General features: G+C 39.2%; 3 protein-coding genes across 11 annotated transcripts; 1 reads left to right on the forward strand and 2 right to left on the reverse strand.

Annotated features, from left to right (window-relative positions):
• Positions 1-1,962: 1,962 nt before the first annotated feature.
• On the reverse strand, positions 1,963-33,592 carry rad18 (RAD18 E3 ubiquitin protein ligase). Of its 4 annotated transcripts, none has more exons than XM_039797621.1 (13): positions 33,454-33,592; positions 32,255-32,333; positions 31,541-31,602; positions 31,296-31,366; positions 22,699-23,114; positions 21,520-21,619; positions 17,749-17,936; positions 17,284-17,354; positions 16,903-16,963; positions 10,403-10,534; positions 9,154-9,271; positions 6,159-6,203; positions 1,963-2,607 (listed from the first exon to the last, which is right to left on the reverse strand). In XM_039797621.1, exons 1-13 carry the CDS (start codon positions 33,502-33,504, stop codon positions 2,511-2,513), a joined length of 1,491 nt encoding a protein of 496 aa, XP_039653555.1. In that variant the 5' UTR covers positions 33,505-33,592; the 3' UTR covers positions 1,963-2,510. The 4 variants fall into 4 exon arrangements, with proteins under 4 accessions (XP_039653555.1, XP_039653557.1, XP_039653558.1 ...); XM_039797623.1 differs by having other exon boundaries at positions 32,255-32,349; positions 33,454-33,554; XM_039797624.1 differs by lacking the exon at positions 10,403-10,534.
• Positions 33,593-45,520: 11,928 nt separating this feature from the next.
• Positions 45,521-106,682, reverse strand: srgap3 (SLIT-ROBO Rho GTPase activating protein 3). Of its 4 annotated transcripts, XM_039797178.1 has the most exons (23): positions 106,368-106,666; positions 106,080-106,248; positions 90,893-91,088; positions 81,660-81,822; positions 77,234-77,296; positions 70,865-71,050; positions 67,733-67,861; positions 62,969-63,190; positions 62,758-62,859; positions 61,773-61,970; positions 61,426-61,510; positions 59,492-59,519; positions 58,432-58,534; positions 57,081-57,141; positions 56,380-56,457; positions 56,134-56,268; positions 55,499-55,604; positions 53,963-54,190; positions 53,768-53,841; positions 51,392-51,572; positions 51,064-51,213; positions 50,641-50,956; positions 45,521-49,167 (listed from the first exon to the last, which is right to left on the reverse strand). In XM_039797178.1, the coding sequence occupies exons 2-23, from the start codon at positions 106,141-106,143 to the stop codon at positions 48,721-48,723; spliced, it is 3,315 nt and encodes a 1,104-aa protein (XP_039653112.1). In that variant the 5' UTR covers positions 106,144-106,248; positions 106,368-106,666; the 3' UTR covers positions 45,521-48,720. The 4 variants fall into 4 exon arrangements, 2 of the variants coding, with proteins under 2 accessions (XP_039653112.1, XP_039653113.1); XM_039797179.1 differs by lacking the exon at positions 58,432-58,534 and adding an exon at positions 57,909-57,939 and having other exon boundaries at positions 106,080-106,665; XR_005638937.1 differs by lacking the exons at positions 45,521-49,167; positions 50,641-50,956; positions 51,064-51,213; ... (2 more) ...; positions 53,963-54,190; positions 55,499-55,604 and adding an exon at positions 57,909-57,939 and having other exon boundaries at positions 56,212-56,268; positions 106,080-106,682.
• Positions 106,683-111,778: 5,096 nt separating this feature from the next.
• thumpd3 (THUMP domain containing 3) lies at positions 111,779-121,533 on the forward strand. Of its 3 annotated transcripts, none has more exons than XM_039797180.1 (10): positions 111,779-111,884; positions 112,298-112,640; positions 112,873-112,950; positions 113,034-113,462; positions 114,329-114,459; positions 116,235-116,304; positions 116,537-116,652; positions 116,747-116,851; positions 117,073-117,196; positions 121,194-121,533. In XM_039797180.1, the coding sequence occupies exons 2-10, from the start codon at positions 112,392-112,394 to the stop codon at positions 121,383-121,385; spliced, it is 1,494 nt and encodes a 497-aa protein (XP_039653114.1). In that variant the 5' UTR covers positions 111,779-111,884; positions 112,298-112,391; the 3' UTR covers positions 121,386-121,533. The 3 variants fall into 3 exon arrangements, with proteins under 3 accessions (XP_039653114.1, XP_039653115.1, XP_039653117.1); XM_039797181.1 differs by having other exon boundaries at positions 111,821-111,888; XM_039797183.1 differs by lacking the exon at positions 111,779-111,884 and adding an exon at positions 111,889-112,002.
• The last annotated feature ends 363 nt before the right edge of the window (positions 121,534-121,896 follow it).

Below are 121,896 nucleotides of genomic sequence, written 5' to 3' on the forward strand. Positions count from 1 at the left end.
GTTATGGTGACATTTTAATCATGAATAGAATTGCCCCCATTTTACAATAGATTCCAGTACAGCTGCTATTATTGCTGTAAGATGAGACATCCTCACTTGTTTTTAACCAAAGTTAAACCGATTTTAAAAACTTCATTTTCCTTTTGCCTTGTTTCAAGAAACCTGGTAGCCACACTAATCTATCAAAGCACTGACACAAGTTGTTTTTGAGCTGCTTTGGAATGCAGATTTGCAGATGGAACAAAAAGGAGGAAACACCGATGCCAAAGTATACAGTATACAAGTGCCACTACAAAAATAGATGCCAAACTACAGATTTAGTCAGAGATGTTGTTTGTTATGGGTTTGTTTTGCTGTTGTTAAATTATAAAACTTACTGTACCTACTATCCACAGATAGTTTTTCATATATATATTTACAATCTTATATCAAATATAAACTACAGTTCACTCGCATCCCATAAAACTTTTCATTTTGTTATTTCTATAATTAGAGACTTCAGAAAACTAAAGAAAATAAAGCAGACAATAATTAGTCTCTTTCCAGGTTATTGCTCTGCTTATATTCCTGAAACAAATTTAAAGTCTACGGTGAAATGGAACTCTCTTCCTCCAGAAAGCTATCCGACACTGAGATATGGACATTTCTATTAGCATTAGCACCGTCTCAAGCTTGCCTCTGGGTAATTCCTGGATCAAGAGAAATTCGTCACACCATTGGCAGAATCTTGCAACTGTTTTCAGGGGACAAAAAGATTTTAAGCACAACAGGGCTGTTAACACTGCTGCTGTTTTATCCTCAAGGCTGAGCTTAATGCGAGCTGTAGACTGGGGCCAGGAAGTTTGTTTGGAACAACTGCCCTGAGGGTAAATGTGCCCCTGTAGGCTAGGTCTGCTATTCTGATTTCTGATCTCTCGCCATGACATTCATATTGGTTATCCTTTCTTAGAACGTTTGGATGGTCACAAAAGGTTGTCACAGCTGTACGGGGCATTTGGAATATGAGCAAATGCAGATTAGGGCCAGTGTGAAGGTACATCATGATTCATGAGATTTGAATTCAGTTTCACCTTGCTTTGGGCAGATGATAAATATCCCCTTCAACGTTCTGACCCAGACACACACAATAAGGTGACTGTGATTTCTGCTGAAAGGGTGGAGTCTGTGGATCAGTGTGCATGGAATCAGTGATATCACTGCCTGCTTCACTGAATCCTAAATTGAGATCTGGGATCAATGCCTCCTCAAACCTCTCCTGTGGTTTCAAGCAAGAGCGCCTGCTAATTAAACCAGAAACAAACTGCATTGTTGTATAGGAAAGAAGTAAGACTGCAATGGGATCAATGGTATAAATGAGAACGTCACATAGTTATGAGTAAATGTCTGTCAGCGTGTCCCTGCTTTGTCTGAGGTGAGAGATAATGGAGTCAGAAGCACCATGTTTCAGACTGCAGGCTCCAGGCAAGCTCTGTTTTCAATCAAGGTCGGCTCCCAAATGTGTTCCTGCTCACTCTCCCATGCACGTATACACAAACCCCTCGTCTCCTTACGTGTTTACGCTCTGGCTTTCTTTGACCTGGGGTTTCCACAAGCATTGGGTTTCTTGAATTAAACTGACCCCAGTTTATTTTCTTTTAAAGAAAACAATCAATTTCAAAGCTACAGATTGGTTGCACGCTTTGAAATTGCAAATGACAAGAGGAATCCCATGTGACGGAGCTCCTAATCTGAGTTGGCCAAAAAGTTTTAGGGAAAATTTGAAGATAGGTAGACAGACAGACTTCCAGCTATTTGGTGGGGGGAAAAAAAAGTTCATTTTGAGAATTTTGGGAGTTACACCACAACAACAAAGTCCAAAAGTTTAGCTTTGCACATGCTACAAAACTGACATCTATATATGACGACATGGGCAGCTAATGTTGGAAGATAAATTGATTATGTAACCCAAAAAGTGTTCAAATGCAAAACTACAGAATTTATTTATTTCAGATTAAACTGCATATTACACTGGACCTTATAACATGTAATAAAAAAATTAAGATAAAAAAAATAAAAACATAAAAAGCAGCATTATGTGGATTAAAATTACAAGCGGGAATACAAAAAACTAGATATTGACAGACACTGACAAGTGAAAAATATTGTTACGTCTACTTGTCTGCTTTTAAACAAAAAAAAATTGTCTAAGTTTTATACAGAAACATTTACTTTACCATAATAATTAGTGTTTGAATAGATTTAAGTATTAATTTTATTGTAACCTAATGAGATTCTGGTGGCCACTGCTCGTCATGGATCACAAGACCACAAAGTATATTCAAATACTAAACATTTATTCATACCATGACACATGGTGTAAACAGCGCAACTTCAGAAAATCCCACGAAATACTGGACAGGCATGTGCTTAACGATAAACAATACTACTGTACTTGAAAATCAGTCAAACATTTATTGCATTGATTTGGTATGTGAAAGATCTTGTTCTCTCTCCCTTTCCTCCATCTCTCCTTATGTTTTACGTCGTCGTTTTCCACCGACGGGCGATAAGGCTTCGTCATCTCTAGTGCTGGACGTTCGCTTTTGGACGGAGGTCCTCTCTGTGTCTCTATGAAAACATTTCCAAAGATGACCATTTAGTCTTTTGTGAATGGAGGAGAATATAAATATGCACAATTAATGTCAAGGTGATTTAGTTGGTATCATTAGTAGATGTTCATGTCCTGAACATTTTGTTGAGGTAAATAAAAACAGGAAAAGTAAAGCAAATAATGCTTGAGGTACCAGGCTTTTAAAACGCACTACATCAACCCATAAAATAATCTGAACAGGTGCAATGTGTACCATTTTGGAGTGACATATCTTACCCTTTTGTCACACTGCTGCTGCTAAATTATATACCTTTCCTGTACACCAGCTGCTTGGTTTATTCACAATCAATCAATACCAAAAAAGCCTCCGAAAGTAAATTACCTACCGACCACCAACGTTTATTTCTGGAATATGCATCAGCTATGGGCCCCAGAAGACTGTCACAGAGCCATACATTATACATAAATTGATTATTTTAATCAATCTACAATAGTCTTCTTAAAATTGCCTTGCCAGTGAATTGCCCCTCCTGCCATTCGCCAACAGACCTGGGTGTGTATCTTGGGAAATCACACACATTTGAGACGGTGGGGAAAAGCTTACAATAAAATCATGCACGTATACTGTACATAAATCACATATATTACAATAGACTAAGTGGTTGCTCACACCGGTCAACGTCACTTAGAGATAACTTGTGTCCAATTAAAAAGGGGGGAAAAAGCACAGTCACAGTCAAAACGTTTCCATTTTGGCACTTATTCTCCTTTGTAGAAGCGCAAAGTGAATTGATTGCCAAAACTAGGTATAATACAATTAGGTAAGATGAGCAGACACTGCACCTTTTAATTATTCTTTTTATATCACACTTTATCATTTGATTGGTCTTTCTGCACCGAGAAAACATACGACTTCTGTTCTCCCAATGTGTGGATCAAGACAATCAGCTACTCTGATAAGTTGACAAAAAAAAAAGAGAAAGGCACCATTACTTGCAGTTGTATTAAATGAAATCAGCGCGGAGGCATAATAAAAGTGATTACATTCATACATTGACTCATACATAAATCATGCCATTTTTAATATGTTAGTGCATGTTGTCATATACACTCTGAGATGCTGATTATCACAATAAACATTATATCCCTTTCCTAAACAACTAAGCACTGCAGTGAACAGATCTTGTCAAAATGCTGTTGTATTTCTTGCAATGTATGAGAGGTGAATGCAATGCACCTTACTGGCACACTAAATGCAATCTACTTAAAGTAAACAAGTGTTTGTACCCTTTTTTTTAACACTGATTCTACAGTTGGATGGTGATGCATATTTCAGTATTTTATTCATTTTTCTGAGACTATTTAATATGTGCCTTTCATTCAGTTTGGTATAACAAGAAAATCCACTTTTAGAATTCTCTGTTTTAATTCTGAAGGAAACCTTAGTGTTGCCAGAGGAACACATCTGGACTGAGTGTTCAATGCATCTAAACAAGCTGTTATGGATTGCCAACTACCACATCATTATTTGGTGGTGCCGTGTGAGCCTCGGTGGGCTCCAAAGCGCAGCATGTAGTGTTGGTGGCCACTGAGGTCACCTCCATAGGAAATGTTCAGATAACATGAAATCAAAGTCCTCTTCCATGTGGAACCACTTACAACTTCACACAAAGGGCTCTCCGCTAATTACACTACAGATGTATATCACCCTCCAGCCAATGACAAGGTCATCTGCCTCTTTATCTTGACTGGATGGACTTAAAAAACAAAATTCCAGCACTGGAATTTGGGTCAGAAGTCTACATGTGGGGAGGATGGGAAGACAACTAAGTATAGCGGATTACTGGTAAGCAGGCAGTTGGACTCTGTGAAAAGTGTGGATCAGAACTAAAACAAATCAACAGTTAAATTCTCATAACTGCCAGTGACGGACAAAAGCTGGAGGATGGTGATAAAGCCTTGTCCTTTGACACTTGTTACAAGCACATATTTGGCTTCTGTCCATTAAGCTGACTACATACAAAAGAAGTACTGCGTGGAGGGATGACATTGAATGCTGGCAGGTTTGTACTTTGCGTCAAGGTAATTTAGAAAGAGATGAAGAGCAGAGTCTTGGTTCTCCGCAAGAAACACAAGGTGAGATCCCACTCAGATGTATGAGCTTCTGTGGCTTTTTCAGTAGCTTGACAGAAAAGCTTTCTATTTGTTAAGTGTCTTTGAAACAGGCTAGCTCCATGTGTCATCATCATACAGCACAGTACAAGGATAACATTTAAACTGTAATATGCCACAGAATAAAGTGGCATTTTAGGCAGCATCGTTTGACAAATGAAAAAAATAAAAGAACATGGGCTGCAATGTGTCACCTTAAATTTCTATCTGCATTGTTCTTCCAACAAAATTGTTTGTATCCGTGAACCAGAAGAGGACATGGTGTCAGGAATGCTAAAATGCATTTAGAATCATTGACTTTAGTTTGTTATTTGTACTTGTCTGACCAATGACAAGGGCTAGTTTAGCAGCACAAGGCTACCCCACCAGACAAATGAGATGGAGAGAAGATGCAATGCGCCACCACCTTCTGTAACTAAAAGAAATAATCCTCCGTCTTTGTGCGCAGTTCGCAAGTAAATTAACACCGGGTCAGTGCAGTTGTTTATGTGAGTCCTATGTGGTGAAGAGCTGTGTGTTGTGTCTTGTAATAAGGATAAAATATAATACAGAAAGCAGTCTTCTTATTCAGCCCACTTGCCACAGCTATAGTTGGTTTAGAATATGCCCCCGCTACTCCTGGACAATTACATTTATTGCTGACATAACTGAGAAACAGTTTAATTGCATAAAACCATCTTTCCTGGGATGATTTAAGTTGAGCTCAGGGACACTAATTACAAAAGAAAGGACCACTACAGTTGTAATCCAACAATTTGATGACAAGCGCGCTATCTTGCTGCCTCTGGTAACAAGTCAAACTCAAGGAGTATTACATATTACATGCTCATAGAGGAGACTAAAGAAAACCTTTCCAACCTTCAGCTGTGAGTGAAAGCATGCAGTACTGCAGGCTTAGCTGGTCTTCTTTTTATTGTGGCTTGTGGGCCACAATCAAGTGAAGTGCCTCTCAACTAAATAGAAGTAAGCTTTGTCAAAAACAATGACCGTGGAGAAATGTAAAGGCATTATTTCTATTAGATCAAGATTTTTGAAATATTCAAATATTGACCAAATAACCATTTCATTTCCAGACCTATCTAGATATTTATTTCACCTGATATGAATGACCGACACAGCTAGAACACTTCTTAACACTTTTAACACTGCTGGATAGAAAAAGATTATTTGTAAGTGGAACCATTATGTACATCAGCAGCAGACTAGAATTAAAAGTGGCCTTTAAATGTAATTATCTATACTCTTCAGGATTCTCAAACTGAGAATCTGGCTGGATAGTAGGCTTACTTTAAAAGACTAATGTTGAACACCTGATATACACACTGAAGGTCAGAATTGGATTTTTGAAAATTACATGACTTTTCTTGACAATCGCAATTACAGCAGAATCACTTACTCAGGGTTTGTGGCAGGTTCTGGACCAAAGATGTCTGAAATAGAACTGTAGTGGGAGGAAGAGGAAATAAGGTAAGAGACTACATGTCATTTACAAAGTTTTACTGATATAGGGCATTTGCTGTTTCAATAAACAAACTTCGAGCATTGGTTTGTACCCAAGTAACAGCCCTGAAAGCAAGTCGTTACTAAATAGACTGTGATGCTCTGCAAACTATGAATGATACCTATTTTTTTTTTGAGCAGGCTCTTTCACTGTCCTACACATTGCATAAATGTCAGCCATGACGTTGACATTGATAAACAAAATGTCAAGAAAATATTACGGCCCGGGATGTTACTTCAAAAGGAGTCAAGATCTGATTTTTCACACTACCAACAAGAGTACAGTTGCGTGAGGTTGCCTCAAAACCGTCATAACAAGTCACAAATTATGTATATAGAACGCTGTCAGTCAGTAAAATCAGCAAGTTAAGGATTTAAACTGCCTCTACAGTTCACTGTCTTTTGCATAGTATATGCAATTGGGCAATGCCGCAATACCAACAAAACGGACAACCACTCTGGACTTTGCAAATATGCATTTTGAAGATTAAGAGCATGATGAACATCATCCTTAGTGAAGTGAAGTATGGTGGTGGCAGGATAATACTTGTAGGGGCAGATGAACTCTAACCTTAGATTGATGGTGATGATCTATGCCCCATTAAGACGATGTCCTGAAGCATTTTGCCAAATCTACACTGGAATAAGTATGTACGTTTTTAATTTTGTTGAAAGTCTGCGGAGATATAAATTAAAGGAATTCTCAAACGTTCTAAACTTATAAGTGAAAATATGAAACACGTATTTCAGCGTGGACTCATTACAAAAACACAGCGCTAAACGGGCTTGGTAAACTTTTGTTAGTTAGAAGCAACTCCATTGTTGACATTTTATGAATCTGAGCAACAGGTACATTTTTGTGAATTAGCACTAATGGTTAATTTGTTTTGTTACTGAAAGTATTTCCCCACACATCGGCAGCTTTGGGTGGATAGGTAGCCTATCGGCATTGCTTAGGCACGCAATTCTCTCCCTATGCCTCAAGTAAAACACACACACACACACACACACACACACACACACACACACACACACACACACACACACACACACACACACACACACACACACACACACACACACACACACCGGGATGCTGTGCTGAATCGATTAGGCATACGTACTGTAAACTGGTCTACACTACTTTTAGTGGCACTGTATCGTTTCTCTAGATCTGCTGGTTCTCCTAATGTGCTGGTTACCAGCTACACGACAGATGTACAGGTTTTAAGGACAGGAATTGTCAGGAACTTCCTTACATAATAACTCAGCATTGTGAAGGTATAAAAAGGTATTTTTTCTTACTATGTAGAACAGCTATTTGATACTATCACTTATATTCTAATTCATAAGTAAAATGTTTTATGTGGGGATATTAAGTAAGTATTGGGTGTTGGGTAGGGCTGCACGATTATGGCCAAAATGATAATCACGATTATTTTGATCAATATTGAGATCACGATTAATTATCACGATTATTTGTTGATTTTAGCCAAAACAAATATTATATAATTGTAACTGCTTTTACATCCATATTGTGCTACATTCCTACTAATACGTCCATATTGTGCTACATTCCTCCTTTATTGAAGGATACTGTGAAGGAGTATGCCATTTCAGCTGTTGTGCGACCGCTTTCCACACATGCATGTTTGCCGTGAAAGATACAGGCAACGCAATTTTCTGTTCACGTTAACGGCGCATGTGGTGCCTGGTATCTACCAGACGAAATAGCTACGCGGATTTCTGTGGCTCATTACACTGCCACTTACATGTCTGCGTTGGCGCTCTGATGTCTCGGAACCCCCGTTAGAGGCAACATAAACATCGCTGAATGTCACGCTAGTAAACACTAATGACCGCGTTATACAGCAGGTAGCGTTAGCCTACCGTTAGCCACAGTAGTAACTGGATTAAACACGGCTAAAATGCTGACTGCTAAACAGTGTCGTGTGTCTGTATTTCACTGTAGGATTCCAACAGCGGGACATTCAACAGTCTGCTGCTAAAGCTATGAGCTAAAAGACACAAACTAGCACCGGTCACTGCTGTTGTCTGAAAAACAACACAGACGGGACAAAACGTTGCGTTTACTGGTAAACTGGTAAACATTGTGACCGGCTTATGATGACCGACTGCTATCTGTTGTGGAATTTTCCTCACGTTACTCTGTCCTCTGTGACTGTCTACATCTAGAAACTAAGCTGCGCGGTGCAGGCAGGGAACAGCTCTGATTGGCTCATGGAGACATGTGATCAGACAGTGGTTTAAGGAGCGCTAGATTGGCTTTGCAAAAACTGTTCTATGAAGGGAATGATGCATTTTAAATATCGCTCGATCACGCAAATTTGATCGTGGGAAGCCAAAATCGTGATCGTGATTAAAATTCGATTAATTGTGCAGCCCTAGTGTTGGGCTATATTTCTTCTGAGTAATCATAGGATCCAGACAAGCTTTCGGAGACTGTTGTCCTTGCAAAGCAGGACGTCTCCCTTCTTCAATCGTGTTTACTTGTGAATTCAATTAACTCCGTTTAGTTACCACTATAAGAAATACTAATCAAATATGAAATTAATCACATATTATAATGCTGTCCTGTGAATGCCACACAGTCTTGAAATGACAGAGAGCGATATCCTCAAGGATTTATGAAATATAAAGAGTTACAAGACGAAGCACTGCTTTTTTTTTTTAAATCAAATCAGAGGTGTTCAAGGTCCAAAACCATCTTTTATCATTATCACTGTGAAATTGCACTTATATTCAAACTGTAGAAAGTAGTCAACAACAATGATCTCTCTTTTCTGTAGCATGAAAAGGCCCATCCTTTGACAGCTTTGAGGGTTTCACCTACTGTAAGTGAATCATGATGTCCATTATCTAGGACTCACCTGCTGATAGACACTTCACTATAAGTGGGGCTGGATGACAATACAATCCTTGGCTCCTCGTCAGATTCTCCATCTTCTACCTTCACCACTGGGCGGCTTTTTGACTCTGCATCTTGATCTGGAAGAGGCAAAAATATATATCTTCGTGTCAGACACCCAGAGAGAACCAAACAGTGGAGAAATGACCTGTCAAAAAGAGTTGACATAACATATATGCCCCTAACAACCTAGAGTCCTTTGGACACCAGATTTTCACATATCCTTAAAGGTAAAAGCAGATTTAAGGTCCTGTTGGTACTATCACACTAACCACTCACACAGTGGACATTGTCATGCAATTTTTGTGTGTGCGCATTTTCCTTTGCATATTGCATGCAAATAAGCAACACCATTAATTAATTTAGTTAATGTAAGTACCACTTAATTAAAACTTGCAATAACTGGTATTTCTGGCCAGTAGGCAGTGGAATCAAGTTGAGAACACAACATTTCCATATCATCAACTTTTAGGCTGATATGGTGAACTTGTTGAACAGTTGCTTATTTACACATCCAGCAGTTACAGAGCAACATTATCATTCATTGGGAGTTGTGTTTCTTGCCACCTGGTGAATGCAAGTCCAATATTAACTGTCTCTTAGCTCCATTTCTGGTCTCTATCAACTCCTGAAGGAAAAAAGATGGCTCTTTTGCTGCAAAGAGCTGCCTGCTGCGGCTGATAACGCTATGAGAGTGGTGAGAGTGATCCAACACAGTAACATTGTTGGTCGCATTAAGTTTTCACAAATCTTTTTGATAAATTTGAGAAAATATAACAAAATATATGGAAGACATATTTTAAAAAAAACACACTGATTTTCAAGACTAAAAGGTGCGGTTATAAATTATAAACACAAAATGTAGACCAACATGGATTACTGTTAATAACACATCTGTATCGACCCTTGCCTGATGTGCCTAACAATGGAGTGCAGTCATGTTGTGAATTTGGCAAGGATGGAACAAATAATTGAGTGCACTTTATTCACTCCCACACATACACAGCCAGCAGGGAGTCACAATGAGCCCTTCAAGCAGCGTCGCATGGCTCATTTGGCATATTGCAAAAAAAAAAAATTTGCCACGAAGCAATCAATAGCATTACCATGGGGATCAGGTGACTTATGCTGAAGAGGATCAGAAAGCTTAAAAGTCTCCTGTTGCTAGAATATATTTTATCCCTTGAGTAAGGTAAAGAGTGTTGCAGTACCAGCAGGGTGTGTTTTTTGTGCATCCTCTCCTTCCACAATGACTTCCTGTTTGATACGAGTCTGCCTGGTGGTCTCTAGGTGACCCCGAACCTGGGCAATAAGGCGGGAAAAGTCACTGCTGTGCTGCTTCCCTGCAGGCAAAATAGGATATATTGTGGAATAGTTAAGAAACAACAGAATTTTTAATTATGCAACAGTATTTTAAAAAGGTCCCATGGCATGAAAAGTTCACTTTATGATCTTTTTTTTAAACATTAATATGCGTTCCCCAGCCTGCCTATGGTCCCCCAGTGGCTAGAAATGGCGATAGGTGTAAACCGAGCCCTGGGTATCCTGCTCTGCCTTTGAGAAAATGAAAGCTCGGATGGGCTGATCTGGAATCTTGCTCCTTATGAGGTCATAAGGAGCAAGGTTACCTCCCCTTTCTCTGCTTTGCCCGCCCAGAGAATTTGGCCCACCCATGAGAGAGAGGCCTCATGGCTTTCGAACGAGCAAAGTGGCAGTTGGTCAAGGCCACACCTAGCCTGACAAGCCAGACCCACATCAAGATGTTGGGTCTGGGAACTCACCATTGACAGAGCTCAATCCGAGGGGCAGGATAAACGGTTGTCTTTCAAATTCTCTCTGCACGCAATAGGATAGCGCAGAGCTAGTTGATAGATTAAACTTTAAACTTTTGTCGTATCCGGTCGGCAAAACTCCGAACACATCTTCCTTTTTTAAGAATGATTTCAGTGCCGTTCTTTGCTCAAAGAAAAGCTTAACTCCAAGTCTTCCAGAAGACCGCTGTTCCCAGCAGCAGCATCAGCAGCCATAAGCCCGCCCACTGACTCTATACACGATGTGATTGGCCTGACCAGAGTTTGGTTTTTCCAGCTCGCAAGCCAACGGAGAGTGCCTAGACCCCCCTGGCTGCAAATTAAATTTGCTGCCGCTAGGGGGCGTCTAGATTTCTAGGCTAGGCCCCCCCCCCATATACCTACAGACACAGAAATGGCACATCCTAAGGAAAGCTCATTGTGGGACTGGCTCTAGAAGCTGTAATTCTGCACCAAGGCTGAATTTCAGGAAAGAGACTTAAAAAATACATGATAAAATACAAAGTTTTAGTCCTTAGCTTCTATATTTGAAGTGAAACGCAACAGATCCAAGCTCCAAGATGAAATCACTGTGGCTACAACTACTGTGGTGGAGGCTACAGTCATTGAAAAGACATTATAGCCGACTGTGAACGGACGCGAGCTAAAGAAGAATAAAAGTTTGCTTATGTATGTATCCAAACATAAAGGATGTAATCACTTTCTACATTAAGCATCTGTAAATATGTGATGTTCTTTAAACAAAGACAGAACAGAACTGAGAAAAAAAAAAAAATTACGCCAAAACAATGCAATTAACACTAGTTGATCTACACATGAAACAACTCTGCTAGCTCAGACGGTTACTTATATCTTCATGAGCAACATTAGCCAACGCAGTTGCAAAGCTTTACCATGCGAGTGGCTCCTAATACACATCAGTACATATGTACCGGTTATTTTGCTGGCTTGTAAGGATTAGATTGAGTTGTGCAATTTGTGAGTTACAAGTTATGGTAACATCTTATGCACCAGGTAAATTTCACAGACATAAGGGATGAACACTAGTACACACAGCTTTACAATGGACCCTATCGGGCAAAATGCAATGGATTATTATTATTATTATTATTATAATACAGTGGCAATTGAGGGGGTTACTCCAGTCAAAACATTTTGTTTTTCAGTTGGGAAGCACATATAAAAGGATCAAACATCTCAGGGGCTGGTCTCACGAAGCAGGATTTTCCTTGCACTTATTCTGGGTTATTAGAATGTTTTCTGAATAACCAGCTACTGATTGTATTATTACTAAAAGAAAATGTGAGATTGAAGGATGCACGTGGATTTGGTGTGTGAATGCATTAGTGCTGCTTTCACCTTCCTGTCTGCTCATTCACCATTCCCAATGCTGGCAGAGTGAGTCATCCAGATCCTCCTCTGATAAATCAAGAGGTTATCACAGCAGTGCAGCTATTTATAGAACCTACCTGCTGTAAGTCACATCCATTTTTCAACCACTTTTAAAGTTGGCACTGCGGATTTACAGTATATCCAAGTTTTTTTTTAATCTTGTTTAACCATGACAACATAAGTTTGGATAATGTTCTCTAATGTTGCTGTTTTTGCTTGACCTTTGTCCTGAAGATAAAAACACAGAGCTGCTCTAAATTTCTGTACATCTGTATGTCTCAGACTAATTTTCTATGAGCTCATAGTAAATGAAAAAAAAGATCTAGACGGACACTTAAATAGCCAAGTCACCCTACAAATCATAATAAAAAATATCAGTTTTACACTTACATTCCAGCTTTTGCTGTTAAATGACTCACTAAAGACACTTTTCATTTTCATGCTGGTAATGTGTTGCGGAAGGTATATGAAGCTGGCTCCTAATGAAGGGCTTCTAGACTGAATAAAGTAACATTACAGCTGGGCGACACACTGAATATGCACAAAAGTATGCAATCTTGTAAATATTGCCTCTTCAGTTTTCAAAAGAATCTCCACTTCTCTCACTGTATTACCATGCAACAATTACTAACCCGCAAAACATAACGTAATGCAGATGGATTACCTTTCAATCTGGACCCAGGTCTCTTGTTGGTTTTCCTACTGTACTAGCTGTCTAGAAATGGAAAAAAATAAATACACTAATTGGTCTAAAAGCCTATGATTTAGAACCGTCATTAAAGGCTGTCACTGAGCGAAGCGTATCTAATCTTTAGGCATTTTCTGAGACATCTATATCTGACAGAAGACTTCAAAATCCTTCCTAGACCAAGTCTGTGTGCTGCATCGTTCTGCTGGCAATAATTCAGGGGAAGTCTTAACCTTTTGATAGCTTAAGGTATTCTAACAGCAGAATCAAATCACCAAAAAGAATATCCTACAGCATTTCAAAGCAGAGGTGAGTCGCTGTTACCATAGAAATGTTGATCGCACCCGCGAACGGCTATAGCGAGCTGGTACCACAGAAGGAAGGAAGTCAGTCAGTCTCTCTGGGTACCAGAGCTATTCAAAAAGTGGGCGGTCACTGTTGAGCTCTATAGGTACATGGAGTTAGGTCAGTAGATGGTATGTTTTGATGCAACATGTTTGTAGTACACGCACTGTGATTCTGTGTATCAGATTACTTTAATAAAGGCTGTTTACTCCTAATTAAGGTTATGTATCAAATATTCCTCCAAATTCATGGAGAATGCTAGCCTGGCTGACACCAGACCCTTCTCAGTTGTAACTGAGAGTGGGTCTGGGAAAGCTTCATTGACAGTTCATTTCCACAGGGGCGTCACCAACGGATGCCACTCAAATGCCTCTGGGCGCAATTGGATAGTCCTTCAATCAGACCAACGGTCCGGGTGACGCTTTTCACATCCAATATCCAACTAAAGAAACTTTGATTCTGGTTTTTGGTGTAGTCCCTCCACGCCTACTTTCTCCTTACAGGTGTTGCATATTGCAAGAATTTCCAAACAGCTGACATGTTGCAGGTTAATTCACGAGGTTCCCTGTGCAAGAATAGCGCGGACACACGCTTCACACCGCAAGCGGGTACGCACACACACGGTGGAGAAGTTGAGAGAAAGGAAAAAGAGACAGAGTCCGTGTGTGCGTGCGTCCTTGAGAAGAGAACTGTAACTCGTATAACTTCTGTTGTCAGTTAATTGTAGTATTGACCTGCATGGAATCGGCATATGTCAGACTGACCTGCGGGTCGCCGAGCACGTGAAGCACGGCTTCGGTAGCCGTCATGTTGAATGTAAACAAAAAGCTGCTCTCCGTCGCTGCGCTATCCTCAGCGCGTAAAGCCCTCCTCAGCGGTTGTGATTGGTGCCTCAATTTTGAGGACATTGGAAATGGGTTTGAATGGGCTCTTCGCCAGACTGACTTGCAGAGCAAATCTCAAATTTGCCGGAAGTTCGTCAGGGTTTACCCAGGCTAGGAGAATGCCCTATATCAAGATAACCTACAGTACTGTGCAAACGTTTTAGGCAGGTATGAAAAAATGCTGTAAACTAAGAATGAAAGTGTTAATAGTTTATTTTCATCAATTAACAAAATGCAGTGAATCAACAGAAGAGAAATCTAAATCAAATCAATATTTGGTGTGACCACCCTTTGCCTTCAAGACAGCATCAATCTTCTAGGTACACTTGCACAAAGTTTTTGAAGGAACTCGGCTGGTAGGTTGTTCCAAACATCTTGGAGAACTAACCACAGATCTTTTGTGGGTGTAGGCTTCCTCAAATCCTTCTGTCTCTTCATGTTATCCCAGAAAGACTCGATGATGCTGAGATCAGGGCTCTGTGGGGGCCATGCCATCACTTCCAGGACTTCTTGTTCTTCTTTACGCTGAAGATAGTTCTTAATGACCTTGGCTGTATGTTTGGGGTCGTTGTCCTGCTGCAGAATAAATTTGAGGCCAATCATACGCCTCCCTGATGGTACTGCATGATGGATAAGTATCTGCCTGTATTTCTCAGCATTGAGGACATCATTAATCTTGACCAAATCTCCAACTCCATTTGCAGAAATGCAGCCCCAAACTTGCAAGGAACCTCCACCATGCTTTACTGTTGCCTGCAGACACTCATTATTGTACCGCTCTACAGCCCTTCGGCAAACAACTTGCCTTCTGCTACAGCCAAATATTTAAAATTGTGACTCATCAGTCCAGAGCACCTGCTGCCATTTTCCTGCACCCCAGTTCCTATGTTTTCGTGCATGGTAGAGTCGCTTGGCCTTGTTTCTATGTCGGAGGTATAGCTTTTTGGCTGCAACTCTTCCATGAAGACCACTTCAGGCCAGACTTCTCCGGACAGTAGATGGGTGTACCTGGGTCCTACTGGTTTCTGCCAGTTCTGAGCTGATGGCACTGCTGTACATCTTCCGATTTCGAAGGGAAATAAGCTTGATGCGTTTTTCATCTGCTGCATGCACTGAGTTTCCTTGGCTGACCACTACGATCCTCAGCATTGCCTGTTTCTTTGTGCTTTTTCAAAAGTGCTTCAACAGCACATCTTGAAACACCAGCCTGCTTTGAAATATTTGTCTGGGAGAGACCTTGCAGATATTGCAGTATAACTACCTATATACTATAATTGGTTGATCATACACCTGACTACAATCCTACAAAATCCCTGACTTTTTGCAAGTACCTATAAGAATTGATGCTGGTTTGAAGGCAAAAGGGTAGTAACACCAAATATTGATGTGATTTAGATTGTTCTTTTGTTCGCTCACTTTGCATTTTGTAAATTGATAAAATCATTTATATTTTTGAAAGCATTCTTAGTTTACAGCATTTTTTCACACCTGCCTAAGACTTTTGCACAGTACTGTATATAACAAAAGGGAAAAGCTAATGAAAAGTTACTTTCTAGCTATGCTGCCTTGCCCCAATTAAGAAATAGATGTGCTTTGCCTGCTTAAATTTACTAGCCTCATCTTTAAAAAGGTGGTGCACTCAATGTGATTCACAGCTGCATGCTCACTCCAACAAGACAACTTGATAGAGAAGCCCTCCTTCACTCTTGCAGTAGCATGTACTACTCCAGTAGAATGGAAAATCACACCAAAGTGTTTTCCATTATTAGTTAGTGCTGTGAAATATATGGTGTCCGTAAAAAGAAGAAAGCAACATTACAAACCATTTCAGGGAAAACAAAATTGGTCAATTTAGCTAGAGTTCAAAAACAAAATCATACTTTGGAAAGAAGGGGTCTGTTTCTGTGAGATAACATTTTGCAATTATTTTTGTTTGAGGTGTCTTTTTCTACAGAAGACAACATTCATACACATTTGTAATGAACCACACAGTTGGGGCACAGTTGGCTACCCAGCTACTAGGCACAGGGGGGTCATTGTATCATCTATACAAAGTTGATTAATCATATAATGTGTCCTTTTCCTCTAATAAACAGTGACTTCAAAACAAATGCATCAACTGACAATTGAGTACCCTGGCTTTGCATAGAGAAGAGGGAAAATAAGACTAGATTTTGTAATTTTTTCACTGACAGCATTCAGTTTTTGTTTGTTGTACTCTAGGATGATAGAATTTTGTTGCCACTCTTTCGTGTTGTTCTTGCCTGGCAAACGTGATATTATATTGCACTTTGATGTATTTCTTTAAACCATTTGACAGTGGTCAAATACGACTTTGCTTATCTTTCAGCAAATCGAATATAAATGCAGAATTCTGATTAGATATTTCCTCTCATGCAGGCGTACAGTATTGTGCATGTTTTTACACTGTATTCGTATGCACCTTTTAAACAGAATATGTAAAGGTATGCAAAACTGTTTCATCAGTTGACCTTTGTTGGCACTGAGTTTTAGCTGTCAGCTTGGTAATTCAGACACCTGAGGTGTCAACAGACTGATAACCAAAGTTTCCTGAAAAACAAATCACTTACTGTAATTTGAATGCATCTCATCAATCTCCTTCTCAGACTTATTCTTTGTGAAAACCATGACCTGCAAGAGATTTTAATGGACAAAAACACGTACATTGGCATTAACCATTAATGAAAACACATGACAATATAACAAATCTGCAAAGCACTTGCCCTATTGCTTGGTTTAAGTTCTCAAAGGTTGAAATTGTCATTTCATTTGCCATAAACACATTGCAAGCATGCAGTGCATACCTCCAACCTTTTATGGTACATTATAGCCACCTACTGTCAATACAGAGAGGAGTCCTCATCAAAACATTGTTTTACATTACTACACTATTATTAAAAAATAAAACAACTTAAGCCCACAAGATATCCCATTAAGCGGTTAATACACACAGGTTTGGCTTTCCCCTGCAGTTGATTCCTGATCTTCTCATTGGTCTCCAACTCTTTGGCAATATCTTCAGCTATTGACAGAGGAAATAAACATCTTTATTACTATGAGATCACAAATATTGCCCGTTACACACACACACACACACACACACACACACACACACACACACACACACACACACACACACACACACACACACACACACACACACACACACACACACACACACACACACACACACACACACACACACAACACACACACACACACACACACACGGAATGAAACTTGGATATATTGAATAAAAGACTGAATATATGGAATGAAAGTCTAAATATGGAATTAAAGTATTATATTGTTTGAATTAATTTAAATCTTGTGTGGTCTCTCTCTTTGTCCAGCTGTCTAGCATGCCAACTGCAAACAGTATCACCCTTATGACATAATGGACCAAAAACCCTCACCTGATTTTGGGTTTAGGGAATCACACTGGGCATTATACATGTGCACAAACTCCTGGTGTCTTTTGATCAGCTGCTCTCGAGAACCCTGAATTGAGAGATGGCACTCCTTCAGCCTCCTCTTCAGCTCCTGCACTGAAAGCAGGTTGTACACAAGCTTTGTCATTGGACGCCTCGTCTGGCCAAGGGAGCTGCAACAGACATAGCGACTAGTTTATTTCAGTAATCACCAGATACATTACTTGATGATGCCTGGTGGGGGACATTTTTGTGCTCAGCTGTAAGAAACTTCTATGACTGTACTACATGCTAGTCTTGGACATCATAAGCAAGAAATAAATGAATACAATATCACACAGTGGCCACATCAGCTGAGCTCATAACTAAATGAAATGGATATGATTAATGATATATAACATGAAGGAACACACCTCTGATGATTGTCTGATTGACTGTTAAATTCAGACATGGCTGTCAAATGTGTTATACTATATTTCATTATATTATATACTTTGTCTTGAATATAAGACATTAAAAGGTACTCTAAGCGATGTGATGAATTTTTTAGGCTACAACACTTTTTGTCACATACAGCAAACATCTCCTCACTATCCACTAGCTGCCTGTCCACTGAACACACTGTAAAAAAAACACGGTCTCTGTAGACAGCCCAGGCTCCAAAAAAGGCAACAAAAACAAACTGGCCAACCTGCACCACTAAACATAACAAAGAGTGTTCCAGCCAATAACCGACAAGAAGGATTTGGGGGTGGGGGTTGGGGGGGGTTAGTGCCATGGATGCATTAAGTGAGCAGAAGGGAGGGGGAGGGGACGGGATGGGATGAGGAGGAGGGAGGGGCGAGCTTGTTTGACAATACTTTGAACGTCAACAAGAAGTAACGTCACCCAACATCGCTTAGAGCACCTTTAAGTGTAAGTTATTAACGTTGGTTGCAAGAAGAATCCTCCTCGTGTAGGCTGGCTATTTATGGCCAGAATATTAAAACCTCTGCAATTCATCATTATGACATAAAGATCTACTCTAGATCAAGTATTTTTCACTGCTACCAAAATGACCCATCAGTAACAGAACCTCAATTGCTGCATGGGTCATTAATCACACTGGAAAATGTTTTTTTGTCTTTCAAATGATGTCACAGATACGGTCTTTAGTAAGAGGATTGATGGTAATACTACAAATCTGGTAATAAATGTGATTGTATGGTTTCAGTAATTCTGCCATTTTAAGCAAACAAAAGCATAACACATAGTAAATGCTTTTTTAACAGGGCTTCACGTTCTACTTCAAGTAAATACACAGGCACTTTCAGTGGAAACTATCTTAAACTGTAAAATGCAACAACAAAAAAGTGTGCGTAGAAAGTCATCTGACGGCATCCTATGTCGATATTGTGAAGATCTCTAGTTAAATAAAATGTGTACATGTCTATACGGTTTCCTTGAATCTACAGTCCAGCATTTGGAATATAAACTTTTATACCCTTATACACAATATCAAGTTTCATATCTACATACCAAAAGGAATATACATACTGTAGATCCAGGACATTTACAGTACAGCCCACCTAGCACAAATACTGGAAGCAAGAAAAATGCTGGCCGAGCTCCAACCCTGAAATATATTTATTCTTGTCTTGTAATCCAACTCCACTACATGTGTAAGTAGATCCAGCCCAAAAAGTCACACTATACCTGGCGAGACAAATCGGCGTACACTTTAGTCAGTGGTGCTGAAGGATGCGACTGCAACACGCGACCAAAACGGTGCTGAAAAGGCAACACGCCGCCAGATGTGCTACACTTTTTCATAGGGATGCACCGACTATTCGGCCACCGAAAATACTCGCCCGAAAATGGCCCAAAAGGGCATTTTCGGTTTTCGGACGAAATACTTTTATCACCGAAACAATACGGCCGAAATGTTGTGATGACGCAAACAGAAACCGCGACCTGCACGTGTGTCAGTACCCGTTCCACCTGCAAAGCGTCTCCTAAGCAAAGAGATTGAGACGGACCACGGAGCGAAAACAATGAAAAGTACGCCCTTAGAGTCTGTCAGCACACGTTTCAGTGAGATCTATTCGGATCCTCTGCATTACTTGGATGCGGCAATAAAGCAGGGCGCACGAGAAATGATCCAGGCCATGATGGATGCGGAGAACCCGCGTGGAGACTGAGACGGAGCGCGCACAGAGCAGCGCCCAGCGCAGCGCAGCGCCCAGCGCAGCGCCAGAGGAGATCAGAGCGCAGAAAAAAAAAGACTTGTCTCTCTGCACCAGATGAGGGGCATGCACCCTCGTTGTCTGATATGTTCAATGAAATCCTGCAAGAAAGTGCCTCAAATAATAATAAAGCTATTCTGTTCTTAGGCTACTATATAATGTATGTGACTATCAGATTGTAGCCATATTTCTGCTAGATATTTTTTTTATTAAACTTTAATATTAATTTATACAATTGCAATGCCTTGATTTTAGTAAAGTTAGTACACAGTCATAGCCATACATGCACTGGTACTAATAATTGGCATAATTTCTTTCGGTGTTTCGGTCTTGTTTCCTCTTTTTCGGTTTTGGCCAAGAATTTTCATTTCGGTGCATCCCTACTTTTTCATTACAACCATGACGATGAGACTGTTAAGCTAAACTAGTTAGGAGCAGTGCAGGATGCTAATGGACATGCAAAATACAACATTGCCTACAAACCATCGTTCATGTTGATGAATCAAACTTTTTCTTGTAGCTCCTCAGCAGCAGCCACTAGTCCTGTTTGCTGCCAACAGTGACAATGAAGAGCCAGTACCACGCACCAGCCATGAGCGCAGAACTCCAGAGTAGGCAGGTAGGGTTGCTCATTGAGTAAATATTATTAATGAACAGTATGGTGTAGACCTGCTAGCTAGCTATCTATATATAAATAAATAAAAAAAAATAAAAATTAAAAAATGCCCTGAGATTATTGATGATGCCAGATAATTTGGCACTAAATTAATGAAACTGACTTGTCTTTATCAGAAAGCTTTGTAAAAAGGGGAGATTTGTGCTGAAAATTATGACAATTAAAAAAATTTAAATGATTTAGTGTCAGAAAGAGGGCCAGGACCCAGTAGTGTGCAAGGGATAGCAGTCAGTGTGGAAGGCACATCTAAGCTGTTGCACCAGTGTGTGAACAAGCAAACATGAACAGATAAGTTACAATATAACCACTTTCTAAGCCCAAATGTTACTAGTGATCCATAATGCCTTTTATCATCGAAAGTAGGATAGTAAATTTACAAAGCTCACGACTGAAAGGCAATAGGATGAAAGAAATATGAAAAATACATTTGTTTCATTTTCATTCAAGGTTTCGATGTCTGTGAACACTTATTTGCACAGAAAATAGATTCTGATATTGTTGAACATCATTGTGTTTTGGTTGTTAACTCTTCTAATAAATCTACATTGTGAGCAACACACTGTATTTACACTGAATTGGAAATTATATTTCACAAAAATACACCGGATTATAAGGCTGTAGAGAACAGTGCACATTGCAGACTTGTGTAAATATTAAGGTTTTAATTACATTATTTTAATAATGGCCCACTTTACTTTACAACTGACTACATTTTTTTTTTATAGTCAGTCTTGAAGTAAAGTGGGCACTCGGGGGCTGAAAATGAGTCCAACTCTGGCCCCGATTACATACTGAGCAAACAGCAGCAGAGAGCCTTCGTTTAGGCCTAAGTGATCAGTTAAGTGGGTATTTTACCTCCTCAAGCTTTCCTTCTTCTCTCCTCTGGTAAGGCACGTGTCCAGATGCTTGTTGATAAACTGCTGTGGCACACTTACAGAACACACAGGGCAGTCCACTGCAAAAAAATATTTAAAGAAAGCAGCTTAATTAAAAATAATAAACCAGTTTTTGCTGCTAAGTCACATTAGATTTCACTGCCTAACCAAACTAGGGATGCACCGATAGCACTTTTTTTTCCAGACAAGTAAAGTACTTACATTTTGGTACTTGCCGATAACAAGTACCAATATGAGTACTTAATAATACCATTACAGTTCTAACAATGTTTTATTTACATTGTACAGATGTACTTTCTGACTGTAACAAAGTAAATATACAACTTGATGCTGTTGCTGACATTTTAACTTTCAACTTTATGTTTTCCTAAACAAACATCGGGCCTAAAATAACGACGGCAGAGTTGTGACGGTTCCGCGTGAATTCCCTGCTACTTGAAAACAAAGGAAACGGCTGCTGCTGCTGCTGGCGAACAGCGGTCTTTCGAATTGGCTTTGGCCGCGACTCTGTAAGGAGTTAAGCGTCTTTGAGAAAAGAACAAAGAACGGCACTGAAATCATTAAAAAAGGAAGATGTGTTCAGAGTTTTGCCAACCGGATATGGCAAAAGTTTAATCTATCAACTAGCGTTGCTCTGGTTGGTTGTAGCGCCATCCTATTGCGTGAAGAGGGAATTTGAAAGACAACCGTTTATCCCGCCCCTCGGATTGAGCCCTGCCAGTGGTGAGTTCCCAGACCCAACATCTTGATGTGGGTCTGGCTTGTCAGGCTAATTAATTGGGTCACTGTTACCGCAATTGTTGAATGTAAAAATGCACACATGAAAAAGCTACTGGTATAACTCTCTGTAGTTTGGACGGGGACACATTACAGTGACATCAGCTTTTACTTTCTTTGCCAGGCCTGTAGATAGCATCATCAACAAGTCTACATCTGCAGTTCTTAACTGCTGCTGCCTCTGTTACCAGATTAGGGGGAGCAGTTTCGCAGAAATACAATTTATCTGACAATGACCAAACAGCTCTCTCTTGTGGAGATTCTGTAGACTTGTGAACATGAACAAGTGAGAAGCTAGTTCGATGGGGTGAGTCATACTGGGTGATGCAGCCTTCTTATCCTACAGGTAGAAAGGATTTACCTTTGATTACGGGCTTTACATCTTTTGATGGTGACGAACAAAGCGCCATAATACTGTGCGAGACTCCAGCCTCCTGTTTGACTGACATCAAACCCTGGATAGATGCCTCCTCCACATCCATTGGCTCTTCCTTCACAACCACTGGAAGTTGACCAGTCGCTGAATGTAGGCCAGTGTAATTTGCTTTGTGGGTGTGTGCAGTCAGTATTCCCCCCCGCTGAACACACTGAACAACAGAACTACTTTGCTGGGTTTCTTTAGCGGGAGATGTTTTTGGCCTCTTTTGGAAAAAGTGACTCAAAACAGAGCTGTTACACTTCTGGCCCCTCTCTCTGGGAGTTTTGCATTTAACAGCTGAAACTGGGGTCTTTGGCGATATTGGAGGGGAGTCAAAATTTGCGTTTGACAACTGCTGCCTGAAAGAAAGAAGAAAGGCAAAGTGCATGTGAATGAAAATGTGTGCAGCATTGGTCAACACCACAAATGTATAATTACATAAAGTATATGTAGGGTAAAGGACTTAAGGTCCTCTTAAAAAAAAAAAACACATTGAACCCAACAAAAGAAGAGCCAATAAATACTGTGGACTGTAAAGTAAGCCCTTTGACGTTAGAACCGCACCTGTCAATTATCTCACTCCTTTTCGGCTAAGCGAGAAAAGGTAAACACTTTGGCTACAGTCTTGGAAATGTGGAAAGCAAACAAATTGCAGCTGGGCCATTACTTGGCAATAAAATGAAACCAATGAGGTGTGTAATGTTCTGCTTTCCATATCTAAAATTTATTTGTGCTTACTGTCTACATTAGAGCAGGTTCACACACTTGCCAAAGCCACAAATGTGCACAAATGTGAGGTGGCAGCAAAGATCTTAAAGAAATCAGCTCTCCCCACAACATTCATCTGTACTGCAACACTGCATGCAGGCAGGTATAATTATTACTGGTCTCTGCACTAAAATGTGTTAAACTTTGTATTGCAGCAAATTATTTTGTATATTTAGAGAAAGTGAGCAAAACAACAAAATGTCTATACCCACATCCCCATGAGTTACAAAGTGAAAAGTTTACTTTTACTGATAACTGCACTGTTACTTACAAGACCTGGATGATTACCTCTTCCAAGGTTTGTTTGTCTGTCAGCAAGAGAACCGAAAAACTACTGGCCCAATTGTCATGAAACGTGGTGAAAGGGTGTAGTAGCATGGGGCAAGAAAAAAAAAAAGCCATTAAACCCCTTAATTTTTTTAATAGGGCATGCCTTGGCAGAGGTCTGCACTCTCAAAGTGCCCTTCTAGTTCAAATGTACGATCACTTTACATAAAAGCCATTAGTTGTAAATGTTTCTGCCTCATTTAAGCAATCAGTTTTTTTTCCGTCACTTTAGTATGTCAAATGTTTCTAAACAGCTGTACCCCAGCAGTTTACTTGCTGTTGCCATGGAGAAGACACCTGCCACTATATTTATAGAGATTCGGTACGTATTTAGTACACTTTGTGTTTAACACACCATGGAATAAATAATATTTAAGATGGGTTTCAGCCAAGGGGGTAAGCCAGACTCCGCAAAGCGTACCTACTATGGAGCCATTTTGATGCTAATAAGCCATAACCCGCCGTTAGCATTCCATTGACTGCCATTCATTTTTTAGCGTCCCTTTGACAGCAAATAAATTTACATCTGAAGCGTTTAAAGACTATTTGTCCATTGTTTATTTCTAAAGAAACACAACAATGTATAAAAGGTTCCATTACCTTGTACCTCACGTTATGGCTCCGTAGTAGACGTTTTCGTAAAAATAGGCTAACGATTGTGTCATAACAACGTGACTTTCTGTCGCATAAGACAAATTACCGTACAGGAGAAGCTCGCAGGCAGTTTCGACTTACATTAGTTGTTTAAGTTTAATTACTAATGTTAACTAGCAATTTAGTTAGCAATAATTAGCCTGTGCCTATGTTATCTCCTAACATATACAAAACCCGCTCAAATAATTAAATAAAGTGTGTACTCAATAGAACAAGTCACTAACAATTTTGAAGTGGTGTAACATGCTTTTTATTATTTCACAATACATTTAAACACAATAAATATTAAAATAAAAAAAAACAAACCACAAACATAAAGAAAAAAGCGAGGATTTTTGTAGATTCAAAAAGAAGGGGCAATTGCACACTACACATCACGCTTTTGGAAAAACACAGAAAAGAAAACAAAAAGCTTATACGAGACCTAACCACCTACCGGACGTCCGAATGAAAACTAACTAACCCCCGCACAACACACCACCTAGTTGAAAACAACCACTTCATAACAAAAATACCCACCAAAGTGAATAATACATTAACAGCAAACGACTAAACAAAACAAAAAAATACTAATTCCAAAATGTTCCACTAAAGAACAAATAATGAATGTTTGTTCACAATACTACTAATTACAACTGTTTTGCTTGCAAAATTGACAAGAAAGCCATAGTGACCACCCCACCTTCACATCCTCATCTCTCTCTTATATATTATCTCTCATAAAATTGTATTACTATTATTTGAAATTTATTCATCTTAATAGTTTTACTTATTAGTAGTGTATCACATTACAAATCAGCCTGCCAAACTTATGCGCCCTATCCATTACCGAACACAACATGTAAGACTTCCCTTCTACATACAACAAAACTACTATTTATTAAAACATTAATATAAATAAACACTTATAAATACATTGTAATAACATAACAAAAAATAAACTTATGTTGAGTATCATACTAATTAACACCATTGAAGTGATCTGTACTTCTGTGTGGTTTAACTCCACTACCCAAAGCACTAACCTACTAAAAAGTAACTGTCAATATTAATGATGTAAATGAGAAAAATAAATCAGTACTTGAATAACCAAAACATACTCTCACCTCAATATTTTTTAATAACAATAATTTTTTAATTCATTATTGTTAAAATAAAATAAACCTATATATTGATCAAATTGCTCCCTTACCGGAATTAGCAGGAAGCCAAAAGCATATCAGGTGTTATTGTCAATTACAAAAAAGCGTAAAAATACAAACAAATACACTTAAAATACAATCACACACACGGGCAACCCCACTCAACTCCCGCATCCAAAATATCACCATCCTCACAACTTTCACTTCCTACCTAACAATACAAATCTGTTGTTGAATTAATTTAAAAATTATATACCACATAGAAAAACATAAGTAATAAGCATAACATTTTCACAGCACTCTAATAACAATCAATTTTAATTATATATTACAACACAAACAAATTATAAATTAGATTTTCCCAAAAAATAATCTGCAAAACATCCAATTAAAACTTTTACATCACAATAAAAATAATTTAATACTTAATCTATAACACGTTTAAATACACTTTATCAAATACAAGTACATCAACACCAATTCAAAATTATTTTAGTTACAACTTAAAAGTGGGCAACTGATTGCTCACTTGATCTGATCGGGTTTACAGTGTACCTCCGCTCTCTCCGTCTCTGCAAGATTGGGAATGATTGAGATTTCTCTTGGCACAGCTACCAGAAGACTTACAACTTTCAGACAGGTTGCTCACATCACATCTACGTCGTCAAGCTCAGTTGGAGCCTGCGCAGTAACGCTCAGCCATCACCGGAAAAGTGCTTCTAATAGACTTCACTGGTCTCCAGTGCAAGTCTACGGCGTCGCTTTGTCCATTTATTTAACTGTCTATGGTTTCAGCATGGCTTGAACTTATTTTAGGTGAGTTGAGCTGATCTAAAACAGGAGGCAGGACTCACAAAATATCCTATATAATTGGTTCCAAAAAATTATAAGCTGGACTTTCAGAAACACAACACAGTCACGATTGGAGCGGTACACCATGAGGGAATAGAAGCTGCAGTTTAGGCATTTTGTTGAAAGTATCATTGATCTTCCAGGTCACACATACTAATTGAACTTGAATTGTCTCATCATATTGATTCTTCCTACAACATGTAGAATAATTGTTTATAGTTAGAACTAGTTGTTAAGTGCAAGGATAGCTATTATTAGGGGTGTGCAAATAAAATCTATTCACATTCGAATCGCAATTCAAGCTCTACAAATTCAAAATCGATTCATAGAATTAAATAGAATTTTATTTTTAAATTGTATGTCTACTGCAATCACATGGGAAAAGTAACTACATTTAAATACTGTGAATCTCTTTTTTTTTTTTTAAATCAAGAATCGTTTTTGAAATCGAAAATCAATTTTGAATTAAATCTTTAGCCTGATAATCGATATTGAATTGTGACAGTTTCTGAATCGTGCACCCCTAGGTATTATAATACTTTAAAAGCTGGATGTTAGTGACCTTAAATACATGCACATGTTCATTTATCCACAGTCCTTTGGACACCCTCTGCGAAATAAAATTTCATGTTTACTTTGACCAAATTTATCACAATATACTAGGGCAGCAACTAACGATTATTTTCATAGTTGATTAATCTGTTGATTTTTTTCTCGATTAGTTGTTTGGTCTATAAAATGTCAGAAAATGGTGAAAAACGTGGATCAGTGTTTCCCAAAAGCCTAAGATAACATCCTCAAATGTCTTTTTTTGTCCTCAACTCAAAGATATTCAGTTTACTGTCACAGAGGAGAGAAGAAACTAGAAAATATTCCCATTTAAGAAGCTGGAATCAAAGAATTTTTACTTGTCTTAAAAAATTACTCAAACCGACAAATCGATTATCAAAATAGTTGGCGATTAATTTAAGAGTTGACAACTAATCAATTAATCTTTGCAGCTCTACAATATACCATCAACTCTAAAATGGAATTTTAACATACAGTATTTCAATACAAGAAATGTTTATAAAAACAGTTTGTAGCTTGTATTTAAAACTTAAAAATTAGATGTAAAAATGAATGTAATAAAAAAAGAGACTACAGCTGTTCATAAATATGAAGAAACTAGCCCATTACATAAGAAAACTGTTAAGTTCAAGGAAACGTACTGTATCCATAACAGAAAATGCCACTGTGCTTTAAGTTGGTGATTAAATCAATTAAATAAATTAAACAGCAGTGTTCAATGTCTCAATGTACAAGCTCCACTTCTACCGACGTACAGTAAATGAGTTCACTAAGTGAGAGGAGAGACTACGAGGTAGCTGGTTAATGTGATAATAGAAATGTGTGGCACTGCGATAACAGCTAATGTTTAGCTAGAGAAATAAGCAATAAATTAGTGCCATTGGCCAACAGCTACCCAATGCAGTGTTCTCCACAATGTTTCCCAGTGAGAAATGCGAGTGGCCCAATGAAAGAAGCAATCGACAAACACTTTAAAGCAGAAAACCTAGCAACCACATGGACAACTGCTAGAAAAATCTAAATATTCTTCCCTGTATGATTCTGTACAGACACATTTTTACACAGACCCACACAGGATATTGTCTTAAAATGTAGTATATTTATTTCAGAGCAACTAAATTGTTTGAGATGAGTCTATTGCTACATAAAAACGCTCTATGACAAAGTTACCTATCAAGGAATCCCATTTTTCAGACGCTCAATGCTAGACAACAGGAAATTAAAAAAAAAAAAGAATCGGTGGAAAGAGCGCCTCCGTTAGCCACTCGTAACAGTGATGACAATCAGAAGGTCTTCAGTTCAAAGGGAGACCTTTGAGAGTGTTAATATTGAGGGGATTGATGGAAAGGAGAAACTTACCACTCAGACATCATATTGACATTAGCCTCGACTATAACGAAACAATTCTGTTGATTTTAGTTTGAGGTTTGTTTTTCCAGGGACAATGGCGACTGATAAACAAAAAACAAGCCGGTTAATCAAGCAGGCTTATTTTCATCTATTTTACCTAGACAGATGTTATAAGGCACTGTAAAACATGGATTGCCTTAAGTAGATGTGTGTTCTGTTGTCCTTGTGTTGTTATTTCTTCATTGAAACAGAAAAAAAGTCTATGACCCTAAACCAGCAGGGATAAAGAATCCCAAGGGCTGGGGTGACCCATATTGTACATTTATCCATATTCGTAAAGTCCAATTTCTGGTCCTGCGTGGGTACGTACATAGGTAGATGGAGATACCGGACCCTACGCCGTAGCCTGATGTGCACCTCTCAAAAAATTTAACTACACTAAAACGCTGAGTGCAACAACTGTGATTGGTCTGCTTGGCCGTGGCTTGGTAGCGATGCATTTCTTCCATAGACAGTAAAATTAATGGACAAAGCGACGCCGTAGACTTCAACGGAGAGCAGTGAAGTCTATTAGAAGCACTTTTCCGGTGATGGTCGAGTGTTACTACGCAGCCTCCAACTGAGCTTGACGACGTAAATGTGATGTGAGCAACGTGTCTGAAAGTTGTAAGTCTTCTGGTAGCTGTGCCAAGAGAAATCTCAATCATTCCCAATCTTGCAGAGACAGAGCGTAGGTATATGTTAGGAGATAACATAGGCACAGGCTAATTATTGCTAACTAAAATGCTAGTTAACATCACTAATTAAACTTAAACAGCTAATGTGAGTCGAAACTGCCTGCGAGCTTCTCCTGACTGTGCGGTAATTTGTCTACTATGCAACAGAAAGTTGCGTGGTTATGACACAATCGTTAGCCTATTTTTACAAAAAAGGCTGCTACGGAGCCATAATGTGAGATACAAGGTAATGGAGCCTTTTTATACATTGTCGTGTTTCTTTAGAAATAAACAATGGACAAAGAGTCTTTAAACGCTTCAGATGTAGTTATTCACTGTCAAAGTGATGCCAAAATTAATGGCAGTCAATGGAATGCTAACGGCAGGTGATGGCTTGTTAGCTTATGAACCTCTCCATAGGAGGTACACTTTTCAGACGCTCGCTTACCCCCTTGATTTCCTCCTACTCATTTCCTGGTCCTCCTTTTCCGAGAAACAACATGAAATCAAGGAGAGGGTTAACTTTTCCTGCTACAGCTTTCCCACCGTGGTCAGAAAGCAAAGGGGAGACACTTTGTTTCTCTCACTATGACTTTAGAGTCGCTACTCGCTCTGAAGCTAATCACCGTCACTCTCTCACTCGCTCTACCACACACTCCCCCTGCTATTCTCTTAAAGAGATACGCTATAACGACGCAGACACCAGTGCACAGGTTTAAACCTCAGGCCACTTACGTAGGATACAGTGAATGCTCTGCGTAAAACCCCCGCAGAAGCATAAATTACCTTTAGACCAAGCAATGAGTGCAAGCATGTGGCTAGCTGCACCCATGTGGTCAAGTTAAAGGAAATGTTTTCCTACCCCATATGTAATAAGTATCACTGGAGAAAAAAAAAACTCAAATTTAAAGTACCAAGACATTTCCTTTAGACCCGCTCTGGACACTGCTTATGTATGCCTACATCCTGCTGTAATGAAAAAATATCAGCCCTAGAGCTCCACAACACACACCAAAGTGCAATACAAGAATAACCTAGAATGACTTCAGCTGATGAAAACTAAATCCCCATTTGATTGAAGTAGATTACTGTAAGGCATGTAAGTGTTTCTCTAATGCTGGTTAATTGCAATAAACTGGAATTGGTTCTTTTGTGGACATATTGTAATCATGTCAATAACAAGGGGATTTCCTGAAATCACCAGAGCAATTGTTTTTTTCTTCAATTCTTAGAATTGTGACAATACAAACTGGAGGGATGCTCAGGTGGTGCACCTGTGTTCATTGTAAAAAAAGGTTTTACATGGATTGTGGAGTAAGTCTTATTTCCTGATCTGCCATTTTCATTATTCTGTTGGTCTATGTCTGATGTAAAAAAAATGTATTGTATGCTGTAGATGGCTGTATCCCGTGGCTGTAACGTGCCATTTGCTCACTGGGGACCAACAAACCATTAGCTTATGTGACAAATGTGGATAGGGCAGTATTGTTTTTTTTAGATGGTCACTGCTTATAGCAATGGCATTACTATTAACAGGTATTGTTGCCTATATTTAGAGGTTTCTATTCTTGACCCTTATATTCTCATCGCCTCGGACTAGGGTGACACCAAGATCTGGCTACACCCTGCTACGCTCTGCGAGTCCCTGCAATGTCCGGCTACATCCTGCGGTGTCCTGCCGCGTCCACCCATGCTCTGCTGTACCACGCTACATCCCGTAACGCCCTGCTGTGCCCGGCTATGACATGAACTACTACCATTGTAGTCTTTTGTGACTATGTGACTATTACGCCACTGTTCATCATAACCCCCAACCGGCCCCGTCAGACACCGCCTACCAAGAGTCTGGGTCTGCCGAGGTTTCTTCCTAAAAAGGGAGTTTCTCCTCGCCACTGTCGCAATAGCCACTGCTAATGCTTGCTCTTGGGGGAATTATTGGGGCTTTGTAAATTATAGAGTGTGGTCTAGACCTACTCTATCTGTAAAGTGTCTCGAGATAACTCTTGTAATGATTTGAAACTATAAATAAAATTGAATTGAATTATATTAACGTTTTGAAAAACAGCTAATGGTCATGCAGGTCCATTTATAAACAAAGTTCTGATACTTTTTCAGACATACGATTACCGATTATATATATTATATTGTGTTGAATGGTTACCTTGCAGCTTGAAAGTTTACGACCAAGTCATCCAGTAAACGATTGGTTCTTAGATCTTGTTCCGTTGCTTGCTGAAAGAAACAAAAGAAGTAAGATATGAAGGACTCTGTCTTCTTTATCAAATCGATACAACTAATTATACTGTAAATTATGAGCTGCAATTGTGAGTAGACAATTGAGGTAATGACACAGATGATTATGCAAATGACTTGGGGGCATCATTATGAATTCAAGTCCATACTTACTGTATTGCAAACTGGACACTGCAACTTATAGCAAAGAAATTTTCTGATGCACAAGGAGCAAACTGTAAAATGAAATGCAAACAAAATGTATGTTATACATAATGTGTTAGCCAAGATTTAGATAATTTCCTTACTTTCATCAAAGGGGTTGTTCAGTGACAATTTGGATTTAACAATGCACATAAAAAGGTTCTCTGTAGTGCACAACTCTATTCAATCCACATTTGAGGATGGTCTACAGCTGCTCAATAATAGCTGCTAATGTAATTACCTCCAGCCTAATGGAGCACTCATATATACAACACAATGCAACATTCTGAAGCAAAAGCGCCTGCCAAGTCTCCAAATGCATACAAAGCCGCATCAACCTATGATAAACTTGCTTAAACTTAAGCACATAACTCACTTGGTGCTATTACTGCTGAGACAACACCAGGATCAGGAGGGAGAGAAAGAAAGTCATGACTACTACTGAATGGTTCTCTTGCTCATGGAAATAGCATACACGTAGCTAACATGCACATACTGCAATAACATTCCACTTATTTGAAAAGACATCCATTATCATTCAAATGTTTAACTCCTACTGCTTTGAAATCATTTTTAAAAGTACAATTCTATTTTTCAAAAAGGACATCAGCTGCATTTCACTTGTTTATACAAGGTAGCTACTAATTCCATAGCTACCTTAAAGCTGCTCTACTAGTTACTTACAGTTGTGAGAGCATTTAGTCATCAGTGAAATATTGAGGAAGTCAAAGCAAATGGGACACCGAAGCAGGGCATCAAGATTCTACAAATGAGAAAAACTACAGTGATTGGCATAATCATGTATTAGTTGTCAGGAAATAATATTTTTTTTAAATCTGTTGAAAACATGGCAGGTTAGAAGCATGAAATTTAACAATAACGTTACAGACCTGGAAAAGTTACTTTTTTGGTGAAACTAACTAGTGTCAACATGATCGTAGAATCAAAATAAAACATTTTTTATTTCAGTGTAACAAAATCAAATAAATCTAAATGTTGCTTAATGACTGGTAGGCTACACAAAATTTCCAAAGTGGAGTTGGTCATTTCCCTTTAGAAAACTTGGCCATGACGTTGGCAAGTTTCAAACGCATACCTAAAGCACTATCTCCCTGTTCCAGTTACTGGTCATAGTAGTCATAGGTTCTGTTAACTGGAAATATATATATATATATATATATATATATATATATATATATATATATATATATATATATATATATATCTAACTCATGTGGTCATATCACGTGGCTATATGATGTGTTTCACAACATCTCGGTTCATTGTCATGATACATATTGTACAGCCGAAATAAGTCAGCATTGACGTAACATGGCATGACCCCTAGCTAAGTATGTTTAGCTAGGTAATGTTAATTGTTAGATTTGGCAGGGTAAGGTTAACGTTAGCATCAATGTGTGTTAAGGTCGTTTCGTTTTAACGTTAACGTAACTTACGTAAAATATTTAATTACCGTTAACGTTAGATATTCTGAATGGATTGGACAGGGTTAGCTAGCTAGCTAGATAGCTAGCTATCTTGATAGTAACGTGCGTAATGTTTTATGATCAATACTTCCGTTAACTGCAACGTTAGTTAGCTACTTCATTAACGTTACTTAGCTAAATCACAAATGTGTTTGTGTTACATTAACGTTAGCTAACGTTACGTAACGTTAGGACCTGTTAAGTTAGCATATGAGTCTATTGTAACGTTAGCTAGATCAAAGAACTTGATGAGTATGCATTTGTATTTTTAAATTGCTTTAGAGTTTTAACGTTACTCATTCAAGTCCGTGGATGTACTAGCTTTAGCTGTTGGGTTTTTATTTAGCTGCTAGCAGCCGCCATGTTTGCAAACATTTTTAAAAATATGCAACTTACTTTTAGACATGCAAGGCTAGGTGGTAAATCTGCTTCAATCCGTAGGGCCATCTCCAAAATTCTGAACCACCCTTTTAAACAACAAACGCAGCTAGGCCTTTTTAAGAAAGAAAATTGTTTTTGTTTCAGTCAATCAATCTGTGATCAGAAATCAAAGTCCCGCTCGAAGGGATGCAAGACGCCTCTTACGTCATTTGACGACTTCCGCTGAGTTGGAGGTTCTGTAAATAAACAGATTTGAGCATTAAGGCTACATTAGTTTACATAGTACATAATTTTTTCTCCTAAATTTACGACTTTACGAACAGGAAAGCTAAGTGTAGAAAATGAGTATTCCAGAACAACTGACTAACAAGTGGTGCCTCTACAACAGCCTTGCTACTCTTCATTTCAGCTGATAAGGACACAAGTTATCCTGGATGACAAGTGTAAGTATGAATAAATATTGTATAATCAGTTATATATATATATATATATATATATATATATATATATATATATATATATATATATATATATATATATATATATATATATATATAATACCTGAAGTGTGTGGCTTAGTTTGTTTCCAGGTCCTCATAGCTACTAATGAGAAAGTCTTAAAGGTCCCATGCTGCTCTTAGGCCTTATTGGTCCCCTAATACTGTATCTGAAGTCTCTTTCCCAAAATTCAGCCTTGGTGCAGAATTACAGCCACTAGAGCCAGTCCCACAATGAGCTTTTTTTTGGGGGGGGGGCAGGGTGTGGCCTTGACCAACTGCCAATTTGCTTGTTTGAAAGCCATGATGTCTCTCTCTCATGGGTGGGCCAAATTCTCTGGGCGGGCAAAGCAGAGAAAGGGGAGGTGACCTTGCTCGTTATGACCTCATAAGGAGCAAGATTCCAGATCGGCCCATCTGAGCTTTCATTTTCTCAAAGGCAGAGCAGGATATCCAGGGCTCGGTTTACACCTATTTCAATTTCTAGCCACTGGGGGATCATAGGCAGGCTGGGGGAAAAAAAACCTCATAAAGTGAAATTGTCATGCCAAGGGACCTTTAAACTAAACAATCTCTCCACATTTAAAGGAACACGCCGACTTATTGGGAATTTAGCTTATTCACTGTAACCCCAAGAGTTAGATAAGTCCATACATACCTTTCTCATCTCCGTGCGTGCTGTAACGCTGTCTGACGGCTCCAGCGGCAGCAGCCCATCACAGAAAATGCAAGTGAATGGTTCCAGCAATCCTACTGCTCCGAAGTGTGACAAAAGTGACAAAATAACGCCAACATGTTCCTATTTACATGTTGTGATTTGTAGAGTCACAGTGTGTACAAAAAACAACATAACATGAGACACAGCCATCTTCTAACCGTAAACAAACCGGGAACGATACTCTCAGACAGGCTTGCTGCAAAGCAAATCACTCCGCCCAAGTAGCAGAAGTAGCAGAGCTTCGCCTTCTGAGATTATAATTCCCGGTTTGTTTACGGTTAGAAGATGGCTGTGTCTCATGTTGATACATTTTTTGACCGCTGGCGACTCTGACCAACATGTAAATAGGAATAGGCTGATGTTATTGTTATTTATCACTGTCGAACAGTAGGATTGCTGGAACCAGTCACCTGCATGTTCTGTGCTGGCCTGCTGCCGCTGTAGCCGTCAGACAGCCTTAGAGATGAGAAGGGTGTGTATCGACTTGTCTAACTCTGGGGGTTACGGTGAATAAGATAAATTCCCGATAAGTCGGCGTGTTCCTTAAAGGCATCATGAAGTAATCATAACATCTTGTCCTTGAACTGAAAAATGCTTAGCGGGGTTTTAGGGGCCTCACAGACACTGAGCACATGCAGCATTTCCCCTAAGAACCTTTTACACCAGTACACTGTTACTATAGGCCCACAATAATCTATAAAATATCCTTCTCTCATTACACCTTGTGCTAGTAGTTCTGTATATTAAGTCACTCCTAACAATTACAATAAATGACCGGGAACTTGTTGTGCACCATGATTGTATTTGAAATTATTTTTTAAATGTTGGTAGTTTTATACCCTTGATTGAATGCATTTAGGCAAGGTAGTTAATGTTTATCTCCGTTCAAGACATAATAGTTAAATTGAGTGCAAAAGTGTTCTGCCAACCCTGCCATTTAATTCTCAGATTGTGTTTTACTTTACCCATAATAGATGTACTGTACCAACATAAAGAACAAAATCACTTTTTAAAAGACAACCTCCATTTCAAAATAACATCAATTATAATCATCTGAAAAGATGAGAAATACAAAGTAAATGCTTTGCAAATAGTAATGAGCCCCTAGATGAAATGCTGACCTTAAAGGTAAAGACACTGCTTTGGTGGTAATGGCCTTCCTGTGGCCATTACAGTCCTCAATATAATTGATCATGTGTCCTTAACAAGGCACTACTGTAACAATCTCTGCACCCTTGGCTCCGTTGTTTCCAAGACATGCATTTATTTTAAGTGTGTGTAAATCTGAATCAAATATTTGAAAAGACAATTTCCAGTTTCTTTTTGATTAAAATAACCACCAAGATAACCCAGCATCTTTAAAAACACTGTTTTCTAAACACAAACTATCATGTTTTTGCGATTACACTTTTAATGTTTGCATGTTTTCATCCTGCTAATGTTGTCAAAGTCAAGTGAAACAAATTCAGACAAATTCATATTTTAAAGATACACTTGAAATGTCCAGTCTTTCCAATAAGCGTTGACCACAACTTAAAGGTTGAAGATTTGGTCATATTTATTAGGCCTACAGGTATATTCACGCATATATTGGAAAGATATGACGGAAAAAATAAGCATTTGTGGGAATCACTACTGACCATAATTTAAAAAAAGCCTGTATTAATCATGAGTTTACAAACATTACTCATTTAAATAAACCATTCATAAAATATTAATAACTTAATTAAAAGTAGATTAGCCTATCAATAGCATTAGCAGGGTTCAATTTGAAATTCTGATAGTGGGATGGTATAGTGGGGGTATAATGGGGATAGTGGATTTATGATCAGACTGTTGAAAAATAAAAATGCTGTCAAAGTATACTACTGTGACACATGCCAGCAGCACAGAGTACTCTCTCTGCTTGCAGCAGCATTGAACTACTTATTCAGCCTTCTGGGAGAAGCTTGGCGCTGCATCACAGATATTTATTGATGTACATGTAAGATGTATAGGTATGAGAAATGTATACCACCGATATTTTTTACAAATTATAAAGGAGTCACTTTTTCTTTGCATGTACAAATGTTATCAACATTAATGTCCTAGTATAAACCAGGGAATGAGACATTATCATGCAATGATAATGTTGGACCATGTCACGTGTGGTTGAATATGATTTTTTGGTCACATTAATATCCAGATGCATTTATGTGCAGTAATTAGATTTTTCCCGGTGGTTTAGAGGATGCAACCCCCAGAGCATTTAGCCAGTTAAATAATTTCATAGTGTTGCCAAAGCATTAGCAACTCTTTCTACATGGTCTCTCCAATCAATTCTGTAACAGGTTTCCCCTGCAGAGGACGATGAGACCACTTTGTTTTGCATTTATCTGAGGACGTGTCACAGAAAATGACACATCTTCGAATAGGCTGCTATCTGTTATAATCTGTGGGTTTTTATGAAAATTATTAATATATATTTTCACTATTCATTATTTATTTTGTGACCCGTATCACACCTTAGACGTTGGAATACAAGAAAGTCAAAATGTTTCAGGGATCAATGACATTATAAATGGCATGGCCAATCAGGCCTGTCTATGTCAGTGTATTGTGTCAGGCTGAATTTGTGATGGTTGGGGTCGGCTGGCTGTGAGTTTTCTGTTTTGTTTACTATTCTCTTGTTTGTTTCTCGGTTGGTTTTCTCCTCTCCTGTGTATTCCTGTTTGCCTGCCTCTCTCTCTCTCTGTGCCTACTCTGCTCTCCCCCTCCCACCGCTGCTGCCAGCTGATTGAGCGCACCTGGTTACCATCCCATTATCACCGCCTCCCGCTGCACACACCTGCCTCCCATCTACAATCAAGACCAGTATTTCTACCCTGGCTCAACAGACCATCTCTGCTTGATTGTTGCTCTAGTCACGCTGGTGAAACACAAAGCTACAACTCTCTGAGACCCTCGTTGTTTCCTTTTTTTCTGTTTGTTATCTGAATGCTCACTTACCTGTTGTGTGTCTCTCTCTTCCCCAGTCACCATCTCCATCTTCTCCTGTCTACTCCAGTCAGCTGGCTCCACCACACGGATCCCCTCCCTCGGCACCCTGCTCCAGCCTCTCCTCAGTCCTTCTGCTCTCCAGTCCCAGCCTCTCTCCCTCGGCTCCTCGGCTACGGCTTCCCCGCGCTCCCCTGAGTCACCAGCCCCAGTGTCTCTCCCACGGCTCCCCGGTCACAGCTCCCCTGGATATCTCCACCCTCCAGTTCCTCTAGCCTCCCCGCAGCTGCTCCCCCATTCCCGGCGTCTGCCTCCCCACTTCCCCTTTCCTTTCCCCTTATCATTAATAAACCTTTTGTTGTGAGCTCTGCGTTTGAGTCTGTTCTGTTCCACACGTAACATGAATTACTGTTATTCAGCCAAAGATAATATTATGCAGCTCACCTTTTGCCTTTTCCTGATTGAAGTATTTGTATTGAAACAATTCCTTCAGTTCTGTGAGTGTATGTATGTGTTTGACATTCCATCCCTTTATTTATTCCTATTTATTAAATCACAAAAGACTTGGCCCCTGCCTTGAATTATGTAGACTGAATAAGTAAATGCCTATACTGAGCTGTTTTAAAACACCACAAAATATGAACTGCTGTACAATAAATGCTCATGCAGAATGGATATAAATACCACAGACACATACGCAGTTGATTCAGGTGGAATGGACTTTAACTCTGCTTTGTTTTTGTTTCAGTTGGAGTTTGACCAACCGCTCTTCTCTTCCAGCACTCTGCTGAGACATTCTGATGGGTTTGGAAAATGGGAATGTTTAATCAGTGGATGCTCAGCCAAGAAATAATTATATGCTCATATTTGCAAGATGATATGTTGTACTGAATGCCTGCAACCTTTCAGGTTGTCAGGATTTATATTTCAGATTAGACCCATTACCAGGTATTTTACGCAGGATCTATTTCAGTCCTGGATTTTGAAATGTTCTTTTCAGTGCAGAGTCTTATTACTGATTCTGTGTGTTTAAAGATTGTCTACAGTACAATGATCGCTTAATGATATTTTGTTAGACTAAACTTGCGTTTAAGTTTTTATTTCTTTGTTACTCAGGGCCTCTTTCTAACTCTCTCCTCACATGGAGAAAACATTATTATGATACAGATAATATTAAGCAAATGTTTAGTCAGGGATGAATTTCCACCGTTATATCCAAAGGGAGCTAGTGTATCTGGAGCCTCCTCCTGTCACCCTGAGAGAACAGAGAAAAAGAAAAATGTCTAAATATTTATATTTATATAACTTTTTCTTTTTCTAAATGGTTCAACGTCATTTCTTGAAAAGGTGCCAATTAAAGGGAGCCAGATAGTCAAACATTTAAAAAGATATGCCCTACTGTACCTCATCCTTACAAGTTGATTTGCAAAGATGATACCTTGCTTCTTTCAGAACAGAAGAGGCAAATTATTTGTCATTTTAAGGCATTTCATAGAAAGAAAAAAGTTTGAGGTATGGGACGTTTAAAAAAGCTCTATCCAACAGACCCATACTCTTGGCAGTAAGAGCCATGAGCCAGAGCAGCATCTGCAGAGTAACATGTCACATGAGGAAGACATCTGAAATCTTGTTCAGCTTTTCTTCAGTGCAGTGTAGCCTGTGCAGCTCTTTGGTGTGGATTAAAACAAGCATCACACACGAGAAATACATTAAGGAAACTGTAACTGAGGTTTCAATTCCATGGTTTTATGCAGCTTTGTCATGGCTTGTTGCTGCTATTGAAATATGGTTGAAATGATGAGAGTATGCTGCTACGGACAGTGAGAAAATCTGTATTGACTTTTTCACTTAAATGTGTGCCTGAAGCAAGTTACAACAAACACAAAATAAATGAAGCATATTCATTACCTTTCTAATGCCCAGGGAAATATGGGCATAATGTGAGATCCAAGCAGCATTATCTTTTAGCCAACAAGTATTTTGTTAATGCAAAATAGTTGCATGTGAACATAAATCCTGGGATATAAGATTGCAGAGCTTAGCATTTAGTCAATAAGCTGAGGTGAATTTGTGGGTCACATGTACACATTAACTGTGTTCCTTAACAAGACTTTGTCTGAAACATCTGCACTATGACATTTATGGTGTCTAAGGACCGTGCTGTGCTTTGCCTTATCAGTGTTATACTGTTATCTATTCTCCACATGCATATCTCTTCCTAATGATGCCCTTAGCAGGTGAGTCATCCAGCCCTGTGTTATCCAGTGCACAGGGCCAGACCTGTCTGGGATCTTAACAATGGCTGGAGCTGTGGGAAATGAGAGAAAACAGATTGAAGCCAGTGTGTCTGCAAGTTAAATAATGGACTTAAACGAGGCATATAGCTTTGTCTTTGAAGATGCTGATGACTGTTTTAGTGAATGATTCTTCATTTTTCATGTGTTGTATATGTTTTGCTTATACATTGTTAAAAAGTTGTGCTTTGGCTTCATTTATCAGGAGGCGAATGGCAGCGATAACCCCTTTAGCCTTTTTGGATCTGATGCAGTGCAAAGAATTTGCAAAGAATAATAAATAAATATGAAGATTAAATATTTTCGCTATTCCTTACTTGTTCATTTATGCATTTAAGTTGTGATGCCTTTAATGTTTACTACACTATGTTTCAAATAGTAACAAGGCTGGTTTGTGTCCTGGATTTCTATTTATTCTAAAGTCTCATATGCAATTATTACTTTTACTTTACTCACATTATTCATACGTGATGTGAAATGCAATCTGCAGGTGAAATGAAGTGAACTGGAATTACTCACCTGTGACTAAGTGACTATAATTGTCAAAAGCTAATATTCTCGAAATTCTATATAGTAGGTATATAGTCTTATACAGTTTACATGAATATTCTACCCAGAGGTCCGTTCTATTATTAAGCTGATAGATTTGCAGCCAAGTCCTTTGTAAGTGCAGGTGCACTTAATTGAAAATTGTTCGAAGTAATTGCCATAATTTGTTGTTGAAACCGTGGACTGTTGATTAGACTAGACAGGTTATATACTCCACAACCAACATCTGTGTGTGTGTGTGTGTGTGTGTGTGTGTGTGTGCCTAACCTTAACCATCTCATGAGACTTTAGCAAATCTTTGGTTATCATCTAACCACGACAGAGACAGAAAGGATGAGAAAGATAGGAGTTACTGTGAGGCAGACTACAATGTTTGTTGTCAGTTCCTGGTAACTTGTTCTAGTCAGTCACAGTCAGGTCACTGAATCTGAATTTCAAAAGTTATACATCATGGGAATATGTATACCACATAGCCTACAGCACAAATATAACTAAAAAGAAAAACTATCTAACATTTACCTGCATTGGGTTTAATAAACTCATGTATAACTGGGTCGAGAACATTTTACAGGTCTGCTTTCCAGGAACATTTGCATTAACAAAGAGACTCAATAAGAAATGTAATCAATCTGAAACCCTCATCCACAAATAGCTTTGAGAGCAAAGCTTACCATAACTGATCATGTTATTGGGGTAATTTGTCCTTGCTTTCTTCAAAGGAACACATATGCTATCAAAGAGTGATTGGTAATGCAGGATCAGTTCTGCCTCTGGCCTCAGCTTTGGCATCTTTCTTATTCAAAATCTTCACTTTAACGTCCCACCATAACTCCAAAGCCACATTTGGCATGCCACAACAAAAACATCATGAATATAAAAAAGCAACGATAACTGGTGCATAAAAGCAACGATAACTGGTGCAATCTGCATAATGTTTGTTGTCTGGGCATATCATCAGGAGTCATGTGAATTGATCTTGTGTGCACATGTCATGTATTCTTCGGTGTGATTTGTGTAATGGTGTGCATGAACAATAAAAGCAACCAGACTTACTTCCTATGTGTCTTCGGGATTTATTTATTATGCATGTTCTGTATATACAGTGCCCCAGTGCATCCCTGCACATCAAATATACAGCTGGAAATGTCACTGAATTCAGAGGTGTTGCCATCCGCTATAACCTTGAAAATCTGATCATCATTTAAGGTCCTTTCCATTCATGCTTGATGAAGCAAGTCATTTTTTCATTGTTTCATAAATGTACAGAAACTGATTGGATGTTCCGATGTCCGAGTGAGGGCAGAAATGTTTCTGAAAATGCATCAAAGTCAAATTATTAATTGGCCAATGGTAGTGTATTAAGTATTTGTGGGATCTCTGTGGCACTCTGATGTCTGTCTGACACATTGAGAAGGCAAAATATGAAAAATGAAAAAGCTTCATGTTTCAATGTTCTTTTCATTGCAAAGTCCCCTGTCTCTTCCCTGACAGCAGCATATTGAGCTTGTCTAGCCTTTTTTTCAATTGGAAAGTCTATGGTTTGATCCCTACAACATGTATGTATCATGCCAAAGCATCCACCAAACCCCTACCCATTTATTCCTGGTAGTAAGTGTTAGCCTAAATGCTGAAATCAAAAATAAGTTCAACTCATAGAATTGTAGACTCTGCTGAATAAAACCCATGTTGTGATAAAAAGTCACAATACATTAAGGAAGTGCAGATGATAATGTGGCAAATTCAACACATGTAAACATCACATATGAAAAATATGATATATAGATATATGAAATATAGGTACATTTGTTCATTATCAAGCACGAAAACATAAAAAAAAGATATGGCATTTGCCGTATCTAACTATTGCCTTAGTATAAATGCAACAAATACTTTTTTGTTTTTCGTCAAATTCCCAGACAATTAAGGATTTAATCATGTAATTTGACATAACCATGACATAGCTCTGGGTAAAAATGTAAACATTTACATTCTCATTTATAAGCGCACCTCCTGATATTTCTGTAGAAAAATAGTGCACATAATAGGAAACACTTGAAAAAGAAGAAAACATGACTTCCATTTGTTTAGGTTGTTTTATTCAGATTATGAAAATGAATGATCTACGGCTCCCCACTGGCCCTCAAGGGATTTTAATTGATGAGTGTAGCTGCTTCACAGTTAATTATTTTGATGTTGTTAAGCTGAAGGCAGAGGAGGTGAAGGTTGTAATAGGAAGTTATGATAATGTTGTTCTGTTGTGACTCTTACAAAGAGATTAGTATGTGTTATTGAAGAGTTTGCTCTCATTTGCATATTGATCAGTATGAAAGATACATTAAATTAGGCCACTAGAGGGGGCTTATGCAACATATTTTTCAAACCAGCTGTAGCATCTGCTTATCATTGATGAGGCATACCTTATTCTAGAGAGGCATAACACATTTCCCATGCCAGCAGCAGAAGCTGTGGTTTTGTTTGTTGCTGCTTTTCTTTCCAAGTAATGTAAATCATTTCTAAGGACACTTGCTGTTTTGTCTTTGTACTTAACCCATGTTTTTATGGCTAAAAACAAACTCAAACATGCAAGTCCTGGGTTTTGCCGTGGTCCTATAGAGCCTATATATATATAAGGTCAGCAGGGATGTTTGCTGTCACAGTCCTTACTGTTTTTGGAAATGAAGGAACAAAATCACTTGTAAAAGTTTATCATGCAACATAATCACCAAACAAGAGTGTTTAAGAATGTACATTACTTCATGTAATGTTTATGTAAACTGATACTGAATTAGTGTTAATTTCGTCAGACGAGACGAGACTAAATATGTTCGTCAACGACCTTTTTTCCATGACTAAGACGAGACGATGACGAGACTGCGCCAATGTCCAAAAACGCTGACTAAGACTAAATTAACATGCATTATTGTTGACGAAAAAAGACGAGACTAAAATGTTTTGCATAAAATAAAAACTAAGATAAAATCGCTCTTAATTTTCGTCTACAATCGTCTCTACTTTCTCATCATGAAATAGAATATTCAGCTGTTACCGAGACCCGGTGCTACGGCACCGACAGGTGCCCTAACGACCGTTATCTACCGGACCGAATAGCAACGCAGATTTTGGTGCCACTTAAATGCCTGCGCTTCTCTCTGATGCTCCTAAACGGACGTTAGAGTCAACCGAAACATCGCTGCATGAGGCGCTAGTTAACACTACACTTGGCAGCAGGTAACGTTAGCATACCGTTAGCTAGCAGTTGGAGTAAACACGGTTACAATCATTGACATATATAAAAGGGTTACAATGCTGACAGCTAAACGGTGTAAAGGTTTGTCTCTATTTCACTGTGTAGGATTCCAACACGAGACGTACGACAGTCTGTAGCTGCCGTTGTCTGAAAAACAACACATATGTTGCGTTCACTTGAAATACGCCTCGCCAGTTTCGTGCTGCATTTATTTTATTGTAAAATATCCTTTTCCAATGCATTGGTTGTTTTTGTCGTTAACTGGTGAAATAAGGAAGAGGCTCAATATTTATATAACTTTATATAATTTATTTATTTTTATAACTATTTGACTGAAATGGTTATCAGAAATAATAATAATAATAACTAAAATGTTTTGACTAAAACTTGACTAAAATGGCGAGACTTTTAGTCGACTAAAACTCGACTAAGATACCTTGAGTTCTCTTTTGACTAAAACTAGACTAAAATGACGAGACTTTTAGTCGACTAAAACTTGACTAACAAAAATGTTTGGCACAAGACTAAGACTAAATTAAAAATAGGTGACAAAATTAACACTATACTGAATACATGTCACTTTCTGTAAACAACGCTCTGTTTTTTTCTGTTATTGTAATCAGTGCAATTTATTTTCGCACATTCGATTAGCATGAAAACATATCCCAGAGAACGGTCGACTCGGTAATCATGTGTTATTAACCCCTAGGTTCATTTTGTTGCTTGTTTGGCATGTTCTTGTTAAACAGGGATTTTGCAGGTGGAACAAATTGAATTTTGTTTATGCTTCGTCAGAGTTAGCAGTTGGTGTAAAACTTCCCGACCAATGGACCAGAAAGCCAATTTCAAAGGGAGATGTAATCATCTAATTTATGCAAAACTGTTCTCTGTGTAGCCATCACTACAATGCTCGTTCCTAATCCTTAAAGAGCAATCCACGGAGTGTTGACTACACTCTCTACATGTAAACGTCATGTTCATCAGACACTTTCTCTGCTGTAGTTTCTCCATCATGTGGCAACAGAATGAACTGCAGAATCTGCTACACACCATCTAATTATTAAGAGTCAGTTAATAAAATCAGTATCTTGTTCTGATCAGCACCCATCCATCTATTATTTAAAAATAAGTAAACATAGTTTTTTTTCCATGTTCAAACTTATAATTTATTCTCATTCCATTCTTTGTTGTTACTGATTTTTATTTATTTAAATACTTTCTTGTTTTTTTTATCTGGGGTTAGGTGGGAATTAGCCTTTTATCTTGTGTGTATTTAAAGGCCCTGAAAATCTATTTTCTAAATCAGCTTCTTACTATGATCAATGGGGTCGTACACAAACACACAATTTCATGCCAAAGTGAGAACGGCTTTGATTATTTCACGAGAGATTTCTGTTATTTGAAGTGGGTGAGACTCAGTTGGAAAAGAGTGATGTCACCATGTCCCTCCATGTACCAATCAGGATTTAGCAACGTTTATTAAAATGTTGTGAAAGTTTTCAGATTTGTTGCTTATGACAGTGAAACCTGAGTTTTTGAGTATTAAACTTTTAATATACCTACCGTAAGGATGTTTTTTTCCCCAACTCGTAATTTCATTGTTGGTAATTTAATAATAAGTGTTTTATTTTACAGAGAAATACTACAATTTTAAACCAGGGTTTTAGGGGCTTTAAGTGACAACAGAAAAAAATGCCATTACCTTATCTGTTATTTGTTTGACGTAATTCACTTTTCATTCACAGCTGGATTCCAGATTGGCCTTTTAACGCCACAAATCAATTCACTCAAAATACCCACATCACAGAGCAATAATGGTTTATTTGGATGCAGGGGTTTGCAACATCCAGTCAGTGGTATGGTGTACATTACATCACAGGGTTTCAACCAACCAGACACTCAAACAGCATCACTAGACAAACATTGAAGAGAAGGTAAACAGTGTGACAGCAACTCGCACTCCAGTCCCCACAAGATGACATTCTGCTCTCTGATGTCTTTTTTGAATATTTTCTTCTCATGTCGGCAGACTGTGTTACCCATTTCAGCATACATTCCAGGAAAGAAAGTCTGTGTAACATCACATGTAGGGAGAAGGAGAGGGCACCAAGTGCCTTATAACCTCTTCAAGAAGAGGGTCCATATCAGTCCTGCTGTTTCCAACAATACTGCAATGAAGGGAAAGAGCTAAATGACAAGTTTACGGCTCAACCACAGCACAGGCAGTTCACACGGAAAACAAAAAAAATGAGAGAAATTTTCTGAGACGATTCTACTAAACTTCACCTGCAGATCGCGTGTACAGTAGTTTCTATAACTCTTATTCTTCAGCGATCAAACACAGACGAGCATTTCATGATGATTCTTCTGTAATTCATGAGAGGAATACTTTTACAGGATGTATTCCTTGTGGAGGTTTGACGACTGAGTAGCAATAGAAAGCAAAGATAAAAAAGCAACATCAGTTTATAATAAACATGACAACTAATAGACAACATATTACAGTAAAAAAAGCAAATAGAAAAAATCCAATAAAAATTGATGTGCACAAAAGGCACTCAAATTTTCTGCTCCACTTACACAAGTGTATATAAATAAAAAACAAAACAGTCTAGTTAAATATAATGATAATTTCACTTTTTGAAAGTGTGTGCTTTCTTTGTATTTCAATAAACATATATGCTTTTTTGTAACATTATCTTCATAGATTTCAACTGGTGCAAAACTGTAACCAGGACAAATTGAACTATATGGATAAGCCTAGTGATTTTTATATTAGCTCCAGATCATAATGCCCACGTACTGTAAAGGTGAAGGTATCCACTGTTTCGTCACAAGAAGAGGCAATACCAACAGGAACCAGCAGAGGATGTGAGTGCACTGTTTGACCTTAAATGCTGTTTTGCCTTTTTCTGGTTGTTCGGGCTCTCTGTTCTTAAGAATCAATTCATTGACAACAAGCATATATATTTAATTTACATGTATCTCAGTAACACTGCAGAATGTACAGACTGTACAGATTTGACAGTGGAATCAGAGCCTGGTTTACATGCTAATATTTAAGTTGATTTTACTCAATCAAGCACTGTTCTTTTTTACTTTTATTTTTAGCAACTGCTACAAGCAGCTTAATTGATCATTCCCAGACAGTCACCATAAATGTTAAGGTATATTTAAAAAAAAAAAAACATTGAATATTGAATTCATTTGTGCGTTTTTCCAAGGAAAGGCACCACATACAGTCATTGCCTAACTGACGCAGAATATGAGTCAGACATTACAGCTCAAAACATGCAGAACAGAGCAGGCTCTTTGGAATGCGGATGACAAGGTCTCTGGACTACAGCTGTCAGAATGACAAGACGTACAGTAGATATGAACACTAAAACTCTTTTTAGTTTTCTTCCAATTAAAGAAATAGTCTACAGTTAGAGCATAGCTGTATAGATCAACAAGGATAAGAAAAAGGCAGGAAGGAAGGAAACTGTGATAGCTGTGATAACAGTATATCACAACATCTGCTTCTCAGGTTCCTCTGGGTGTGTATGACATTTTATATTTAAAAGAGGAACTGTCATAGGGTACTTTTCCACTATTCCATGTCTCTTATGCAATAATAAAATCCCCGCAAATTATACTTAAACTAAGTTGCAACAGTTCAAGTGTTGCAAACTAACTGTAAAAATGGGCGAGTGTGTGTAAAAAAACATAATGGAGAAAACATTTATTCAGGCGTTGCTGTCTGTTCAACAGCAATCCGTTTTCTACAGTACAATTACCAAATGCATTCTAAGCACACAGTACAAGGTAAAAGATCTGAACTCTATTGTACACAGTTAAAGAGTATGTTTGTAGTTTACTGAAGATGATAGAAAGGTGGTTTATGACCTTTACTCTAAGTTCAATTCACAGTCAACCCTGCCTTTTTTGTATTAGCCTGTACAAGATTACTTACTTACTTTACAAGATTATCACTTAAAAAATTACGAGCTATATATTATGTACAGTACCACAGGATTTCTACATGAGTCAATGCATTAGTAAAGTTAAGTCTGCCCACAGATGCCTTGCTTTGTTAAGTTCTGATTAGTATGTCTCAGACTTCAGTGATCATATTCATGCCAGGATGCTTTTGTCTTTAACAGTGAACGAAAAGAATTCAGGTACAACATCAAGAGTACCACACACGGCAGATTTAAAATATAATACGGTAAGATCCCCATGTATTACTTTGTCACATATTTGGATATCTGAAACTTGAGTCTATTACTATTTTTTTTTCAAACAACTATTTTATGATTATAATGACCATATAAGAAAATCCCACATCATTACAAGTCTCTCAATGATTGATGCAAGTTTTTTTCCCGTATTTTCTCTAAACCCCGCATGCAGAAGTACATAATGTCACTAAGTTGTTAATTTGCTGAACATCCACTGTATTAAAGTACAAACAGAAAGCATGGCGCGACTTCAAGTAATATTGTATGTACAGCCATAAGGCCTGCGACCTAAATGGTAGCCAGACATGATATTTTAGCCTGCATGTTTACACCCGACCAGATGAGGTGGTTCATACACATCAACAGGAGTAACTGAAACGTCAGCTGGACAATGTGTGCTGGGTGGAAAGTAACTAATACTGAATGTCACACAAGTATTGCTTCACTTGCATTCATTGCATCTTTGAAACAAGAACATGGCCACAGATTTTTGTTGTTGAAACTGAGGTAAACTGAAATAAATGTATTCTTATACATATTTTCTTTAGTTATATCAAGTTTCAAAGAGAGTTGAGCTTAATACTATCATACCTCTACAGCGCCTTCCACCGCTTTATCACCATGGTAACATATTGTAGGCTCGCTTCAAGAGCTTCCTGAATATATGAATTAAGTCAGGCAGAAAACAGAGAGGAAAATATTAACAGCTGCTTTTCACACATCATCACTCATTTCTATTAGCTTTCCCCTCTTTCCCCTTCTACAGATTCCACCTTTGCTACATGGTACCTGACTTATCTCCAGCATCACCAGACGCATTAATATTAGAACCAGCAGCCGTACTGTTACTTGGAAACATCTTCTCAGTGGGAGTTATAGCAGGGCTGCCGACCCCTGAAGAGCTGGAGCTGCTGGAGCGGTGCTGGGTGGGAGGAGGTCGTACCGGCCTCATGGGTGGGGGGCGTAGCTGAGCCCCAGCCAGCCGGGCAGAGAGAGCGGGTTTAAAGGTGGTCATCATTTCAGAGGTGGAGCTGCTGCTGCGGCGCATGGCTGCATCGGGGTCACGGATCATTATGGTATGCAGAGGACTGCCGGGCTCGGAGCTAACTGGGTTCTTCATGGGCTCCAGGGTGTCCAAGACCACGTCGGGAGCCTGCTTAACGGTGTTCTGTCGCTCCAGCTCACGAAGCTCATGGAGCGCTGTAGTCATAGTCTTGTCTATGTCCTGGTAGAAGAGAGATGAAGATGAGGAGAACAGAACAATCAAAAATAACAGCCAGGTCAGTGAGACATCTAGCATTTACAAAAATTACACTTAAGACTATACCCATGTGTTTTGTTAACCTAACTAAAATTCATATACATAAGTTTTGACCATTTTCAAATAAAGACTGTACAAGTTTACTGTGTAAGATTTAGATCATATGGTTTTACATTTATTTTTTTATTTTTTTACTTTTCACCCCTTATATAGTTTCCTACATTTTCAAGCATGGCTTGGTTTTCGTTTAATTTCTGCAAATCCATCATAGTAAATTTCAAGTCTGCAATAACTTTTGTCAAGGCTATATTATTGTTGCATGTTAAGTTCAAGTTAAATTTTATTTATACAGCACATTTAAAAAACAACCATAGTTGACCAAAGTGATTAACACACTCAAAAACAAAATGAATAAAATACACAAACAAATGAAAAATAAACAAAAGGTGTCAAAACTCAAATTAAATGCCAACGAACAAAAGTGGGTCTTAAGCAAGGACTTGAAAGTTTCAGCTTTCTGAGCAGTTCAGACAAATTCAGAGATTTGGAGCAGCCACGGAAAAAAACTCTGTCATCTTTATTTTTTAACCTGGATGTGGGAACATCAAGGAGCATCTGATTGGACGACCTCAGTGCTGTGATTACATTACATTACATGTCATTTAGCTGGCGCTTTTATCCAAAGCGACTTACAATTAAGTCGCTTTGACAGGAGTGTGAACATGTAAAAGCTCTGATAAATAAGAAGGCGCCAACCCAGTTAAAATTTTAATGCAGTTTTATCTTATCCTGTGGAAATTAATGCAAACCAATGGGTGCCTGGAATGGTAAAACACAATACATCCTTTCTAACATCCTTCACAGCAGCGTGGTTTGCAAAGTGGTTAGTTGAGACATAAAGTTTAAAATATATGTGGTAAATGGGCTACAATATGCAAAACAACTACTATGGTGCTGTTCATTTTTCTATTGGGATACTATCAGTTAAAAAATGTTGTTTATTAAATTGTGAGATTTTAGATGAACTGTAATTTGTTTTGTTTTTTTCCATCACACTCTAATGGCTGCAGACATTAAAGTGTGATGGAACGGTCAGTGTTCTTCAGATTGTTATTCAGTTCCAGGCCTCTGTGTCCTTGAGGCGTGTCTATCTCCTAGCTGCAGTCGGCCCCTGACATTTACTCCTGGTACCAGCTGCCGCTCTCAGACAGCTACAGCTGGCTCTAACCAAACCTTCCAAATCCTCTTATACTCTATAGTTGCCTGACACTTCATGACAATCATGTCTGGTACTGAGACCACAGTGCCACCAACCAGACATATACTGTATATAAACAAATTATATCAAAAGAGAAAACTTACAGTAGGCTATATTTCTCTGTATCTTTTTCACAAACCCAGCCAGTTTTGCCTCTACCAGGAATTTACCACACTTACTTCAGCCAGCGCTTCAGTCTCCAGTGATTTGTGGTCCCCAAGGCTGCTGTGACGAGTAGCCCCCGGCACCGGTCTCAGAGGGTGGCCCTCAGGATAGGCCTTCCTGTCTGGGTAGTTGATGCTTCCAGCACTGCCAAAGGTGCCAAGGCGTCTTTTTTCTGGGCTCTCCATACGACCCTTGCTAATGGACACCTTGTGGGGGCTGCTGGGACAGGCTGCAGCCCGTGGTGGAGTATCAGCCACTCTGGTTGGGCTGTGGGTGTCTTTACCACTCCGACGATGTGGGATTGCAGCTCCATCGGACCGTAGCCTCACCCTGCGGAGAGGGATCAGATCAGAACAACAGTCAAACTGAAAAACTCCTTAATAGCACTCAATAGCACTTTTAAAACAGGAAAAGGTGTTATTCTTAATTGCATCCACCTCCCCATGACTCCTCCAAAGTTGTAATCAGGTGATTGTTCACATGGTGATGGGACATCATTTTTGGATGAACCCTTATCATCCAGCAACGGTCCACTGCTCGCTTCGCTATCCGCTTTCTGACTGAGGTTATCTGAGAAAGCATCATCCCTGAAACAGCAGAGGTGAGCATAAGCTATACACATGAAGTACAAGTACATGTATACCTACAGTAATTACATTTTGAAGTGTGTTTTTTCCAACCCAACAGTTTAGTGTAATGTTGTCAGCAGAATTACATGACACAAGATAAACAACAGCTACTAAAACACATTCTGCTGTTACTCACAGGTCTTGTACTACAATGTACTGATGTGGGATGAGGCCATCCACACCATTGTGCCGTCCCTCCCACCAGTCTTCAGACGCTCTGTGATACAGAAGCAAAGAGGCTCCCTTTTTGAAGGACAGCTCCCTGGGTGTGCGTCCTACATAGTCAAACTTAGCGATGGCCTCAATCTGTTCGACCTCTGAAAACGTAGAGATCAACAAAAAGCTTAATCAACTGCTTAATAGAGCCCAACATGGTTATGATCAACAACATAATTCACAATACTGGATCTTATTAAGTACATATAATACTAAAACAATCAATACTAAAAAAAAATAAAAATCAAGAGATCTTGGAATATGTGCTTCTAGTTCAATCTTTGCTGAATTTAAATCATTGCTGTGATTCAGTACATGATGTTATCTCCATGTCTCAGTTTACATTGTAAATCCCTGAGACATATTACAGAGTAACCACAGCTGAAATAAAAAAAAAGTCTGATAAAGGATTTTTTGCCAAAATTTCAAACCTGGTCTTGTCTACAGTCCATTTCTACATGCCAGCCAGCAGGGGTCAGTCAGACTTAACTGTATGGTTAACAACAATCAGCTCTCACCAAGAATTTTGATTTTTGATTTTATTTTGTTTTATTTTGAAAAACCTACAAGAGGGGTGCAAAGACATAAAAGAGGGCATTCAAAGTTGTGAATGAATACAGATAAAAAGACGTTTTGTTCAAATTTGGTTTCAATTCCAAAGTAATGAAAATAGAAAAGGTACTGCATGGTTGCCACGTTCTTAATCTGACACCAACTTGTTTTTCTTCCATGAAAAGTGAACTGCTGCCAGAGGACACCAACTGAACCAGCTACAGAAACTACAGTGCAACACCAGAGCCCACAATGTCACATAAGACTCTCAGCATGCCATTAAGCAGGAGCAGAACCTACAGCAGGCAATCGTTATTTGTTGTCTTTTTCAAGTCAGCACTCATTACAAACATAGCCAATAGCACAAATAAAGCTCAAACATAGGGTTACCCCAGTCTGACCTCACACACTCATACTTCATAGACCTGTCCACTGACTCTTCACATATGGCACAGGAGATATTATTCTGTGTATCACCCGTGTTTTGGCTTTTGTGTCTGGCCCAGTTTTGCATTCAAAGCTCAGAGGAGAATTGGGGAAATACTGCACAAAGGAGAAAGTCTCAGGAGAATTGCTGACTTACACTGAACAAAGAGTGAGCAGGCGAAGAGGGAGGAGGGAGAGGGGGGAAAGAGAGAGACTCACACACAGAAAGACCGATCAAAGAGGCAGTGCTGCATGCCAACACTGTTTACTCAGCTTCAAACATCACATAACCTTTGCATCATAAGGTGTTGCAGCGCAAACTTCACTCACCTCTCAGTCAAAAGCACTTAATAAAAAGGGCAGTCTGTACAGCTTTCTTATCCACAAAGACTACTAAAATCACATCATACTGTATATATTCTCATGTGAAATCCATGTGATACTATTTGCCAAGATGTGAACTTTTGTTTGATTTTCAATATTTTGTGTGCAAAGTTAACATAAAATGGTTATAAGTGTAAATGCATGCTGTCGTATCAGAAAATATAATGGTAACATCTTAACCTAGCTGTGATATTGACTATAGTGCACACAGGCAAGACCCACAGTTCACATGGCTACTAACTTTGGATACAACTAGAGGGGCACTCAGAGAGTGCAGAACTTTGCCAAGGCATGCCTATCTCACAATATTAATGCAGTGTGAATGTTCCCAGTCAGGAAGTCGTTTTTCAGATTATTCTGACCTGACATGAATGCAGCACAAATGCAAACTCGCAATGTTAACGAAAGTGAAAAATAATGTGTGTATCCGCCCCGTGATTCAGATCCATTCCAAAATGTAATGGGTTCTTCCTTGGCCCATGCCACAGACAAACCAACAAACAGACAAACTGAACCGAAAAAATCACCGCCTTGGTGGAAGGAATAACAAGAAAAATGGCCTACATAAACAAACATGACTAAAAGGCATGCTAGTGGGTCCATTAGCCTGCATTTTGACACAGCAATGCTTTGAGCTGAATGATAAGGTCAGTATGCTAAGGAGCCCACAAAAACAATGCTAAAATGCTGACTTTTAGCAGGTAAAATGTGTAATGACCAACATCTTAGTTTAGCGTATTAGGATGCTAACATTTTCTAATTAGCACTAAACACAAAGTACAGCTACAGAGGCTAATGGGTATGTATGTTATATGATTTCCGTCCGGACCACACCGACCACCAAAATTGCCATCCCTGGGGACATAGGGTACCTAGGTAATAACAAAGCCCCTTTATAAAAAATAGATGTAGATGACTACTATGACGTACTGACCTTCATCACTGGTGTGTGGTTCAGTTCCATTGTCAGCCTCGTCAATAGTTCCTGGTTCACTGTGTGGGCTGTCACTGTGTGAGAAAATAGATCACAAAGATGAAATAAATTAACATTGCCTTTTCTCTAAAACTCTGAACAAATAAAACTGTAGTCTCAATATAATAATTGTACTTTGCTCACACCAATACTCACCAGTACTCCTCCCCCCCAGTCATGCACTTTTCATACACTGGGCCGTCCAGCTCACGTTGATTGGGAAAGATGAGTTCATTGTGGATGATGATGGTCTTGATGACCTCGTTAACATGTGCCTGGCACGCTACAGGATCCTGTCCGTCTGGGATGGGCATCAGGGTTGGACCAAAGCAGATTGCCAAATTGTATGGATCCATCATGTTCTCGTCACTGTACTGGGAGAGACTGAGGGACGGGACAGGGGAGCATTGTGTGTTTAATGATGTAGGCAACCTTTAACAACACCAGATACCAAAATATGGTATGTATAGATTAAGTTATTGTCTAGTAGTAGTCTGTATTAAAAGACATAGTCAATAAAATTGGGAGTGATACAGTTACATTCCTTTTGAGTTGATATGATGAATGTGTGAGTAAACAGCATTTGTATACAACCAGCAGACCAGGGACAACATTATAATTCATTTGGAGTCGTTTCTGGCCATCTGGCAAATGTAAGTCCATATTTACCCACCTTTTAGCTCTGTTTTTGTCTCCACCATTCCTGAGAGAAATGTCCAGCTCTTCAGCTGCTAAATGCTCCACTATGTTTACCAGCTAGTTGCTAAATGTGCACATTGAATACCTCTGGTTTTTAGAGCTTTTTCACTGAAAACCGCTGCCTGCTGCGGCCGCAAAAAAGACTGAACCAGAAGAGAGAAGTTGCAGGCCAAAAAAATCTAAACATTGAGCTAAATGATGCTAAAACGCTACCTGGAGCAGAGAGGAAACTGATGTGATAATTATCTGTGGGCTCATCACTATTTGTGACCCTGTTTACATACAAGTAGTCATGTGGTCCATTGTAAAAAATATTGATTATAGCTGCTTTAAGTGATCAATCCCAACAGTATTAGAGACTTCATTGCACAGCTTAGTTAGACATTAGCTTTAAAAGCACTCTGATCAGCCAACCCTCTAAACAAATCGTCTAAACCAGCACATGCCACAACTCACTCTGGGTAACCAAATAATTTAGTGCTGCAAGAGGAAGTCATAATCAGTCCTTGTACATTATCAACAAGCTGAGGCTGAGCAGTAAAACCACAGCTGGAACAGCTCCAAAAATGAAGGGGGGTATAGAGGAGCCCAGTAAAACCTGGGGTATGAAATCAAACTCTTTGTTCTGCAGGCAAACCCAGTATAAGGAGCATTAATAACATCCATTATAAGGGGACAGGTATACTACTTCAGTGAGGAATGAGTTTCCGAGCCCATAAATTACTCCTAAAACACTGCAGACAGATGTAGCAATAAATAGCAGGTGTTTTTTTTTTTCTTGATTTGTTTCTTTTTGGACCTTGTCTTTTCAACTGATTGTAGCTATTCTGTGTTTGTTCAACATGGATTTTCCTCACTATAATTAAATATACATGTAAGATAAGTTTTAGATTCAACCACATCACTGATGTTACTACAAAGAATAAACTCGTCTAATTGCTCGTCTGCACATACAAGGACCTGTGGCATAAAATGTAATCAGTGCAAACTCACTGATTGAGAAAAGCAAAAAGGTATCTCATGACGATTATGATGGTGCGAGAAAGAGTCACAGTAATCTGCTGGATGTGATGCGCTCTCTCGGCTCCAGACTCCAGCTCTGAAACACAAAGGACAGAGATAGAGAGGTGTAACAACAGTGGTTTACACTGCAATAAACAAGACATATATAGCTTTTAAACTTTTATACTGTATATGTGACACTGTCCACTGAAATATAACATATGTCAGACCCTAACAAGAAAAAATTATCAAAAGGCAGAGGAGATTCTGAAAACTGTTATTTGACACTTTAATAGATGCCCCCCTCCTGCCTTTCACAAGACCCCAAAGGCACACTGAGTGATCAAACCATTACTGTAGAAACAGCGGGGAAATGATTCTGTGGTAAACTTGCACACGGCAGACTGATGTGGCCCACACTCTCCTCTTCCTTTTGGCTTTCTGTTAAATATCAGGCAGACAGCCCTTTTGTTGTGATTGCTTCCATGTGCTGCACTGCGTGCCTTTCTCTTCTCCAGTAAAAAGCTGAGTTTCTAAGAAACTTTAGGTGTGTTTTCTCTTTATTATTCAACCAGTCAAGTCACAACTTTGATTGCTTTGAATACTGAATACTGTGCGTGACTCACTGATGGTAGAAATGAAGTCCAGGAAGCGCTCTTTGGGGAAGAGGGGGTTCTCCAGTCCTCTGAAGTACAGCTTCAGCACACCTGCCACTGAGTTGATATCATGATCATTCTGGTCGTCAATCAGGGGATCTTCACCTGATTAAGAAAAATATTTGTGCTTGCAGTGGTGACATTTGATGGGTTCATCCTGTTTAAGTATTTGTGACAGCACAAAGGGGAATATATCGCCATCTGTCTTTGACTCACCTCTCTCAAATGAGTTTTTAATATCATTGACTTCCACCTGTGATCCAGGCACACGAAATATGCCTTGCTGCTGCAAGCCTGAAAGAAATACAACCCAAAATTGGAGATTCAGAGTTACACTAGCTACCATTATCTCCAAACCACAGTGCCAGCTTCATGAAAGCCCAATGGAGACACACAACCCAGAGCAGGAAATGTAATCTAGTCATAAAGGGAGATGCGTATTTTTCCATGAGAGGGCCCCTCAGTGAGGCTGCAGCATATGGTTTTAGTTAGAGGGCTCCTAATCAGTTTTCTGGAGTTTCATTAGGTCCAGATCCAGGGGAAAGTCCTGCAGGCTACAGCAATGAGCTGAAGACAGATGTGAAGATAGACAGGGAGGAGTTATAAAGAGGGTTTTTGCAGGGTGGCTGAACGGACTAAACCAAGACCAATGGGACTTTTAAATCTCTTTGTGTGTGATCTATTGTTATGAGCTTGTCAAATCATTGGCTGGCAGCTGAGCACCTCAGAGACTTAAGGTGCAGAGCAGAGCAGGCCAGTCTCTGTACCTGCGGCTATTTGTGGAAATAGATTGCCTTGTCCAATAGCTGCTGTCACTTCTTATGAGGCAGAAGGAGTTTTCAAAGGACTTTATAGTTTGCCTGCTTTTTCTGTCCTTTCACTCAGAAGTCGTCACAGCAACATGATTTAAGACTCACCGTATAGATTGATGTATCTGATACAGCTTTCAACAACAAGTGGGATTGGTTGACCTGAATCCTGAAATTAAATGATGCGAAAAATAAATAAATACAGACAAGGCAAGACAAATAACAGCAATAAAAGAATACATAACTAAAAGAGTAAAGTAATATATACTATTTTGTATAACCTTTATACAGCACCATTATTAACTATACAATGTCTAAATAAATGAATGAATTAAACATACAGTTTAAAGAATCCCCTATTGTAGTTCATATTAAATAAAGATATGCAAGAGAAAAGTCTAATGTTAAATTTCATCACAAACCTAACGCCTCATAAATCAAACAAATCTCATAAGCAGTAAAATCAGTGTAAATCAATCAAAAACATCCAAAATACAAGCAACTGTTATTAACCTTTGTGTTGTCTTCCCGTCGACCATGCATGTTTTTGTCTTTTGACGTTTTTGTGTTTTTTTCAACGTTCTTTGATCCATTACTTTTTTCAAATGCTATAAAATTTAATAAAACACCCACATTCGTTGAAAGTAGTGGACTAATAATTTATTTTACTGGTGAAGAGCGTTGTACGGAACCGTCCACATTATTTACTTATTTGATTTGATTGAAAGAAACCCAAATTTGTGATATAGAAACTTTCTGAAAATGGGTTAAATTGGACCCGAGGACAACAGGACAACAATGCCACAGAATAAAAACAGTTGTGGAAACTAGCAGCATTTAAGTGCAGCCCAAGCAGTAGCCTGAAGATTTCTACTATTAGTCTAAAAGTATTAGTGTCATGGCGTCATGACCTATACTCTCCAACCACAGAAATACCTGAATGCGGGTACGGGCATTCCTTCTTCCTCTGGGACAGAAAGTCGCAAAGCACAGAGTAGCAGAGGAAGAAAGGGCAGAGAAGCACAAAGTTAGAAAAGCTCAGATGACGAATGACCCCTCTGGAGGTTAAAGAAGGCTTTAGCACAGGGACTGGCGATAGGAAAGCTACAGAGATGCAGTAAAGGGTTGGATGCAGTGAGGGACAAAGCAGATCCACTGTTGTCTCCTGCCTCTCAGTTGTCTAAAGTGTGACTGGATTTTAAAATAAAGCCAGAGATGGTAAATGGTTCTGGAGAGGAATAAAGAGACAGCTGACTGCCGCTCTGTCTGCACTGGCAGAACCACGGAAGGGAGGAGGAGGATTAGAGGTTAAACAGAGGCGTTATATCATGATCAAGGGCAGCTGGAAGAGGGAGGAACAGAAGGCCAAAGTGAGGAAGAGAATGAGAGTGAAGGCTCTAGCTGCCTTCCCCTCCTGCTCCACAGGGGCCGCTCAGTCATACTCCACCACCAGAGGTACCTTGATGAAGGTCTCCATATTGCCGTTAAACAGCTTATGGTTATACACAGAGCGTGGCCTAGGCTTCCGCATTTTCTGTGGTTTAGGGGGAAGGGTGGGGGGCCTGTGAAATGACGGACAAAGGGTACAAAAACACCATATTCTGTGAAAACTGTAGAACCAAACATGGAGGTTCATAAGCAGGTATGAAAAAACTTTGTTAAACAGCTTGCTAAAACAGAGCAGTAACAAACCCATTGTTTAAGTAAAAATTGAAAATAGAGAAGAATCTTTTAAAAGTTGACCCAAAACCCAAACCTTTTATCTCTGACGCCTGATAAAAGTCGCCCTTTTATAATTACTACTGAGGGGTTAGGTTGTTCAAAACTCTAGGTGTCTATCGTCAGTAAAACACTTCTTGACTTAATAAAAAAAACATTTCTTGACTTGACTAAAAACACAACACAAATTAATGAACATTATTATGGCCAATAAAACCACCTGCAAGTTGTCGTGTTGTCAGACAGAAAAATTTAACATTTAAATTTAGCTGAAAATGCAATACAATGTTTCCTATGTCATTCTATGAATAACATATATCAATATGCAAAATATGCTGTAAAGTTTTATCCAACATTATAAAATCATGCATGCATATGTAAACTCTAGGTGCAGCTAAAAGTTCTTTTAATAATATGTATAACAATCCTTTATAAAAATAACTACAAAAGCAATAGATTGCATGTGCAAGCGGAAGTGTCACTTTTGGAAAGGACAATAGCAACTGCAAAACCATGGCCACATCATGCCAATTTTAATAGATGTAACATATAACATACTGAGTGAGCACAGCCTTTGTTTCATTCATTGAGTGGATTGTCGCCCATAATATCTAGTCAAATATAATTAACATATAACAGAAATATTTCTTTTTTTTGTGCAATTTTTTAAAAATAATGATTTAAATATATATGTTTCTGTTTGGGTGTTCAAACAACAACTTACATGTTTTGTCTTAAATATTATAACAATCTGATAAAATGCTATAAGCAGATGCTTAATGGCTGAAAGGACACCATACCTTGTAGTTCCACACTCAGCCCTTTCCCCTGTGGAAAACAAAAACACAAGAGGGACATGTTATATCTTTGTGGTACATATTATACAGACTCTAGTGTTCACTGTCAGTGAAGGGTTTGATGAGACACAACATGACTATTGAGAGAGCGAGAGATGAATGGAGCAGTGGTAACACCATTCATTGGACAAAGCTATTGAGCAGTCGCCGCTGAAACCACGGGGGACCCAGAGGACCCTGTGGGGTTATAGGCCTCCTCGCAGAGCAAAGAAAAGGAGGGTGGCGGCTGCAGTGTGTATATGTTGGGGGTGTCTGTGCTGGTTCACTGAGCCTTTTGTCATAGGTTTCTAACAACACATGCACATGTTATAGGCATATCCATAGAGAAAACACAGTCTGCAAAGTCATCATTATACTCAGCTGTGCTCCTTTGTACTCATTTAAGAATACATTAATGTGTATGTTTCTACCGATAACACACATCCTTCGGTCAGTTAATTCAAAGATGACCCAGCTTTTCCTCATCAATTGAGAGTAAGAGTGTGTGTGTGTCTTTGTCTGCCAGTGTCTGGATTATCAACTGGAAGGCAGTCAATGTACAAAAGAAAGAAATTTCAACATTATTTCTTTACTCCATCTAACAATGGACAGAAAGAGCAAAGGCTAACCAATTTCTCAACACATCATTCTGGCAGATGGGACAAGGTCTCTGGAGCATTCATGTGAAGAAACAACAGCACCTTTCTCAGATGCCATTCCTCTGTCTACCTCTGACCAACCAACCTCAAAATTGCAAGAGTTTCTCAAGCAAAAAGTTACGTTGATTTTCCCCTAATTTCATATCAAAGAGTGCCAGAGTTCGTCAATGATAGAGCGATATGTATTTTATAAACATAAAAGGAGTACAAATCGAATTCACTGAACAAGGGAATTGATGACTCCTTATCTGGGAAACAAGGGCTGGCAGATATCCTAGCCTCTCTTGTCTGGTGCCAATGCATGGCATTATGTTTTTATTAATACATGCAGCAAGATGTAAACGCCATGTGGCACACACCAGTCTCATCTTGTTCCCTCTGTCATGCTCACAAACAACCACTCACATAAACAAACATGCTATTTTGGCCATGAAGCATCGAGCTAATAAGCACAAAGCAACCCTGATTGATCATGAATAATTAAACATGGGTGGTACCTGGAGATGCCATATGCCGTGCTCATACACACTTTCAGCTGCTCCACCGTGGACATACAAACAGATCTGTCCAAAGACTGAAATGAGCTATAATGGGAGTGTTTATGAGTGCAAAAACATGCAGTTGGTAGTTTGCCACAGAGGGAATCCCAATGAGTTTTTGGGGTCCTGAAAGCTCAACAGAGGAAAATAAATTAATAAGTAAAAACTATTAATTTGTGTTGCAAGGCCTCAGCTGTCTGTGCCTGATGCCCTTTTCTATAAGGTGAACGCCTGATGCAGGAGCAGCTGCCGAAATGGGCCTGGGTCTGGTCCTGCTGATTGATTGGGCGTAAACTGTTCACAGCTGAGGTGACAAGGGGACCCCTGGGGAAGGGAGGGGCCGAGGGAAGCCTTTCTCTTACAGCCTGGAGATGGAAACCCTCCCTGTGGCTTCACAATATAGAGACTAACCGGATAATGCTTTAACTAATGGAGATACGCAGAAAGGGGAATGGATACCTAAAAGTAGATGTGGTCTGGTTTTGGTGTGATAGCTTTCCATTTGAATAGCAGGGACCATTTCCTCTTTTTTCCTGCTTCTCTAAGAGATTGTTGTCTTTGTAGCCTCCTAAACCTCAATCCCTGCTGCGTATTGGATAAGGCCTGCACCTTATAACCCTGAAGGCAGCGACTTTACAGAGCTGTGGTGGGAGTCCATAGGTCATAGATGAAGACCGATGAAGAAAAAAAGACTCCTTACCTTCACCCAGTGTCTGCTTCAGTAAGTCATGCTTGGCCTGCAGCTTAATGATGAGGTTACTGCCATTCAGGTACTCCTTGAATTTCTACACAGAGAGATGAAGGCAACAATGAACGAGCAGCAACACTAATCCACTGTAACATGAGCCCAGTCAAACAATTCAGTGTCGCTCAAATCAGCTATAAATTCAATCTGTTCTAGTTTTAATTTAATTTCTATTTTCAGAGCATGTGGAAATTATGACTCTGACTTGGATTTTGAAAAGCAGCACAAAGCTGGAGTTCCAGCAGGCTGGCGGCCATTAACAGTTTGGAACGATAGACAGATCAAAATTGACATGAACTCACCGAAAAGTAGAACATTTCAGTCTCTTGTTGGTTCGCCCTCCTCTTGGCTACATTCAGCTTGCTCATGTAGGACTCGGAGGCCACGGACTTAATGGATTCAGTGGAGCGGCTGTGTTGGAAGGCATCCGACACGTCAAAGTCCTCTACCGTCAGCATGTCCTGCAGCGTTTGCATGGTGGCATCCAAGGTCTTTCTCACCTGCACAGATGGGGGAAAATAGAAAGCAAAGTAGATGACAAATGAAGCATCATATCTTACTCAGTCTTGCTCATATCTTTGTGACTATTTTTTCCAAGCCTTGATGGAACCAAAGTAACTGATGCCATTTTCAAGGACAAGTGTCAGTGATTTACGGCACAAAGACAAATTAACCCCTGAAAAATACATGACCTTGAATTACACTAAAATGACGTCAAGCAGCATTTGAATATCAGTCCAGAGCAAACCGCACGTCAGACATACATCAGACTGAGACCTGAAAATGAAAAGTGTCTGTTAGACAAATTGTATGTGAAATTACTGAAGGAGGCTTTTTGTTTAGGGCTAAGATTGATAAAGCCCATTTCCAGTAATGGCAGGGCTCGTCCATTATCCTCCAGAGCACAAGACACAAGACACAGGGAGACAGGGAAGGGGCAGAGCCATTGTCACAGAAGAGTCTAACAGGCCCTGGTTATTATAGCCTCCATTTGCACCTTTGTGTCTGCGGTTCTTAATGAGAAAGTCCTCCCTTCATCACAAAATAGACAATTTCATATATAACTTCATAGAAAACATAACATTGGCGCTGTGACAATCTTAATATATTCTCGCCTCCCGCAGAGCAAGGGTCATTGGAGTGTAATTGCAATGAGAACAGATGGTGATGTGGCCCTCCTACTTGGCTCTGGGGTAAATGAGACAGGGCTTTCTGTTTTAGGGGGTGGGGCAAAAGGTGGTGGTGGAGGGGGTGCCGGACAGACACAGGGCCATCATAAATCCTCACCTCCTCATTCTCAATCTTTAGCGTAGCTAGGCGAGACTGCAGTTGGTGGTAGCGCATCAGGAGTTCAGTCTGGACAGGTTGCTGGGCGCTCACCTGGCACACCTTAGGAGGCGGAGGAGGAATCATGGGTTACAACAATCAAAATAGATCCATCTGAAGCTTAAAATGTTACTAAAAATAAAAACATTCTTTAGCATTTAAAGCATCTCACCTCATCTCCCATGTGTGGCAGGTACTCAAAGCGCATTGGAGGGCAGAACACCTGGTTATGCATATCCATGATCTTGTGCTTGTCACTGCGGGAATCCAGGTTGTCCACTGCATTCTCTATGATATCCAGTCCCTCGTGGCGTGATGTCTCCAAATTGTACTCGGCAGATAAGTAGGTCCTGAGGGTGCGCGCCAAGCTAGCGTGGTATCCTAGGTCACAGCACTGCGGAGATAAAAAAAAAAAAAATCTGATAAATAACCAGGAAAACACTCTGTAAATGTGTTAGATGAATTCTAAAATAGAATCTAAAATAATAAAAAATTAACATCAGGCTGAAGTTTCACCACTGAGTGTGCTCTGTTGCACCTGTAACCACAGCCAGCAGTGATGTCCTGGTGTACTGACCACACCCTGGAGTACACTTCTACATCACTGCAGCAACATGGACAGTTATGCTACTGGAAGCTAGAAACAAATAGCAAAAGATTTCCAACATGGTGTTAAGTTGCCCTTTAATTTGACAAATCAATTGGTCAATCAAATTTATCAGGGAATGTGGAATAATTTTAGTTGTGAATTCTGTTAGTTTGAGCACCTTCTTTCATGTTTAGACCTATTTAATGGACTAAATCCCAAATTACATCCGGATACGGGTTACCTTTCAAAAATAGAAGTAGAGTTCACAGAATTACAGGAGCTAGCACAGTAGGACACCAGGGAAAATTACAGAGCATTATCATACAGAGCTGGATGAAGTAACCTAATTAAGCAGAGGATGGTAGTGAGGAGGTTTAGAAGGAGCTTGAGGCAGCTGACAGCTCTGTGAATCATTAATCCTACCACTTTCTTATATTATCATCTTTCCCATTAGAGCTGTGGAAACATACCGTCAGTGTGCATACATACATATATATACATATATATACACATATATATATATATATACATACATACATACATACATACATACATATATATATTTACACACACACACACACATATATATATATATATACACACATATACATATATATACACACATATACATACATACATACACATATACATATATATATACATACACATATACATATATATACATATACATATATACACATATATATACATATATAATACATACATACATACATACATACATACATACATACATACATACATACATATATATATACACATATACATATATATATATATATACACATATATATATATATATATACACATATATATATATATATACATACATATATTCATATATACATATATATATACATACATACATACATACACACACACACACTGCATATTAATATTGGCAAATAATTATAATTTATTTTGTATGCCACTCATTTAATTTGAAATATATTCATGTTTATACAGGCTGCATTTTATTTGTTTGATCAAGGTTTACTCAAATGTTTTTACCCTCAGCAATAATACCTCACACAATCAATTTAAAATCCTTAAATTTTAACTCAGTCGCGTAATGTATGCATAACCACCATGTACTGAATAACTGTTTTATTCTTTTTTTGCTGTATGCTATAGCTTATTATTTGCTACTGCAAAAATTAAGTTCATCCATGGAGGTAATTAAACTTAACCATATTAATCTTATCTTCCAAGTAGTCTAAATACTTTCCTCTCAGCTTTCATCAGCTCTAGGCAGCGCAAAATAAACTCCACATGTTGTTCAGAACTACACTTCAACAGTTTAAAGTCACTGATGCTGACTGACAAAGCTGACTTCTTGCTGCGTGAGCGTCTGGTTTGATGTATGGTGTGCAGTTACTCTGACATGACAAACGGACCCTTCATCCTCCTCTGCCCCACTTGTGGCAGCCAAACCAGTCAAGCTCACAATCCCATTCCTTGCAGCTCAGCAATATTTGGGATGACATGGACCTTTCAGTTTCAACACACTGGATCCATCAAAGTGGCAGGGACAGCCATGAATCAGGCACTCAGTGTGTCCAGCTACCACCAACATATCACCATTACATTGCATATAGCAGAGATCATACTCTTTTAATGCTATTTTAACTGGAATTGTTTGAAATAATGTAATGTTCATTATATTCTCAGAAAGCTCACTAAAATCCCATTTTATCATGCCTGACCTGGAAAATGTGCATCTATCACTGTGACTAATGAAGTGGCGTATGGTGGTGTGGCCTCAAGGAAAAATGTGACAACCAAGCTATTAGCACAGAGACAAGGGGGGAAACACTGAAGGGCTGACAGGTTAACATTCAAATCTTAATATTAAACTCTTTTGTTTGGTATAGACAGCCACAAAGTCCACATTCACTGCTATCTGTCTCTTAAACTCTGCTACATAAGCCTTGGTTACAAAGTATGACTTCATGGGGAAGATTTAACCTTGGTATTTACTCATTAACAGTTAATGAGAAAAAAAAATATTTGAATACAGTATGCAACATAGTATAACACAAAAAAATTATGCAAAATGCAGTTTGGAAAGAAGTAATTTGCTTGCACAACTAATCAAAACCTTCAAGAAGATACAAGAAGATAAAAATCTGGATGGAAAAAAATTAAACCAGGGGGATGAAAAAGAACTTAACAGACAACAGACATGAACTGTGTAAAGGCAAACGAGATTAGACAGTAAGACAATAACATCACAAAGTCACAAAGTCTCATCTCCCTTAAGAGGGAGCTGTATGTCTGTGTGCAAATCTAAAAGGAATACATGTATACAGAATGTTTGAATGATTCGGTCTAAAATGGTCAATAAAGGCTTCCTCATCTTAATGTTCATCTGTCTGTGCAGGGTGACTGGTAGCAGGTCATCGAACCACATTAACCGCATTCATGCCTGCATAAACACAGCCTTTGCTCACCAGCTGACTTTGACCAACTTCCAACCATTAGTGGTTTGCTAAACAAAGACATCCTTTTAAACCCTGGTAATAAAGACGTTCCAGCACTGCTACTGGTTCATAACTTGAATAAAAGTGACTTTTAAATGTAAGTGTTAGGTGTAGGTTTTCTAGACATACAAAAAAGGTATATTGGTAATAATATAGGGAATACAGTGTCAGAGTTTGAAATGTAGCTCAGCGTAAATTCCTTCAGGAAGACCCAACAATTAATCACTGCTCTCTTCCTAAATCAAATCAGCTGTTGGAAGCGTTAACCTTCCTATAAACCAATCAGAATTGGCCACGAATTTCAAGCGCCAATTACAGTATCACAACCCTGTCCTAAATCTGTTTCTCTCCCTGCACTATCAGCTGTCATTTCAGGCAAAGCGGGCAACCCTCCACCTCCCCTTCCCCTTCCACCACCAGTCGTTGTCGTTCTCCGGCTGAACGCCCCGGAGCCTCCTTCGGTCTGGTCTTCGGGTTCCTTCTCCGCCACCACCGGTGTCTGGATTCCATCGGGGGGTTATGACATAGTTCTCTACGCCTATTTAAAAAAATTATTAGTACTACAACGATGGAGTCTAATCTCCAAAGACCATGTACATTTTATTATGCATACAGTACAGGCCAAAAGTTTGGACACAACTTCTGATTCAATGCGTTTCCTTTTATTTTCATGACTATTTCATGACATGAGATTCTCACTGAAGGCATCAAAACTATGAATGAACACATATGGAATTATGTACTTAACAAAAAAGTGTGAAATAACTGAAAACATGTCATATATTTTAGATTCTTCAAAGTAGCCACCCTTTGCTTTTTTATTAATAAGGGAACAAATTCCACTAATTAACCCTGACAAACCACTGTGCTAATAGCTTGGTTGTCACATTTTTCCTTGAGGCCACACCACCATACGCCACTTCATTAGTCACAGTGATAGATGCACATTTTCAAACACCTTTGAAGTGAAAACCATTTCAGGTGACTACCTCATGAAGCTCATTGAGAGAACACCAAGGGTTTGCAGAGTTATCAAAAAAAGCAAAGGGTGGCTACTTTGAGGAATCTAAAATATAAGACATGTTTTCAGTTATTTCACACTTTTTTGTTAAGTACATAATTCCATATGTGTTCATTCATAGTTTTGATGCCTTCAGTGAGAATCTACAATGTAAATAGTCATGAAAATAAAGAAACACATTGAATGAGAAGGTGTGTCCAAACTTTTGGCCTGTACTGTATGTACAATAAACCTTTGCATATCTGCAACAAAGTCTCTCCTGATTGAAATGCTCCTTCCTCTGCTCTGACCCATGAAAGGAGAGACCACAGAAGGAAAGCCAATAGAGAGAGCGAGTGTGTGTCTTGGGTCATGGTTTTACTTGGTGACAGTTAGAGGAAGACAATCACAAGGTCTTGTCTCTTCTCTCTCTTCACATGCTGTGTTTGTCGCAGCAAAGCTCCCAAAAGCAGCATTAACGAAAACAAATGAATGAGGCAGAGGAGTCAACACTGATGGAGTCCCTTGACAGAATCAGTCAAAAATATCCTTCTGTAGCTGCGTGATACTGCAGATCGCTGGACTAATATTCATGTCAACAGCAGTCAGTCAGTCACTCGCATATCAGTGTTAATCCTGTTGTGCAGGGATTAAAAATGGAAAAATTATGGCAAATACATTCATTGGGGCCAACAGAGCAGCTTGAAAACAAACCGCTAACAGGCTGAGAGTGATTGAGACTTAAGAACAGATGGCGAGAAAAGCGACAGTGTTGCAGAGTTAAATCAACATTAGAAACCCCAGCTGGGAGATGTACACAAACACATGTGCCTAGCGCATACTTACATCAATCATATCAGAGACGTCATGGATGTAATATTTTGCCACAACTGCATTTGTTGCTGCCAGGTTCAACAAATAGTCATTCCGGGCTTTTGTGCATTTCAGCTTATTCTCTGAGTACTTGGCTTGCCTCTGGGGAGGAGAGAAGAGACAGAGCAGATGAGGAGAAAAACCATCAGTGCAGGAAAATCAAGCAGTGGGAGGGTTTGAGTGTGTGCTCAGGCAGCTGCAGCTTTGGGACCATCAGACAGGTAGAGATGGCAGGGAAAGTTTGGAGAAACAGGCTGTAGAGAAGCTGCCTCTAGACAGTAATGTGTTAAGTGCCACAGCCAGGCTTGCATTTAGTCATTATTCTGTCTCTAAACACTGAAGTACCCAAGGATACAGAGTGGGGATGCTCACAAAGAACTTAAAGAGGCTCTGGCTTTAGTAAGTTGTGCAGTTTTAAAAGGTGATTATGTTTAGGGCTGCCCCCTCAATTAGTCTACTAATCGGCCATTTTGGTCTTAGTTGACTAAGGTTTCTTTAGCCAATTAGTCATTTTTTAATGCTTTTTTAATGCTGATTGACGTTTTTTCCAAGAATGTTATGAGCACATCTCTTGTCAACACAAGATTTAAAGTGTTGCTTTGCATTAATCGTTGTGGAGACACTCAGTTTTACAGATCTGTCAATTTATTTATTTTTAAAATATATAATATATATATATATATATATATATATACACACACAGTACAGGCCAAAAGTTTGGACACACCTTCTCATTCAATGTGTTTCTTTATTTACATTGTAGATTATCACTGAAGGCATCAAAACTATGAATTAACACATGGAATTATGTACTTAACAAAAAAGTGTGAAATAACTGAAAACATATCTTATATTTTAGATTCTTCAAAGTAGCTTTGCTTTTTTTGATAGCGCTGCAAACCCTTGGTGTTCTCTCAATGATCTTCATGAGGTAGTCACCTGAAATGGTTTTCACTTCACAGGTGTGCTTTGTCAGGGTTAATTAGTGGAATTTTTTCCCTTATTAATAAAAAAAGCAAAGGGTGGCTACTTTGAAGAATCTAAAATATAAGACATGTTTTCAGTTATTTCACACTTTTTTGTTAAGTACATAATTCCATATGTGTTCATTCATAGTTTTGATGCCTTCAGTGAGAATATACAATGTAAATAGTCATGAAAATAAAAAGGAAATGCATTGAATGAGAAAGTGTGTCCAAACTTTTGGCCTGTACTGTACATACACACACACACACACACAAACACACACATACGGTATATACATACGTATGTTTGGGTATGTATAAAAGCATTCAACAGCTTAGTAAAATATATAATTAAAGGAATAGATTGACATTTTGGAGACAACGCTTATTCACTTTCTTGCAGAAAGTTAAATGAGAACATTGAGTCTGTACAGTAAATATGAAGCTGGGGCCAACAGCTTATTATCTTAGCTTAGCATAAAGACTGGAAATGGGGGATGGAGCAAGCCTGGCTTTGTCCAAAGGTAAACCACCAGACTACCAGCAACTCTAAAGTTCACTAATTGACATGTTGTATAGCATTTGTTTAACTCAGACAAAAACTAAAGTGTAAAGACAACAGCAGATTTTGTTAATTCCCAGGTAAATGGAACGCAGTGTAACTCCCAGCAAAAAAATAAAACGAAACAGTGTATTTAACAAAATTCCTTTAAAATACAATTTTAAAAGTATTTACACAGACTGCATGATAGAAGTCCAAATGTTAAGTGTTTAACTTAGACGGTTGGCTATTTGTGTGTCTGTATTTACAATGTGACTTTAGATAAATACATGCAATTCTACTTAGAACTGAAAAATATAAACAAAATAACCACATTTTCATTAAGTGACATTTGTACTGAAAACACACAACACACATTGATTTTGCAAACTCGTGCCTAACAGTATGGACAAAGTAGTTTCACCCGACCCATTATTTGTTTGTTTGTACATTTCACAATACGTGGACATTTTATTTCCAATTCCACAAAGCCATTATGATGCAAATTTCAGCCGTGGGTTAGAGGAAAGAAGATTAACTTTTTTTTCTTCCTTTTCCTCCAGAAAAGGAGTAATGAGACAAAAGCATAAAAGAAAAATATTCATTGCCACGCTGCGTTATAAATAGTGTTCAGTTCCCAAGCCAAGAAGCACCTCTGAGGAGGGAGAGACGCTGTCATCCTGACAGCCTTTTGATTTCCAGAACCTGAGAGATAATGGGAGTTTCATTTGCATGAAGAAATTCTAGAAGAAGATCCAGAATAGAAAAAGGCATGTGTGCATCTAAAGTACATCATGCTCCAGAGACCACCAGCCCTACACTGCTAGCAGACAAACTAGAAATCTGCCTAAGATGGAAAGAGATGTGTTATTGGCTGGGAGTTGGGAGTGTTATTGGCTCTCAGTGCGTATCTGGCTGCAGACCTTCAGTATTCTCCTGAGACTTTCTGACATTATATTGCTGCCTATCTGCTGGTCTATCTCTATTCCTCTCACTCTCTCCAAGTGAACCCAACAAATAGAGCTAGTTCTCCATTTACAGAACTATTCAGCTTGGAGGAGAAGCTGCTTAAACTGCAATAACTGTGAATATTACACTTGTAAATTATCATATTTTACTGTAATTGAACTTGTCAGCAAACTGGTCTTTACTAACTCCTGAGGGAAATATCTGACTCAAGCAGCTAAATGTGCCATTGTGTTCAGCAGCTGGTCGCTGAATTTGTTTGTATATGCCGTTGCATGCGGTGCTGGGCAGGCAGTGTACAGTGACAAATTGAGGGCCCGAAAACCAAAACAATGAGCTAAAAGGGGCTTTAATCTCCATAAAGCTGTGAGGAACTGCAGGTTTCAGTGTTAATTCAATGTGGGTTCCTCACTATGAGCGACCCCTTTCACATTGTGCATAGTCATTAGATGCATTATTATTATTATTATTATTATTATTATTATTATTATTATTATTATTATAAAAATACCGATTACAGCAGCTTTAAAAAAAACAACAACTGATGGTTCTAGATTTTTAGCAAGAAGACTGAAGCTTAATGGCGCTACATTTATTACTGTATGTAAACAAACAACACTATCCATCCTTCACCTTCTCTTTCATCTTCTCAATTTTCCTGACGAAGCTACGTCTTGGTTGTCTGTCCTCGTGGCGCAGCAGGTTAACGTTGAGATCTCCGGACTTGCTGAACTGCTTCTCCTCCTGCTTCTCAGCGTCCTTCAGCTTGTTCTCTGCACTGATGCTCTCAGTGTGGTACATGTGGTATGTTTTCATCACCTGCAAGAGGGGCATTACGTTAGTTGAAAATGAAAGACAGAAAATTAATCGGCAACTATTTTGATAATTGAATAATCATTTCAAATGTGTGGATTTGCTGCTTTTCTTTGTCACGATGAAAGTAAATTTATAAATGTAAATATATTTGGGCTTTGAACAGTTGGTCTCACAAAACAGGCAAATTGAGGACAATACTGTGGGTTAAGATAAATTGTGAATGGCATTTTTCCACAGTTTATTTTTAAACATTTTATAGACTAATTGTTGCAGTCCTATATAAAATAATAAAACTTGTGCATTCTGCAGAAATGGGCAGTTGTGTAAAATCTAAATCAGTATTATTATACAGTATTATTAGTATTTTAGTCAGCCAGCCATAAATATGTAAAGGTGGCCACTGCTGGGAATTGTAAAAAGACATGTAAGCCCTGATTCAGTTTGATGATTGACATCGATACCACCAGTCATAGAAACTTGGTGTATCGACTTGAGAAGTGGTATAGATGGTTTAACAAGCGTCATGGTAGGCTAAACGTGGAAAAAAGCATACCACCAAGACATGTCTGTGCTTTTGTGCTCATATACCCATTCACACACAGCCCCCCACATCGTGACATTGACTTACAACAGTATTACTGCTGTGTTGATACTGCTGTGTTGATACTGCCATATTCCCACCAACAATAAGGAGATAAAAAGGAAAGATCACATTTCTCAAGTTCCACTGTGTCACTTCCTTCCAAAATCTGGTTTGATTTGAGCTTTTTCATGGTGGCCTGGTGGATCAATTTGGGTGCCAATGCAGCGGTAACACAGATGTCATGACATGTGGAATACTTCAAGTGTATCCAAGGGCTTGGCTGTCAAATCTTCAACTCACCCCCTCATCCCCTCTTCAATGTGACTTTCCCTGCCTCTACTGTAAATCATTTCTACAGTAACTCTCCCCAAACTTCTTTATTTTCAGCTCTTCTGTGCAGCAGAGTGGCTGCATTTGTTTTCTGTGTTCTCGGGCAGTTACCTCTACTTAGACGCTCACACTTTTGACACTCAGACACCCCACGCCCCACTCCAACATGGCGATGACAAGACTTTAGTGACAGAAAGCCCTTGTTAGACAAGACAGAAGCATCCTGCGTCTTTAACTCGTCCCAGATGCTCATTGAGAGTCTCTCCTCTTGGAAGACCATTCTTAAGCCTCGTAAAGGAACGTCCAGATGTGAGCCGAATCTTTCAACGTCTCGAGCATTCAGGATTTTCTATGAACACCTAAGGATGTTAGACAGTCAACTTAAAACAGTAATTTATTTGTTTCCTGTGAGCAAGTAAGCAGGTAATGTTCACTTGGTGCTGAAGTTAAGCAGTGGGGTTCCTTTTATCTCTATAAAAGCTGCTCATCAAAATCACGTTTTCCGTTCGGTCACTTGCAACTATAATTTTCCACTGACCTCCAACCCTGTGATATATTTACCAATGCTGCCACTTGAGGAGGCTCTATTAATTCCCCTCTGTGTGCTGTGTGAATAAATAGTACTCCTCTCCAGGTGATGCAGAAACTCTTAGAAAAACAAGAACGGAGTGACAAAAAGCTGCAAGGCAAACACCTGAATGTACCATAAATAGATAGAATAAAAGCCACTAGTCTATTCTCAGAGTGACAAAGCTCGACAACAATGCTACTCCATGAAGAGAGAACTAGGCTAACACTCTGTTCCTCCCCAAACTGTCAAACCCTTTCTTTCAAATTCCTCTGAAAACGTGCAACATTTGCAGCCAACTTTAAACCATCTGACTACAGGACCTGCAGCTAAAGCCACAAACTCATTTGCAGGAAGACTGAGCTTCAGCGGTGTCTACAGGAAGTGTGCGTATACTTGAGTCCTCTGATGACAGCCTAGGGCTATTTAACTCCTGCAGACTCTGAGCTGGTGAAAGAAGCCCAACAGTGAGAAGTTTTTCATAATGTATGCAAGGCGGGCTTGGCTCCTATTCAACATACATCTAAATATTCTAGGGAACTGGCTAGGGACCATAACATCATCTAGTAATATCGTGGGCAAGGACATAAAACGTGAGGAAAACAACTCTCAAGAAAATTTGATGACATCTTTATTAAAACAGTGAATAAAAATTGGCCCCAAATAAATATACTCAACACAAGAGCAACTTGATTAGGTATATAAAATATTTTTAAATAGACCTAATGATGTTTTAGATATTTTTAAGAAGGTTAAAATATACCAATCATGCACAAAATAAATCTGTTTTTTGTCAATTGAAACTGAAATATAAAAAATCTGATGTTTTTTCCCCCCAAAATATGCAGCAGCTATGATATTTTTACATATTTATTTTTCCATTACTAACTAGCTGTGAGTAAATGTTGTTAAATACTGCTGAGAAAACAATGAATTAACTACAAATAACTACATGAATGAATGAATGGAACCAGCACCCAGGCCTGAGAGCGAGATTGTCATAAAAGAATAACCGTGTTTGAGACTGAAGAGCAGACATCAGATGAAAGGTGGTCGATCAGAAAGATAAGATAAGCTTTATTGATCCCAGTGGGGATATTAAGTCAGTGCGACAGGAAATTAAAACAAGTTCAAGCTAAGAAAACTGAAATTCCCTGAGATATATTTTTCTATTTCTCATTTTGTGTTGGTATTGATGACAAGCCACGACAACAACAACAACAACAACAACAGGATCTTCAATCTCAGTAACACTCCTGCTGCAGCATCATTCTTTAAAATGTTAAAGAACAGCTTTAGCCCACAGCCTTACCTCTCACTGAGAAACAAGGTATCCAAATGGGATTTCACAGTTTTCTTTCACCATGATGTGTTTTGTTGGCAGCCAGTGAAAACTGTTAGAAAATACCACAAGGCAACCCCATGTGGCCACGCTATTGATTTAGCTATTTCTGTACAATCAAATACTAACAAGGGTGCAGTCCTGAAAGACTATACTTCAACAGACAACGTTACTGCTGCCTGAGGGTCATTTGTGAAATAACTTCTATGCCTACCTGTGCATTGTAAAACTTTGTCATATATTATGATGGCAACTTGGAAAATCCTTTTATATAAATAATGGCAAGTCAGCTTCATTTGTCGTTAATTACAGTTGGTTCCAAAGAGCTTTACAATGGCAGCATTACAAGAACAATAAATAAACATACCCTAACCCAAGACTGAGAATAATAAACACAAAAGTCGTTAAGGAAAAAAAAGAAGGAACCATGTGAAGAAAGACCAAAACAGGGGACCCCCTTTAAGCATTGCCATGATGTGATGGATAGTTTACAGTGAGAAAACAATTACTAAGTGTCAAAATGTATGTATTCTATTTTTTTGTATGAAATTATTATTTTCATAGGAAGTAATTTTTGCAACAATGATTATTTTTCCACCTTAGCTGTGAAGGTTAACACAATCCTTATGTTCAGAAAGAACAAGGCCAAATGTCAACATTTGGATTTGAAATTTTCAGCTAGACTGCAGCTGAGGCCAAGTAGAGCATGAGAAGAGGGACCATCTGAGTTTTATTATGCAGCATCGAACTTAGCCGGAGAGGGGAGAATGGGTGAAATAGATATATAGTAAAAACAAAAAGTATAAAAGGTACAGAATAATGATTTGTTTCCATGTGTTTCACTGAACCTGAAATATAGCCTGACACTGGAAACCAAACTGGAAATGCCAGACAGGCATAACCTTTGGAAACAATAATTGCATTTTAATTTATTAAGATAAAGTCAAGTGTAGAGTATAGCAACATTGGTCAGTCTTTAAAATGAATTTGGCCAATAACACAGTCCTTTTAAAATGCATATGGATTCATGCACTTTTGGTTATCACTTGCTCTCCATAACGCTGATCTATTGGAGCATCCAAATGTACAGATGGCAAGATCAGGGAGAGTTGCCAGCACTGCCCTTTGGTAGTTTGACTCTCATCACATTGCACGGATGAATAAGTCAAATAAGGCAAATCTGCCATCTCTTCTGTTTCACCTCAGGGGGCAGAAGGTTGCCGAAGTTGCATGGGGCTCATCCAGTTTTTGGGCACTAAACCTCCCTCAATAAAAACTCATCCCAGAGTGCTCAGTGCAGCACCAGTAAAGTATCTCCTAATCCCTAACATACATCTATCTGCAGGAAACCCCATATACTAACAATTCAGTTCTTCAGTTCTTACGAAGTATTATAGAATAAATATACAACTGTAAATGGTTGTAGAAATAGTGAAGACAATTAAAAAGAATTCGCAAAGATGGCAATGTTTATTAAAAACAACAACTAAGTATGTAAGATTATTGCTTATGTTATCTGACAGTGTTGTAACAACACAGTCTAATATGCTGACAATTCATTTAAAAATAGAACCGAGAAAGAAAAATGTGGTCTTGGGAGACATGCTGCCTTTAATACTGCCTTCTAATTGTGTTATTCAGATTTTTGAAAAACAAACTTCTTGGCTATGAAGTTCAACAGGAAACATCCATCCATACATCCATTCAGCACCTTTTTATATTAAAACGTATGGGAAGCAGCTGCAGGATGCCCAAGAGTTGGTCGCTGTAAAAAAAAAAAAAAAAATGGCTATTTGGGCTGAGAAGAAAAGCTGCTTTATAGAGAAGTGAATGATGTAGACTAACTTTTTTGTCAACCGGCAAATCAAAATGAAGCACAAGACCTTTTCAACACAACAACAACAAAGATAATGATTACATATTGTACCAGTAGAGAAACTGGTGATTTGATTATCCAAAGAGAAAAGCAAAGTGGTGACAACTGATACAACAAAGCAACTGAGCTGGAACAGGTGACCTAAAATGAATGAGCGAATCCATTGTTAAGAAAAAAATATGCACATTATGCAAGCTGCTTATTATTTCTCCTCAAAAGCTCTTTACCTCTCTACAACACAGACTAACGAATGATACAGTCATGCACTAAGGCAGGTAGATATTTCACAGGCCTCCACAGAGACACCCAGAGTTAAAGGAACCACCAGATGTGAAAGTGATTCGGGCCCAGAATCTGTCTGACTTGGAGAGAAATGTATTGTTCCATTTAATCCTCTACAATGGCCTCACTCCGACCTGATCATCATCATCACAACCCCATTTGTGCTAAGCAGGTAAACAATAAATAAATACAAATATCTCTATAATAAAACATAAATTTCAAATATTTTATGTAGCACATTCTCATGAGCTTCTCCTCTCAGTATAATGCAATACAACAGCAGCACAAATTACATCCTCCGAAATGACCATGAGGTTGAATTAGGGCTGGGCGATATGACAACATATATCGTCAAAGCGATATAAAAAGGTCTATAGTGTATATTTTTCTATATTGTTTCTATCGCAATGTCAAAATACTAGCAGCCGAACTTCGCTACGGCAATATTTACGCTATTTGGATGCGCTTTACGTTGTGATCCTTGCACTTTATGTTCATTTTACACTAAAGTTCTTAATAAAATGAGAAAATAATCATGGCTTTACCATGTGGTTGTTTTTATGTAAACAATCTATTTATTTAACTACCAGAAAACATGTTTTATGATATATTGTTATCGAGATATGAAATTACCTATTTGGGATGAAAGATTTTGGCCATATCACTCAGCCCTGAATTAACTCTTCTCTCACCTTTGGACAAAAACTGAACATATAAACTTCATGAAGGTAGGATGTATTTCATGGCTGTTGCATTTGACTGTATGAGTTTTAGCTAGCTGTACCTAATCAACTGGAAACTGAGTGTATAATATACACATATACATATATAGGTAGGCTGATGGCAGTCATGTTATAATAAGGACAGAATTAAACTAACTCCAGTCTTCTGGTGCTGGTGCTTCCTGTTAGAAACACAGCCAGCATGACAGTGACATTTGTATTCGCTTTACTTGGTGTGTACACTTTGGCAAAGCTTAATCTTTCAAAAGAAAATACACTTTTATTCAATTGAGGAAAGCACAAGTAGTTCAGAATGCACAAAGAAGAAAGCAATAAAAGAGAATACAAAAAGAGAGAACATGAAATACACATATATCAGACAGATGAGACAGAGAGAGGAAAAATAACTGGATGAGCTCAGTGATGAGATAAGGTGTGAGGGATCGATCTGTAGGAGACACAGTAGTAGAAAACATTACTTACAGTGTACAGTTCATTTGTCACCTTCACCAGCTCCTCGTGCATCTGGATCCCAATGTCCTTGCTCTACAACACAGCAAGCAGAAAGAACAGGGGTGAGACAACAAATAATGTTTCAGCCTTTAGCTGTGACCTGTTGGAACAAGCCCAGTTGGTTATGCCGACACTATGCCTTTGGCGAGTTATAGTGAAGTATGTTGACAACTATTGGATATAAATCCTAATGACTTTGGTGATTATCTGACTTCTCAATAGTGCCACCGTCAGATCAGAATTTCAACTCAATTTTCAACTTTCAACATTCATTTCAACAACTGAAATGAATGACTGACACTTACTGTAAATGCTCACCAAAAGATAAACCCTGTCTATTTAGGCTTTCTTCTTCCACAGCCACAGATGTCTTGACTGTGAATATTTGTTTTTATTTGTCATAAATGTTCTATTACTAAGTCAGAATTTCAAATGTTATTGTCTCAACCAAAAGCACACCACTTCTTCCATCTCATCGGCTCTTCCTTCCAGTCAAGCATGAAACAGGCTGCATAAGGAAATAGTGAGGAATGAGAAATGAAAATATGGAGGACACTGCTCTCAAAAATAAAATAACTGTAATACTGAGGCTCACAAATCTATGGTACAATGTACAAGCAATCATTGTTGGGCTTTAAATTTCTTAGTCGTACATTTACTTGACAAACTTACTGTCTCTCTCTGCTGTTGATTAGCAAAGGCATGATGTCTGTCAGCCACATGTGCATTTAACTTCCTGTGAATATTGCACATTACATCACACCTCATATTTAGACTTTTGCAGTGTGTGCATGTGTGAAGTGCGTCAAGGAGTGAAAACAATGTGTGATATCTTCTGTGCTCTACAAAGAAATAAAAACTAATAATGCATCAAGAGGAACAACTAGCACAAACAGTAAGGACATTTGTGTAGATTATTTCTCTGTGGTAACAATGCTTTTTGGCAATAAATCGTATACCGTTGGAAAGCCTGTTTAGTTCCCTTTCAAATGGTGCCCCATTTGTAAGGAACATGCATTTTTGGGATGAGCAGCAGCGCTGAGTATGTGGGTTGCGCCCATGAGAAATTGCCAAATCTTCTCTGCCATTGACTCATTTGATGTTTGGTGGATTAGATGATTGAAGTTTGAAGAAACAAGACATATTGGCAATTTAACAATTTATTCATTTCACAAACAGGAGCCTCAGTAGCGTGTGGAAGAACCATACAAAGCCACAACAGCCTGGCACCTCCTCCTCATGCTGGTCACCAGCCTGGTCCCACACTGCTGTGGGATGGCATCCCATTCTTCAACCAGCATTTGTCGCAAGTCAGCCAATGTGGTTGTGTTGGTCACTCTGGCACGAACAGCATGCCCAAGCTGATCCCACAAGTGTTCAATGGGGTTGAGGTCAGGAGTGCTGGCAGGCCATTCCATCCTCTCCACTCCCACATTTTGGAGGTAGTCTCTGATAAACCCTGCCCTGTGGGGGCGAGCGTCGTCATCTTGGAGGATAGAGTTTGGTCCCAGACTGTGGAGATATGAGATTGCCACTGGTTGCAGAATCTCATCTCTAAAGTGTCAATAGCAACAGCAAAATAACCTGTTTGGCAATGGCATAGAAGATTTGGCAAATTGTTCATGGGCGCAAACCACATACTCAGTGCTGCTGCTCATCCCACAAATGCATGTTCCTTACAAATGGGGCACCATTTGAAATGAAACTAAACAGGCTTTCCAACGGTATAAGATTTATTGACAAAAAGCATTGTTACCACAGAGAAATAATCTGCCAAACACAAATTTCCTTACTTTTTGTGCTAAGTTTATTTCCTGCGTCATATCTCATTTTAATAGTGAAAAGATCGCTTAAGCCATAATTTCTTCCTGCTACCATTACCAATTAATATGTTTTGTTTGGAAGAAACTGACAGAGGTTCAGCAAACACCTAATAAAGCCGCACAGTTCATTCTACTCCCTAAAATGTGACTATAATTAGTCGTCTATTACGTTAATATTTGTTTTTAATTTGTCCTTAAAGGTCCGATATCATGCTCATTTTCAGGTTCATACTTGTATTTTTGGTTTCTACTTGAACATGTTTACATGCTTTAAAAATAATGTATGTAACGCTTTATGTTAATAGTGTATAGTATGTTTTGTAAAAACCTTAAGTGAATATCCACTAAATCAAATTTACCAAAACAAACTAAAACAGAGAACCAAGTGTTGTGATGTAAAACAAACAAAACAAAAGTCAGATCTTAAAGGTCTTTACAGGTGATGGACGGGAAAGGAAGAACTCAGTTGAAAGTGAAAGGTTTGACTAAATTAAGGCCATGTTCATGATTGAAACAATGCCACTTGTCAGTTAGAGATTGATGCATGCAGCTAATTAGGTTAGATAGGTGGGCTGTTGGTATGCCGCTAACAATAGCTGATGGCTCGCATGCTGCATATTAAAGTGTGCAGTGTGTCATGTGTTTTTAAATATGGCAATAAGGCGGTTCTTTTACAGTAAGTGCGTCAAAAGCTGACTAATTCTGGTGCACCCGAAACAGTGTATCATATTGACCCATCGAGATGCATAATGGTCATCTCATATATGAATCATGAGTATAATTTTCTGTCAGATCAATAACACCCCATATTTGTCCACACCCTGCTCTGCTATCTGTGCTTGAACTTGCTACTGGTGAGTCAGAAACTTAACTAATCATCAAACTGGGAAAACCTCATCAAACAAAATCTTGCTCCAACAGTTCTTTAATAAATTAGATTATGAAATTTACCCAGAAGAGTAATAACATTAGTAATACAGGAGGGATTTTATCTTTTTATTTTGTTTGTATCTGGAGTGCAGGCATTAAGTCCTATTCAAATGCACTGCGCTGGACTGAATGTGATAAATGGGGAATGTCCTCAGAGGGCTTCAGCAGCTGGTGAACGGCATCTGTATGCATCAGTTGCTCTGAAGTGAGACAGACTGCAGCCTGTACCGCAGAGGCTCAGGAAGAGCAGAAGGGTTCAACCAGCGAGTAAACCACTGTGATGCAACATACTGTAAGAGCTGTGGCAGGTCGTATTGTAACAGCCCTTATAGAAACGCATGTTAGTATACATGGACTGGTTGTAATTTATGTATTAATATATTCTCTTTGCAATTAATTTATATTGAGAGTGGAAAGAGAAACCGTGCCGTCTGTACATTCACATTTGCCACTCCTGTAGTAATGGTATTATTTGAGACTGGAGGAGAATAGAATACCATCTATACATGTATGGTATCATAACATATTGATCTTCACATCACAAATAAATACAATATATCATTTCTGTAATATGATACAAAATGATACATTCCCACTATAGGTCACAGTTTGTCATTTATATACTAAACAAGCCCTTGATCAAGTTTTTGTCAACAGCCTTTTGCCCTTGATCACCTTGTCATATCCAAAGCTCTTTTACTCATTTCTGTTTAACATTTTCAATTTTCTGCAGAGCTCCATGACGTTTTGATGCATTATTTATTCCCCTACCAATATGTCTGTCAGCAGCAGAGCCATCCATTCATTCTTTTAAATATAGAAAAAGCTACCTGAGGGCACCTGACTTCAAAAGGAGTGTTTCTCCTTTTTCAGATCTGGCATAGTTTCTGACAAACACTGCACTGTCATCCACACAAGTACACACACACACACACACACACACACACACACACACACACACACACACACACACACACACACACACACACACACACACACACACACACACACACAGACACAGGCACATGTCCACACACACACACAAACACACACACACACACACACACACACACACACACACACACACACACACACACACAGAGTAATATCTGAATGGAGCCTAGTAAGCAGAGTGCAGCTCACATAAAGGAGGGCCTGCAATGTGAAAACAGGGTTCTGATGTTTGGATAAGACCTCAGTCATCTCTGCTATGTGCTGACAGTGAGCCAGATGTTGCTCACACTTGTAGGGGCTGCAGGGTGTTGGACGAGGGGTTTCTTAGCTTCACTTTTCCCATGCTGTTTTGCCAGACAGATCTCATACACTTTCTACTCTGCGCTGAGACAGAGCTCATAGCAACCAGAATTTTTTGGGCTTCCATCAGTTTGTATGCTTAAGCCAAACTGAAGCCAAAAAGTAGAGAAGTAGCTTTCATTTTAGCGGTTGCAAATTCATACCTTGGAAGTTCAACGTTATAGCAACACCAAGGCATTACAACGAGGCCCAAAGTTTACAATAACAGAGAGATGAAAACACTTTCATCAGCAAATTGCTTGGTATTTGTATTGTCCTTCTAACTCTGAAATTGTGTGTACTGTGGTGATAAGAAGGTAGCATTAAACAAAGATGATAGTCTCACTGACCTTCTTAAACAGGCGGATGATGTCCTCGCTGATCTGGGCCAAGCGGGCGATGACATTGTTGGTGTAGAGGTCGCTGAGGGTGGCATGGTCACGGCTCTCTCGCCTTGTCTGGTTCAGAACCAGGTACCAGCAGTTTACTGAGGACAGCAGGTGCTGGTCTTTTCTAATAAAAAAAACAAAACAAAAAACAGGACAAATACAGGATTGTTACAATACGGCCGGATGGTAGTGAATTTAAATAGTCATTTGCATAATCAAAGTTTAAACAGAACTAAGAGTCAACAGCCACGCTAACAACTCTGTGAGGCTGTACTTAGGCACAGCAGTGCTTTGACCGAAATGCTATCAGCATGCTAACATGCTCACAATGACAATGCTAGGATTCTGATGTGTAGTATGTTGTAATGTTAACCATGTTTACTATGTTAGAATAGTGAGTTAGCATGCACACAGCTGAGGCTGATGGGAATGTCATTCATTTTGCATGTACTGGAGAAAGTCAAGTTTTGAATTTGTGGTGGTGTTGATGAAATGTTAAGAAACCAGCACCAAAGTTATTACAATTCTTCCTGTGGGGTGATGAATGGCTGTACCAAAATTCCTGATAATCCATCCAATAGTTGTTGACATTCACTAAAAAACTGAAGGAAAAAAAAACAAGATCTTCTGGGGACCATGAATGCCTATACAAACTATCATGGTAATCCATTTAATAGTCGTTGAGATATTTCAGTCTAGACCAAAATGGTGAATTTGACAGTTTAAAAAACATTTACAAGGTTGATAATCAGAAAAACTCTAAATTAAGGAATAAGAAGGTCTGGAAGTGGCCAGGTATATTCATGTTCAGGGTTAAAGCCTTGAAGAGAGAAACAGACAAAGGACACAAGATCTCTTTTACCCATGAATGTCTGTACAGGATTTCATGGTTGTTGAGATATTTCAGTCTAGACCAAAGTGGTGGGCCGACTGTCCGCCTACCTAACGTTGCCATCCCTAGAGCCATGCTGCTAAAAATATACGGAATGATTTATTTTCCAATACTTAAATGGCTATTGGAAGAATAGTAATAATAAGTGAGTCCAAAACAGGACTAAATAATGCACTATGGTGTTTTATATGCAGTCATAATATTTTTGGCTAAAGATAAAAGCATTTGAAGTTATTGGAAACAATATAGCTACAAATATGATCTGCTGAAAGAAGACACCGTGTTGGGATAGGAAAGAAAGAAGGAAACATTGTGGCATAAATACCAAAAGGTTTCCTCTGAGCTTTTCTTTTCTGGTGTATGTCTTTCAGCACACTCCAAACAATGCTTCGTTCTAGTAAGGCATCAACTTGTTGTAGATGTATAAGGCTGCTGACCATAATGATCTAGAGAGTCATGGGCCCTGATTGCTGCATAATCAGTTTAAATGGTCTCCGCCTCTGGTGATTTCAAATAGAAAAGACCAAGGCACATAGCCATCGAACCAGATACACACAAACACAATCCCTTCAAACCCATACCTTGTCTGGATACTATCTAATCAATCATCCAACCCAGAGGAGGAGACAAAGAGAGCGAGAGAGGGGGAAATGAGAGCAAAGGAGGGAGAGAGGCAGAGCGGTGTGGGGGATAGGGTTTCACTATGGCACAGAAAAAAGAAATGAGCAGCACCAACATCAAAGAGCCCTCCTTCAGAGAGCTTCCATAATGCTAATCACATCTAATGAAGTTGATATCTGTCTACTCCAGAGTGCTTCTCCGATTATTCCTTTACTTAACTCTGCCCCTAAACACACTTACACCAAGCTGACAGGACACAAACATCAGCACATTGTTCTCATGACGTCAGTGCCGTGCAGAAAAAAGGCTGTCAAAAACTTCATCTGTCCACTTATTACTGGGTCTGCATCGTTAGTCAACGTTAGATTGAGAATGGTGTCCTGAGACGCACTTTGTCTCAAAAGTGAGTCAATTAATTTGCTATTACAGAAACGTAACGGTAATTTGAAAGAGCAGAGAACATCCAAGCATAAATTCACACCACATTTCAGTCTTGCAATCAAGAGGTAATAATAAAATGATTAAATTGAACATTAATTTGCCGTATCAAAATGAGTTGAACCCGACTGACAGACTACTCAAAAGGATGGTTGGGTTTAGGTTTTACTAACAATAGCGGCCCTGATGTAGAGCATATTCTCTGTCGCTCCTCTGGGATGGCCTATTTCTACTGTCTCATCATCCCTCATTTTGTACCAGTTCTGCTTGACTGACCTATCTGCCTGTAAGGGACGCAGCTCCTCTGTGTATAATTGCAGTTGAGAGGTTTAGGAAGCAAGCGCCATACTCTCCACTAATCCCTAAAAGTGATCAGAGATGCTTCATCACATCCCTAAGCACAACCGGGCTCCCATTTTAGTCCCTTCTTTAGCATCTTCAGCTTTCCGCTCAAACACTTTTCAGGTAAATCCTTGGCCTTTTTCTGATGGTTAAACGTGCTTGTGGACCTGTAGTCCCAAATGTAACACTGTTGCTAAATCTGCTGCTTAAATTACTCTTTCCTTTTAGATTATGAGGTGTTTTACTTGACTAGAGTACCAGGATATTTATTTTTATGCCACAGCGATAATATTGGAATTTAATATACAATTTTGGAACATAAAGGCCTTAAAAGTATTTGTTCACCAGCAATTTATAGGTAAAAAAAAAGAATTATGTTCACAATGCATCCAACAGAACTAAGAATCAGAATCAGAATCAGAAAAGCTTTATTGCCAAGTATGTTTACACACACAAGGGATGTGTCGTGGTATCGTAGGTGCAAGTCACATTAAAGCATTAAAGCAACATGCACAAACACACCGAGTCGCCATATTCGGCACCATCTCAGAGTCTATAGACATGCTAGCACCTCTGTTAGGTTAGCGGTGCTTTGAGCTAAATGCCAATATGAAGAATGCTAACATGCTCACAATAACAATGCTAACATGCTGATGTTTAGCAGGTTTAATATTTATCATGTGTATCATCTTAGTGTTAGCATGCTGACATTTGCTGATTAGCATAGCTGAGGGTGATGGGAATGTAATAGTTTAGACCAGCAAACACCGGTTTTTGGTCATAAACCAAAGTAGCAGACCAATTAAAATGGTAAAAAAAAAATTATGAATTAAATGAAAAGTCAGGAGGATGGCCAAAATTATCAAAATTTAAGGATGGAAAGGAAGGAAATAAACAAGGATGATAATTAAGGGAAAAAGGAATAAGAATGTCTAAAAAGGTCTAAAAGTGACCATATATATATATATATACACAATTTTAATGCTCAGGGTTAAAGCCTCGAAGAGTGAAACAGACAAAGGACACAAGATCGCTTTTCCCCAGTTGCTGTTTTCATTTTACAGGAATTAGAGTCAGAAGGTTGGTAATTAGGCCTGTGTAGCAGCAGCATCTCTGGGAGCATTTTAACACAGTAATAAATGTAGCTCCTCGACTTGTTTTATGGGAAAGAGACACTACCTTTTCTATACCGGCTCTTATACAGAAGCCTATCCATCACAAAGGATCGACTTCAGCATGCAGCAAAACTCATTCATCTCTACTCTGTACCTACTTCTCCTCGCTGATTTCCCGTGAAAAGGCTGAGTATCAGTCGAGAGCATGCGGTTCAATTAATCTAGAGGGCTTCAAAAGGGTTGGTTTTGGATGGCTCAATGCCCTCTGTATTTATTCACAGGATATCATTAACATGCAGAAGGCAAGCAATGAGCTCTGAGAGTCTCTAGAGAAGGCAGAAGGAAGAGGAGGAGAGACGAGGGCAGCTTTATGGCATCCTATTACATCTGTCTCATCCTGAAAAGCACTGCCTGGCTGTCTCCATGGTTTTTACAGGTTCTGCAGTGCATCACTGTCTCTCTGAGGCAGACACACACATGCCGTATAATCTGTGAATGCATTAAGTAGTGTGAAGAAGATCAGAAACAGAGACAGTTGGAGTGAATTCAGAAACAAAGAAAGAGTGTACTGTATGGTTGAAGAATATTGCAATAATCCTTTGATTCAAGGATTAATTGATGGCAAACTGTTTCCATAGTGTGCATACCCTGAATGAGTAAGCATTATATAGAACAGCGCATGTGCTTTAAGCATGGCTGTACTGGATGCCACCATCTAATCACCCAGGGCCTATGATGTGTCTGAGCCAGGATTTCCAGAAGGAAGTGTGTATTTATCAAACCAGGACTAGGCTCTGTGAAGGCCTTTAATCTCCTACACTAACCTCTCAAAACAGATGCTATACAATAAAGATCTTGCACATCATTTAGAATTTTTTTCGTTTTTTTGTGAGCAGACACACTGCCAACATTTAATAATGCACAGCTGCACAGACACAGGGGCCAGAGCAGAGTACAGTGCAGCGTCAATAAAGGGTTTGACAAGATCTGAAAAACAAACTACAAACCAGTTAATCTATTGATGTTGTACATACTGACTTCCAGCTGGACTTGTCAACCTGACAAAAGCAGGGAATGGACTGCTGTGTTCAAACAAACCAGGCCTAAAGAGATATAGTTGAACCTTTACCCTTTGCCCCTAGGAGCTCCTGAGAGCCGCCATGCTTCGACTACATAGTTACACAAAATGGGACTAAAACTATAGCTGTAGAATGCTGCCAATGCACAAAGCACCATTAAAGCATCTGGTACTATGCAGTAGACATCATTCATCATAATTATATCATAACAAAAGCATTGCATCACTCTTTATCATAGTGGCTCTTTAAAGACAACTGTGTTCTGGACACTTAAATGTTGTTAAAAGAAACACATTGATTCATTTTAAAGCTGGTGACCATGAAATGAACAGAGACATCACTTGAAAATTACCAAAAGCAGCTTCAAAACTAAAGTATGTATGTATGTATGTAGTGCAAAGATTTGGCGGTGTAAAGATACCAAGCAATATTCTCCTGTAGTTGCTCCCAAACCAATTGCCTGGATACACACACAAAGAGATTAACACACACACACACACACACACACACACACACACACACACACACAGTCTTATCTCTCCCAGACAGGTTATTCTCCATATCAATATTGCAAGAGCTGCCTTTTTAATGGTGCTATGTTACTTCTGAATATGTCTGTATGACAGACAGATGAAACCCATCCACTCTAATTTGATGGTGTACATTATAAATCCAATCCATGATATACCTTCAAAAAAGTCTGCTCCATAATTATAATCAAGTTAGCTGTTGTCTCTCAGGAACTGTGAAACAGTAAGATAAAGAAAGTGGTGCACTATCTGGCACAGCAACTGCAGTATAGGGCAGCTCAGTAACCCTTCGGTGTGTCTTTTCACTGTGACAAGTGAGGTAAAGTGGAAAAGCACAATGATCCTTGGTCGGGTTGCTGCCGTGCAGCTGTAGCTGCAGTATCTGTAAATCACTGTGGCATTCAGCTTGCTAATGAATCTGCACTGGGAGGGTTCAGCCAACAGACTAAAGGCTGTAATCCAGCACATATGGATGTCTGTCCTGGTCAAAATGACTCTATTTCACTGCTCTGTTTTGACAGCTCCTTGAAAACATAAAAGGTATAAGTAGGCACATGATACTAGGCTGCTTCTGAAGTACTTTTCTGCAGTACAATGCAGAGTTTACAGAGCACAACTTTTACTGCAATGAATGACAGTCACAGGCATGTTGACGGGGGTCGGGAAAAGGATAGTTCAGATTTGTTATATCACAGATGACATTTAGATGACAATTTCATAGATGAAAAATCAATTAAGTATGTTCACAAAATAAAGAGACTTCAAATGTTTTTTTCTGTGTTTTTGATGGAGTTTATGCATTGTTGGCCTTTTGTCAAGACACCGCACTGAGACACTTGTTGACTTCTGGCTTTTAAGTCTGCCATGATCTAGGCAGTGTAAAGTGTAATATTATTAGAACATGTGTCTGAGGATTAGGGGTTTATTTCCAACACCTGTCCCTTACTATGTGGATAGGATCAACTGTAGTCCAAAGGGTAAGCCACTGTGTCACAGAAGCAGCAGCAGCACAGTTCTGTCTACTATCAGCCAAGTCTTAGACGCCACAGTGATGCACACCTCCTATAACACATCTGGACTCAATTATCCAGTCAAATCTGCATTCACTTCACACACACACACTGCTCTCCTAAATACAATATGTGTACATATCTACACACTTCTACATGATTTTATTCGGTATTAAGAGTGTCAATAAGCCCAACTCAAATAAAATTACTTTTAATTTGCTGACAGTTATTTATCTTGTTTACCAATGAGGAACAGAAGGCACAATGAAACACACATGACAGTCATGTCCCCAAACTTTCAGTTTGTAAAAATAACTGTAATGCACTTGGTTGGCATGTATAAATGATACTTAATTCTGTTTTGATGATCTGTTTTTGTGGATCATATGATCAATTACCACCTTAGGAAAGCCATATTGTCCAAACTGTCAAATATGAGCAGAAAGGTACTGTGTGGATACACTATGCATGTGCATAATGTTACCATACCATCTATGCAAATGCAGCAGTTTGCATTACTGCCCAATTAAATGTATTAATTGTGTTGTCATTTACTGTATTTACTGAAAAACATACAGGGGTTTTGTTTTACATTACTGTAGTATTTACAGCATTTACTGTACAGGTACAGAACAATGTGTGAATAGAACTGTCTCCCAAATACTATCGAACAACGAAACACTCAGTATGGTTGCAAAAAAAAAAATCACTTAAGAAATATTACCTTCAAAGAAATTTCAATATCTAATACCAATTTAGAGAGAGTCTGTTATAGGGCTTTTTTTGTTATATCTTATCTCTTAAAACAGATTTATTCAGAGTAACATAATGTCTTTTTTTGATTAATTGCGTTAAGTGTAAAATTTAAATATGATTTGTATTTTCAAATGTTGTGTAATGTGAAGTAATGTCTGTGTGTATGGTGTGTAATGTGATGTCGTAAATTGTATTGTCACACAACAGACTGTAGGACCCCAGGAAGAATAGCGTTTAGCTTATGCTGAAGCTAATGGGGATCCAAAATATACAAACAAACAAACAAACTGTATTTTCTGTTAGTCCAAAAACAAAAAAAAGATTTCACACCTGAGCAGGAGCCTTGAATATCCATGTTTTGTTTTCATTTGAGCAGGCTATAAATAACATTTTGTCAAGCAGCAGACCAGTGAGCATTTCAGAGTTAGACAGACCTTTTCATACTACACATGATGACACAACACACATTTCAGGATTCCAAATATATACATTTAAGGAATGCTATCCTGCTGGTTCTATTTGCAGGAATCAGAGCTGGGGTTAGACTACATATATTTCGGGGTAGATTCATCTCTGAGATCTGCTGCCAGATCAAAGCTGGCTTTGTGTCATGTTTCCAGACTGAACTAAGCTTCCCTGCTTGCCCGAGGTGCTCGATTTAGGGAGCGGTAGCACTTAATTTCATGCCCTGCGTGAGTCATGTACCAATGTGTTGAGTGTGGTTTCTGTGCAGACGATCCCTCTTTTTTTCACCAGCATACATTTCAGTTTTTCAAGAGCTGCAAATCTAAATAGGTCAAGGCTCAGGTGAGCGGATTGTGATCGGATGACATTCAATGGTTTTTCTTATTCACTGTTTTCCCTCGCTAAGATCTATTCAGGCTTTTCTGTATTTCACCATGCTTAAGCTCTTCAACAGACTCAGTCTTTCCTTCATAAAATATTAAAATGTAAAATAATTCAATTCAGTAAAAAGGTAATAGGAAGTATTTTACTCTATAATTGCATTTGTATATCGTTTAAGTGTAGTTCTATAATTCTATAATATTGCATTATAATTTGGTACAATATACTGTAGATACTTTGAGCACCCATTTTAATCTATAACAGCTAATCCATTCTTGTTAGTCAATAACATTTCTATAATACGGTGATGTCTCTTTTGCTGTTAGCCCTCCAATTACAAAGGTTCAACTTGCAAACAATGAAGCAAACATGTATACTACCAATAACACTGCATGGTCCCGTACTAGTTTCACTAATAAGTTACTATCTTAAAATCATGATGTGTTTTTTCATTTAATAAACACATGTTTCTGCCTGATGTAGAGCTTAATGAGAGTCTGCCATGTAATGGACATCATTTAAAACATAATGAAGCATAAGGCTTAACTCAAAGCCTTCTTCTCAACGGACTTCAACTTCTTTAATGGACTGCATCCTCATCATCCTGCCAGAACCAGCTGACCTTTGAAGACGTCATAAAGAGCTTGACTGTAATAATAGATATTCGCCTTACAGTACATAATTATATTGGAGTAGTTTGTTGTATAGTTCTGCACTGTAATCAAACAAGGCACTGTGATTAGCAGCAGGGCTGGGTCTTACAGCCAGGTTATAAATAGTGAAGTGTTTAGAGGGGGATAAAGTCACTTGGCACATGGATGCCTGTGGTCTGGGTACACGTTAAAAGGAAAAGGGGACAGTAGCTTTACAAACATTGATGAACAAAAATCTGTTTAGTTACAGTAAACAATAAGAAAAGTAAACGTGAAAATGCTGCTGCTTTAAACAACAGCACACAAACAAGGCCGTAATTTCCGCTGACAATAACAGACATACAGTAGCCCCCTCGTTTTTCAAAATCCAATTCATCTCCCCATCATTTTTATTGTTTCAGCTAGATTTACTCACTTAAATCTCTCTAAACAATGTATTCTTAGTCAAGTTGTTAAAATTTGGTTTAGATAACGTTGATATGCTGCTGAGTCGCACTTCAATTACTAGTGTGCTAATAGCAATAAGCTTAATGAGCAACGTTGAGTCATTTTGGACTTTATTTTGCCCTGGGTTCTGAGAGAGAGCCTGCAGGCACTGCTCAGGGCTGAAAAAGTAGTGCAAATTCCTTTGCATACAATCTGTATTTTCACACTCAGTTTTCTCCTAACAAATGTGGCATAATTGAACATCAATCAAATATTAAGTATACAACAGTAAAGGTCAGTGATTCTTTACTGAAGATGCATATAGGAGAGGATGTAAATGAGCATTTCTGTTTTTTCAGGTGACTACATTCCTTTGGATAGATAAAGATACTTAACCAAAACCAATGCCCTCTCAAATGCACAAACACTGTACAGGCAACATTTAGCAGCAGCTAATGTTGCTGCATGGCAGAGAGGGAAACTCACTTAAACTGTTGGTGTTCCCTGGAGCTGCGGATCTTGGAGGAGAACCTCTCGGCCAGTTTATCTAAGCTGCGGGAGTATTCCAGTTCAATCTCTGCTTTGCGGCGGAAGAACTCCTGCAGGTCCTGCAGCAGCTGGATACGAGACTCAGACTGTTGCTCCAAGCATTTGAATTGCTCCACCAGCTGGTTACGGATCTCTGTCCATCAAAACACCAAACAAAAATGGTATGAGTCAACTGTTTATATTGCTGTCACAACAGCATACAAGGTCAAAAGTAATAGGTCATGATGATGTCAAGCATTATTATGAAGTGTATTACATTATTTGCCCTAGAAGGTATTTCTCAGGTATCAATTTTCCACACACTCATTCCAAGTTGAAGGATGGTTTCTGCATTGGCACTTACTGAGCCTGTGCAGGTTTTAGATGTTGATTGACTAAAGGAAGATGAAGCAGTTTGGGCAGGTTTTCCTTAAAATCTAATATGGTGACTCAACATGCACTAAAATGCTGTGTAATGACTTCTGTAGCAAATGCCAATCTTCAGACAAATGCTGCCTAACGATTAACTGACAGTAATAATTAATTTAAATAAAATCATATTTGTAGCACCTTTACGATTATTTAGTCATTTTTGATCAAGCTACCATGTAAGACAGGAAGTTTGTATATATAGTGAGCAATAATAATAATATTTAATGGGAAATATGTGAAGAGCTTGAGCTTGCCTTTCATTATCTGAGAAGCATTATAGCACAAAATGCAACATGTCACAGTCACATAGGAACACATTTCAACACAAGTTAAGCAGGGCTGCTAAACCAATCATCTACAATCTACAGTATATCACAATTTTGGTGTATGCAATTACTAATAATCAAATGCCGTTATTCTAAGCTATTTTATTACACTCCTATAGACCAGCAGCAACATAAAGCCTCTAGCTGTAAGTGAGAATGACCAGTGAGGATCCATGCCAAGCTGTAAAGTGACATGTGTGTGTATGACCTCTCATAGGCCCATGTGGAGCGAGTAGAAGAGTTTTATTTCTCCTTCAGGGGAACTTGATGCTGCCAGGCAGACGGACGACAGATCCTTCATGCCAGTGGGAACCCACAACAGAAACCTGATTCCTCTGTGTAGTGCTGTCATCAGCAGCAATGATGCCTCTGCTCAGGAACAGAGAAACCCATTTTGCAGAACAGAAACACACCCTGATGGAAGAAGCTACCGCAAACAGGATGAGTGGTGTCACTTCTCAAGGAGAAGGAAACCTCCTGAACTAATGAGCATCTTTTATTAGAAACCAAAATGTTGTTTGATCATCTCATATTAAAGACGTGTTACTTTCACATACAAACACCATTTGCCTTAGTGCAGTTCCTGAGTCAAGTCTAGCAGTATAATTAAATGACAAGAATTACAGGTTACAGCACATCCAGCAGTAGTTTCATCACAGCACTTGTACTGTATGCTTTCAGTGTTTTTCTTGTGATCTTTAGGATTTCTTCAAACCAACAGCGTGGTGACCAAATGAAATTGTGAGCATCTTAGGTTTCTTTAGAAAATCTTGAATTCCTTCATTTAAAAACAATAACATCAGCCAGTAATACACAATCTATCACATTAGGCACTTCACAGAATTTATTTGTCCGGCTCATTCAAGCTTCTCCTCCACCTAAAACACTTTTTTTTTGTGTGTTTGTGTTTATTTCAGTCTTCAAAAGGTCTGCATGGTAATGCACTTGAAAGCAGCAATGGAAAAAGGAACTTCCTAAATGTAAGTCACTGCATGTTGTAACATCCTTGATGAGTTATTGCAAGTTATAACCCTAAAAAAAATAAGGGTCATGGATGGATTTTAAAGATATCTGAGCCATGGCAGTGACACTCTGCCACGCAGATGAACTGCTGACTGAATGGTGAAACCACTTCAGTGACACAGACTGTGTTTCCATGCTGTTGAGGGTGTAATTTAGTTAGCCAAGCCCTCCTCGTGGATTTCACTTCTATGGAAGCTTGCCATTTGAACTGAACTTGATGTTGTGGGGGCGATCCTTTTCTCTCCCTGTGATGTCGTGCCGCCTGGCCTCAGCCTCGAGCGGCATGCTTCGCTCTGTGGTTAACCGCCCCAGCCTCCTCTTCATCAGGGGCCTCCCTCTCCTTCCCAGCTCTGACGACTTAAAGCACAGTTTTTAGTGGGAGCCCTGAACTAAAGCTCAGGGAGATAGACCACTTAACTGCTTTACTCCTGACAAGAATGCCTTGCTTTCGCAAAACATGCAGCTATGTTCCCTGTTTGCAACAGTTTTTTTTTTGTTTTATATTATTTCTCTTAGAAAGTGAAAAAACGGCGAGTCGAGAGAATTTCCCCAGGAAAATGTGACACCTATGTGCAGGAGTGACAGGGAAGACTTTCAAAACAGTCTTTCACAAAAAGGGAACTCTGAACCACGACCTGCAGCTCTGCATTTGACAGATGAGGTTGGAAAAATAGGTCACGCACACCAGTAGCGTGCCCTTCCCGCTCAGAAACCATGAGCAACTGGAGAATTATTCCCTAAGTACTCCCAGCTCTCTGAGTGGCTTCATTGGCTACAGTTTATACAAAGTGAGGGACCCCTCTGTGGTTGTGGAGAATGTAAATGTAGGCCTGAAGTGAAGATTGTTTATCTTTTTGAACACCACCAACATATTTCCTGTGCACTATTATTACACTCCTTCCACCAACAAATCAAGTGCTTTTTAAGCTGTTAAAAATATTAACGTTTCATATAAGAGACCTCTCAATTTCTATACTATCTGTATAATACATAACATTAGTATAAATGTGTCTACACCCACCACCTCATACCTCCCTTCCTTTGTGATATGTAACAAGGCTTTGAACCCAGATCTCTGTGCAAGGATGCTAAACATGGCTGCCCCACTTACAGCTCTGCTGCTCTGATTTTCTTGGTTTAAAAAAAAAAAAAAAAGATAGGTCCAGATAGGTCTCTTAATAAAGTTACATATGCAAATGCCACTGAGATTATGGAATGAAAAATGACTTTTAGCTATTTAACTAGGAGCATGCTCATTGTTCAAGAACAAATCAGTCAATGTAATACACCTCATTTGAAGATGCTGCCCATTCATTTCAAAACAGTGTTTTTGATTACACTGATTTAAGTACTCCCAGCGCAGATGGGATTGTTTGGGCAAACTACCAAAAACATGTTTCCTCTATTTCAAAGTGAGCAAGTTAAGACTTTAATGTTGTTGCTTGATTAAGCATGCAGCCATTATCTGTGGCGGACCTGAGTGTCTTTCTATTTAGAGATGAAACCATGTGTTCATTTGTTTTCTCTTTCTTTTTTTTGGAGAAGGGAGGTGGGGGTTATCTTCAGACAAAAAGGCTGATAGAGAAAGGGGGGATGAGACTGGAGCAGCTGAAATATGGTCAAACTCTTGTGGGATTATGCATATAAAGGCCAACATCAGGGTTTTATTTGAGCCGGAACATGTTCCGGCACCTCCGACGTTGGATCCGGAACCTTTTTTATTGGATCCAGCACCTCCTGTCTCACCAGGAAAACTTAATCGCCTAAATGAAAAAAAACTGTTTGTGTAGTGTTCAATGTTGTTATCTGTCTTGTTAGTCTTTATTCCCCATTGAAGTTCCACAAAAATCTTGTGTTTGCATTTTCGATGGGTTTTGAGGTGAATTTTCAGGGTAAGACGGAGGGGGGAGAGGGACGGAGGGAGGGGAGACACTTCAGCAGCGCTGCACTTCTAGTGACACAAGCACTTGTGCTGCTTGAGATTGCTGTTAGGCTATAGCCTTGTTTCAGTCAAGGGAAAAATGTCAAAAAGACAAAGTTTGCTTAACTTTTTCAAATACGCTGGCCAGTCGGATCCCAAACAAGCAAAAAACGTTTCTGCCAATCAAGAATGTGCAGACAACGGTGAGTTTTTTGGTCTCCGGGACCTCCCACTTTACAAATTAAGCACTGGCCAACATTCTTTGCCTTAAGGATAATTTTATCCTTTAAAGCTTTATAATAACCTATCAGTACCTTGTGACATTCGGCCTGAAGTAATTTTTGCTCATGTAATTAAGCTTAATATGAACCTTTTGTTACCAATTCAGTCATATGCAATGAAATAAAACTGTTAAAAACTCTTTGATGTATGTCAATGATACGGTTTGATGTCGACTAAATAAAAGTCACTACGTTTCCGTCTAAACCATCCAATAAAGTTTAGCAAAAATAAATCCCAAAAGTTGCATTAATCCAATAACATTTCTAAAAACTGAACTAATGATGGAGCAGTATTGCACTTCTACTGGAATCAAAAGTGTTTTTCTTTTGAACTGGAGATGTGTGCAGACAAATGGGATTAAGTCCATATGTAGCAAAATGCAGTCTGTTTATAACAATTCATTAAGTTGAGATAAGTATGTTGGGATAAAGGATAATCTCTGTGTGTGTGTGTGTGTGTGGGTGTGTGTGTGTGTGTGTGTGTGTGTGTGTGTGTGTGTGTGTGTGTGTGTGTGTGTGTGTGTGTGTGTGTGTGTGTGTGTGTGTGTGTGTGTGTGTGTGTGTGTTTGTGTGTGTGTGTGTACTAGTCGAGACCGAGTCAAGACCGAGTCCAAAGAGTTTAAGTCCAAGTCAATGAGAGACAGTCAAGAAAAAAAAATAAAAAAATAAAAATCAATCTTCTTCAAGACCACTTACTTACAGGTTGATAATGAATGTGACATGAAACACAGTATTATATCTTCTATATTTTTTTCTGCAAAAGTTATGCAGGCTGGTTCATTACTGCTGCTCTGAGGTTCATTATGACAGCAGTATATGACATATTATGAGAGCGGACAGTCCTTGATGTGAGCAGACTGTCACAAATTCATGCCAGACACTTAACATTCCTGACCTTGGGTCCATATATCATCGTTATAAAAGAGCCCTACCCCGTTCACTGGACACCTGCTCCACAATATGATTTAAAAAGAGACACATGTCTCTTACATGTTGTACATGTTGTGCCCATCGATTTGGTTGTTTGTACAGGACAAAAAAGTAAATGTTCAAAATAAGGTAAAGTCCGCACAACAGTTTATTGCTCTGAAAAAAGTGTTTAATAGTGCAGAATCAGGCACACTATACCACAATATAATTTCCCTGATGCCAAGACAGGAACTGATAGCGAACCGCAGTGGACACTTGTGTCCTCACAGCACAGGAAAACCTCTGAAAACAATAGTAGGATGTTGGGGATTCCTGAACTCTGAACCTCACAGACAAAATCTTGTACTGGCAGGCAGCTGTGTAAAAGCACAGTATAGAGATGTTTCTAGCAAAGGTTGAATGAACTGAAAACCATCTACTGGAATTGCACTCCACCCAAAATCCTTTGTGAACTGAACAGTCACCTCCTGCGGAGTGTCTGAAAAAACTTGAGAATTTAAACAGAGGCAGTGTGCCATATTTTGTCAAAAATATGGAAAGCATTTGGAAGATACAGATGGACATCAAATAAATAGATTATGCTGCAGGTGTGGTTTGAGACTGTTGAAATATATTGTTACTCAAGCTGAATACAGCCTCGGTTTTTAAAAACTACAATCATTTTATAATCTACATTGAGTGAGTGTTTGTTGCTCAAACCAGGGTAATGTTCCTCTGTTTAACAGAACTCACAGGGTCTGTATGGTTTTATTTTTTTCTCTGCCTAAGGCAAAAAGCAGCTGAGTGCAAAACATTGTCAACAACTTCCCCAATGGATGCAAACAGATGTAAAACTGATCCCCACTAAAAAAAGACTTTTGACTTTTTTCCTCAGCACTTAAAAAGATATCATTGCGTTGGATGTATTACAGACACTTTTATGGGCTGAGAACAAGACGTGACTCATTATTTTTATAAAAATGAAACATGCCCCTCCTCCTGAAGTCAATTCAGGACACAAGTGGTGTTGCATTGGGGTAGCATTTTACTGCAAGTCTGCTGTTTAAGAGGGCCATGTGACGTCTTGACGCAATGAAGTCGAGATACAATTGGAGTGCAGTGAATGAGAGGGATTTTCTGCACAGCATCCCGAGGGCAGGAGGGGAAGCCAGGATGAGAGATGGATCATTTTTACTGCAGGGCAATAAGGCATATAATATAACATATAATCTTGGATATAGTGGGGTGTGATGGTACAGTATATGTGCCTTCTCTACAGATAATTACAGCCATGTTTAGCATGCATGTAAGTGTTTCAATGAATCAGTACCAAGCACAGATTCCACTTTGTGTTTTGGATATTGGTGCAGTGAGTGTGGAGGAAAGAACTACATGTCTCCGTGTAATGGGGATAAATTATAAATCATAACCAGCCTCAGAAGGTATTTAACAATTGGAAAATAACATCCTTGGGCGTTCACATCACCATGCAGTAAGACACACATACAGTGTGTAGACACACACACCAGACAAAAGCCACTTCGAGCCAAATTCACTAACCTAATCCCCAACTCAGCTCTGCAGTATCTGGGCTCTACACTGCAGAGCCTAATTCATATGAAAAGCAGACACACAGACAAATGCAACCCTTATCCAGACCTTAATTCACTCTCTATGCCCATCGCACTGAGTCTCATAATACAAATTCTAGTTGTTGAACTAATCCCCCACTTCTTTGTTCTCTTTTTAAAATCCTCTAATGATTAATGCAATTTTGGATTCACGAGGACATGCTCCTGATGTCAGTGCAGATTCTTCTCTGTCTGTCGCTATCTCGCCTGTTCCCTCATTAGCCTAGGCTGCTGCAGCACATGTACTCAAAGATAAGACAACAGGAGCGGAGACCAATCAATGGCTGAGCAGAGGTGAACCAATGGAGCGTCCAATGGAGCGTCCTTCAGCAAGATGTCAGCTGTCAGTCTCTGGATCATCCCTCACTCTTAATCCTCCCTCCTAATTATCTGCTGGTTTATCGGATTTTCCACTGGATGTTCTGTCAAACTAAAAATCAATCAAATGAACTTGTTCCTTGCAATATTTTCACTAACTCTTATGTGTAGCCTCTTATTAAAAATAACTATTTAGGCACATGCTTCTTGTCATCTAAAACAATCTGTGATAATAAGCTTGATGATAAACAGCTCATGAAAGCATCCTAAACTGTAATAAACCTTAAACCGCACTGCTTTGAAGGAAAACACTCAACTCCTGATGACAATAAAATAAACATTAACGACCAATTGTCGCTCTGCTTCACAGTGCAAGGAGAGGAAAATCACCCCAGACTTTCTCATTGATTTCCTCTCTGGTGCCCGTATCGTCATCACATCAGCATCGTACACAAGTCTTATGCTTCAGAGAAGCCCAAGCATATAAGCTACAAACGGAAACACGCCCTTTCAGAGTTTAGCTGCCCAGCATTGCCGTATCCAGGATCCAGCTCTGCAGGACCAGGCTAAGAGGTGTCTCCATGGCAACACGGGCGTGCACCAGTCCCCGGGGAACAGCTTATTGGAGGAGAGCTGGAGTCTGATGGATGTGGACAGGTGGCAGCATTGAATGAAGATCCATGTACAGATTTATGCACTGCGTCATGATATGAATTTGTGAAGCTGAAAAGATAACTATTGTGCAGCAACATCGGATCAAAGCATAAAACTAATTTCACAATTTCCTTCTGAACACTGATTGCATCAATCTAAAATAAAATACTACCACTGCGTATGTTATTTGAAAATGTACTGAAAGTTTTAAATGGCTCAATTTATCCAACAATATTTAGCTTTTTAGGTAAAACTAAGAGTCATGTTCAGTTGAAAAAAAAAAATAAAGGAGTGTAGTTACCTGTATACTGTAGAGTATATACGAGTCGCAACCTAAGGAGCCCTTATATCCTAAGACAACATACAGTATAGCCTACTGCAATTACAGTGAACTGTAAACTAGAAATGAAGTTATGGGTTTTGGACTGTTGGTCAGACAAAACAAACTATTTAAAGACACCATGGGCTTTTTGGAAAATTATGTTTTTCACTATTATCTGACATACAGACCAAAATCATCATTAGTTGCAGCACTACATTCATAAAAGCAGATTTAACAAAATATCACGGTTTGGGGATTATAATAATAATAATAATAATAATAATAATAATAATAATAATAATAATAATAATAATAATAATAATGAGTCTGTGCCATATACTGTAAGCTTCTATTTCTACTAACAGTGGTGGGCAAGAGGGATTTGTGAGCAGCAAATAGGTACACTCTTTAATTATCTAAAGTCTATAGTGGGACCTGTGCTTCACGGGTACATAATAAAGTTAATTTAGAAGGTCCCAAGCCAGTACTATAAGTACCTAAGTAATTACTTAATGAAATAGTCACTTTTATAAACTCTCATTGTAGATTTATTTTTGAACAACTTTTCCTCCATTTCTAAGGTTACCGTCTCTCAACAGGAAGTTCGTTTTTAATTTATCTTTTTCTTCGCTTCTCTATCAACTATTGCTTCATCTCACCATGGGTACTTGTTGGGTAATAAAGCCAAATAATGTAACAATTTCCTGTGAGTTTCTTATTCTCATAAGCAACACTAGGTAACTTTTTCCGCTTCGGTCCCCCCTACAAGTTGGAAGCGGAATTGTCCATTACATTATGCAAGTCTGCCAGATCGGGTAGCGGATCTGTAGTTCGAATGAGACATAATGGGACAATTCTGCTTCCAACCTGTAGGGGGACCGAAGCGGGAAAAGTTGTCTAGTATTGCTTTAGCACTGTAATTCGTATGCACCACATTGACGGCCAATGTAGGCAGAGGTGATCGGGGAGGATGGGTGGGCGTTAAAACACAGGATTTTCAAGCCAGGTTTCAGCTAAACATCTACTAACTGCCGCTGATACGACTGAGCTGTGACGGAGGTCCCTCGCCCACGTTGCGAAGCTCTGTAGTGGCTTAAACAACTAGCAACTGCCGCTCGGTGTCATGGAGCTCGTAGCCAGCCAGTGTCACATGACCACTTGGCGTCACGTGACCAGCCGGCGGTCTCCCAATTTCGTAGGATATCATACGATTTGGTGTGCATAAATGTTCGTACGCCATCATGCGGACCCGTTCATGAGAATGCGTTGTTTAATTACATAATGCCAGGTTATAAAGTTACTCAGGACTGAACCAGAACACTTATCACCTGGGACCTGACCTTGTACAGTTTTTCTATTCTATGTGTATCTTCACAGCTCAAGCCAAAATACATTTCAATTTAGATTTAAATTCCCTTACTTCTTATTTTTGCTATTTTGGTTCAGCAAATATGTTTGTATATCAAAACAGCAACCATTCATTCAATAATTGTTCATTTCGGAGACCTAAACATGTAACTGATTTTTGGTATGTCAGACCAATCACTCTTGATTTAAATTAAATTTAAATGTAACAGTCCTGTAACTAGGTTTTAGTCCCCCAGCAAACAACAGTGCATTACTGGACTTGTAATACAATCGTGGTGTTGACAGCTACACTTCTCCAGACAGTGTCGATTAAAATCCTTTCAACATACATGACTGAATGAAACGAGAAGTGAAATCATGCACTGACTAGCACCAAATAACCAAGAAAAGTTTTTCTGTTTAAATGAACCTTTGTCTACTTCATCAATGCCAGCACACAAACCAAAAAAATAAATAATCTGAGACTGTGTTAAATGATTAGCTACGCCTGGCAGATCACCAGTTTCATGAAAGGCTGATTATCTCTTGATTCCTTGTAAAATGGACAGAACAAACTCACTTTATCAAGTGGCAGCTGTGTTCATCATACTGGGTTTACAGAGACCACAGCAGAGTCAGCTAAGTTGAGAAAACTGAAGCAAACTATATGAGTTATGATGGCAAAGGGCATGATGATAGCTCAGTATGACATGAAAAGATAGTTGTTGTTTTTTTTAAACGGTTATAGTCACAGGTCACACGTGCTTAAAGGGATAATTCAGCAATTTTAACCTTGTCTCTATCTATCTGGGATAGGGCTGTGGTGTGAAAAAAGTCATGCTGTGCAGTTCTTTCCCATGTTCTCTGTGTCTCTGAGGGCTCAGCCGGCAAATCTGCTCTATTTCCAACACCACTGTTGTACGGAAGAACTACAGAGTGCTACTTCTGCTTTGGTGAATTTCTTCAATGGACCACATATAACATAAGTACTGATTGGACATCCACATTTAAAGGTGGTGAATATTCCCCTTAACATATTATACTTCTTTGATGGACAAATGAAGAGTTGAGAGTCTAAGATACTGGGGTAGACTTGTTGGCTTATATTGCCATGGAAATTGCACATTATGTCGAAGTTATGCTTTCTTCTGAGGTTTCTTCAATAAAATGTCATTAGGTACAAAAATAGGTAAAGAAATAGTTCAATGTGTATGGAAACACGCTTATTTACTTTCTTGCAGAGCGTTATATGAGAGGATTGATACCACTGTTATGTCTGTGCATTAAGTAGGAAGCTATCGCCGGCTAACTTAGCTTAGCATAAAGACTGCAAGCAGGGGCAAACATTTTTACACTTTGGTTTTTGTGTGAATTAAACAGGATGAAATGTTGATTAGTAACCTTTAGAGATGCTGGTAGGCCACAGCCAGTCCTGCTGTTTCTTCCTGTTCCCAGTTTATGTTAAGCTAAGCTATGTAGCCTCTCAGGAATGTAGATAATGAAAAACTGTATTTCCTGAAATGTCAAAATGTTCCTTGAAGACTTCACTGTATATTAATAGAATGAAATCATGCAATCTTTACTGAGTCAGCAACAGAGCAACTTGAGCTGCCTGTTTGTTTGACTAATCACCGCCACGGCACACAAATAAACCAACCCTGAATGAAACCCAAAATTTATTGGACCGCAGAATATACAAGCTGTCCCATTAAAGATTATTCTGTCTAAATAGCTAGTAGATTTTTTTTTTCTTTGCAAATGTTCTCTCAGTCAGCTGCAGGTTTGCCAAACAAGCTGCCGGTGAGTCAGTGTGACCATTTCTCTCCCAACTTTAAACATCTCAGTTTCTACACAGCCAGCTTCATGCTGCCCAGCATGAGGTTAACAGCTAACTAACCAAATCACACCATGATGGTAACAAGCTTCGATTGTGAGACACATTCCAGCATCAAATGACCAACTCACATTCAGTGCCAGTAATAAACCTGAGTTGACATCACTAGTCCTAGTTATTTCAGAGTGCAAAGAGACTACATGCTCAGTAATCACTGTTGCTTTGCTAAAACAAAAAGCAGAATTTATCTACCTCCGCAGAGCTGTTTGTAGCCTGGAGCAACAACAAACAGAGACACACCTAGTAGTGTCTCACATAATTCTCATCAGTATTTAACCAAACCAACAACACTTTTCAGGTCATTAGAAGGATCAGTATACCACACAAAACATTCTGCAGTTTTATTTCCATGTAAGTGATGAGTGCTTGTGATCACACATCAGGTACCGCACATACTGCAGGCTGAAGATAATTTATGCACATACAGCTGCGACGAATATAACATTATATCATTTAATAATTTGACATAAAAAAGGTGTGTGTGTGATCACATACTAAATTCTGTGAAGGCACTAAACTTACTTTTAATTTGTGAATAAGACACTTAAGTTTGCACTCTGCAGAAATTAGCAAACCACTTCATGCAGTGCCCTGTGACGTACAGTCCTGTTAGAAATGTATGTTGATCAAATTACTTTTAGGTCTGCTTAGCTGGTTAAACTTGTTTGCATTTAATATGGCAGAAAGAAACCAGCATAGATGAACAAAAAAAAGAAACATGAACCAGAGGTGCAAAAACCCTGCTTCCTTTTCAGTATCACCTTGATAACCCCTAACCCTAACCCTAACCCTGTACATCTGGAGGACACAGAAGAATTCCTAAGAGCAGTTGCTTGCATTTATTTCCCTGATTAGAGCAGTTGTTTGTAGGATGGAGGAAAAACAAGGAAAAGCAAATGTGTAATTTTTATCACATCAAGACTGTGCCTCTTTTTAAATGAAATTCATTTATTGTCTATATATATGCCTGTCTTTGTGTGTGGGTGTATTGGTGTCAGTGCAGGAAATAACCGTGGTGGACGTGCCTGAGCTAGACAATAGGTTACATCTAGGTAAAGACTACCATCAAACTAAGCCAACATGTTAAAAGCACTGATCACACTGACTTTTATCTCCTAAATACTGCAGGAAAAATACAATTACTACGGGTGCAGTATGCCAGAAAGGGAGAGTAGGGTAAAATGGTGCTACACTCCAGGTACAATGAATCAGAAATTCTTTGCAGAGGGGGATTCAGGGAACACAGCCAACAGAACAGACAACCTGCTGTCCCTCAAGTCAAAGTACAATACAGCAAAAAATTGGTCTTGTGTAAACACAAGACCAATTTAATACAACTGAGCAGTGCTGAAGACAATGGAATCTTGCTTGGGTGCACCAATGTCTTGACATTTACTCGTTCATTTAAGTGTTCATGTTTGGTTAAAAGCCTTATCTCGTGCATGTACGGTTTCACTGCCTCTCTTTCTCTCTTAAACCAGCTAGTTAACGTATGATCATGTGGACGTATGAGTTTACTAAAGCCATATTTCAGTCTAAGAACCTGAAGGGTAAATGTCAAACAGCTGCTGATGGTTGAGCCTCGAGAGGAACTCTTCACAAGCTGCCTCTTAAACTGGCAAACAGGAAGAGGCAGAGCTGCAGTCCAGCAACCACACGGTGGTATGCTACAAAACGGAGCTCCTAGCGTACAAACCCTCGCTATTGACATGCTAATGCAGGATCTGCCAGCTGAACAGCTTGAATAAAGTGAACACAATCTCCCAAGGTCCTTCAAAGACCTCAGCTTTGGCAGCCAGCCTCAAGGCTCGTCAAGAATTCATTAATAGCTGGGGGTTAAGATTTTAGCAGAGTGGTTTGTTACACTGCAAGAAACAAATTAAATTCTATAGTATAATGTGCTTTCACAGCTGCAGCCACTACATCTAAGCAAACCCAATATTTCACCATAGCAAATGTACTGGCAGCGTTTATTCTTTGTTGTTAGACTACTGCTAAAACCAAGTGATTTTTTATTTTTATTTATTAGCCCACATACATAAGCCTGCGTTCTTGTTAGGACCCAATCAATGACACACTGATGATTTGGCCCCCTTCTGCCATGTACACATTAACCATAAAGCAATAACTCAGAGTAGGACAGGTGCAATTTCCAATCTCAATTTCATTACGGTTCGCTCACTGCCTGCTTCGATTCATAACATTGCCATTGTTGTGAGGTGGTGGGTGTCTGGAGCAGAGCCCTCTGTGTCTGTAGGCAATGCAACACACCAGCTGTGAATGAGAAACAAGCCGCATTCTCCATAAATTAATATTAACGTCATCCTCACAGAGTTCAAGGTCCCCGTCTAATGCAAAGAGGCAGCACACAGGGCCTGGCTCTATGAAAATGAGTAATTCTCCCATGGCACAGTTGGATCTAAGATGAATAATTGATGCCTGAAATATCAAAAAATGGCCTGAAGTAAAGTGGAAAGCAGCAGAAGATGCACATTGATATGGTAGAAAAACAAGACATGCAATTTTCTGAATGACCAGCACATGTCACAAGAGAAAACTGAGGTTATAGAAGCTGCTGTAACACTGTCCAAATACAAAGAACAATGCTTCTGTAGATCAATCCTACAAATCCAACCACTCACAGTCAGAATATCCAAAGGTCTGGACTGCTACATGACTCGGGGATGATCAGCTGAAGCCCCTGAGGTGTAACATTAGTGAAACCACTGAGAGTGAGAGTGCTTGTAATGGGTCCAGGGCCTTGAAACTGAACCCCAGCTCCACTTAGGAAAATGTCTGCTCAAAAGTCTACTCTACTTGTACAGTATGCCCCCTTCATCTTTACACTACCCGGCCACTTTATGTATGATTGTTTATGTGGGTGGCCTGTCTTTTCCCGTTAGGCTACTGCCTGCATGGAACTGGAATATATTATCGATTCTCTTGCTTTTTACATAATCAACTGGCTCCACAGTTCATCATAGTATGACTCTGTAACCAATACAGGCAAATTGACCCCATGTCTAACACACTGCTCTTCAGCAAGCACTGTATCCACAGTTTCATCATTCAATAAGACGTTTTAGACCAAAATCATATTGCTACCAACCAGTCTATAATCTGCCCCCAGATTCTAGATTATGTTTGGAGGTTAGGATTTTGAAATACTCACCAAGAAAAATCATGTTGCAGATACAGGGGCTGTGGAATGTGCAAAAGGAGTCATTGGTGACATTAAGCCAGTGTTTGATCTATACTGCTAGGTGAGAAACAGTCAATCACATCAAACGTGAGCTGATTGCAGAGGCATCGGACTGGGGGGAAAGTGGACGGAGTATATAGGGCCCTCATGTGAGAAGGGGACTCACAAAGATACTAGAATGAATAGCCGTGGATGCGGGCGGGCCCATAAAGGATGCTAGTGTACAGGGTCCAGAATGTTGTGCTATACGCCCCTGGCTGAGTGTGATAAAGCTGAAGCCACCTTGGCATCACAAGCCATTAAAAGACGATTCATATGTCAAATTAATATGTATTAAATGCATTCAATCTATTCCCGAATATTTGATCAACACCTCTAACCACACCATCCACAGTAAGTCAAATAGAGGCCCCAAAATGTGAAAGAATGAGGGGCAATAATACAGCCGGTTCTCCATCCTGCACTGATTTCAACACAGGGATTGTTTTCCGGCAATAAAGCTGTACAACCGTGAACTAACCACATTATGACAAATCAAAATACAGCACACAGAAGTCCCTCTGGCTGTTGTTGAATTAAAAAAAAGAAAGAAAGAAAGAAAGAATTAAAAACCGCGGTTCGCATTGCACTCGGATGCTCTTGCCATTGGATTGCAGTCACGGTTTACCTGTCATCATCAGAGGGGAGAGTCTGTCAATGCTCCCACTTTTAACACCATTAGCTGGAGGTGGATTGCAGTTTATTAGCCTATATGAATAGAATGAATGAAAAAGAAAAGCACACACACGGAGGAGTCAGGCTGATAAACAGGCTCATTGGTCAGCGGACAGCCTTTGCACAGACAATGCACACATAGCGGACACAGATATCACATTCACACCGCACCTTTCACTTGGGTCTCATAGTCCGCTATGATCTCCTTATCCTTCTTGTATTTCGTAGAAGACATCGTTCCTCGGATTTTTAGGGTGATGCCCTGTAACTCGAGGATTGTCTTGGGTCTTAGGTGATGATCCCGGACTTGTAGCGTCGCAGCGCTTTCCTCCTTTCTTTTCTAGTAACCGTGCATCGAAGAGAACAAAAGCTTAAATGTGTTGTATTCCCGCAGTCCACACAGTTTAAATCACCTCATCAGTGCAGAAACAACCAGAGCAGCAGTCCAATGTTGCATACTTCTCTTTCTCTGCTCAGTTTTTCTCTCTGGCAGAGGAGTCCTCCTCCTCTCCTGGTACCAGACAGTCAACCCAAACGCAAACGCTTCAGCATAAAAAAAAAAAAAAAGACACAAGCGAGCTCAAAACTGTAATAACAACATGATGAAGAGAGCGGAGCGACGCTTAAGGTTTTCAAGCAGGCAAGTCCTTACTGTAGCTTTTGTGGCCAAAAATAAACAGACATGCGTATACGAGGAGCGAGGCAAGCAGACACCATTCGTACTCTGACAAATTGCGCTGCAGGGGAACAGGAATTTAAAAGATCGTCACGTGAGCCTCCTCATATTGTCAACCACCCGTCCTTCCACCTTCTCCCCGCCACACACACACACACACACACACACACACACACACACACACACACACACACACACACACACACACACACATGCAATTTATGTAATTCAAATGTAATATCCTTTTTGATATATTGACATACACATAGAGATCATCATCTTCATCATCATTATCACTTCCTGTCGGCCTGCCCGATAACAATCATATTCATGTTTCCGCTAGTAGGCTAAAACATGCGCCCTAATAATGAAAACGTCCCCCTCTTTAGGCTCTATTGCCATGGAAACCACACTTTTTTTTACCACTGCATTACTTTAACCGGACTGTTTAGGAGATGTAGCACATCTCAGCAGAGGCTGTGAGGGATAATCTCTGACATGCTGCTCCCTCACACACCCAGAGCAGAGATTTTACAAAGTTAGTGGTCACCACCAACACCACCACTGTGTAATGATGAAGGGGCTGCTGTGGTAGCTGCAAAAGTACACAAACAATGAATTGTCCTTTGCACCACCTTTCTTTGTTTCAAATAGGTCATGCCCTCGTTGCACCTATTGTTTACTACACCTCTTTTTCTCTGTTGGCAGAGCTGAGGCTGACAAATAAAGATGTGTAAGATGTGATAGCAAGAATGTCAGTGACAGAAATATATGAGAAGCCACCTGGGGCCAGAATTGAATACTTCACTTGCACACATATATACTCGTACTAAACACTTGCACAAACATGCATACTTCACTTGCACATACATACTGGTAGCTACTAAACACTTGCACATACATATAGTTGACCTGCACATACATGCATACTCCACTTGTGTATACATATATATACTTCACTTGCACATACTTATATACTTGTATCTACAAGTGAAGTATCCATGTATGCACAAGTGAAGTATGCATGTATGTGCAAGTCAAGTGTATGCGCAAGTGAAGTATGCATGTATGTGCAAGTCAAGTATGTATGTCCAAGTGAAGTATATATGTATGTATGCGCAAGTGAAGTATGCATGTATGTGCAAGTGTTTAGTACCAGTATGTATGTGCAAGTGAAGTATTCAATTCTGGCCTAGGCAGCTTCTCATAGAAATGTGTTTAGCCTTGTACGCATGTAAAAGGGGATAAAATCTTCTCATCGTACAACCTGTTCCAAAGTACTGAATGTGAAATATGGCTGGCCAGAACCAAAAACACATGCATAACAATCCATGACTACAGTATTTCAAATATTGTAGGACAGGAACGCAAAACTACTAAGATTTTGGCTTAAACGAATTATGCTCGTACACCTGTGCCTGTGTGATGGGAGTCATGATTTTCTTGCATGGAAAAAAAAAAAGATATATATATATATATTTGAATTCATATCATGAAGAAAAGCAGCTTTTCAAAGCATTGTAGTGATGGGGACTGAGCGTGTTTCCTGACAGATACTGTCATCTGGGTACTTCACTGTGCTTTTAACAGCCCATAGGACTTGGTTTGTTGCCTGTCACCTCAGCTTTTCTCAGTACAGAAGGGAACAGGCTGTGAAACCTGCAAACTGCCACACTGTAGACGTCTTCTGCATTTCATTTCCATCTCCACCACAGGCTTCAGTGCATATTTCAAGCTGACAGGTGGGAGGACATTTCTGCCACATTTGAAAAGACAGATAAAAAGGATTTGTATTTTTTTTTAAATCGTCCCACTTACAATTTATAAAAAAAAATTCAACGACTGCAGATGGCTTATTAGATGATATTACATGAGAATGTTATTTCATTGTTGTCATTAATGGATTACCTATACAATTAACTGCATTATTAGCAAAAAGAAACAACAAAAAGAAGGATTTTCCCCAACCTGGCAACCCAGTTTGTTTGTAATGGCGTATATTTGATCTTTAATAAACCATTAGTTATTGATGTATTAAACATTAATGATACAACTGTAAACTATTTACAATCGACTGTACTATAATTTTAACATCTCTGAGTTTTGTTACAATAATTCAGTCTATTCGACAAGCATATTATTCTATTGAGTTTTACATGGTGTGGACATGAATGGTTTTCAGAATGTAGCTGAACAAACGTCATGTTTCTAAAAGGACATCAGTATAAGGCACATTACCATAAGATAGAGCCTAATGTTAGTATGCAGCCAGCAACACCAACATAAAAGACAATGCCATATGAAATATGAAGATATCACATTGCACAAATGTGGTGGAACAATTAGGAATTATCCTGGAGGGTCTAATTGAACAATCAAAGAGATGAGGAATATGTCTATAGTGTTTCTCCCCCCTCAAAGAATATCTGTTCACACAAATGCAGGCATACTCCTGCCCCCCTGTTTTCCCACCAGTAATGACTTAGGAAGTCAGGTTGGAATTCTTAGCTGGCCTTGTGATGTACAAAGATATTTTCTGGCCGTTGAACACAGCATGCACAGCCTTCTTCGCAGGAATAAAAGCCCCTGAGGATTTTTCAATGGCCTCTGGGAGTGTATGTGTGCGTCTACCTATCTGTCTGTCTTCAGCGAGTCTGGATATGAGAGAGAGACAGAGAAAGGGTGAGTGTCTTTCTGTGTTATATGTCCCACTGCATCACGCTCTCTTTTGCATCTTTGCAGTTCCGGCGGTGAGTCTCTAAGTTGATTGCCAGGCCTTATGTATCACCCACATGTCTGAGGACAGAGTAGAGCAAGGAGAGAGCACACACTCCACTTGTGACACATCAGCTGTGACAGAAGAGAGGCCTGCTGGAGGGCCAGAGTGACAGCAGGGTGGATTTTGCTTTTGTTGAGGTATACCACAGAGAAGTCAGCAGGGTAACTTTTCTGTAGTCCCGTCATCCCTCCCACAATCCCTCTGCTCCTCACCCTACCTCTCTCTCATCAGGCATCTCAGGGGGGAAGCCTGGGAAACTGTGACTTAACTGTTTTTATGGCACAAAGATCCATTGTGAGATCATTTTACTTTTTCTTTCTATAGAACAAGAGTGGGAACTGTTCTTGTCTCCATACCCAACATGTGAAGAAATGCCACCCTGGGCTACAGTCTGGGCTGTGATAGATAATTATTTGTAAGTGTTGAGGCATGCTAATTGTTTTTGGCAGCTAAAAAACATCTCAGTGACTCTGCAAATGCATACAGACAATTGTTTTTGCAGAACAACAAATGGAACAAATGCAATTATAATGAATTTCTCAGATTTTATTAGTCAGAAATGTCATTGCTTAATTGATTTTTAAAGAAAATGTCTTTGATTTCTTTGATCATTTGACACAAGAAAGTGACAGGAAACTTAGGGATGACTTCTAACAGAGGTTGCCTGGTGACCCAAATCAGGGTTGTCACGGTTACAGGCATCTTAGACCACTCGGTCACCAGGACATCGTACTGTAAATTGCCTTTTAATACTTCAGATTGCTTACGTGTACCGCATGTCAAATAAAAGTGACAACATGGGCCCAAAAAGAAACTAACTTCACATTAATACACGTTCATGTCTACAGTATATGTTTTACCACTAAATTCACACTTGGGTCTGAAAAGGTCTAGAGAATAGTTTCACATATATTGAGAAAAGAAGCATTAGTGAGACTTTTGAAGGTGCTCAACTAAAGTGTCAGAGTGATTATCAAAACTGTGGGAAAGAAGACAGCATATAAGCCTTTATAGGGCTGCTTCTTCCTAATATTTTCCTTTTTTTCTTCATCCAGATTAATCGTTGTACGGACATGTGTGGGTTCTCATATCACATAATTGCTCCTGTTTAAATTAAAAAGCTCTTTGCCCTGTCTGAATCTTGATAAAGGCAGCATGTGATGTAACAGGTTTCCCTAATTTGAATCTACGGGGCTGCCAGACATGCAGCACTGAGTGTATAATATGCAGTAAATGTCCAATATTTTTCATGTATTGTAATTGGCTATGCTATTCTAAGGCACTAAAAAGCCCAAATCGTCACTATGAGTAACTAATGTGATATGTGTTTATTAGATTGAACATTGTTGATAAATGTATACTTAATGACTAAGTTATTTTGAACACAGAAAACTGTTGTATCTCTGTCAAGCCAATGTCCATAAAATGCATTACAACCACTGGTGAATGTGATTAACAAACCATAAAAACAGAAAAAAGCATAAGACAGAGATTTAGGGACAATAAATTATCAATTTATTTCTGCATAATGTCTTCTCTCCCACTAGATCTCCTGAGGTTGTTTTGCTGTCTCTTGCATATGTTTTATCCTGCCTTCTTTACTTTCATAGTGGTGGGGTCTCTCTTTTCATGTACTACCTCTCTAATTCAACTTCTGTATTGTTTGTTGTTTACATACTGTATAAGGTGATGTATTATAAAGCTTTTTTCCACTAAGCTCAAAAAGTTATATCATGGCGCCCTCTGTCGATCACTTATGGGAAACATGTACCCGGAAGTAGAAATTAACACTCAAGATGAGTCCTCCATGGATGTGGATGTATTAGCATAAGAGTCCACTGGCACCAACTAGGTTTCCTGTTTGGGCTTTAGGCTTTCAAAACAAAACCAAAGTTTTTAAGATAATTGGTTATGCAGCAGTTGGATGCATACATTTTAGCAAACATAAAAAACAAAGGGAAAATAATTATAGGTCGAAACATAAATAAACACTAAAAAAATACTCAGTCAATTAAAACGATAAAAAACAGTAAGTCAAACCATTATGCAAATAACCTTTTCCTCCTAGAGGAAGAGGGATAAGGCAGAGGGTATTAAGGAGTGTTTGAATATTGGTTTTAGCTAATGGAAGTCTGAGGAGGGTTCCTGATGGCAGAAACTGAAACAGTTGAAACAATCAGACAGGATGGATTCATGCTTTCTTACATAGGCCAATAGGCCTAACTGTTGTAAAGATCCTGCAGTTTCCTGTGCATGCCAGTTATTTTGCTGCATACACTGACCACCTTAATGTGTGTGAGTATTTTGGCATATAGTATAAAACCGTAACAATAAATGTACAATGGACACTGTACAGTATTTTTAAAATGTCACTCTTGTGCAGTTCATGGTTTTGAGGAGTATTCTTTTTGTCAGATTAAATTTGTGGAGATGATGCTTTTATTCTGGAGCATTCCCGTCGGAAGCCTCGGTATTGTTGCAGCAGCTGAGTGGAAGCATGTTTCCGCCTCGTGTTTGACAGGTTGGTCAGTACAGTTAGCAAGTGTAATATAACTCACTCAAACTATTGTCTGTCGTTGCTAAAGATCACATAAACACGTATCGCGATGTGGCAGCGGTTTAATATAAAAGCCGTATCTGTGGGTAACGTTAGCATGTGTATTAATCGTAACAACTTTTTAGCTCCTTTAAAGCTAACGTTAGCCAGCTAAATTAACCGGTAACGTTGCTTCTCCAGCAACAACGTTACAGGTTTATTCCCAATGTTCAAATAAAAGTTATTCATGTTCATGCTAACTTATGACAAAATAATAGTGCTCAATAGATAATGTAGCTATAACACGTTGCTCTCTTGCAAAAATGACTTCTCATGCCTGAGTAATTTAGGGCAAAATATGCAGGATTGACAGTTTGAATACCTCTCTCTTTCCCCAGGTTACATTTGAGCCTCTGAGCTTGGCACCAGCTGTGATACACATCTGGCAGTTATACCTCTGTGTCTAGTGAAGTGCCAGCCCACAAATACAGCATGTCCTCCCAGGAAGAAGATGGGACTGCAGAGCCGGGCCATAACACTGCGGGACCATCCACTTGCTCCTCCACTGAGAATGATGAGACCACTGGAGACATCATCACTGTCACCATTGGAGCAACTGTGCCCACAGGGTTTGAGCACACTGCTGCAGAAGAGGTCAATGAGAAGATTGGGGTTGATGCACGAATCAGCAAAGATCGTGGTCGCATATACTTTCCAATAACCACTGACAAGCTTTTTCAGGTAGGAAACCTGGAGCCAATGCATGCCTTGCTCTTCCAAAGTTTTCTTCACCGTTAATTTTCGTTATACACACAGAAAACTTGCATTGATGCTGAATGGCAATAGCTGTTTATATGGAGCCCAGTGATTGTATGTTGAAACCCAGTTTAATTTTTCCAGGTGAAAAAATGGGTACAGAAAACCTACATCTTAAATGTATCTGTCTACCTGTTCATTGAACTCCCCACTGTAGGTCCATCTTCTGAGGTCTGTGGACAACCTATTTGTTGTGGTTGAGGAATATGATCATTACCAGTTCAAAGAATCAAAGGTAACTTACAGCCAGAGTTATTCATTTGTAGCTGATGTTTAGCACATTTTTGTAAGGGGTAATAAACACTGTGTTTTCTGCAGGAGGAGACATTGATGGAGATGCAGCAGCTTGCCTCCAAACTCCCCTGGACTAATGCCTTAGAGGTTTGGAAACTAAATGGCGCCCTAAAAAAGAAGAAGGGCTACCGGAAAGGAGGAAATGGTACCAAAGTAAAACCTAATAGTGAGGCCGCTGATGCAGCCGTTGCTGATACTGAGCAGCAAGAGCTACCGCTGGCGGCGTCTGCTGCTGAAACCCCGACAAAGGCGGAGAGCACAGCTGACACGGAGACCAGCACGCAGGACACCGAGGAGACAGCACCCGAGGCCAAACCCATCAAGTTTCGTGTGACGTGCAACAGGGCTGGTGACAAACACAGCTTTTCCTCTAACGAGGCAGCCAGAGACTTTGGTGGGGCCGTGCAAGAATTCTTCCTGTGGAAAGCAGACATGACAAAGTTTGACATAGAGGTATGCTTGTTCAGACTAGACTGATGCATTGGCCAAAAAAAACTCTGCCTGTTCAGATAAATTTGCAAGGCATAACCTAATGTTTAGTTTAAGGGGTAACAAAAGAAAAAATAACAACTCCGTTAAAGAACATTTTCCATGAAGATAAGCTGTTCACATGATGTGACAAGTTGAAAAATGCTTCATTGTATGTGTGTGTCGTGGGGTCCAAACACCGGGAGTTCAGTATACTTGTGGGGTCCCGACAGCTTTGTGGGGCCAAAATGTTGGACCCCACAACTTTAAAGGGCTGTTTGAGGGTTAAGACTTGGTTTTAGGGTTAGAATTAGGTTATGGTAAGGGTTAAGGTTAGGCATTTAGTTGTGATGGTTAAGGTTAGGGTAAGGGGCTAGGGAATGCATTATGTCAATGACGGGTCCCCACAAAGATAGTGCCACTGTGTGTGTGTGTGTGTGTGTGTGTGTGTGTGTGTGTGTGTGTGTGTGTGTGTGTGTATATGTGTGTGTTTTGTGTGTGTGTGTGTGTGTGTGTGTGTGTGTGTGTGTGTATGTGTGTGTAATTTGACTACAAAAACTTAAAACTACAACGTTTGTCCACAGACTAAATTCAGTTTAAAGGTGTGGTTGGACACATGTTGAAATATTTTGTAAATCCTGTATGTGGTTGCTTTGTGCTGGCACGTTTCAGTTTACTAAAGATAATGCTGTAGACTGGAATATTAACCCTAAGAAACAATAAATCCACATAAAAATAGTTGGCGCTAATTTTTGTTTCAGATTATTTCAGCTCCATAGAATATAAGGATGCATGCATGTTTATGTTGATAAGTGCTTTCTAATCATGCACCATATGTTCCTGTACTGTAGGTGTTACTAAACATACACAATGAAGAGGTGGTGATCGGCATTGCACTCACAGAAGAGAGTCTTCACAGGAGAAACATCAGTCACTTTGGACCCACTACTCTGCGGTCTACCTTGTGCTATGGCATGCTCAGGTAATTCTACAACACTGTTTAAACTCTGTTTTGGAATGTCTCAGGGATTTTATCAGGATATAGTTGAAATTTGTTTAAAAGTCAAGTGTTTTAATAATATGTATATTATTCAAACAAGGTGCAATTCCAAATGTCTAATTCGCTGCTCATTTTGATTCCCAACGTAGAGGTTGTTTTGATGTGATAAAGTTTGAGTAAAACATATTCCACATTTAAACTGCTGTCATAATGACACCTTGGACAGCTACCAAGGTCATGGAGGAAGGAGGAAGACTTGGTGACAAAAATTACCGCCAAACTGCAACCGCAGACTCTCATCTAAAGTTACAGATGTGTTTGGCTACTCCCACTCAAACAAATAGACACAAAAGGTGCAAACAGACAAAGATAAGGACACATACTAAATTCTTATCAGCTGGAATCTGAACAATGCTCCATAAAGTGTCCAATCATAATCCGAGAACAATGTCTTTGTCTGTGTACGTATTCACATTAAAGTTGGCCAAAAGACAGAGACAGTGAAAGGATCAATACATTTTTACTGATACTTTGTAATGGAATATTTCCTGAAGACTTTGTGGGGGCTGTGCAACAATTCTTCTATCTGAGAGTAACCATGACTAGGTGCTTGCCCTGACTGAATACGGGCATATCCAATACCACCGTTCTAGCCAAGAACAACACTTCTCTGTTGAGATAAATATGCAAGTCACACCTTAGTTTTTATTTTAAGGCGTAACAAAATTGAGAAAAACAAACACCTCTGCTAGGTAACATTTTCAAGGAAGATAGGCACATACATAAACAGTTAAAATAGCAGTTTTTGATGTTTCTGTTTTTCTGTTTCCTAAATGATTTAGTAAGCCTCTCACACAGAGATGATATGTGCACTTTATCTAGAATATTTGTGTTTGTTTTGGGCATCATCAGCATATTAGTGACAGTACTTGCCAGATTTATGGATGAAGCACATTGTAGCAGTGGGACCACAACAGAGGCTTGTGGTGCATTTAAGTACACATTACAAGTAGAAGACCGGTGGAATTAGACACAGTAGTTGGCAAAGGTTATTGACCAAGTTGAAAGCCTTCAGTAATTTTAGGCATCATACAGGAAGGACAACGGTTTGTCAAGGCAGATTTGTCTAGCCCAGATACATATGAGTCATTACTTTAATAGTTCATTTAAAAACACTACGCAAGAACAGTATTATCTGTCCTGAGTTTCAGAGGTTCATTCAGTATATGATCCAAAATAAATAAATAATAATAATCCGCAATTACACAGGTAATTCATGAAACAAAATGATGTGTCACCTTTTTCAGCCCTTCTGAGTTTGCAGGTACGTCAGTAATTGAACCACTGAGTTTTTTTTACGGTCATGTTCAGCATTCTGGCAGGTCAAACCTGTGTCCGCTGCTGCTAAGTGCGGTAGATTTGCACTTAATATCTTTCTCACTTTGCAATAAAAGTTGGTTATTTGTGATGATCAAAAACAATGAAATCAAGTAAAAAGCTCAGAAGCTCAAAAGACAGCATTACTGGACTGTAGAAATGTTTGTATAATGTAAATCGTTAGGCGAAGTGCTCAAATTAATCGGGGTTAACTAATAACTAAATAACTAACTAATGAGTTAGAGCAGCAGGCGTTTAGCATGATGTCAGTCAGGACCAGAAACATGTTGCGGACATCTGAGGGGAAGAACAGCAGAATTGGTGGATGCTATGTATTGACATGATGTTGCACTGGAGTTATTTTCATACTGTCTTGACAGGCTGTGTAAACCTCAGGCATCCGATATAATACTTGATCCAATGTGCGGGACTGGAGCTATACCATTGGAGGTAAGACATAACTTCTGTAGCTAGACTACAATATTGCCTAAATTAAACAAAATAAATAAAAAAAAGTGCAGTGTATGAACACTGTCATTTGCCTAGCACCTCTTCTGATCTTCATCAAATTCATTTCATGAGTGAACTACAGACTGAAGCCTTCAAGTGCCAAACAATCAGAAAGTACTCCTCAACATGAACTCTTACTTGTACTGTCTTGAATTTTGTTTTTCCTCTCCAGGGGGCCATTGAATTTAACAGTTCATTCTACGTTGCCGGTGACAACAATGACATGGCAGTTAACCGCACTGTCAATAATATATGTCACATCCAGAAACGGAGGGCAGTCAAGGGCAGGTGAGAGGGTGCACAGCTGGACATCATTATACAATTGTGTGTAGTTGATGATCTTCATAATGATTTAAAATCCTTTTTGGATCCTTTCAAACAGTGCATCTGGATTGCCTATTGACACAGTGCGTTGGGATCTGTGCAATTTACCCATAAGGACCGGCTCTGTTGACATTATCATCACTGACATGCCCTTTGGGAAGAGGTACAACAATAACCATGGTGTACAGTAAATGATGCTGAATGAGGCGATGTTTTGAATACTTTAATGTCCCAGTCAAGGTCTAAGCTGACTCTAACGTAACCACGGTGCTATAGCTGTTAGTTGACAATCAGATTTTTAAAACAGAAAATACTTAATTGTGGATTTATCTTTCAGCACTTTTCACGTCAACCATGAGGTAATATCTTTCTGTTTTCTTGAAGAATGGGCTCTAGGAAGAAGAACTGGGACCTGTACCCTTCCTGTCTGAGGGAAATGGCCCGTGTGTGCACACCAGGCTCAGGAAAGGCTGTCTTGTTGACGCAGGACAAGAAATGCTTGGCCAAGGTAACCGTATTGTTCACGTAGAAAACAAGATTTTCAGCTAAGATGAGAGAATTGTTTCCAGGAAGATACATTTCAAATACCGGTAAATCACAGCGCAATGCTGTCCTGATGACAATTCATGCTAGCTGTTGGCAGGCTATGCATGCAGCACCACTGCCTTTCCCAGCAGCCGTATTATTAAAAAAGAAATTCAAAAGAAATTCATCTGGGTTCGATTCTGCCCTGCGGCCCTTTCCTGCATGTCCTTTCATGTCTTTAGCTGTCCTATATAAATAAAGGCCGAAACGTATCGACGTGGGCCGTGCTGGGAAGGTGAGCTAAGCCATGCCCACTCACCCTTCTGTGACCTCAGAGCTGCAGATTGCATGGTCGGGAGAGTGGCGTTGGGGCATGGTTGTATAATAAGAACAGGAGGGGAGATTGGTTGGTGACAAAAAGCTGCCTCCATATACAGTACGTCATCTGCCTCCAGATTAGCCAATAGCTAAATTTAATTGCAATAGCCGGGTTTTAGGGGGGTATATTTATAACACAATATAAATAATTAAAATACTTTGTCAATATTTGGACCTGAATCCATCAACAATACTACTATAAACTATACTATAAACATTGGCTTTTAACTAAAAGAAAAAGTGGCTTAGGGGTTTAATTACTCTTTAAACCCACTGTATGTTAAACACAGAAATTAGTAAGTGGGTTCCTATTTTTTTGGGTATAATTCTTTAAAAATAAAAACGAACAGTTGGGTTTAGGAAAGAAACATTGGGGAAGGCTTAAAAGAAAAAAAATAAACAATAAAAAAAAAACGGTTGAAAAACACGTGGGACGTGATCCCGGCTCTCATAGGTGAAAGTCCTGTGTTTTACCCATCCGCCACCCCAACCAACTTCCCTGTGCGGACTTACGTCCTTTCATACTACTCGCTACGGCGAAAATTCACACGTAACGTAGGTCATTGGCGGCCGAATGGCGTTGATAAACGCGCTAAAAAGCGATTATGCGTCTTGATAACATGCCAAAAGGGCATAAGAATTGGCACGTCCTACATACGCCACTTTATGAGATCAGTCTGGAAACGGCGTACATTGATGTTAAAATGTATACAGGTTGGCAGGACAGTCTGAAATGTTTTCGCTGTACATTTTGTTGGTTAAAAGCGAGATGTTCGAGTCACACCATGGATGTATTAAGAGAACACGTCTTGTCTTCATATCAGAAACAAGGAGATGAATTAGCGACGTACGTGTGTTTTTTCAACCCGTTCTCACTCCCGCTTGGTTAGTGGCTCTCAGCGTCACATACTGACAAAGTCTGGCACGTGGGACTGCTGTGATTGGTAGAAATCACGGGAAAATCTAGTTATTGGTGTTGCGGTGATCGGTCAAAATTGCGCACCGAATTCACGGTGATTGGTTGAATTTGCGTGAATTGTTGTTATCGCGACATCGTGAATTCCTAGAGGGACTGATTTATCATTAACTGTTGATGAATGGACTGGGTGCAGCTGCAACCTGCGCGTCCACTGATACTCCGCCATTTAAGTTGAGTAGATGTGTGTCCCTAGTACAGAATGACAATACACACTATAAATAAATACGTTCCACTAGCCTGGGTAAACCCTGACGACCTTCCGGCAAATTTGAGATTTGCTCTGCAGGTCAGTCTGGCGAAGAGCCCATTCAAACCCATTTCCAATGTCCTCAAAATTGAGGCACCAATCACAAACGCTGAGGCGGGCTTAACACCAATCACAACCGTTGAGGCGGGCTTTACGCGACGAGGATAGCGCAGCGACAGCGAGCAGCTTTTTGTTTACATTTAACATGACGGCTACCGAAGCCGTGCTTCACCATGCCCAGGGCTCGGTAGGTCAGTCTGACATATGCCGATTTTATACCGGTCAATGCTATAATTAACTGACAACAGAAGTTATACGAGTTACAGTTCTCAAGGACGCGCACGCACACACGGACAGAGACACAGTCTCTTTTTCTTCTCTCAACTTCTCCGCGTGTGGCGTTGCACTCGCCGTGCGGAAGCGCATGTCCGCGCTATTCTTGCACATGTAAGGAGCCTCGTGAATTAACCTGCAACATATTAGCTGTTTGGAAATTCTTCAGCGTGTGTACAGAAGATAACAAGTTAGCAATATGCAACACCTGCAAGGAGACAGTAGGGCGTGGAGGGACCACACCAAGAACCAGAATCACATTTTTTTTGTTGGATATTGGATGTGAAAAGCGTCACCCGGATCGTTGGTCTGATTGGTTGAAGGACTATCCAATGAGGCCAGAGGCATTTGAGTGGCGTCCGTTGGTGACGCCCCTCTGGAAATGAACTGTCAATGAAGCTTTCCCAGACCCACTCTCAGTTACAGCTGAGAAGGGTCTGGTGTTAACCAGGCTAACGTTCCACCCAAGAACAGCTGTATTTGTTTTGATCTCCACCCCTTATATAATCAATGGTTCTGCTTTTTCCACACCTCAGGGAGCTTAGGATGGAGGAGTGTCAAGATTTAACTAAATAGTACACTGTGTGTACAAGACTAGTATACAACCTGTTCCCATGGAAGTAATTCTAATCATAATTCATTCAAATTGGGTTTTTTCTTTTTTGTAATTTTTAAATAGCAGTGGTCATCTTGTAAGCCTCAGCAACTGGCTGCAAATCTGTACATCTATGCAATAATCTATTTTTCTTTCAGTGTTTTGCTTAGTGCTACTTTATATTTCAGTTAAATCAGAAGCCCACAGGATATTGTATGTGTGTAGCAAAAACATGAAATACATTTTATTGCAGTTAAAACTTCCCCTATAGGCTTTGAACTCACCAGAATGAAATGGTGGTAGCCAAATGCGTAACATCCTTTGCTCTAAGCACAGTAGAAATAAATGGCAGTCTGACGCCACATTCGGAAGTGCAGGAAACAAGTGCCACACTTATTCATTCCTTCCTTGGCTTCTTGTGAAAACCCTTGACTACAAATTACAAAGTTTCAGTTCCCCTGAATTTTACATGATGACATATCAAAACCTGCCCATCAACTATATTTATTTATATTTGAATGAATCTGTCAAAAATAATTAAAAGGATGTGCATTGAGACAACTGTCAACAATGAACTGTGAGCACACCTCCTAAGGTGGCTGGACTTTTTGCGGTCACTCATAAGGGGCAGACTGAACATCTGATCTTTACACATGAATGAAACATACGTGTTTGCCATTTTAGGTATTTTAGTAAAGTAGGCGGGCCAGTGTATTATGTCACGATGAGTGTCATTTACAGCCATGACAAAAAAAACTAAAGAAGATGCAAGTTATGCAAAATAACATCATTCATTATCTTCTAGCAATATTTAAAGTGGTGCTCTGACAGACGGACTGATATTGTATATATGAGGTCAATGAGGTGATGCTGTTGGTTTTGTATCTACATTTAAAAATAACCGTACACAGAAAGAATGTTACAAACGGTGAGTAAAATGGTGAATCAGATTAAGAGTGTTAAGTGTGCTCTGAACGGGGTCATGGGTTGCAAAGGTTTAACTCGGCTTCAGTTAATTACACGGTTTACTTTTTTTTGTTATATGTGCTTTACCAGATTTAGTCGAACTCAAATAATGAATATTATTATATAGAAAATTGTGTTCTGTTGTGAAATAGAAAAATCCAGTGTTGGTTTTAATTTCCCTACTGAAATGTGATAATTTGTAAATGCCAGTGTTTTTTATAATGTTTTTAAATGCAGCTCTACATGAAGTTTAAACAACCTAATGTGGTCCTTCTGCTTAAAAGTTTGCGTGCAGAATCAATTTACTCTGACATAATCTCTACATCACCCCACCAGTTTGAGTGATGCAGGTTTAACTCCGCTCAGTCTCTGAGTCATGGACTTTTACCAGCTGTATTTGCCTAAGCACAGATATCTTGTTTTACAGAAAAACAAATGTGTCATTTGTTAGTTTGCCCTCACCTGATTTATGTTGTCTCCAGGCTATCTCGAGGATGGGAGGGCTGTGGAGGAAGCTGCACACTGTTTGGGTCAACGTTGGGGGTTTACATGCTGGAGTCTACCTCCTCAAGCGAACCGGGGCCGTGTTTGGCCAAACTCCGGAGGATGTCTATGAATCACGAGGGACGGTTAATGCAAAAGGGGATGAGAAGGGTGACAAGGAGCTCTCTTAATTCCCATCCTGCATTTAGGTTCTGAATTTATATTTAAGGCCATTAAGGATTGACATTTTTTATACTTTTTATTTTTTTCAGATTCTCTGGTCAAGTTTGCCAAGCATTTGTGTGTAATTTTTTGTTTCTCATTTAGTTTAATGTGAAAAATGGCTAACTGGAAAGAGAAGCTATTTTGATGTTCAGAAGCAGTGTATTGGTTCTCACACTCTGTATGACTGAGGCAGTTCATTTGTCATATTGCTGTTCATAAACCTGCCTCCACCTTGCACATATTGCCATATTGTTCTGATTAATAAAGATTCAAACAAAATGTCAGTTGATGTAAACATTCTTTGTCAGTGACACGCAGCAATAAGACGTGCAGAGTAGAATGCGAAATGGTAGAAATGTAGAAAAGTGTACTTTTATATTTATTATTAATATTATTTCATATTTGACCTGCTGGAAAGGTGTGTGCTTTCCTCTCCTTTATTTAATGTCTACCTGCGATCCAGCACGTCTAGACTCG

The sequence above is a fragment of the Perca fluviatilis genome, chromosome 4, assembly GCF_010015445.1.
Source record: "Perca fluviatilis chromosome 4, GENO_Pfluv_1.0, whole genome shotgun sequence".
Lineage (NCBI taxonomy): Eukaryota > Metazoa > Chordata > Actinopteri > Perciformes > Percidae > Perca > Perca fluviatilis.

Bases quoted from the DNA above. Each gene is read 5' to 3' on its own strand.
- rad18 (XM_039797621.1), bottom strand. From the start codon at position 33,504: ATGGCCCTACGGATTGAAGCAGATTTACCACCTAGCCTTGCATGTCTA. The intron at 9,272-10,402 runs GTACTGCAACAC...TGCCTCTTCCAG, and splicing joins ACAAAAAACACACCCTGCTG to ATCAAGATGCAGAGTCAAAA. The intron at 2,608-6,158 runs GTAAGTGATTCT...ATGTTTTCATAG, and splicing joins GAACCTGCCACAAACCCTGA to AGACACAGAGAGGACCTCCG.
- srgap3 (XM_039797178.1), bottom strand. From the start codon at position 106,143: ATGTCTTCTACGAAATACAAGAAGGATAAGGAGATCATAGCGGACTAT. The intron at 59,520-61,425 runs GTAAGGAGTCTT...TGTTTTCCACAG, and splicing joins GAAGCAGACACTGGGTGAAG to GGGAAAGGGCTGAGTGTGGA. The intron at 55,605-56,133 runs GTGAGTCACGCA...TTTGTGTTTCAG, and splicing joins GGACTTCATTTCTACCATCA to AGCTGGAGTCTGGAGCCGAG.
- thumpd3 (XM_039797180.1), top strand. From the start codon at position 112,392: ATGTCCTCCCAGGAAGAAGATGGGACTGCAGAGCCGGGCCATAACACT. The intron at 114,460-116,234 runs GTAATTCTACAA...CTGTCTTGACAG, and splicing joins TTGTGCTATGGCATGCTCAG to GCTGTGTAAACCTCAGGCAT. The intron at 117,197-121,193 runs GTAACCGTATTG...TGTTGTCTCCAG, and splicing joins ACAAGAAATGCTTGGCCAAG to GCTATCTCGAGGATGGGAGG.